This window comes from Taudactylus pleione, unplaced genomic scaffold, assembly GCF_031769625.1.
Source record: "Taudactylus pleione unplaced genomic scaffold, aTauple2 ptg000500l, whole genome shotgun sequence".
Taxonomy (NCBI): Eukaryota; Metazoa; Chordata; class Amphibia; order Anura; family Myobatrachidae; genus Taudactylus; species Taudactylus pleione.
The window spans coordinates 1,486,134-1,630,312 of record NW_028284902.1 but is presented as its reverse complement, the minus strand read 5'-3'; the positions used below and the strand labels follow the sequence as shown (position 1 = coordinate 1,630,312).

General features: G+C 44.4%; 1 protein-coding gene across 5 annotated transcripts; it reads left to right on the top strand.

Moving 5' to 3' along the window:
- Positions 1-51,969: 51,969 nt before the first annotated feature.
- Positions 51,970-116,498, top strand: FN1 (fibronectin 1). Of its 5 annotated transcripts, none has more exons than XM_088449922.1 (46): positions 51,970-52,316; positions 58,245-58,373; positions 58,899-59,036; positions 61,640-61,771; positions 63,403-63,540; positions 64,422-64,580; positions 65,596-65,763; positions 65,865-66,044; positions 66,196-66,372; positions 66,981-67,133; positions 68,456-68,584; positions 71,360-71,500; positions 76,359-76,480; positions 78,641-78,815; positions 80,268-80,441; positions 80,911-81,039; positions 81,264-81,353; positions 81,467-81,661; positions 82,421-82,693; positions 83,741-84,007; positions 85,488-85,582; positions 86,043-86,211; positions 87,281-87,367; positions 88,054-88,245; positions 90,855-91,127; positions 92,870-93,052; positions 94,981-95,070; positions 98,385-98,654; positions 98,745-98,861; positions 100,403-100,567; positions 100,647-100,802; positions 101,272-101,385; positions 103,316-103,585; positions 105,189-105,376; positions 105,745-105,832; positions 106,130-106,306; positions 106,430-106,519; positions 106,637-106,816; positions 108,362-108,451; positions 109,708-109,973; positions 110,500-110,638; positions 110,775-110,942; positions 111,405-111,524; positions 113,924-114,030; positions 114,347-114,448; positions 115,652-116,498. In XM_088449922.1, exons 1-46 carry the CDS (start codon positions 52,190-52,192, stop codon positions 115,730-115,732), a joined length of 7,173 nt encoding a protein of 2,390 aa, XP_088306048.1. In that variant the 5' UTR covers positions 51,970-52,189; the 3' UTR covers positions 115,733-116,498. The 5 variants fall into 5 exon arrangements, with proteins under 5 accessions (XP_088306048.1, XP_088306047.1, XP_088306050.1 ...); XM_088449921.1 differs by having other exon boundaries at positions 109,564-109,973; XM_088449924.1 differs by lacking the exon at positions 90,855-91,127 and having other exon boundaries at positions 109,564-109,973.
- Positions 116,499-144,179: the final 27,681 nt, after the last annotated feature.

Here is a 144,179-nt window from a genome sequence, read left to right as displayed (position 1 = left end):
ACAGAGTAAATCCTATTTGCATGTTTAGTACTATATCAAGGCAACATGCATTTCCCATCTCTTATACTTTGGACTTATTATATGCTTCAAGTGGCATTTATGATTGATATTATAATTATATATTGTGCTACTAGATATTAGATATTATTTTTGTATTGCAGGTTTTGGTTTTTCTTAACACTTTTTTTGTTACATTGCAAATGGCCCACCACTCTATACTCCTCACTACCCACCCCCCTGTCTGCCATCCCCATAACATTGTAATCTATCACTTGTGTGGTATATTTTGTCAGTAGCCTAACCTTAACCTCCCCCCTTAGTGCCTAAACCTCCCGTAGCCTAACCCTAACACTCCCCCTAGTGCCTAAACCTAACCTAGCCTCCCATAGCCTAACTCTAACATCCTCTCCTGTAGTTTAACCCTAACCTCCCCTCCTGTGGCCTAACCCTAGTGAACAAACATAACCTACCCTCCCATAGCTTAACCCTAACATCCCCTCCCGTAGCCTAACCCTAGACCTCTCCTTATTGCCTAAACCTAACCTCCTCTCCCATAGCCTAACCCTAACCTCCCGTAGCCTAACCCTAACCTCCACTACTGTAGCCTGACCCTAACCCTCCCATTGTGTAGAATATCAGCATTACACATGTCGATATTATGCACATGCCGACATGTTGACATTTTAACAATGTTGACACCATAACTGTCATCATTGTAATCTCAGCATTGTAAATATCGACATACTGACTCTCAGTGGCAGGGCCCTCCTCCCTCATGTGCTTTCCTTCCCTCACTTTTACCATCATCTCCTCCCCATTGACAACAACGGCAGCGAACCTTTGGATTTAGCCGGCGCTGAATTTGTGGGAATTATGACTGCATACGTAGCAATGGTTATATAGATTGTGTCCATTATAACAATGGACTCATACTGTAAGTCTTATGTGTTGTTTTGTTCTTGTTATGTTTACACTGCATCTGTTTATGTACTATGTAAGGCGCTGTGGACCCATTGCGGCGCCATATAAACATTTAGCCCGATAGTCTGACAAGCTTTATGAACTCTGCATTTGTTCATTAAGGGGTATATTTACTAAAGGTCCATCTAAATTGATTTTGATCGATGTAAATCGACCTTTAGTAGGGGACCAGAAGGCGGAGCTCATGAGTGAGCATCAGCCCGGCGCCGGCCCTGGGTGCAGCAGCCAATTAGAATCTGTCTGACTCTTATTGGCTGCTAAAAACAAACACACCGACATTTTAGTATGTAGTGTCGCGGACCGCACTGACCTGGATGGCGGCCACTGGGTCCGACAGCCCCCGAGGCACATGCCCTGCTGCTTGATCCCCCCTAGTTACACCACTGCTCTTAAGATACTGCTTAATTTCCATTATGACTTATATTAATTAACAGAGTAATAGGCCTTCCTTATATGTGTCACTTTAGTGTGTTTGAACGCTTTTTATTACATTGGATGAAATGTGCCTAGACATGCGAGATCATTCTTTGGATTAGGTAGATAAGAGGGCATTGCATTCAAAAGGTATTGCTATATTCCCAAGAAACCTGGGGCACACACATACAATCAAATTCAACATCCCTGGGCAACATTCCTCCCAAGAAGAATTACGCAAGGCATTTTATATGCCTGGAAGGCTTTAAACCCCAAGGCTGTGCCAGCATACACTTCCCAGCAGTTGGCAATTAAGGGTTGTTTCTGTGTTGCTGGGTAGATTTGTTAGCGGGTGTTGGGTAGGTGTGGGGTTTCTTTGTTATCTAGATGATTTTGTAAGGCTCTGCCTTCTTTTTCCTTTGGAAATTTCCTTTGCTTCCACCCTGTTTTAGTTGTTGGCTTTATGTTGTTGGTGCGGGAAAGGGCAGTAGCAGTGTCTGTATTACAGTAGTTCTTGTTGTGCTTTCCCTGCCACCACACGGGTTAGACATACTGGGATCAGTGGCATGACCTGTCCAGGAGGGATTTTTTGTATAATTGGGGAGTTTGAATACCTTCTGTTGTTGTTTATACGCTGGCGGTTGGCCACATATAGGCCTGTTTGGTTTATGGGTGCAGATGGCATTACTAATTTATGAGTTTGCCACCATAATTCTCTAATTTTATAATTATAAGGTAAAGCTGACACTGTTCTTCATCATTCATGTCTCCTGTGTAGTTATTTTAGATAAGTGTTTTTTTTTTATTAACTGCTGGATGTCATGAAGAGCGGCTCCCAACATCCTTCATACACAACGCCCCTGTGTACTGTATGTTAAAAGACAGGTAGGGCTTAGCCTCCTTGTCAGTTATAGCTTCTGCTCTGCTAAGTAACCTGACCTGAAATGGATCTGTGGATACTCTGTCAGTTTCTGGTTTTTTTCTGGATACTGCGTTGCTCTGCCTTGGATTCCACAGTTTGCTTGTTCATCTAGTTCTTTCCTATTTGCCAGTCTGTATTCTCTTTTAGCCGAGACTGTTTTTATTTCCACCTCAGTTTTTACCTTGTGCACACCAAGACCACATTATCTCCCTGTATTTATTTTAAGTCCTGGCGGCACCTGAGTACCAGGTGAACTTACTTTACCTGGGAAAGGCGACCGTTATCGGAGAAGCTATCGGGGGAACTGGGTGCGTGTAACACTGGGACTGGAGGGCTGACATCAGCTGACAGGCCTTTAATGTTAGTTTCTAAGTGATGTGGTAGCACAGCTACAATAATATGTGGTAGCACAGCTACAATAATAGTTACTAACAGAAGTCCCTTCCCCAGCAGCAGTGATATACCCAATATCCCTTGCAGCAGTGATAAAGCCATTAATGTAGTATAAAAAAATAAAACCACTACTGGAGCAGAGACTATAAGGGGAGATGTATCAAACTTTGGAGAGAGATAAAATGATGAGAGCTAAAGTACCAACCAATCAAGTTGTGTTTCAAAAATGACAGCTAGGAGCGGATTGGTTAGTACGTTACCTCTCCCCAAGGTTTGATACATCTCCCCCTATGTGACCAATATTCGTGACATTGCCATAACTGGAAATGGAAAAGTAGGAAAAAATAGGTGTACGCTATGTCAGAATCCCGACGCCGGAATCCCGAAGGTAAGTAGTGGGATTAGGGTTATAGTTAGGCACTAGGTGGAGGATTAGGGTTAGACACTAATGGTGGAGGGTTAGGTTTAGGGTGCGGGGAGCGGGAGGGTAGGTTTAGGCACCAGGAGGGACGGTTAGGGGTAGGAAGAGGAGGAGATATAGGATACTGACCGACAGGTGTCAGTATCCTAACCCTGTGTGGATGCGCGGGGATCCCAAGCACTGGCATCCCATACGCTGCAATAAGTGTAACTTTAATAAATAGATCCTTGCATGTTTTATCTCTATATTAGCTAAATAGCATCAAGTGCTTTTAAATATTCCTAAATCACACTGTGCAACTTTATGTGGGAACGTACTGTGTAATCTGATGATTCATGGGAATTACTGGGAGCTTCACAGTATTTGTGCTAGTGAACGACCCAACTGCTGATGTTTTCTCTCTAAATTCTGTGGATTACATTTATTTTGATATACAACGAGGGGCTTAAAAGTATAAGGGGCCTATTTCTAAAGCCGACAACCATGGGGAAACAGCTGTCTCCGTGTGTTGTAGGCTAAGTTAGGTATGGAGACTATTTAAGAAAAGACTGCAGCTGGGTACACACCATACGATGGTGCGACCCAGCGGCGTTGCAATGCGAGGTAACAATACATTGTGCACGCTGTGCCCACACCGCACAATACAGTGATTATGGCGCATCGTCGCTACATGCTGCATGGAGCTACACCGCGTCATTCATTGCATTGTCGCATCTGCCGTGCAGAACAGCAGATGGGATGATGCAATGAACAACCATCATGAATGACGGAGGGGGCGCACACGCTATACGATGTGTACGATAAATTCTCCCAATCCGCACCAGAACGATATTTATCGTTTGATATATTGTATAGTCAGTCTGTACCCAGCCTTACTCTGATATCTCCTGCATAAGACAAGATAATACAGAATAGCTAAGGTCACCTATGGATGGCGTTAGCAGCTGTAGCATATAGACTACAGCAATGCCAGCGGTGGATCTTTGGATCTGTCCACGGCAGCCGGAACTGTACACACGTGTTGCCCGATGGACAATAAAGTCTGAACTTGTTGGTGCAACTGTGTGGAAATGGGTCACATTGTTCATATTTTATGGTCCTGCCCAGTCATACGTACAGACCTTTGGGCATGAAGTGCTTTGGCGAATAAGGTACTAAATTGAGACCTTGTCCCCTTGCCTGAAATAGCTTTATTGCATCTCTACCCCCCCCTGCCCCCAACACCAACTTACTCACTTGCCAGCTCGAGAATTGTTCACCTACCTTTCAGTCTCAATGAACCCTTGCATACTTGACCCTTCTTATTAACATTTTCCAGAGTGATTTCATGTATCTTGGATATGCTACTTTTCTTTTATGGTATTTTACTGTGTCCTGAGCTGTGATGGAAATTTTCGTATTGTACACTACTATGGGGCTATGGAGAGGAAGAGATATATATAGATTGGGGGCTCAAGGGGAGATGACACTGCTATGGGGGGAGGAAGAGATATATGGAGAGTGGGGGCTCAGTGGGAGATGATACTACTATGGGGAAGAAGAGACAAATGGAGAGTGGGGCTCAAGGGGAGATGACACTGCTATGGGGGGAAGGAAGAGATATATGGAGAGTGGGGGCTCAGCGGGAGATGATACTACTATGGGGGAAGAAGAGACATATGGAGAGTGGGGCTCAAGGGGAGATGACACTGCTATGGGGGAGGGAGAGGCGGGGACATATGGAGGAAGGGGTCTTCGAGAACTATGGGGTGGCAATAAGAAAACTTTGGAGGGGTAGTGACAGATATGGAGGATGCAATGAGACAGATACAAAGGGAGTTGGGTTCAAGTGGGTAATGAGACTGCTATGGAGGGGTGGAGGCAGAGACATATGGAGAGAGGATGCTCTGGACGGTAAGACTGTTACGGAAGACGGGATGCAGAGAGTTATGGAGAGAGGATGCTCTGGACAGTAAGACTGTTACGGAAGCAGAGAGTTATGGAAGACGGGATGCAGAGAGATATGGAAACAGTGGGGTTCAGGGTGGGCAGTGAGAGAGCTATAGAGAGGACAATAAAGAGCTACAGTATGGCGGGTGCAGAGGGAGCGATATAGGGTCATTGAGAGATATGGAGGGGGTAATGAGAGAGATATTGAGTGGCAGTGAGTAATACAGAGGACGTAATGAGAGAGATGTTTGGGACTATGGAGTGGTGTTCAGTGGGTGATGAGACAGCGATGGAGGGGTAGGCAGAGAGATACAGTATGGAGGTGGAGGAGAATGTCTCACAAAACCGAGACTTAGCTACTCTTACCCTGTCCGGCGATTCTGTCCCAGTGTGCTGTAAAACCATTCCCTGCGGTTCAAGGGCGCAGACATGTTGTCTCTGATCATGTGAGCACCAATATCCAGTCTCTCCCTGTCTCCTGCGCTCACGTGACCACCTTATCTTATCCCTGACAAGAGCGCCCTATATAACCCTGCACCAGACACTAGCACCTTGACGGAACAAAGTGGTTCTTTACCTTTCAGTGATCTCACTCAGCACTGAGTAAGTGGTGCCTCCGATCCACTGCCTGAACCTGCGCTCTGCAAGCTGCTGCCTCTGACTCAGTTCAATCCACTCTGCAGCACTGCGCTATATGCTACTTCCAGTCTGCACCTACCAGCAGGGCTGCCATCAGAAATTGTTGGACCATGGGATGACAAAATAGGAAGCCCCCCCCCCCCCCTCCCCTCTGGGGTGGTGCTCTGGACAATGTGAGTGGAGTTACAGCAGGGGTGCTGCATCAATTGGTGCGTAAGCCAATTTTAAAAAAATGTCAACGCTTGGGCTGTGGGAGTGGGTGTTATTATAACCTGTCAATCTATTATATAACATATGGTTCATAAATACCCGCAAGGCAGCTCCATCTCACTCACACTCACACACATATACTCCAACCACCTCCCTCTCACATACATATACCCCAGTCACCTACCTCTCATACATATATGCTCCTGCCTCAGCTACTTCCCTCTCACACATATACCAGCCACCACCCTCTCTCAGACATATGTACCTGTGTAGCCCTGCCTCTTTCACAGTGTGCTTGCTAACTGCCGATCCTGCAGACATAGGGGTCTATTTACTAAGCAGTGTTAGGAGACAGAGTGAAAAGTGATAAGAAAGTGATAAGGTGCCAGCCAATCAGCTCCCAACTGCCATCTCACAGGCTGTGTTTGAAAAGTGACAGTTGGGAGCTGATTGGCTGGTACATTATCACTTTCTTATCACTTTTCACTCTGTCTCCTAACACTGCTTAGTAAATAGACCCCCTAATGTTGCCTACTCTCTCACATCTGTTAAACGTAATTCTTCCTTGTGTTCCTATCTATTTGTTACTCCATATTGTTTGTTGTTTTGTCTCCTCCCCATGACAGCCATTTTGTTGAGGATGTTTCTATATAGTTATAGTCACACCCTCAACTGCAGCTGCAGAGGCAGGTCCCCTCACTGTCCGGGTTCGGGACAGGACTACCGGCAGTCCTCCTCTGATGAAGGCCCTGCCTACCAGCACCAGTTCAAACCTGTGGTCCCACTCTGGCTGGCTGGCTGGCTGGCTGGCTGGCTGCTGTCATCTCCGATCCCACTCCGGATCAAGCCTGCAGTCCAACACGGGCTGGCTACTACTCTCACTGGTTCTACTCCGGTCCAAGCCTACGGTTCCACTCTGGCTAGATACTACTCTCACCGTTACCATTCTGGTTCCTCCCCCCGATTATAGTGCCCCCCTGTCATTGTTTTCCTGGGGTCACCACTGATTACAACATCCTTTGGAAAAATAAAAATTCTCCTCGCTACATTTATAAAGAAAAACACATGTAATGTATTGTATTATGAATTGTAGTTGTGGTGTCCTGTAACGCATTGACAGCAGGCTCTCCAGACTATTGTTGCCCAAATAACTATCTGACTCATTTTTGGACTGTTTTCTGCATTCTTGACTAAAAAAAAAAAAACGTACAGTAGGGTTAAAAGAAATCTTGGCTTTCAGCAGAAAAAAATGAAGTCATAGTCTGGCTGGTCTACGAAACCCCCCACTCAGGGATCATGTTCTCTAAATAAGATAAACTGAGCCTGCTGCTTCTATTGTTTGGGAATGGGATAGGAGTCTGTCTCCTCTTAACGCCTCTGACCCTCTGCAGACACTGCCCATATGACTAGAGATCTATCATTCCAGGAGTGCACAAGAGAGTCTCGTTACAGTTCTAGAACATTCCCTACCTGTGTTATATAAGAGGCAGATGTCCGTTAAAGGTACTGAATGTACAGTATTGAGATATATAAGGCTATACAGTACATTTGTACAGCTCGGAACTCCATGCTAGAGAGATTTTCCTCTGCCCTTTGTGACAACATTTTGCAGCTTATTTCCCTTTTTAGAGATCTGCACAACCTTACCCTGATGCAACTGCCTAAGTGTAAAGTAATACAATATGCGCTGTATTATATATTTCGCCACAAACTGGATTTTCTATGGCTCATTGCTTCCTAAACTAAACAATTACTACTTGCAATAAAAAGTTAACACAAACTATCCTCAAAACCGATGTGTGTCCTACATCTAACTCAGGGGCTTATTCACTACGGATTGCAATATTGCGTACACACGCAGTTCAACTGCGATAGTATGCTAATCCATTCAGCACTACATAAGGACGCCCACTTTACATTGCACACCTCCGTAATACTTAGCAGAATAGCGAAACCATCGGTACAATCGAGTACCATCGCAGCCCACTTACACAACTCTCCTCTACTGACCTATGAAGCAGAAACTCTGGGGTCGATGTTCCCCACTGCGCATGCGCACGACGGAGGGAGCTCCGTCGTACGCATGCGCGAGACCCGGCGAGCGAAGGACTTTCCTTCGCTCGGAGTGGCTCATCAAAGGGGGCGTGCTGTCGATGGTGACTGACAGCACGCCCCCTTTGGTGGGCGTGCCGGGGGCGTGCCTGCCAGACGGAGGCGTTCCCAAGGGAACGCCTACCGTCTGAAGCCGGCCCCACTGACATCACTACTGATGTCAGTGGGAGTGATTTTGGCTCTAATAGAGCCAAAATCACTCCTGGCCTTGCGGTTGAGAAACCCAACCGCAGGCTTTCACTCGCAGTTCCGATGGTCGCGATGGTCAAGACCATCTTTTTGCACGCTCGTATATGCTGTGGGTGGTGACCCACAGCTATACGAGCGTCCAGGAGGACGCTCCATATTAATGGAGGTGGGCCCTGATTCAGAGCGAGCGCTCTGGTCAGAGCGTCCGGCTCTGTATCAGGGCCTATATTCCCATGTACTTTAGCTTATAAGCAGCATTTTCACCTGACTAGTATTTTCGGTTTGTCAAATTGACTACTGTGAAGTTCATTGAATTGCTTGTAACTGTAACTTGTTTTAAGAGTCTGACTTTGCATTTTCCTTTTTTTTATTTATTTAGTTTATTAGTAGATGTTGCAATAATCATATAAAGAAACATTCTAACACCCCCACCCCGCTCTACATTTACAATTAGTCATAATCTGGTTTAAAAAAAAACATTTGCATGTTATTGCATGCTTACCTAGGAGTACATTGGTAAGTTTTAGTGCCCAAGTCACAGGTGCCAACTGCAACATGCCCACGACACAACTGCGTCTGCCTAACCCCCCTCCAGTGTTACTCCCAAAAATGCCCACTGAAATCCACAGCTCATGCATCCTAATTTGTTCTGTGGTAACCATTGCATTTCCAACATCAGCCAACTGAGTGAATATCGGCATTGCATGCAATTAGCGTGCGCCACTACATCAGGCCCATAAACACTTATTTGTTGGCTTTAATCCACTTCTACTTCTGGCGAATATATGATCCTTGTTGTATATTCTTCCATGACACCGGACTGGATTGTGATACTTGGGCTGGCTCTGAGCCACACACAAAGGCGCACGCAGCAGCATCTAATGGTCGGTCGCCTGTCTGGGACTTTATGCCAATAGCCTACAAACTACTGCGGATTGCATGCAGCTGTGAACCTGCCCCCCTGTCTGAACCACATACAGATGTGTCCTCATACACCTTGAGTCTATACCCCATCCGGCGTGAAGCACCCAACGTGGCTGAGACACTCTGAGAGGAGTGAGATACCTTATTTTGTTTTTTACATTTTGCATAATATACCCATCGCAGACACAGCAAAAAGCAACTGACCGAGGCACTAGAGGCGCTGGGCTGGAGCATTAACCGCACAGGATTTGGTTTTACACACACACATAGACGCATATGAGCCACAATGGCACTTTGCGTGAGTAAAAGATGCGGCCGCTGCATCAGAGCCCTTCTTACACAGATTCAGACCCACAGCGTCACACAGATGTACAAATGTCGCACATCGGATTGATAAGTGTAACCTAGCAACGTTGTATTTATGCAAATGATGGGCAGCACAGACGGTGTAATGGTTAGCGTTACTGCCTCACAGCACTGAGGTCATGGGTTCGTTTCCCACTACGACCCTAACTGTGTGGAGTTTGTATATTCTCCCTGTGCTTGCGTGGGTTTCCTCTGGGTACTCTGGTTTCCTCCCACACTCCAAATATATACTGGTAGGTTAATTGGCTCCCCACAAAATTGATCCTAGTGTGTATGTGTGTGAGCATGTGGTAGGGAATATAGATTGTAAGCTCCACTGCGGCAGGGACTGATGTGAATGGCCAAATGTTCTCTGTAAAAGTGCTGCGGAATATGTGTGCGCTATATAAATAACTGGTAATAAAAAAAAAAAATTAAGACGCCCATTTTATGGGAGAAATGCTCAGTGCAGCCTAGGTACCTGGAAACTGACAAGAGGGGCGATTTGGCGTGTCTGATTCCAATGTATAAGGACAGGAATGTGGGTAGAATGCTCTTGTTTTACCTCCCTTCTGTATTCTTTTTGTCTCTAGCTTTAGAATACCAGAATGTCTTCCTTTGCATGAGCTTACCACTAGGTGCACTCATTGGGTCTGACTCGAGGTACGTGCAATTTGAACTAAATGCTGATGTTCACATAGCGATTATTTGAAACTGCAAACCCCTACGGTGCATACGTTGCACAGAATGTACACACAAAAAAACTGTTGCGATCGGGGCAGATGGTATCAGACATGGGGCGGCAAAATGACGGGCGTTCCTGGGCGGTGAATGGGAGGTGAACTGAAATGAACGCAAAAAGAAGGGAGTGTTAGGGGAGTGTCCCCAGTGTGGGCCCCTCAGTGCTTGCGCATTTAGATGCAGGCTATTACACCAGGGGAAAGATGAAACCTAGCATTTGCATATTATTGCCGCCGCGCTGCCGCCAACAGACGCAGCAGCCTCCACCTCTAAATCAGACCCTTTGTTTTGAACATTTGAATAGGCCCTGCTTCCAAATCTCCTATATAAAATATACTGCAGCTGAAGCTCATTTGTGTCCCATTGTTGTCATGGAGACTTTACTGTAACCTGATTGTCTTGCGATTTTGTATATAATAGATTGTCATGATTGCTTTATCTCATTGTGTTATTGGTGAACCTGCATCATAGAGCAGACTATACCATTAAGTTCAGAGGTCTATGGTACGGTGATCTGCAACACGATAAGTAACTCTTTACATCTTACTGTGATCAAGGTGAGAGAAGAAGCTTTTCTCATTAGTCATATGAATGGTTTCTACGCCAGCTCTGATGATGCACAAACACTGGTGTTATAGTCACCCTCAATACCTGGAGAAGAGAGGACATCCCCTTTTATATCCCCTCTTGCCTCCTGTGAATGAATATCTTCTGCAGCTGATTCACTCCAGCTTCACAACCTTACTGTCGGCGGTTAGGTAAAAATGTTGCTGACGTGTTTTTTATTGCTGACTATTGGTCTTCCTTGATTTTGTGTCTTTGATGCTAATTGTACTCTGGGTACATTGTCCTGACTTGTCTGGGCTCATCTTGTGTTAAGCGTTTCCTTTAAAGAGATCGGTATATTAGGCCGACAGTGACCATGTCGTCATTCAAAATGTTGACATGAGTATGTCGATACGGTCATAATGTTGACAGACAACACATTGATGTGTTCCGCATGTCAGCAGTCAGCATGTCGACATGGTAGGTTACTCCTAACCCTAACCACTAATCCTAACGCTACTGTAAACATTTTCAGCATGTTGACATGTCATATGTCAACATTATGTCTATGTTGACATTTTCCCAGATGTCAACATGTTAGGGTTAAGCATTAGGGAGAAGGTTAGGGTTAGGCACTAAGGGGGAGGTTTAGGTTTAGGGTGCGGAAAGGGGGATGTTAGGTTTAGGTACTAGGGTGGGGAGGATAGGGTCAGGCACCAGGGAGGGAGGGTTAGGGTAGGGAGAGGGGGAGGGTTAGCATACCGACCAACAAGTGTCGGTATGCTAACCCTCTGGGGATGCCAGCGTTGAGGTTCTGACCGATGGGATCCCGAGCGCAGGCATCCCGCACCCAACCGCACTTTACGGCAGCCCAGATTTGCTGAATTTTGCTTGCAGACCCATAGGGGTCTGGGCAAAATTCACCGAATTCGGGCTCAGAGTTTGCTTCGAAGGATGCAAGGTGCCGGTCTGTTGACGATGTTTTAACGCCGTAGCAGCAGCAACTCGCACCCTTCACACTTAATAGGATTGACCCCCATGTATTCATGGTATATACCAAATATTCTAATCAGCTAAGGGCCTTATACAGGCTGGATCGCATGGCTGCGCTCACAGCCGGTCGATGTTTGCATTATGCGCATGCGTATGCATCGCAGTGCATGCGCGAACTGGCCGCTGTGATCGGGAAGCGATCGCAGTGAGCACGCAGTCCAATCGAATAGTGATTGACATGAAGTGACCATTTGGGGGTGGAGAGGGGGAGTCGGCGGCAGAACGCAGGCATGCCTGCGCAATTGAACACAGTTACAGGGGCGTGCATAATTAAGCCCCTGCTATTGTATACGCTGGCAGAGGTCTAGATGGCGACAGGAAGATTTGCAGCTTGTGCGGCAGGGTTAGGTCAACCGCAACTGTGCAAATGGTTTCCAATGTCATGGGAAGTTCGCAGCTTTTTACAGTAGTGTGCATCTAAGGATTAGTGCTGCTGTTGCCGTGCGATTGCACTCATTAGCATATTGTCGCATCGGCTGGGTACGTGCTGACTCAGGTCCTAGGTTTGATGTCATTCTCTTACTAAATACAATGTATTGCTGAGATTTGCTGTTTCATGCACTTTTTGTAGCTCTTCAGGCATTTCACAGTTTGATCTTCATTCTTGCTCAGGGTCTAGTTTGCACTTTATAATTTTTCCGCGATTCAATAACCTGGGAGTAGAATAGGCCCTTATTAGCATTATGGATTGTACTGTAGTTCTGGTTTGTCCTACTGACCACAGGGACCTTCATTTTGTTGCTGTCATCATTTAGGACATTGTCCCAATGTGTTGCAGTTAGAAAGCATTAATCTAAGCTGCCATCTGTAAAGTGGAAACTAGGGCCAATAGGATTCTGCTGTACCATTAGCTAGCTGATGTTATTGGTGTTCCAAGGTAGAGGAGTCACCAGGTGTGACCACACCCAGTGCAGTAGTCACCAGCCTATGGCGCGCATGCTCAAAAGTGGGTGTGGTTTCATGCCCGCAAGGCCACTCCCTCTTGTGTAACTCTTTGGGGGCTCTGCATGTCACTCCTCCATCCTCGTCACGCTGGGGGCTGGTGGCATCATCCGAGGGGGTGACATCAAAATAGTAGAGCAGCTCTACTATTTTGGTGGCAACCCCTCAGATGGTGTCACCCGGTGTGGCCCACACCCCCCACACACCCCTAGTGACGCCACTATTGTAAGGGCTGGGTAGAAGTTATTATAGTCTCATACTATTATTATTATCATTAGTATTATTATATGACACCATTAAGAGTCCATATCCCATACTGAAAAATGTTTAAACAGAAAATACAAAAGGAAAATATAAGACAGGGCGGAGTGTATCAAGTATCGTAATTAGATTGTGATACATCCTGCCCACAATCACCTGCATACCGGCATTTTTTATGGTATGCAGGATCACATAACCACCGGGACAGCTCTTCCTATATAGAGCTGCCCCTGTGATGAGTTTATGACCTGCACATGGGAACAGTAGTCCTAAGGCCACAGGGAACGTGATTTTTTGCAGTAAGATGCTTTTTTTACGGAGATTGCTGTATACAGGCTCATCTCTGAACCCTATGGGGACTGCTCCATTTGTATTATGATAAACTGCCGCTTCCTGTGGTTTTACCACATTTTTATACTTGATACTGTACGCCCCGCCCACTGTGAAATATGCAGACAACTAAGGGGTCTATTTACTAAGCCTTGGATGGAGATAAAGTGAACGGAGATAAAGTACAAGCCAATCAGCTCCTAACTGCCATGTTGCAGGCTGTGTTTGAAAAATGACAGTTAGGAGCTGATTGATTGGGACTTTGGCCCTGATTCAGAGCCGGACGCTCTGACCAGAGCGCTCGCTCTGAATCAGGGCCCTCCTCCATTAATATGGAGCATCCTCCTGGACGCTCGTATAGCTGTGGGTCACCACCCACAGCAAATACGAGCGTGCAACAAGATGGTCGCGATGGTCTTGACCATCACGACCATCGGACTTGCGAGTGAAACCCTGTGGTCGGGTTTCTCAACCACAAGCCCTGGAGTGATTTTGGCTCTATCAGAGCCAAAATCACTCCCACTGACATCACTAGTGATGTCAGTGGGGCCGGCTTCAGACGGTAGGCATTCCCATGGGAACGCCTCCGTCTGGCAGGCACGCCCCCGGCACGCCCACCAAAGGGGGCGTGCTGTCAATCAACATCGACAGCACGCCCCCTTTGGTGCGAGACCCGGAGCGATGGAAAGTCCTTCGCTCGCCGGGTCTCGCTCATGCACACGACGGAGCTCCCTCCATCGTGCGCATGCGCAGTGGGGACCATCGACCCACTTGCGAGCGTACTGCCGCTCGCAAGTGGGTCTGAATGACCCCCTTTATCTCCATCCACTTTATCTCCATCCAAGGTTTAGTAAATAGACCCCATAGTACTAATCGGAATGGGTATGTTTGGCCATCGGACGGGATGCCGGCTGCCAGAAGATGACAGCAGCATCTCTATCTGCAAAATCCTAATGGGGCTGGTAAGTATACTTACCCCCCACCCTGTCCACCCCTAACCCTAACCCTACCCCAGTGGTGCCTAACCCTAACCTACCCCCGGTGGTGCCTAGCCCTAACCACCCATCCCCGCTAAACCGCATAGCCGCATACTTACCTTCGGGATGCCGACATCAGTAATTCCATCCTGTTCGGGATAGCGGTGTCGGCATCTTCATCCTCTTCGGGATTCTGGCATTGGTTTATCGACATCCGGCATCCCGTCCGCCGGCATCGTGGGTGCATCCCAACTAATCGGCTCCTAACTCTCAGTTTACAGGCTGTTTGAAAAATGACAGTTATGAGCTGGTTGGTTGGGACGTTATCTCCGCCCACATTATCTCCATCCAAGGCTTAGGGCCTGATTCGGACCCGGTCGCTATGAGCGTACGCTCACACGATGCGTATGCAAATATTTGAAAGTGACGCGGGGGGGAGCGATCGCTCGCCAAGGCATAAGCACGCCCATCTTACCTGTACGAGCGTTCGCTTTGTGTATGCAGACTCCCCTTAGCGAATGCAGAGACGCCCACTGCCCCACATCATCTCCGGGAAGTCTGTGAAAACATTGGTATATCGACCACTATCGGATGGGAAAGCAGTGCTTGTGGTAGCTTGTTTCTACCGCAAGCATTGTGAGGAAAACAGAGTTAAAAAACGGCTGGTGACGTGTACTGTGACGCTGGCTGTTAATTATACACGCCTCTAAAATGCCGTTGAAACACTCGGGGACACGCCTGCATTCACTCCTCCACCCCCTCCACTCCTCCACTGCCATAGCTAGCGCTATGAATCAAGTCCATATTCCCATGTACATCGTTCAACTAGCAGAGCTGTTACAGAGATTGTTATTTGCAAACGCAGAACAGAGATGTACTGTAGCCCTGAGCCGCAGCAACAGCTCACCCCACACATCGTCAGTGCTGCTGCTGTGCCGGACCACTCCCCGGGGGTATGGGGCTTGCACGCTGTCTGTCTTTGTCTTCCGTTATCCCTCCTCCACCAGCAGTTGTAGGACCCACATGCTTCTGCTCCATGTCTGTGACAGATATGAGGGAGATGCCTGAGACTTGTACAAAACAAGCACATTATGAAATCTCTAATGGATAGAATCAGCTTAGAGAGCCTCCCAACATCTTACTGTTTGTTGGCTCCTTAAACAACTGTAAAATGCATTGCTGTATAAATTAGGAAGACGTTATTAGCCATGTGTTAACCGCTCAGAAACCTGCAATTATTGTTGTTGGCTGTTATGGAAATTTGTGCAAAGGGTTAAATAGGTTGTTTTGCCCACAGCAACCAATCAGATGTTTGTCTTTATTTATCAATTGCACTAAAAAAAATGACTCTGAGCAGTATCTCCTACAGTAAATCCTTTACATCGGTTTTCAAAAATATCCCCCTTTGTGTGCTTTACTGTTACTGAACCTTAAACCAGATCCAGAATAAGGCTGCGGGGGACCAGCTTCATGTATGCATGTCTGTTCCCCTCTATGTCTGCTAGTGCCTATCTGTCTGTCTGTGACCCTGTATGTATGTCCCCCTCTACTATGTCTGTCTGTGCCCTTCTGTCTGTCTGTGACCCTCTATGTATGTCCCCCTCTACTATGTCTGTCTGTGCCCTTCTGTCTGTCTGTGACCCTCTATTTATGTCCCCCTCTGCTATGTCTGTCTGTGCCCTTCTATCTGTCTGTGACCCTCTATGTATGTCCCCCTCTACTATGTCTGTCTGTGCCCTTCTGTCTGTCTGTGACCCTCTATGTATGTAGTCCTCTGCTATGTCTGTATGTGCCCTTCTGTCTGTCTGTGACCCTCTATGTATGTCACCCTCTGCTATGTCTGTCTGTGCCCTTCTGTCTGTCTGTGACCCTCTATGTATGTCACCCTCTGCTATGTCTGTCTGTGCCCTTCTGTCTGTCTGTGACTCTCTATGTATGTACCCTCTGCTATGTCTGTCTGTGCCCCTTTATGTCTGTCTGTGACCCTCTATGTATGTAGTCCTCTGCTATGTCTGTCTGTGCCCTTCTGTCTGTCTGTGACCCTCTATGTATGTACCCCTCTCCTATGTCTGTCTGTGCCCTTCTGTCTGTCTGTGACCCTCTATGTATGTACCCCTCTCCTATGTCTGTCTGTGCCCTTCTGTCTGTCTGTGACCCTCTATGTATGTCCCCATCTACTATGTCTGTCTGTGCCCTTCTGTCTGTCTGTGACCCTCTATGTATGTCCCCCTCTGCTATGTCTGTCTGTTCCCTTCTGTCTATCTGTGACCCTCTATGTATGTCCCCCTCTACTATGTCTGTCTGTGCCCTTCTGTCTGTCTGTAACCCTCTATGTATGTCCCCATCTACTATGTCTGTCTGTGCCCTTCTGTCTGTCTGTGACCCTCTATTTATGTCCCACTCTACTATGTCTGTCTGTGCCCTTCTGTCTGTCTGTGACCCTCTATTTATGTCCCCCTCTGCTATGTCTGTCTGTGCCCTTCTCTCTGTCTGTGAGCCTCTATGTGTGTCCCCCTCTGCTATGTCTGTCTGTGCCCTTCTCTCTGTCTGTGAGCCTCTATGTATGTCCCCCTCTGCTATGTCTGTCTGTACCCTTCTGTCTGTCTGTGACCCTCTATGTATCTCCCCCTCTGCTATGTCTGTTTGTGCCCTTCTGTCTGTCTGTGACCCTCTATGTATGTCCCCCTCTACTATGTCTGTCTGTGCCCTTCTGTCTGTCTGTGACCCTCTATGTATGTCCCCCTCTACTATGTCTGCCTGTGCCCTTCTCTCTGTCTGTGACTCTCTATGTATGTCCCCCTCTACTACGTCTGTCTGTGCCCTTCTGTCTGTCTGTGACCCTCTATGTATGTCCCCCTCTACTATGTCTGCCTGTGCCCTTCTGTCTGTGTGTCTGTGACCCTCTATGTATGTCCCCCTCTACTATGTCTGCCTGTGCCCTTCTGTCTGTCTGTGACCCTCTATGTATGTACCCCTCTGCTATGTCTGTCTGTGCCCCTTTATGTCTGTCTGAATGTGCCCCTCTATGTATTTCTCCATGCGCCCTTCTATGTACGTCTGTATTTATGTTCTATGTCTATATGGAAGTAACTTTTTTCACCTGTATGTGCCCTCCCTTTGCCCCCCATCTGTATGTTTATCACTGCGCCCCATCACCTGCCACCTGTATTGTGCTCCTCCTCCATCATCCATTAAAACAGTATCTCCAAGCGCTAAATCATGTGGTATAAGTTACTCAGAAATTGCTAACCTTCCGGTACGCAGTGAGAGCTGAGGCTGCATATGCCATCGCAATGGCTAATTTATGCACGCCCCTATAACAGCGTTCGAATGCACTGGCACGTCTGCTTTTCGCAGGCCACCACCCGTCACCACCCCCAAACGGTACTTCCTGTCAATCACTCTGCGATGGGTCTGCATGGTCACTGCTTCCCGATCGCAGTGGAGCCTTCGCACACTCGCACTGCGATGCATATGCATGCGCAGTACGCAACAATCGGCCGTCTGCGTGCGTAATCACACTTGCGATCTTTGCTGAATCAGGCCCTATATTCCCACCAGAACAGGTGTGAATGATTTGGATAATTTATTGCATTCATATTTCCACTAAGCGCTATATTGTCATAGAGTCCTTTGAATAATGTTGCAATTTGTAAAATTCCATAATAGTATACTTTGTATCAAGCACGTCCAAAATCGATGCTTGAATCTTATATTCAGCCACATTGTAACAGATACATAACAACACAAAGCACAGATAGACAAAATACATAAGAACAGAGGGGATTGGTATGGAATACCGCCGGACGCATGGTCGGCGGTTCTAATCCTGACAGCGGAAGACTGGCAGTGAAGATCCCGACATGTAAATATTTTAACTATTTACTAACCTAACCGCCCCCCCCTAACCTTAACCCTCCCTTAGGGGTGCCTAACCCTAATCTCCCCCCCCCCAAGTGCCTAACCCTAACCCCCCCTGTAAGTGCCTAAACCGAACCCCCCCTTCCCCGCAGCCTAAACCTAAGTCTCTGGGGGGGTGCCTAACCCTAAACCCCCCTTCCCCTAACTTGGCCCTAACCCTCCCGCGGGGGTGCCTAACCCTAAGCCCCCCCCGGGAGGCTCTAACCTAACCCTCCCCCCATGCGTCTGTCCGCGCCCGCCGCCCGGCTTACCTTCGATCGGTGTGCCTGGCGTTGGGTTCCCGATGTAGGTAAAATGACAGGCATCAGGATTTCTGTGCCTGTCATTAGGCCCCTGCCGGGATTAGACAGTCAGATGCCGATGGTCGGCATCAGGACCGTCACCATCCTGAATGCCACCCGAACAGAGGGAGGATATATTTTTGAAAGTTGTATCGGACGCAATATAATTATTATCTCGTGAAATAAGGATTGCTAATACTAATCGTATAAAAGATGTGTATGTTTTTGCTTTCTTCTGTAGGGAAGTATATACATATATATATATATATATTATATATATATATATATATATATATATATATATATCCTAAACATCTTATGGGTTATATTCCTTTTCTCAATCTAGTACGTATTTACACTAGTTTTTTTAATAAATATTGGAATAAGAATGTAAAATTTAAAATGACGAATCTAATGATGAAAGTATAACTTAATTTAATTTAATTAATTTAATTTAATAGTAAAGGGGTGACCTTATAAGATTATGGATCTCTAAAAAGTCTAAAAGTGTAGGTTCCAATTATGGTGACAAAAAGTAGGCCCAGAGATAACAACATTTGTAGAGTCAAGGTGCACTGTATTTTCATCAGGGTGCCCTACATCTGCCACCTGTTTCTACCTTGTTGTGCCTTGCTATCCCTCTCCCACCTTCTGCACACCAAACTTCTGCCCCAGCGGTTTACTTAGCAAATGCCACTGCCGGGAGCTGGGTACAACAGCTGCTGCCAGTGAAGATGAGAGAGCTAGGTGGCCCTTCAATGGTCTTCATTTAACCAGGTTCCATCCGTGGCTGCACACATGCTCCCCACCCTTGCGTGTCCCTGTTCCGTTCCGGCTCACACTGCCTGCCGGCCCGGGCTGATTCATACATCAGCCAAGCCCGGCTGCCGCATTTCCAGAATTTGCGTTCCGTTGTGAAGCGCAAACCGGAAGCTGTCATCTTTGGCTAGCGGGCCATTCTGGATACTCTTAGCCAGGAGCAGTGGCGTAGCATTAGCAGAGTGTTTGAAGCTCACGCTAACCAGCAGGGTACCCACCTTAACCACCCCTACTGGCCTCCGGAACATACCAGTATCATCATTTGCCCCACCTAAATCAATCACCCTGCTCCCCAGCTCCCAGTCCCAAGACATACAGTACACCCCCTGGCTTCCAGCACATACACTAAACACATAGTGGGTGCTACTCATCAGCATAACATGCACCAAAACACCCCAAATACCATCATGCTAACTGTCCACATCACCCTCCCCAGCTTCTCTTCTGCTGCCCCGTAGGTAACATTTCTCAGAACCTCGGCAACACGCAATTTCACTTTCATACAGTATCTTCTTTCCTAAATACACAGTGATCCCTTACATCTCACTACATTTCCATAACACATACCGTCATTAGTTATTATAATGTTCTTGTTTTCATCCTTCCACACACCCTTAAACCAAACAGTGCAACTGCCCACAACATCTAATTAACATCATTCAATATCTTTCCCCAAACTGGCCAAAAACTCCAATACCTCATACGCAAATTCACAGTTCCAAAATAGATGCACAAAGCTCTCTCTCTCTTCCCACAGCGCTCTCTGTAACACAGAGCGCTTCTCACTAAAGGGTCATGTTTATTTATGACCCCCTGGTGTAAATAGATTGGCTGCTGCGTCTGGGGATGAAGCATCATATCATCTGCGTGAACATCTGTCATCTGAGGAAGTCTCAGGTTACTCTAGATTGCTGGGAAATACACGCTGCTGAAGCCAGTGAAGCGGAGTCCACTTGCTTCAGCACCCCCAAAAAACGGAGACTACACCTTACTTGCTGACATTCCTGGGCAGCTTTCCGGGAGCAGCAGGAGAGGACCTGCTGCTCTCCTCTTTGGGGGGAGGAGCCAGACGATAGATGGCATTAGATCCCGCCCCCTTTACAGAAACACACACCCCCCCCGCGATTCACGGGTCCGTGAGGAGGGGGCAGGGCTAAATGAAGCGATTTACACCATTTAGCCCCACCCCTTCCCTACAGACCCAAAAATTCCAGGTAAAATCTCCCCATCCTGCCCACTTTACAAGGAAGTTGGCGGAGTGTGGGAGATATGCCTACTCTTCCGGGGGGTGCGGGGAGTTACCCGAAAAATTGGGAGCGTCCTGCGATTCCTGGGAGAGTAGGCATGTATGGCCTACACTCCTCCAATTTCTGCAAAGCTGCCTGTCGCCATCCCTTAATGCCAGCTGCACGTCAGTCATGCTGCGGGCGTTTGGGGCACTGCGAGAAAAATCACAGCCCCGGAACTGCACATGCACGGTGCGACTTCTACATGTGCGCAGATCTAAAAACATCGGAGATGGGCATAAACAGCAGGTTTACCTAAATCTCCCCATTAGGACCCCTGAGCTAAAAACACATTAGTATGTACAGGGTGCACACCGATCTCCGAGGATCACAGTGCTTATATGATCTGCAGAGTGATCTACAAAGGGTGTACCCAACCTTTACGTTACCTTCCAACAAGGCTCACTTGCACAATACAATTTAAAATTCAAGTACACTTCATTGCCTGGAAAATTGTAGCACCTTTCACTTTTGTTTTGTCTTTCCCCATAATCTCGTTGTGCTCAATCCCCTTTACTCTCCCATAAAAAGCAGAACTCCTAATTTTCTTCAACACACAGAGAGCCTCATTCAGAGTCGGTCGTACGCCTAACGTTCGAGAATCAGAAAAAAAAACAATCGCGCGGCCGGGCGATCGCAACCAAAGTGACGCCCATACATGAACAAAGCACCTCCTCTAGCTAGAGAGTGATAGCAGCTAGCGATCGAGTCGATCGTTGTCAGTCCTTGTCAGTCGCTGTTTGTTCATTTTCTTCTGCTGGTTGCGGCCGCTCGTGTTGTGTGCAAATTACACCAAGAATTAACAAAAAAACGCATAGAATAAGCCATCCCCATGAAATATATTTATTCTTATTATTCTCTAATGCAAACGCAACTGAATCAGTTACATGCCAATTAGCAGTGTTATTAGCAACAACAAACGATTATTAGCTGTTTGCATTGTGTGGCATAAAATAGAAACATCAAACATAACATCAGTCACATTCGATAGTATCGATTGTACTCTGCGGCTTGAGAGAGCACGTACCCAACCTCAAGCTGTACGATCAGCCTGGCCTCTAACCTGCTCGCAGAGTGACGTTTTACTACTTCCGGCCTTCTATGTCGGTCGTAGCAGGTAATTTATGTACGCCCCTAAAACGCCCTGAAAACGGTGAGGAATGCCTGCATTTTTAGACCACCACCCCCGTCAACACCCACAAACGGCCTTTCATGTCAATCACTCTCGGAAGCCACTTCCTGCTCGTAAGCCGTACGATCGACAGCATTTTGGATCGCAAGGTCTCGTACGCACATGCGCACAACTAACCGCAGGCATGCGTGGTTTGGAAACATCGGATGCGTACGACAGAGTGGCCACTTACGACCGACTCTGAATGATGTCCAGATTCCCTGAAAGAAATTTACAGCAACATCAGTAAAATCGCCGCCTTCACTAGAAAGACAGACAGTAGGCAACGAAAGTATCTTCCAATATTCTTTACAATTTTTTTCCACTTTCAGATATTTTCCTCAAATACTATTTCCAGAGGAGCTGGTTGTAAGTTAGTTTTGTTGACAGATGTTGCTGCCATGCTCCAGAGTGTAGTGTACACCAGATAGGCGATTCAGAATGGTCTGTTACTCAGTCATATTCCTACTGTCAAGTTTAGCGACAGTGGGAGCGCACTGACGGTGTTATGCCTCTTCCATCAGTGATAGGTTGACGCAAGTGCGCACCGATAATGTTGATAATGTGAAACCTAGCATATGGAGGTTGCATAGATGCATACACAGAATATCCCCATGCATGCTGTGCGGTGCATAATTACAGCTGACACGAGCTGCATAATTTTGCACAGCCGATTTGTACAAAGACGGCATTGGTGAAATAATCGTCCATCTCTGAGCCAGGCCCATAGACCTTATCACACAGACAAGTATGATGAGTAACAAAGGACTCTCTAAATCACTGATAGAGAACTTAATACACTGTGGGGGCCACTTTGAGCAGCCCTTTAACCTTAAAAAATGCGGACAAGACAGAGCATTTTCTCTCCGTCTGGGAAAGTTACAGTATATAGACACCTTGCCTATTGATATTAAAAAACAAATGCACCACTGTTTCAGATCAACGATCTGGTATGAAAACCAGCAATCTTTTGCAAGAACCCCCAATTCAATACTGATTGCCTTGCCTTCTCCCTTCCCTTCCTCATATGCCTAAGGGGGGCATTCAAGTAGAGAAGAGATGCAGTCAAGGTGCATGGCTTCCACATCTAATTACAGTAACCCAGCATCGCAGATTATCCCATGCACCTCTATGGCACTAGCGCACGCAGGGGGGGGGGGTTTCTGAGTACTCAGGGCCTGATTCAGAGCCGGACACTCTGACCAGAGCGCTCGCTCTGAATCAGGGTCCTCCTACCTCATTTTGGAGCGGCCTCATGGACGCTCGCATAGCTGTGGGTTACCACCCACAGCTATAGCAAGCGTCCATGATGATGGTCGCGATGGTCAAGACCATCGCGACCATCGGGCTTGCGATGAGACCCTGCGGTAGGGTCTCGCTGCCGCAAGCCCTGGAGTGATTTTGGCTCTATCAGAGCCCAAATCACTCCCACTGACATCACTACTGATGTCAGTGGGGCCGGACTCAGACGGTAGGCGTTCCCATGGGAATGCCTCCGTCTGGCAGCCACGCCCCTGGCACGCCCACCAAAGGGGGCGTGCTGTCACTCACCATCGACAGCACGCTCTCTTTGGTGCGAGACCCAGAGCGACGGATTCCTCGTCGCTCCCTCCGTCGTGCACATGCGCATTCGGGCACCATCGACCCGCTTGCGAGCGTCCTGCGCTCGCGAGCGGGTCTGAATTAGGCCCTCAGAACACCCCTGACAGACTGGAGAGCAGGCACTATCTTCTTAAGCCCCACCCCCTCACGGCAAAATGCTGTGATTCGCGGGTCAATCAGGAGGAGGTGGAGCCAATATGATGTGATTCCATTAGAATCGCATCACTTGTCTCCACCCCCTCCCAATTAACCCACGAATCGCAGCATTTTGTCGTCAGGGGAGGGGGCCTAATGACATGGCGCCAGCCTATCAGGTCTACAACTCGCAACTGCTGCAACGCGTGTGTGTGTGTATATATTAGGGGTGAGCGGGTTCGGATTTCTGAAATCCGAACCCCCCCGAGCCCCCCCGATCCGAGTCCGATCCGAGTCAGGCTCGACTTCGAGCCTGACTCGGATTCTGAAATCGAGGCAAAACGTCATCATCCCGCCTTCCGAGTCTCGCGGGTTTCGGATCCTATATAAGGTACCCGCGTCGGCGCCATTTTCTCACTCGGCTGTGGACAGTGAAGAGGGAGGGTGGGAGTTAGGGCTGGCTGGGCTGTGTAGTGTAGTGTAGTGCAGAGTAGTGTTGTGCTGTGCTGTGCTGCGCTGTGCTGCTGTTGTCCATAGGGGCTGTGTCCACTACTTCAAAATCCATAGGGGCTGGCTGTGTTGTGCTATGCTGCTGTTGTTAATAGGGGCTGTGTCCACTACTTCAAAGTCGATAGGGGCTGGCTGGACTGTGTTGTGCAGTCAGTTGTCCATAGGGGCTGTGTCCACTCCAAAGTCCTGTGCAGTGTCCCAGTCCTAAAGGGGTGCTGTAGTGTTGTCCAGGGGGTGTTCTGTTCGTCAGGGGTGCTCCCCCCAAGTGCTAAAAAAAAAATATTTTTTCTGTGTTTGTGAATTGTGTGCGCAGTAGCCGCACGTGCATCAACAAAGTAGTGCCAAGCGTGCGCCTGTGTCATAAGTAAAGGGCCGGCTGGCTTGACCGTTAAAGGGTTACTGTAACCCCCAAAGTACACTCCAAACCAAATAAAAAAATTTTTTCTGTGTTTGTGGATTGTGTGTGCAGTAGCCGCACGTGCATCAACAAAGTAGTGCCAAGCGTGCGCCTGTGTCATAAGTAAAGGGCCGCCTGGCTTGACCGTTAAAGGGTGCTGTAACCCCCAAAGTACACTCCAGTCCAAACCAAATAAAAAATATTTTCTGTGTTTGTGAATTGTGTGCGCAGTAGCCGCACGTGCATCAATAAAGTAGTGCCAAGCGTGCGCCTGTGTCCCATAAGTAAAGGGCCGGCTGGCTCATTTCTTAAAGGGTGGTGTAACCCACAAAGTGCACTAGTCTCCAACAAAAATAAAAAATTATTTTCTGTGTTTGTGTGCGCCTTAGCCGCACGTATATATCAATATAACATAAATGGAGGACCAAACTTTCTCCGATAAAAATAAAATAGGGAAAGATCAAGAACCACTTCCTCCTAGTGCTGAAGCTGCTGCCACTAGTCATGACATAGACGATAACATGCCATCAACGTCGTCTGCCAAGGCCGATGCCCAATGTCATAGTAGAGGGCACATACAATCCCAAATGACAAAGTTCAGGAAAATGACCTTGAAAAAAACATTTAAATCATCTGAAGAGAAACGTAAACTTGCCAATAAGCCATTTACGACACGGAGTGGCAAGGAACGGCTAAGGTCTTTCCCTATGTTCATGACTAGTGGTTCAGCTTCACATGACGATGGAAGCCCTCCTCCCACTAAAAAAATCAAACGAGTTAAGCTGGCAAAAGCACAGCGAAGAACTGTGCGTTCTAAGAAGATATCACAAATCCCCAAGGAGAGTCCAAGTGTGGTGGCGGTTGCGATGCCTGACCTTCCCAGCACTGGACGGGAAGAGGTGGCTCTTTCCACCATTTGCATGCCCCCTGCAAGTGCTGAAAGGAGCACCCACAGTCCACTTGCTGATATGCAAATTGAAGATGTCACTGTTGAAGTACAACAGGATGAGGATACTGGTGTAGCTGGCGCTGAGGAGGAAGTTGGCGAGGAGGATTCTGATGGTGATGTGGTTTGTTTAAATCAGGTTCCGGGGGAGACAGTTGTTGTCCGTGGAATGAAAAAGCCCATCACGGTCATGCCTGGGCAGAAGACCAAACATTCCACCTCTTTGGTGTGGCAATATTTCTATCCAAATCCGGACAACAACTGTCTTGCCATATGTACCATATGTAAAGGTGAAATAAGTAGGGGTAGGGACGTTAGCCACCTAGGAACATCCTCCCTTATACGGCACCTGCAGCGCGTTCATAAAAAGTTACTGTCAAGTTCAGAAACTTTGGCTAAGACCGTAAGCAGTCCAGGGACACCTAAATCCCTTTTTCCTGTTTTATCCAAGGAATCGGTGGATGAGGAGGATGAGGACGACATCTTGCCTCCGTAGAACCAGTTTGTGCAGGGACACATTAATTGCCAGCTTGTTTTGTGGGGGCCCAAACGAACCAATCATTTCAGCCACAGTCATGTGGCAGACCCTGGCGCTGAAATGATTGGTTTGTTAAGTGTGCATGTCCTATTTATACAACATAAGGGTGGGTGGGAGGGCCCAAGGACAATTCCATCTTGCACCTCTTTTTTTTTTCTTTGCAGTATGTACTGTTTGGGGCCTAGTTTTTCAAACTGCCATCCTGTCTGCCACTGCAGTGTCACTCCTAGATGGGCCACGTGTTTGTGCCGCCCACTCGTGTTGCTTACTATAGTCATCCAGCTACCTCGGTGCAACCTTTTGGACATAAAAACACTATTGTGAGGTGTGAGGTGTTCATAATAGACTGGAAATGAGTGGAAATGAAGGTTATTGAGGTTAATAATAGTATAGGAGCAGAAAAACCCACAAATTCTGTGATTTTAGTTGTTTTTATGCTTTTTTAAAAAAAAATACAGATCCAAAACACAAAACCCAGAACCCAAAACACGGAAGGGTGGTTTTGGCAAAACACGAAGAAAGATCCAGATCCAAAACCAAAACACAAAACACGAAAAGTGGCCGGTGCACACCCCTAATATATATATATATATATATATATATATTTATATGTATGTGTGTATGTATTATATACGGCGGTTTCCTGTTTGTGAGTTTATGCAAATGGCCTGCAAACACCTTCCCTTGTGTACATTCATCTGCCCATTGTTACCGATTGGTGCATCTTTTTTTTCGCCCCCATCTGTTACACCATTGTAAACTTCCCCAGTTCTATGGCATGTGTACTGTCTCCTTCTGACTACGGACTCCTATGCTTGCGGCTGTGCATCCGAGAACACTGGGACTGATTCAGAGATGGACGCTAATGCAATTTTCACGCAGATCGAGCGTTTTTTTACCATTGCGCATGTGTACGCACTGTACTGCGTGTGCACAGTGATTGTATTGTGATAACGCACAGAGGAATCCATCGCTAATTGAATGGCAGTCTGCCAGCGTTCGGGGGTGGTAATGGAGAGTGGTCTCAAAAACGCAGGCGTGCCTGTACGTTTATACGCCGTTACATGGGCGTGCATAAATTAGCCACTGCGATTGCATATGCAGCTCTGCGTATCAGAAGAGCACCCAAGGCTGCGGCAGGTCAAACCTGCCGCAAGAGTAAGATGGATACTGATGTGCTCCAATGTTACCGATGTTTACGCAGTTATGCGTCGTCACACGCAGGTAAGAAGGCAGTAGTGGGCGTCTTTATGCTCATGTGATCTTTGCTAACATTAGCATATTTTCGCAGCTGCGTTGCATATGAAAAAGCAACTGCGATCGCATTAGCAGCGATCTCTGAATCAGGCCCACAGGCGCCTGCATTGACACGCCTGCGACACGCCCATAATACGCCCACTGAGCAGACCATTTTGTGCACACTAGTAGCCACCGCCCAGGAATGCACATCACCTTCCCGCCACACCTCTGATACCGTTTGTGTTCACGCTCAGGGTAACGCATGCGTCGTAGGAGAGTTCAACATTTTTCAGGCACACACTGTTGCAAATAAGCGCTTAACAACGTGGTATCTGTATCACATGCGGCTATAAATCAGACCGCCATGTCAGACCTCTAGCCACAGTATTCCATGTTTTCTCTCTTTGCAGTCACCAATCAAATCTCTCAACAGCATCCAATTATCTGTAAGTCTCAGTTTAGGCTCCGCGCACATTTAGGGCCTGATTCAGAGCCGGACGCTATTTGCGCTCGCTCATCAAGAAAATAGAGGTGGCTATTCAAATGAACCATTCGCTGTTTGCGGTTTGTTCACGCCTCTAGGTCTGAACGAGCGTACAAAACTTGCGGTCGTTTTTTGGGAAAATACGCCCCCTTGCCGCTCGCATCCTACGTCATGTCCGCTATTTATTAGATTAATCGAGTACATCGAACAGGGTATGAGTTGCTCGCTATTCTTGTGGTTGGTTTTTGCTACCACAATTTTGCGTGCAGTTCTGGCTAAAAAAAAACCCAGTGACGTTGTCAATGACGCTGAAGTTTTAATTATGCACACCCAAAAAACGCCCGTTTTGACCTTTAAGCACGCCTGCGATCGGATCTCCACTCCCCGTTTTCAAGCACCTTCCCCTGTTACCACCCACATAAGCCTCATTCTGTCACTCAAAATAGCAGGCATTCGCTATTTTGCGTGCACACGATTTTCGTCCGCACTGACTGGTTCGCACATGCGTATTACGATCCGTACGCATGCGCAGTTGGGCAAACATCGCTCGGAGCGAACGAGCAGCCACTTGCGTCCGGCTCTGAATCAGGCCCTTAATCCTCATTCAACACTTGTCTACTTACCCCCATCATTCTCATTCCATTCATCATCACTTTCAGTTGAATTCTATCATTTACATTCAGCGAAGTTATCAGCCTCCAATTACACAACTTTCTTTTATCGCCTTCTTATGTCTCAGCACCACGATTCCTTCTCTCTGTGGCTTACATTTCCCACCATTGCTATAGATAGACTTAAATACTTACATCACATCGCTTCCCACCATCTCCCAAAATATACTGTATAATTCAGTAGGCAAAGCCTACTTTCCTTCCTGCTGTGTCACTCACATCACTTTACTGTCTGTCACTTCAATGCAGAGGCGCCGAGAGGAAGTGGGCACGGCCAGGGAGATGTAACCAGACCCCCAAGATGAATTAGCCAGGCCTCCTTTGCAGGATGGCGTGCAGCTTCTCTAGAGGCCCCTGGTATTCACAGCAAGGAGTGGTCATCTGCCAAACACAATAAAATACAATACCATATAATATAATATAACAACTTTATTGTCATTAACAAGACAGAATGAATAGTCAAATGAGATAACAATGTAAAACACCCTGGTACAATAAAACAACAGAGAGCAAAACATACAGAATTACACCTTCTACACACAAACTCCGATCAGGTCAGTGCAACATGACAGTTTAATATACGTAGAGCAGACAGGAAAAAAACTCATGTACTCTCCCTAGTACCAGTGCTCATCAACTCTTGGTGGCCCTGTTTCACTATAACATCATTTACATCCACTTTATCATAGGGATGGCCATTGGTGGGATGGCCATCGATGGTTCCATTGGTGATTACCATCTACGGCACAAAATCATCTATGGTGAACCATTTGATGGTTTGAATCCCTCGATAGCCACAACAGCCAGGGGGGCATGGCGGGCCACAGGCCAATTACCACCGGGAACCACTGGATCTCTGCCATCGATGGCAAAACCATCGGCCATCAATAGTTAGTCATCAATGGTTCTTAACTTAAGATGGCCATCCCTACTTTAACAACAATTGTGTCCAACACTCCTTCTCATCCATCTTATTTTTCTTTTGATATAATTCTAATATATTTTACCATAAAAGTCTGTAATCACCCCATGGTCCTCTCCTTACTTACTGCAGCTACACTGCTTGTACTCACAATACCTTTGCAACAAATAATCTGATTGTGGCACAATCAGCCCTCTGTCAGGGAGGTATATTTCTGGTGCTGGCTTATTATAACATGCAGTGATTATATCTGTCAAAGAAAGATCATGTAGTCTGTTTCCACATCTTCCCAGCCCCATCCCCTTTACTGGAATCGGTATGCAATGCCAGCGGCTCATTAGCTGCCGGATTAAATACTGACACCGGAAGAACGAAGGCTCTACATCCCGACTGGGGCTGGTCAGTACCCTAACCCTCCCCTGTTCCCCCCCTAACCCTCCCTTAGTGATGCCTAACCCTAACCTCCCACCGGTGGTGCCTAACCCTAACCCCCCCCCAGCTCCTAGCCTAACCTTAACCCTCCCCGGGTGTTGCCTAACCCTAATCTCCCCAGGGGGTCCTTAAACCTAACATCCCCCCCCCGGATGGCTAACGCTAACCTGTCTCCGCTTACCTTTGTTCAAGATGCAGGCTGTCGGGATTTCGGCGTTGGGCTAAAGATGGGCGTCTGTATTACGACGCCTATCTTTACTCCCAATTCGGGCTTTCCGCGTCGGGATTCTGGCGGCCGGCATTCCGGACGCCGGTAATATAACTACATCCCCTGTACCCTTATGCTTTCCTTTCCTTGTATGCTTTTTTTGCATTTCCATACAGATGAGACACCTTTGCTTTCCATTTTCATTGTCTGTCGTTAAAATTGCGACCAGGCAGGAATCGCATTAGAGATTTAGAATGGGCTAACATAAGACAAATGGCGCGGCAGCGGGTGTGAAATAATAGATCTCCAGGTCAGTTATGTTATCTCCCATTGTGCCATGTACAGTATTCATTCTTACTACTTCATCTTAGAGTTGCATGGACAGTGGGTACACAGTAAAGTAATGCTGTACGGGATGTGTTCATTGTAAAATCATTGTTACGTGATCACGGCTGCATTAGTAATGTGAGTTTTTGCTTACTGCCCATCTTGGAGGTTACAACACTAGTTCTAAGGGTTTTTTTTTTAACACTACTAATCTGCATCCTCATCAATATTTTCCACTTTATTTATTTATTAGCAGTTACTCATATAGCGCACACTTACTCCCGCAGCACTTTACAGAGAATACATGGTGAATCGCAGCCCGATGCAAGATCTTCCAATCCATGTGTATTCCCTACCACTTGCACATGGGCAGGGGCGCTGAAAGGGGGGGAGCGGGTACTATTTACCCGGACTTGCTGGAGGGGTCCGGCGGGGCCCAGGTCCAGTGCCGCCCTCCCTCCCTCTTACCTCACAGTAGCCCAACACATGCTGCTATGTGCTGGGCTGCAGTTGGAGACTGCTCGCAGCTGCTGTAGAGGGGATTGATCACACAGATCGTGCCCGCCCTTGCTCTGCGCCAGGCTGAGGGGCTCACAGCACCCCCCACCCTGGTGCATATCCTAAGGGGCATGGCCACACCTCCCACAAATAGGCCACGTCCCCAGGCCCGCCGCGACTCTCTACGCCCCTTTACACGGGTGTGGTATAAAAGATCGAAAACAAAAAGGTCGACTGTCAATAGGTTGAAACCAAATGGTCAACATGCAATAGACTGACAATGCAAAAGGTTGACAGGTTCCGATGGTCGACACGAAAATGGTCAACACTTTTTTAAAATTGAACCCTAACCCTCCTCTTAGTGCCTAGCCCTCATCCTCTCCCTAGTGCCAAACCCTAACCGACTCCTCCTGCATCCTAAACCTAACCCTCCACCAAGAAGCCTAACCCTAACCGTCACCCTATACAGGGCCGAAACTAGGATTTTTGTCACCAGGGGCAAGACAGTAATTTGGCGCCCCCCATGTAATTCCCCCTGCAGTAGTGCCCATATTGTAATGCCCCCATAGTAATGCCCATATGTTAATACCCCCATAGTAATGCCCCTGTAGTGCCCACCATACAGTAATGCCCCTGTAGTGCCCATGCTCCCATATTAATGCCCCTGTAGTGCCCATGCTTTCATAGTAATGCCCCTGTAGTGCCCATGCTCTCATAGTAATGCCCCTGTATTGCCCATGCCCCCATAGTAATATCCCTGTAGTGCCCTTACAGTAATGCCCCTGTAGTGCTCATGCCCCCACAGTAATGCCCCTGTGGTAATGCCCCTGTAGTGCCCATGCCCCAATAGTAATGCCCCTGTAGTGCTCATGCCCCATTAGTAATGCCCCTTATTGCCTATGCCCCCATAGTAATGCCCCTGTGGTAATGCCCCTGCCCCCATAATAATGCCCCTGTAGTGCAGCTTATTAAAAAAAAAAATACTTACCTTGAACCCCGCTCCTGCATCCAGCGTCGCGTCCGGTCCGCCGGCTGCTCCTTGGAACTATGGGGAAGATGTCATGACGTCTCCCCCATAGTGCCCGTGGGGAGAGCCGGAAGCTGGAGTTCGGGAGAGAACTCCAGCCTCCGGCTACACCGCGTCGCTGCAGAGGAGCCGGGCGCCCGCTGGTAATAAATATTACCAGCGGACATCCGGCTTGGAGCCTCTCTGCAGCGCCAGGCTGGAGGTCACTGGCACCAGGTACAGCGGCTCACCCGGTGCACGTGCACCTCCAGCCCCCCCCTAGTTGCGGCCCTGCCCTATACATAAAAAAACATATTCATGTACACACATATACAGTATATAAACATGGGGAGAACATACAAACTCGACACAGTTAGGCCATTGGTCAGAAATTGAACCCAAGACCTCGATGCTAACCGCTTTGCCAACTGTGCTGCACTTTGATCACTTTATCACGTATTTTTGATGCCGCAGATCGCAGCATCAATCATCATTAGCTCATACTGTATATTGTACCAGGGGTTGAGCATTCACAAGTGATCTACCATCAAATAGGCAGGGGCGCCGAGAGGGGTGGGTACTAATTATCCAGGCTCGGCGGGGGCCTGGGTCCACCACCCGCCCCCCTACCCTCTCCATTACCTGTCAGCAGCCGGTGGTGTCTCTCCTCAGTCCACCACACGCTGCTGTGTACTGGGCTGCAGTGGGACCAAGGAGGCTGCTGCCGCTGATCAGCAGCAGCAGTCTCATCTGACAGTCACACTGATCACGCTCCCCATGGATTTGCCCCTGGCTGAGGGGTACCCAGTGACCCCTTGTGGAGTGCGCTGCTTTTAACTATTTTTTAAGGAGGCATGACCACGCTTATTGCCATTAGGCCATGCCCCCAAAAAGGAACCCGTGCCCGGCATGCCTCATTATGGCCGTACAAATAGGGAATCTTGCTAGCAGTCAGCATGGGCTGAATGTTACACTAACTGGACCTTACTGTACTTGGTCATGTTTACTTGCTTCCACTAACCCCCATTTTGAGCCCATTAGTGTAACTAATCATAAGAGTAAAGTTAAGCTCAGTTGGCATGGGTAAGAGCAGGGGCATATTAAGAAAAGAGGGGGTCCGTGTGCATTCCCTGTGCCGGGCCCCCTCCTCTCTCCCCGGCAGCCAACTGTCAGTACACTCTGGGCACTAGAGTGTGCCCAGCAAGGCCACCATCAGGGGGGGACTGCCGTGACTGGAATCCGGGGCCCAGCCTCTGGCTGAACGTGAGGGGGGGCCCGCCCACTACTACAACCTCTGCAGAGCCTGCAGCCTGCTGAACTACCCACTTGTAGAGAGGGCAGGGGGCCGCCGAGCCGGTCCCTACGGCCGTCTTTAGTAAGTCATAGAGCTGGAGGAGGCAGCCAGGACCCGCTCGGGCCGCTCCTCCACCAGCTTACACTAGTGACAGTCTGACGGAGCCAGCGCGCGTGACGTCATGACATCACGGCGCGCCACTGTAGGGCAAAGGCGACGTCGGAGAAGCTGCGGATGAAGAGGAGTGCATCTGCAGTGCTGACCTGGTGGACCGTGGAGGAAGTAGCTGCTGCATAAGGTAAGTGGGGAAATGGCTGGTCAGCAGGGGAGGGGGGGGGGCGGTTGGACTCAGTGAGGCAATACAAATGCAGGGCCTGGCTGCACATTCAATAAGGGGAGGGGGCACGGTAATAAAAATGCAGGGCCTGGCTGCACATTCAATAATGGAGGGGGGGCAAGGTAATAAAAATACAGGACCTGGCTGCACATTCAATAAGGGGAAGGGGCGGGGTAATAAAAATGCAGGGCCTGGCTGCACATTCACTAAAGGGGGGGGTGCCCTGCCTATTCTGTCAGTCCTGGGCCCCACAATTTCTGATGGCAGCCCTGGTGCCCAGAGTCTACTGCGCATGCGCAGAACGCTGAAAAAATGTCAGCGGCGCCCATTTTCCGGTGTTCTGTGCAGCACTGACACCCGACATTAGATAATATGGGTGCAGGGTGTGCACCCGGGGGCCCGTGTGCACCACACACCCTGCACCCAATATAGATACGCCCCTTGGTAAGAGTGTTTGTGCAGTTAAAGATATACTTTGCAGGGGGGGGGGAATTAAAATTGTATTTTACTTTCAACTCTACATGTATCATTCCACAATTTATTATAGGAACACAGGGCCTGATTCAGAGCCGGACGCTATTTGCGGACGCTCGTTCAGAAAAAGGGGCTGGCTATTTAAATTGAGCGCTCGCTCTTTGCGGTCTGTTGACGCCTCTATGTCTGAGCGAGTGAACAAAACATGCACTCGCTATTTTGTAAAGACGCCCCCTGGCCGCTCGCATCATACGTCATCTCCGCTATTTATTTGATTAATCGAGTACATCGAAAGGCATATGAACTGCTCGCTATTCTTGTGGTAGCATTTTCCTACCGCAATCATGCAAGCAGTTCAGGCTAAAAGACAACCAAGTGACGTGGTCGATGACGCTGCTTTGTTAATTATGCACACCCTTAAAACGCCCGTTTTGACCGTTTGGCACGCCTGCGTTCGGATCTCCACTCCCCATTTTCAAGCACCTTCCCCTGTTACCACCCACAAACGCCTCATTCTGTCACTCAAATTAGCAGGCAGTCGCTATTTTGCGAGCACACAATTTCCGACCGCACTGACTGGTTGGCGCATGCGCATTACAACCCATACGCATGCGCAGATGTGCGAACATCGCTCGGATCGAACGAGCGGCCGCTTACGAGCGGCTCTGAATCAGGCCCAAAATCCCAAATCACCCTAAATGATCACATTGAGAAAAGTGCCTATTTTCCCTCAGAACTATCAATAAACTACTTCAATGAAATGTACTATTAATTTATAAGGGGGAGAAATCGTGCAAATCTCAAATGTTTCTGTTTTTGTTCTTCCCCTCGTGCCTTCCCTCTTCCTTGGTGCACGAACGATTCTATTCATACAAAGAATGACCATTTAAAATGCTGACTGGAGCGTTACAAGTCCTTTCACTTTGGATAAAGCTGAAGCAGCAATTACGAGACTTCAGATGGGGCCCAATTAGATCTTTGTACAAAGCTCAAGTCCTGTCGGCCAGACGGTGTTACAAAAAAATCGCTAACATGAACGTGTGAGGAAAGAGTTATATTCACATTTGTTCTTCATAGGCTGTGTGGGTTCTTCTGTGATAAGAGATTTTGGTCTAGACTTGTCCAGAGATAACAAGGATTAGCCATTTGCAAGATGGGCAGGTAGAGTTACCGATCCACAATGCAACTCAGTAAATCCAGGATGTCTAACACATTGACTAAAAGAGATGTTCCATTGTATGATGTCATTAACATTTTAATGGATTTGAAATCTTAAGTTTATTTGTGACTTAAACTGTGTTTTATGTCTGCAGGATACACAAACATAGATGAGCAGAGTAAGTAAATATCAGAAGGGACTGGATATTCTTCTGTTGTAAGCCTGAGGTTGTAGAACCGAACTGATTTGCTGGTTGTGTTCTGTGATGTCACACAAAATGCCTTATATCTAGGAGATGCAACAAGGCTATTTGTTCCAATATATATACTACATATGTGCTATTTGTTCCAATATATATACTACATATGTGCTATTTGTTCCAATATATATACTACATATATGATACCCCAGAACTAGTTCGCTCCATTTTCTGGGAGAGTCTGTAGCCATAATCAAAAGTGAGAATACCCATCGTTTTATATATATATATATATATATATATATATATATATAGTGTATATTGTTTATATGTTGTTATGCTATGTTTCATTATTATGGACTTCTATGGGCAACACCCGCAGAAGAGTAATGGTTTGCCCCAACTTGCCGTGCCTATAAGAAACATATAGGTGCAAGCACTGGATTGTACAAAAGGACCTCAATGTGGGGGAGAACTTGTCATTACTGGGGGTTTAAGAGCCCCAGCATGTGGGACAATTGACTCCGTTATGCTGGCATGCGCTGAGGGAGTGAGGGTATAAAAGACACAGGGCTGTGGACAGTTAAACGGTTCTTCGGCAGTGATCGGACAGGAGAGGAAGTGCTGCACTACTACCCGGACAGAGAGCAGAAGTGACAGCCGACAATTTAGGGCAATTTAGAGATGTTGCCCATAGCAAACAATCAGATTCTAGCTATTATCTTCTAGAAGGTGCTAGTTAAATGTTAAGTGGATCCTGATTGGTATCTATGGGCAACATCTCTTCTAAAACTCACTTCTAAAAACTCTCACTTTAGTAAATTTACCCCTCAGTGTTTCTGCTTACCACTGCGTGGATAACCCCGACTCTTTGCTCCTCCTCTGATGAATTCACCCCAACTCTGAATGGCAGACACCTCCGGCAGCATTAGCGTATTTTAGTCTTTGGACGCAGCAGCAATGCTAAAAGCATACACCCCTGCGTTTACGCCCTATGTTCCCGCACATACAGAGCATAGACTAGTAAACAATCAAACTGATAAACATAGCTGTTCACTAGGTAGCCAACTTTAGACCCTCAATAGAAATGAAATTGGAGGAGTCCAGAAAAGAAAAGCTTAGGGGCCCATTGGAGTCTTAATTCACCTCTATTAATAAATAGATTAATATATTCTAATGCCACATGTATATTGTAGTATTACATTGCAGATCAAATAATAATCGGCGCAAGACTTGTTGCCCTACTGACATATCAGAATAATGACTTTTCCATCCCGCTAGAGAGATTTCCCAATACAGGGGGCCAGCAGCGAGGAAGGTGAGTTAGCCTCTTTTGTAATAATCTGGATGATTCTAGCATGTGGTGGAAAATACACGTCTGCTGTCTGCACAGAAAAGAGGGTCCTTTCAGGGCCACACACACAAACACATTTGGGAGTCAGGCAATCCCAGCTTTGTCTGTTTATAACCGAGAAATGCTGAAACTGTACACACTGGAAAGGTCTACACAGAAAACTCCCACCCGATGACAGAGTGGTCTCAATTCAACTCCCAGCAAGTAAGGACCTGAAAGGAATAACCTGTTAATACAGTTTGGCTGTGATGAACCACTGCTGACCTATACACTAGAGGGCTGACATTTCCTGCCTGTATTAGTCATACAGTAGCTAATTATTGGGGCTGATGGAGAAGACATAGGGCCTGATTCAGACCCGGACGCTATTTGCGGACGGTCGTTCTGAAAAAGGAGCTGGCTATTTAAATTAAGCGCTCGCTCTTTGCGGTCTGTGGACGCCTCTATGAGCGAGCGTCCGAAAAATGCGCTCACTATTTCGTTCGCATCATACGTCATCTCCTGTATTTATTAGATTAATCGGGAACATCGAAAGGCATCTGAACTGCTCGCAGTGCTTGTGGTAGGATTTACTTCCCGCAATCACTGCGAGCAGTTCAGGCTAAAAGACAACCAAGTGACGTGGTAGATGACGCTGCTTTGTTAATTATGCACACCCATTAAACGCCATTTTGACCGTTTGGCACGCCTGCGTTCGGATCTCCACACCCCCGTTTTCAAGCACCTTCCCGTTACCACCCACAAATGGTACACTCTGTCAATCAAATTAGCAGCCCCTCGCTGTTTTATGAGTGCACGATTTCCGACAGCAATGACTACGCAGTTGTGCAGTTGTGCGAACATCGCTCAGAGCGAACGAGCGGCCGCTTACGAGCGGCTCTGAATCAGGCAGTTTTGGAAGATATTAGGACATGGTACGTACTGTTGTGACCCCCTGCATTCGTCCCCAGTTGCCGTCCGAAAACGCCCATTTCACGCATTTCAAGAGAGATTGGCCAACTGCTGGATTGCTGCACCCACAATGTTAATCTCCACCCGTGTGTGTGTGCGCATGGTACAGAGCACGGGCAGATCGCCATTGTTTTCTTTGATGCATGCACATTGTTCAGATATCTGCCGGATGCGTCCGCATTCAGATTTGCGCCCGACTCAGGACCAGGCACAATGTCAGTGACTATGCCCTGAATTGATAATTGTGCACCACTCTTTGGGCCTGATTCAAAGATGTACGCTAATGCCGCGCAACTGCGAATTTGTACGCAGTGGCTGTGCGAATATATATATATGCATATGTTGCAGCCACAGGGTGTTGCATTGAGATGCCCACCGGCAGCTTCGCCAATCCAAGCGACTCTGTACAAAGACGCAGCTCAGTCTATCAAAGGAGTTCTGAGTAACTCTGGTCATGCAGAATGGCCCCCTGGACCTGAGATGCCGGAGCCATGCTTACTGCAGTCGCAGGCAGAGACATGACCCAAAAATGGTCACGACACGTCAGCATTTTGCCCCCTCCCTCCCCGTTGCCGCCCACAAACAGTCGCTGCCTGTCAATCACTTTGTGAATAAATCCTCCCAGCATTATTGGCAGTGAAACTTGACATATGCGCAGTGTGATTCAGATGCATGCGCAGATTAACGATAATCTCTCAAACTGCGTAAACATCGGCTTTGCGTCCATCTCCAAATCAATTACAGGAAAAAAAATAGATGGCTGGTAAAGTAGCAAAAAAAAAATGGAACAGGGCATAAAGGAAACAAAAACATAAAACCCTTTCAATGCAGGTCCCCAAAACAGCAAAGCACAATGCATTTGTGTCATTCATCAATCAGTTATTTGTAAGTAATGATGAATAAATCATTTGTTGTTATGCCACAAAATAAATCACCTCTGGTTATAAATTAATGTTGCAATACAAAATTGACACCAGATACTTATGTCAGGTCATTGTGCTGTTTATTGTGCTAGATTAATAACTGTGCACTGTACACTTGTGGAAGAACAGTACTGGAGAACAATACTTTCGAGGGAATGTTATTGAAATACCGGCGGCTGCCCGACAGGATGAAGATCCCGACTGGGGCAGGTAAGTACCCTAACCCTCCCCTGTCCCCCTCCTAACCTTAACACTCCTTTAGAGGTGCCTAACACTAACCTCTCCCCATAGTGCCTAACCCTAACCTCCCCCCGAGGAAGCCAGACAGCGCTGGAAATCCCGATCGTGGATAGGTAAGTATCTACTTACCTAACCTAACCCCCTAACCCTCCTTAGGGGTGCCTAACCCTAACCTCCCCCCCAAGTGCCTAACCCTAATCCCCCCTCTAAGTGCCTAACCCTAACCCCCCTTCCCCGCTGCCTAAACCTAAGTCCCCCGGGGGGGTGCCTAACCCTAAGTTTCCCCCGGGGGTGCCTAACCCTAACCCTCCCTCCCCCTAGCCTAACCCTCCCGGGGGGGTGCCTAACCCTAAATTCCCCCCGGGTGCCCTAAACCTAACCCTCCCCCCCCGCGGCTGTCCGCTAGTGGCGCCCGGCATCCCTTCGATCGGGATGCCGGGCGCCGGTCTCCCGGCGTCGGGTAAATGACAGGCATCTAGATATAGATGCCGGTCATTTATCCCACGCCGGGATAAAGTAATTGGGAAGCCGGCTGTCGGGATTAACACAGTCGGTTTTCCGATTGCATCCCCTCCCCGAGGGTGCCTAACCCTAACCCACTCTTACCGCTCCCTAAACCTAACCCTCCTGGGGGGTTGCCTAACCCTGATCTCTCCCTGGGGGTGCCTAACCCTCCCCCCTAGGAGTGCCAAACTCTAGTCTCCTCCCCCAAAACCTAAGCCTAACTCCTCTACACTCCTTAATCCTAACACCCCCCCGCCCCACGGCTAACGCTAAGGGTGTCCCGGACTTACCTTCGTTCGGGCTGGCGTCCTCGGCGTTCTGGCATCAGGATTAAGATAGTCGTCAGTATTTTGATGCCTATATTAAATCCCTTGCCGGGATTCCGATGTCGGGATTGAGACTGGCGGCCTTGCGGCTGCCGGTCTCATAACCTCATCCCCTTTCGAGGGCTGATTGAAAAGTAATGAGACTGATTTTTTATTCAGAATCAGATGACTATATATCTGAACATTTTTATTTTTCAAATAGCGTCCTTCACATTCAATACATTTTTTGCAACGATTCGCAGACGCGCAGTAGACTGTTTTGTGACATCACTTTTGGTGTTGCAGCTGTGGCATTTTTCACTTCATCATCTGCTGGGAACTTCTTTCTGTGGTTATTATTTCAGGGTTGGGAATGCCCAGAAATCACAGGGTGCTAAGTCCAGGCTATATGGAGGGTATTCCAGTGCTGTCCATTAATTTAATTCAGTGCTGCCAAAGCAACAGCAGCAACATGTGGTCGGGTATTGTCTTGGAGCAAAAACCACTGTTTCTTCCTCATGGCTCCACACAAATGGGTTTTCAGGCCATTTGCATAGTAGTCACCATTAATTGTCCACGGGGAACCCAGTGCTGTAGGATCATACCCTGCGCATCAAAGAACAGCAGAAGCATGACTTTACACACAGAATTTTTTGGGCGGAGGCAAATTTGCGTGTTTCCATACCCTGGAGTGTTGTTTGGATTTTCGGATCATAGTGACAAATCCACGATTCGTCACAGGTCACAATCGATGTCAGGAAATCGGGTATCTTCTCCAATATTCGAACGGTGTTCTTGCACGATTCAACTCGTCGTCACATCTGCTCTTCTGTGAGATTTCTGGGTACCCACCTGGCACACTCATGATGCATTTTCAGTTCCTTTGACACAATATGCTGAACCCCTTTGCATGAGATGTCAAGTGAAGCGGAAAGTTCGCGGAAAGTTAACCTGTCATTTTGCAACATCTCTGCAGCTTTGGCAATGTTGACATCTGTAACCGCGGTGGATGGTCTCCCCGAATGATGCGTCATCAGTCACTCACGTATTACCCGCTTTGAAGTGTTTCCACCACCAAAATATGCAGCGCGGCTAATTGTTTCTCCACCATATGCTTGCCATAACATTTCATTTCTGCTTTTTCCAAGTTTAAACACAAACTGCAACATTCTAAACACAAAATGCAACATTTTCAAGCCAAAGGCAAACACATAATGAATTTCAGTATAGCTTCATGCATTTAAACTTGAAGTAACGATAAATTCTCCAACATTCCTATAGATTATGGGCCTGGTTCTGAGTCAGACGCAACTGCCCTCATATCTGCCACTTTATGCAAATGCCTCTAAAAATCCCTTTCCTGGTGTACATCCTGTGCCCGAATGTGCAAGGACTGAGATGCCCAATGCCAGCGTCCGTAGATGTTGAAATACCACTAAGGCATCATTGGTGGCACCATTAAAACTTGCACCCGCCCCATGGCAGGCGCAGCTTTTCCATCTAAATATGCTCTCCTATGCGAGCGATTAACCGTCTGTGTACGCAAAGACTTCAGCGGCACGCCCGCCACGCTCCCACAAGACAGACCATGTCCTATGTATTGTATTACCAACAAAGGAAATATATCTGTGCAATCGGGCGCAGAGATGGAGGGGTACTACTTACTCAGGCACGGGCAGGGGCCCGGTTCAGTTGGCGAGGGGGGCATTGGGGTAGATGTTTGAGTTATGGGGATAACTGGTAATTGCACGTCTTTAAGCTAGGGTTCTGATGTGCTGGTAATTGTACGGTCAATGGCACTGACCATTCCAACAATCTGCAGCACCACAGCACTGTCCCTGGCGGACGAATTATGCAGCCAGGGACAGTGCCACTGGGTATTTCTGACCAGCGCATGCACAGATTCACTGCAATCGCCGGACAGAAACCGAAAGAGAGTGCGATTCGCTGGAGAGGTGACTTAGCACTCTCCCTCTTTGGCTAACCGGGTGATAGTACGTGCAGGTGGTGTGTGGACTTGCTTCATCACGATAATGGATGTAGCAGGTCTAGACACTTACCACTCGTTAGTCGCCCAGTAATACATCTCCCCTTCAGGCCCCTTTTGCAGCACTCCTGAGGCAAGGGGCGGATCCAGGGGAGGGGTGATTGCCCCCACCTGTAAAACTTCTCTGCTTACTACCACTGGCCTTTGTATAGCAGCACAGCAGCAGCACATCGGACAGGCAGAGAGAGGACACTGCCACTGAGCAGCCTCCCTGGATCCTCAACAGCCCTCTCACTCCTCTCCCGGAGTACGACCCTGGGCTGAGCTCGCCGCAGCGGCCATGTGTGCAATGAGCTGGCAAAGAGGTTTTATTACCTAAAGTACATGTGCAATGGGGTTGAGGTGAAAATGCCAGGGCTGGACTTGTGTAGGTGCATTAGCCCCAGAATGAACATATTCCAAGAGCTTTTCAGCAATGTCCTCACAATTATACCCCTTTTACACCTTAGCTAAAACCCGGGTTAGTGCAGGGTTAACCCAGGTAGCTCCTTGGTGTAAAAGGGGACAGGGTTGGATTCCTGGGTCGAGTGACCCGGCAATCCAAACCAGGTAACTTGCAGGGTTTAACACGGGAATGACCCGTGAAACCCTGCAGTGTAAACAGCGTGATCCGGGTCACGATGACCTGGAGCGCGCCGCAAGCCAGCCAATCAGTGGCGCTTATAGATGACGTCATCTCCAAGCATCCACTTCCATGCCGGAAGAGCCGGGTCACTGCAGACCCGGCTCCGGTGTGAACGGAGCTGACTCAGGAATTTCCTGGGTCGGCGCTGGCTAATTTCCGGGTCTGATCCGGTTTGGAACCCTGTTCCATCCTCCGAGTCAGACCTGGAATTTAGGCGTAAAAGCAGTATTACTTACATATGTACAGTAGAGCTTTTTTTGTATAGTCTAACTCTAGACTTGTCAGTGAACACCAGTCACATATTACCAGATTTTTCTTCCACTGCAGTAAATTTGGATTTACTGTGACAAGCTTCAGGTGAGATAAAGTGTTTTGATGCACAGTACATGGCCAAAAGTATATGGACACCTGATTATCACACCCATATGTGCTTGTTGAACACCTCTTCCAAACCTATGAGAAATAATATGGAGTTGTACATTGTCCCCACCACCCATTTGCAGTTGCAACAACCCCCACTATTATGAAAGGGCTTTAAACTAGATTTAGAAACATGGCTGCAGGGATTCAATTCCATTAAGCCACAAGAGCACTAGTGCGGCCAGGCACCGATATTCAGCGTGATAAGTCCTGGCTCGCAGTCAGCATTCCAATTCATCCCAAATGTGCTCAGTGTGGTTAGAGAGAGGGCTCTGTGCAGGTCAGTTAAGTGTTTCCCAACCAAACTCAGTAAGCCAAATTTTGATGGACTTGACATTGTCATGTTGAAACAGAAAAGGGCTTTCCCCAAACTGCCGCCACAAATTTGGAAGCACATAATTCTGTAGCATTAAGCTTTCCCTCCACTGGCACTAAGGGTCCCAGGCCAAACCATACAAGAACAGCTCCATACCATTCTATCTCCTCCTGCACCAAACTTCAACATTTTTCTCCTGGCATCCATCAAACCCAAATCTGTCGGACTGCCAGGTGGTGAACCGTGATTCATCAATTCAGAGAACTCATTTCCACTATACCAGCGTCCAATTGTTGTGTGCTGTACACCGACTCATCTGATGTTTGACATTGAGATTGTGATCTGAGTACCACGTTTGGCTGCTTGGCCATGGAAAGCCAATCCACAAATTTCAAGATGAATAGTTCTTGTGCAAACATTGCTTGTTGGAAAGGAGGCATCCTCTGGCAGTGCCAAGCTCAAAGTCGCTGGGCTTTTCGGTACAAGCTGTTCTACGGTTAATTTTTGACTATGAAGATTTCACGTCTGTAAGCCTGAATTTTTTGCACTTGTTAACAATAAGTATGGTTGCGCTCGTTAAAGGGGCATGGCCTCGTGCCAATAACGCCATGCCCCCTATGAATGGCGCCCCTGTTCTCGTCATGCTGGGGCCTTGTCCAGCACTCTGGGAGCTGCTGGGCAGCCCCCCGCCTCTCTCCCGGCACAGAGGTATCATCCATCACCGGTGCTCACTGCTCAGTGACACCACCCAAGGGGGCGACACCAATATAGCATGGCAGCTCCGCTATTTTGGTGTCACCCCCCCAGATGGTGCACCTCCTGCACCCCCCCTAGTGACGCCACTGGCGCCCACATTTGTCCGTGTGCTGTATAAGTCAAGATAGTCACATACACCTGTAACAAGTCAAATTTACCATGATTACCATTCACTTGTTATGGCCAAAAGTGACTCCACAGTGACTTCACAAAGTATACCAGCACAGTGATCCACACAATACAAAGGATTTACAGCTCATTCTTAGTAACATCAGCATGTGGTTAATGTTCAGAACCCGCTTTAAGTTGGTGACAACCAGTGGCTGCCCCAGAGGTGCGGCTGCAGCACAGTCCAAAATTCAAATAGGGGAGTCACACCAACTGTCATTTCACACGCTGCCAAACATCGCCAGCCAGGACTCACTGGCAGTTGGTGTGGCTCCCCTATTTGAATCTTAAGCTGGCCACACACTAGACCAACTTACATCCAACCAGCCAACTAGTTGATTGGTTGGAATGAAAACCTGGTAAGGAATGACAGCAAATGACAATTAGCAATTTGCTCTCAAACGCTGGAAAATGGACAAAAACTGCTGTTTGAACAAATTGTTTAGATCAAACATTTAACAAACTTGTCTAACGACCATTTTCATCTGTTTTCCTGGCATTTAGGAGCAAATTGCTGATCATCATTTACTCCCATACGTTACCAGATTTTCATTCCAACCAATCAACTAGTTGGCTGGTTGGACAGATAATCTTTAGATGTGTGGCCATCTTTAGACTGCGCTGCCGCCCCACCTCTGGAGCCGCCACTGGTGATAAGTATAAAGCTGAGATCACTTTTCTTGTGGATAATATACAGCACAGACTCCTTTTCTGGAGGCTAGAATACACCATCATTACCAGCATAACATACAGACCCTTTCCTGGTTGCTGGTGTACAAAGCTAACCTCTTCCTGGTCATAAAGCAGCTCTACTAGGAGACTTGGGTATATATAAGAGCATGTAGGCTTATGTACATATGTTTGGCAACCCCTGGTGCTTCACTCATATTGCATCTCTGAACCACCAGCAACCTGTGTTTTATTTTGTTTTTATTTCATAGCGACAAGGCTCGATTTTCTGTTCTGCATTGATCTCAGATAATCACATCTCAAATTATTGAAGACATTTATTGCAGATGGTGCAATGGAGTAAAGTGGCATTGCACTTAGGGCCTGATTCAGACCCACTCGCGAGCGGCTGTCCGCTCGCAAGTGGGGCGATGTTCTGGACTGAGCATGCGCACGACGGAGGGAGCTCCGTCGTGCGCATGCGCCAGATGCGACGAGCGAAGGAAAGTCCTTCGCTCGTTGTGTCTGATCAAAGGGGGCGTGCTGTCGATGTTGATTGACAGCACGCCCCCTTTGGTAGGCGTGCCGGGGGCGTGCCTCCCTGATGGGGGCGTTCCCACGGGAACGCCTCCCGTCAGAAGCCGGCCCACTGACATCACTAGTGATGTCAGTGGGAGTGATTTTGGCTCTGATAGAGCCAAAATCACTCCGGAGCTTGCGGTTGAAAACCTCAACCGCAGGCTCCGGCTCGCAGTTTCGATGGTCACCACCCACAGCATATACTTGCGAGTGAAACCCTGTGGTCGGGTTTCTCAACCGCAAGGCCAGGAGTGATTTTGGCTCTGTCAGAGCCAAAATCACTCCCACTGACATCACTAGTGCTGCTCCGACGGAGATGCTCCCTGATTGGCTGGTGGCCTCTTCAATGACGGGCACACGTGTGCCCCGGTCATTTACGCGGAGCAAAGGTATGTGCACACACATACCATTGCTCAGTCCGCATGGATCTATTTTTGCGTTTTTTTATTTTAACCCCTGGATTGCCTACTTGGACAAGTGGACGTGATCTACGCATAGGAGAGGTGAGTATGGATTTTTTTTTTCAGGTACCCCTATGGATTAAAATTGAGTGTGAGTGTGCATGTGTGTTTCATTAAAATTTTACTTTCACTTTGTATGTTTGTTTATTTACGTATTTCTTTAGTTGTGGAACTACAAGTGCCAGCGGGCTCGTAATGCCCCGCATGCTGGTATTTGTGGTTCTCCAAATACCAGCATGCAGGGGAGTCTTGCTGGTACTTGTGGTTCTACAACTAAAGACAATATGGAAACTTCATTTTTATACTTTACACTAACACTATCAACCCGACACCCACGGCCATAGGGTGCCGGGGATAGCCCCGGGCTATCCGTCTAGGCCTGGGGTGCCCTGGAGAGGGGTACCCCTTTATTGGGGGGGTACCCAACTCCCCAGGGATCCCCGGCCTGGACTGACTAGCGGTCAGGGATAATGCTTTGGCCGGGGAAACCGGTGAAAGGTTTTCCCTGGCTGTGGCATTATCCCCCTGTTAGAAAGAGTTCGGTGCTGGTTCTGGAATTTTCAGGGGACCCCTACTCGTTTTGTCCCCTGATTTTCCAGAACCAGCTCAACAAAGCCCTGTGCTGGTTCTTAATATACAGGGGCCCCCTACGCATTTTGGCCCCTGCATTTTTAGAACCAGAACAGGCTTTATAAAGCCCGGGGCTGGTTATGCTTTTGGGGAGGGGGTGCACGTAATTTTTTTTTTATTTAAAAACATTTTACATTAGTACACACAGAAACATGTACATATCTCATGGATATGTGCATGTTTCTGTGTTAATCTGACCTGCTCAGGATATACTCGCTAGCCTGAAGCTGGTCTAATATTTGGGGACTTTTGGTAATCTTTTTTTTGCGAGTCTGAAACAGACACTCTATTACATTGGGCGAGGTGATTATTTTCAATGTGAAAACATCTGGATGCGAGTTTGAGAATGGGGAGCTTTAGTAACTCTGAAAAATGTGAGTTCTAGTGAACAGACACCCTATTACATTGGAGAGTTGTGAAAAATTGCGCGTTTAGCACCAAACTCGCAATTTACCAAAACAGACACCCTATTACATTTGGCCCTATATCTTATCTTTTTTCTAATGGGTTCTGACAATATTCATATAACATGGTCTAATGGCACCTCCATACAAATAAATTTTGGTTTAATATAGCTACTAAATATAATGTTATCTGGAGTTCTATATGAAGGGAATATTTAGTGAAGTTTCTGAATATAATAAATACATATGAATATTAAGGTCAGTACGGCATCAACAGTGTGGTTTTTTTCGACTACAGTAATGTACCTTGATGCATACACAGTTTGCCGATAATCGCTCAACTTAATATCAGCATTGCGTACAACTCTGAATCAGCCCTATGTTGCAATGCAAGGGGTGCAAATAAATGTTTTCTTTTTGCATGCAGGGTGAATACCGGCTGCTGTTGCATGTAGCCCACCAATGCTAGACAGCTTTAGTTTCACCCATTTTAGATTTGCATTTGGACACGCCCCTCTGAAATATAAATTCCTCTGCACATCTTACATCTCCCCCACCTGCAGTGCAACATGGTTTAACCAAGGTGCAAAGTTACTTTTTTTCTGCTTTGCTCCCAACTCAGAATCTGCCCCTAGAGTAACTGAGCAAAAATTCTAATAAAATCCGACATTTTTTAGATAGTTTAGCTGTACGATTATGCATACTTGTCATCTGCCTCGTCTGGTTCTACTTCTAATGGCATAAATTTTATTTGAGGTTAATTCTCTCCTGATCGGCATGCCTGTGAGTGTTAGGTCACTGGGACTCCATCAAATCACTACAAATAAGAACCGTCTACAGTGTAATGGATCACTTCAAGCTGTTTCTCTCTTGGCAGGCCACATGTTCATCCGTCAGCTACATCCATACTTCTATCTTCCGCTCATGACTGGGCCTATAAATTACTGATAGCCCCATCACGGTAATGAGACTGGGTTTTTTTTTTTAATTGTAGGCGAAGAGAAAGTGGAGCCAGAGGAACGAACACTGAAGGAGCGTTTTTTGGAGAGTTGGATGAGAACCACGGCAGGAGAGTGTCTTGAAGACCTAGAGAATGTAGCGTTCATAAGACAAGTGAGTGGGTCAAGTGTCCAATGCAGAAAACCTAGAGAATTAGAAAGGAGTAGAGCTATCAGGGTTATGTAAGGCTCTACATAAGGATCAATGACTGAAATTGCCAGTTGGGTGGTAATTATTGGAGTATACACTGTTGATGATATTTATCATCAATCATCATCATCTCATTTATAAGGAGCCACAAAATCTGCAGCACTTGACAGTATTATACTAATCTAGTATACGGAACCGGTCTCCTCAGGCTGCACTGGCCCTTGTTCTTCCCAGACTGCCCCCACTCTATTCACTGCTCTGCCCCCCCCACTGTGACTGAGGCTCTGTCCCGCTCAGCCCCCTCAATGCAGCTCTGAGTATGCCTCCTTCCACACTCCCTCCCATACCTACCCCATTCGTAGCGGGTTCTTCTCATCTCCTAGGTTTGTTCCGTCTCCCTAGCATTGCATGTTGGAGATGGGACAGACCTTAGAGTAGGGGTGGGCAATTTGCCGCCCGCCGTTGTAAAACTACACATCTCAGCATGCTCTGCCAAATATTTGCTATTTAGCCATGCTAAAACTGTTGCAAGGCATGCTGGGATGTGTAGTTCAACAACAGCTGGTACAGTATTGCCTACTCCTGTCACTACATGATATAAATGAACGATTGAATGATAACGATATCGTTATCGTTTATCGTCCGCAATATCATGCAGTGGATATGCCGGCAACGACAAGCGCTCCCGCTGGTCGTTGTCGGCATCTGTCATCGCCTGAACCTACTGTCCATCCTGACGATATCGTCAGGTTGTGCAGGTTCGGGGATGAGGGAGGGTGCCGGCACTGAACGACATATCGTTCAGTGTGGGTACAACGTGTAGTGGATATGCCCCTTTAGAGCATGGGTACAACTACCATAGGTGCAAGGGGTGCGGCTGCTATGGGGCCCAGAGCTGAGGGCGGCCCCATCTTCCTTGTCAAAGTTACATGTGTTATATACATTTTTCACCATTGAGTGGTACATAGGGGCCCTTACATACTTTTGGTATGGGGCCCTAAAATACCTAGTTACGTCCCTGCCTTAAAGAATAATTATATAGTTTCCAATTAAACATAAACACATAACAAGTACACAGAGAGCACTTAAAAGATTGAAGGCTGGGAAAAGTCTGGATTAGTTCTGTTTCTCTTGAAAATAAAAGTTTCTGGTGCTTCTTCTAAACGAAAATGTTTTGCAATGTCTGTGACCAGCTGCTTCTACCGAGGTGTCTCCATATTGATATTATTCATTACAGAGCAGCCTATGACTCAGCGTGGGAACGACTACTGAGATTCATACAGTAGCTGTGTCTGGGGAAGGAACCTCACAGCCTCCTCTCCCCTATACACCCGTCACCTGTATTTGCTGGCGTGATAATTGTACTCTAAGCATGGCAGATGAGTAAGCCAGTGATGGCCATATGATATGTTGGATGATCTTTTGGTGATATTTGTTATAGTATGCGGCCAGCCTCCGAATAGTAAGGACCCTTATCGCCACAATACGGATTATTTGTCTGCTGCAATGTATCGATTTAAATTGCCGGAGTACATGCTCCAATTAGAGCTAGTCCTGGTGATCAAGAAGAAGTGAAAGGATCGTATATGCCAGAGGTTCCCCAACTTTGCCATTACAGTCCAGGTGCTAAGGCTATCCATGCTTGAGCACAGGTGACTTAATTTCATTTAACCATCTGGGCTCAAGCATGGATATCCTTAAAACCTGGACTGTCATGGCGGAGTTTGGGAACCTCTGTCATATGCGATAACTTTCTACCTACGGACAGTGGGTGCCTCCTAAGCATGTGCAGCTTGCTATCTGCGGAAAAGGCTGTGATGCGCATTGAGATGTCCTGCAGCCCACCGGAGAGGGGTCACAAGATCCCTTTCCAGCAGGGCTGCCCCATTGCAGTTAATTGGTTAATTGGAGATAGCTCCAGCTTTCTATATTGGCTCATACCAGCAGCACTTAATTCTGCCTTTAGACAGGCAGAAACAGCAGTTTCCACATATTATAAGGGCAGAATTTACTAATAAATAGGCCCCTTTGTAAGGTCAATGAGCCGCCCAGTGGAGTAGAAAAAACACAGTAGTATAAAACAAAGCTTCGCCAACACAGGTTACGGCCCCCACACATCTGCGACGGATTGCAGCAATGGCCCGTTCTGATGATGTGCGGCTGGGGGAATCGGGAATATTCAGCATGTTGAAAAATCTTGATTCCCCGATCCTGACCCAAACATGGTCGACATCGACAGAACAGGGAATCGCGACTCAGGTATATGGGAACTTTTTGACACTCAGACAACTACATAGCGATACATATCTGTTATTTATATGGCGTAATAAGGGGTCTGCAGCGCATTACCTAGTACATAAACAAAACAAGAAAAATCACTGTTTTTTTTTTTTTTAGGCAATACAGTCAAATTGCCAACTACATTGCAAGACCAGCTATCCAATCAGTGACAGAATATGGGGGTTGATGTATCAAGCGGTGAAAAGCAATCCGCTTTGAGGTAGCATTTATCAAGTACATTCTATAAAATGATAGAGTAGGTAGGAGCTGATTGGTTGCTATAGGAAATTCCTATACTGGCAGACTTCTTTTCATTGCTAAATACATCAACCCCAAAAGAGGCATGTTTACATGAGGCGGAGTCCCAGAGCAGTAAGGGGGGAGCAAAATATTCTTACTGAAGCGAATACCCCTTTTACACCTAAATTCCGGGTCTGACCCGGAGTTGGAACAGGGTTCCAATCCGGATCAGACCCGGAGCCGACCCAGGACATTCCCGAGTTGGCACCGTTCACACTGGAGTTGGGTCTGCATAGACCTGGCTTTTCTGGCATTGAAGTGGACGCTTGGAGATGACATCATCTCCAAGCGCCACCGAAGCCGGACCAATTGGCCGGCATGCGGCGCGCTCCAGGTCATCGTGACCCGGAGTGCGCCGTTCACACTGCAGGGTTTCACGGGTTACTGCAGTGTTAAACCCTGCTATTTACCTGGGTTGGATTGCCGGGTCACTTAACCCAGTGATCCAACCCTAACCCCTTTTACACCAAGGAGCTACCCGGGTTAATCCTGCAATAACCCAGGTTTTAGCTCCGGTGTAAAAGGGGTATAAAGGGTGCAGGTATGAACACAATGACAAGTGATAAAATTAGGCAAAGAGGGATTTGTGATCTAATCCAATCACTTGCAGCCCATGGGCTTGCTGTTTATTGCATTTGTATGCTCTCTGAGCCTCTGTGCATATGAATTAGCAGATCTCAAATAATTATGAGCATTTTTGTGAGTGTACAGCTTTTACCACTGCACCCAACACTGCTAAAAAAATATAAATAAATAAATAAAAACACAGGACAATAATAACTGGACATACAGTGGATACTGATAATAAGCTACAATATTATTTTGTTAAATGTTGAAACACTTCTGGATCATGTCCCTGACTGCCCCAACAAGCAATCAGTGTGAATGTTCCCCATCTGCATAGTATATTAGGAATAATTCAGCAACATGGATATACAGCCCACATACTTCAGAGGTATGCATTATACACTGTGTGGGACATAAAGCCTTGACCTGTTGTTGAATACTGGAATCTAACCTATGACAGGCTTCCACAACATGTATATTTACAGGATAATCATTAATCAAAGTTTCCAACTTCCAGTAACAAAAAAAAAAAAAAAAGTTGCATAAAAGTCCATCATCCTAGTACTAACTCCCTGCACATAGCATGGCCACAATACATGTCAGTCTGGATTAAGTTACTTGCTAAAAAAACAAAACCATCTGATCCCCATTTTCCTAATGATAATTTTTACTTCCACTCTGGGCAAAGCTGGGGTCGGGGGCAGCTGTACTTTAGCAGGTTTTCCTTTTGGGAAGACAGTGAGAAATTAAACAAGGAAAAAAAAAAATTATTGAGAGAGAATCAGCAAATACAAGCTCTGATATAGGATAGTAATAAATGATCAATGGCAGTAGATAGCATGCTGAATAAATCAACTCCACAGAGTAATAGATTTCATAGACTCATAGATTTCCAGAGAGGTCTGCAAAACCTCCTGCAAAGGTGGTTCTCTAAGAACACAGCAATGTAGGGATGTGAAGCTGGCAAGATGCTGCAGAGCCCACATTTTCTCCCAGGCTGCTCCCCTGACCATATATCCTAAAATCTGTGTGCACCTCCCACCTCTTATAGAGCAGGGGGGAGAAGTAGTGACGCCATCAGCCAGTCCTCTCCCCCCACGGTCACTCTCCGGACTGTGTATATATATACTGCACGCCCGCACTGCGCTCCCTATCCCCAGCACAGCGCACGGAGCCGCTGTCGCATCGCTGCTGCCGCTTTCTCTGGCTACACGGGCGACGCTCCCTCGCTCGCTTCTGATTTCCACTGTTCGGGCTTTCATCGGGAGATGCGCTAAGGGATCGGCTGCTGCTAACACACCGAGGCTTCTGCTCTTTCACCAACTCTTCCCCCCCCCTCACTCAGCTCTGCCAAAGATGCCCCGGGGGACCCTGACAGGGCTGCTCCTGACCCTGTGCGCGAGCGCAGCGGTGCAAGCTGACCCACCTGAGACCAAAAGTTACACTGAGGGGCAGCAGCATGTAGCCATGGACCCCTCTCAGCGTAAGGATGGGCCATTGCTTTTGTTTGCAGTTTGCGGTTGTATTATAGGGCCAGTTTGTATATCCTCCCAAAAAACGACCATTCTGTTGAGCAGTTGTAAGCTTTATAACCAAACTTTGCAAGAATTTATTATTATTATTATTATTATTATTATGCAGCTACAGTCCCTGCCCCAGTGGAGCTGACAATCTATATTCTCTATACCATAAACACACTCTAGTCTAGGGTTATGCAAATGCATGATTTGTGTTTTTTGGTTTAGAATCTGTATGTAACTATCTGCTGCAGGTCAAATCCAATGTGGATGTGTTTATATGCTGCTTTTATGCATAATTTACGTATATCTCTCCCTTTTCTGTTCGTAATCATTCTCTGGAATGAGTGTATGGGAACAGTTGGGGAGGGCACCTAATTATGTAGTTTGTGTTTTGTACATCTCCCAGGGACAGGAATCCGGGTGCCCATTCCACATTGCTTACCTTAGAGTCTGTTATATGATTTCATCATCCATTATTGTCCTAATATTGTCCAGCCAGTTCTCAGTTGATTGGAACACATTGGGCTGATTAGTCCTACCTTTGATAGTCTACAGAATGCTTTCTCTGCTTCAGACAAAGCTGCTGTAAGCACTGATGTTTTTGTACTGAACTGAATAGGGACTTATTGTGAATATTACTGACATATTCTATGGGTGTTTTTGAGCCTCTATTGTTCTAGAGTGCTACTGTACTGATCTCTGCCTATTAAGTTGTTTTGCTTTCTAAGACCTTGGTACTAATATTGTGTTCTTTATAATAACCATATGCTCTATGTCCATCTAAAACAGCTACACTCCTCATTTTGTGCTGTTGCGGAACCCATTGTTTTACTTTCTACCACTCCTACATACTGTAGCTTGGTGTGGCTATTATAGTCTGCTTTAGGAAAGTTGTATTGTTCCATATTGAAACCCCAGCTCTGTAGTGAATTCTTAATTCTTTGTGGCTGATCCCTCATTCAGACCATTTATTACTTTGTTTCTGTTAAATCTACATATATTATAAAATGTTCTTGTTTGTTTTACACCTATCTAAGTGGCAATTTTGCATCAGAGGTAATTTAACAAATACACCCAGATTATTATTTTATTGTAGCCTGTAGAGTTATGCATGCTCAGTATAATTGGAGTTGCAGTTGACTGTTATTGGTTGCCTAAGGGATGGGTTAATGCTTTATATGTTGTCCACTTTTAGTTTAACCACTTTTATCCTTTGAACATGATGGGTTCTATATATGTAGACCTTTAAATACCCATGTATTGCTTTTATCTTTTCAACACAGAGCTATTGCTATATCCTGTTTGGTTTTCTTGTTATAACCACACTAATGTGCTATTCTGGCAGACATTCGATATTGAAATTGTTTGATCGCGTACCAGGTCGTATGGCGAACTAGATTATATAGGCTAAAATATTTAATGGTCCGCCAAATGTGTAAATTATAGACTGTGCCCTCTGTTGCTTTTCTTGTGAATCGAGCAGTCTGCATGCTTTTTCTATAGAAGGGAACTTGCCTCCAGTGGGGGAAAGGAGGGACCTCTTAAGTAAGATGGAAAAAAAAAAAAAAAAGACCCCTAGAAAATTGTTCTCTGTAGTGTTGAGCACTGAGTGGGTGTCAGCAGCAATAGACCTCATAAATTGCTTTGTCCCCACTCCTGTCATTTGCTCCCTATAACCTGAGGCTAGCTAAAGTCTGCTACTTATGGCACCTTTTGTCTCTACACACTAGCTTTAAATGTAATTACAAGGCAGGCGCTGAAATTCAAGGAAACCCTTTGTTCTTTAATCGCCTCACCAATGCTGCCTCTTAATGTGTTTGACATAATAAGTAACTATATTACAAAGTGCCAATTTATCTTTCTTTTGGGGAAATAAATATAATTACTGGCCTCTACTCCATTATGAGAATGTATCCTAATTTTTTTATTTATTTTTCTCCTCTGTATTCCGGGGAGATTTATCAAACTTCGGAAGGATAAGTGGAGGTGTTGCTCACAACAAATGAGATACTTGCTATCATTTTTTTGACACTCTATAAAATGAAAGCTATAATCTGATTGGTTGCTATGGTAAACAGTCATGTGCCCTCTTTTGGATGGTTTGATACATCTCCCACTACACAGGGCCGTAAGGAGGGCAGTGGGGCTGTGACGTCGCATGGGGTGGAGCTCCCTGGGGGACAGCATCATCACAAGCTCTTGGCCACTGCATCTGGCTAGCAGGGTACCTGGAACAGCATCCTTTAGCCAGTATTGGTGCTGCAATGCCGGGTGGACCGTCCTTCAGTTGCTCTGGCCACGCACATTGCACCCTGTATAACTGCTTGGAGTGTCTGAAGGGTGCTCCTACCCGCCCCCTGTGTCGTAGCCTTATGATGAGATACGCTCAGGGGGAGGCAGTGGCGAGGACAGGGCTGCCTCTACACAAAGTGGCAAATGAAGGCACTAGTTTTCAGTGTAGCCTATTACCATGATCTCATCAAAGTAGTGTTAGTGTATGAGGGGTTTATTATGGAGTTAAAGTGAATGGAGATAAAGTACCAGCCAACCAGCTCCTAACTGTCATTTTTCAAACACAGCCTGTGACATGGCAGTTAGGAGCTGATTGGCTGGTACTTTACCTTTGTTCACTTTATCAGCCAATCTGCTCTTAACTGCCATGTCACAGGCTGTGTTTGAAAAATTAGTTAGCAGCTGATTGGCTGGTACTTTATCTCTGTTCACTATCTCCATCCAAGGCTTGGTAAATAGGCCCATGAGACTATACAGAGAAATGTATCAAAGCTTTTTAAATAGAAGTGTTACCCATAGCAACCAAGTACAGTCTATAAAATGATCTAGGATCTCCTTGGTTGCCATGGGCAACACCGCCATGTGTCCTTTTTAGAAGGTTTGAAAAAAATCTCCCCATGTGTTTTGTATTGTTGCAATACAAGTTTGGGAATTGTCTCTTTGGAGGTGATTTGATAGCACTGCTCAAAAGTGCAAATCTGCACTGAAACCATATCCTCCAATGAAGAATTAGACTTTGTCTGAGAGATAATGTAGGTACACGCTATTCAATAATCGGGCCAATCAACACAAGGGACAATTATGGTTCCAAAATTTGGTCGGATTAATGATTGGATCTGACCTGCTGTGTGATATTTGTCCAAAACGATGTGCCAATATTACTATACAAGTTTTGTAGCGAGTATGAACTTCTGATCATTTGTCCGACCTTTCTGCTGGCCGTTCATTTAAAAACTTTGGACATATAATCATTCGGCTTGGAACGATAAGTTATTCATGGGTTCACTCGAAACTGAAAGTTCTCATGATTGTTTTAATTGCTTTGAAATTCGTAAAGTGGGTTGGATCGGGGGCTGAAGTCATTCAGGTGTATACCTAGCATAAGACAAAGAAATGTATAATTAGTTTGCCGATTGGATCGATTAGGTTTTGCACCTTTTTGAGCAATGTTGGTGAATGATTATTTCAAGATGATAATTCAGATTGAAAGCCTGTGCTGGGCATCTCCAATACTGAATGATTGGGTTATTGTCCACTTTGCCCACATACGTCGATCGCTAAGGAGTGCGACTTGGCTGTCTGATCAATATCGAGATCACTGAGACCTGTAAGAACGTATTGTTGGGTAACTGCATGCATGGGTTAACGGCCATCTGCAGGCCTCCGGGCATACCATATAATGATTATTTAGCCTTTGATAGGATAATTTTCTGAAATTGTGGTAGCAATACCGCACCAATTGCCTGACATCGGCTGCAGTATTGGAGTGTGTTTGGCATGCATAATGTTTTAGCAGTAGAAAGTGGGTTGTGCAAAAAATAGACCCTCTAATATTCATGCCAGCACAGAGTGGGTGATTCTGTTGGATGAAAAGAAAGCTGGCCATACACCTAAAAGATTATTGTTCCAACCTTCCCACTAGTTTACCAGATTTTCTTTGAAATCAGGAATGTATGGGAGCAAATGACAATCTACCACTTCCCCCAAACACTAGAAAATGGTCGTTCGGACAAATTGGTTAAAACCATTTGAATTAGTCAATTTTACTGAACTGTTTTCATCCATTTTTTTAGTGTTTGAGAGCAAATGGTAATTTGCTCCCATACACTAGCAGATTTTCATTCCAACCAGCCGATTAGTTGGATGGTTGGAAAGATAATCTATAATCTTAATCTTTGTGTGTGGCCATTTTTATCTAGCGTTTCTTTTCCCGTGTGACAAGCCGCTTAGGGCAATTCAATTTAGCATATGTGCGGCAATGATGGCTCCTGAAAATGTGCCTGGACTTTAACCTTTTTGCCTTCACCCCTAGGAAATTAGACCATCTGAGTTTCTGCTGCTTGGGATAAGCGGTGTTCCACTTACTGTATAATGCTTGGCACTACCTGGCCATTAGAGCTTCATAATTCTTACAGAAATCTTCTTGTAAAGGTACACTCCTCTTCAGGTTATAACGGGATGCAGATGATCAACGAGTTTTATCATTCACAACAAGAGAGAACTCCTTGCGTATTATAATGGTGCTCCAGCCAATCGGCTCCCAACAGTCATTTTTCAAACAGATGACAGTTGGGAGCTGATTGGCTGGAGCGCCATTATCATACGCAACAAGTTTTCTTACTTGTGAATGATAAAACTCGTTAATAAATTAGGCCCTGAGTCTAGCTATGGGTTATAGGGAGTAAAAGACTTCTGTCTAAAGAGATCCATTGGTGCTGTCAGCCTACTAGTCATTCATCTTGACATCTGGGGCCCAACGACTATTGTGCCTGATACAGAGGCGGACATAAATTACTTCTCAGCTGCGATCCCGTACGCAGCACGCTAGCGACCATATACAAATGCCGCAGTCGCCTTGCTTTCTATTGAAACGTCCACTGGCTGCTTCTCAAGTCTGCTGCTCGCGTACAGGCACGCAACCATCAGACGCACATTAGTCGATAATTGACCATCTGAGCAACCCTGTGGTGGCACAGAATGGATCGTGGGAACTGAGATGCTGGAGCCATGTTTACTGCGTATGCGGTCACAGTCTATGTCCCACCCAGACTGTTAATCACACTGCGTCCAAATCCTCGCTGTGACCGCCATTGGTAATGAAACTTGACACATGTGCAGTGCAACTAATACACGTGCGCAGACCGATAATCGCTAAACTGTGGAAACCACTGCATTGCTTCCACCACTGTATGAGGCCCACTGTAATGCAAGTTTGGGGGTGCCTGCACTTAATCGCGGCCCCACCTTTGCGACACAATGCTGAGAATACCACCATTGTGCAACAGGGGGTGGGGCCACGATGACGCGAGTCAGCTCGAATTGCATCATTGGCTCCCCTTCAGACCACTCGCTTGTATTGTATAAGTGGTCGGCAGCAGGGGGAAAGTGTACGCCGGTGAAGAGGCTTGTCTGGGTGGGTGGGGCCGGCCAGGGAAGTCTCCCTGCCGGCGTAACTTTCCAGCGCCTGCTTATACCGTACATTCTGAGGAGCCTCCTGGCCATTCCGGGACAGTAGGCAAGTAGTGCGAATAGATGGCCACGTGGTTGGTCTGTGTGAGGTTTCTTGCCAACTGCAATCTCAATGTCTCTTGCAGGAAAATGTGACCTCACTGAACTCCTTGAGGCTAAAGATTGTAGAACCTACCTAGGTGTCCCTGGAATTATAAATCAGCCATACAAAGAATATAAGAGGAGACGTATCATAGTGTGGAGAGAGATTAAAAAAAATACCAATTTCTACCATCTCCCTCCACTTTATCTCTCTCCAAACTTTGATAAATCTCCCCCATTGAGTCTTATTTATTTTAGTTATTTTTTTTGTCAGTCGCGGTACCCGGATCCCATGTCCCTCTCACATGTAACTATTTCCTTTTTAACAGGTGGTTGTTTTGATAATGGAAAGACTTATAGCATTGGGCAACAGTGGGAACGGACTTACCTGGGCAACACTTTGGTGTGTACCTGCTATGGAGGAGGGCGTGGCTTAAATTGCGAAAGCAAACCGGAAGGTGGGTATATACACAGCGCCATGTTCTAGAGTAGGGGTGGGCAATAAGCTGTTGTTGGACTACACATGCCAGCATGCCCTGCCACAGTTTTGCTATCGGGACATGCTGGGATGTGTAGTTCAATAGCAGCTGAAGGGCTGGTTATTGCCCACGCCTGCTCTAGAGAATGTCCACTAACATGGTTTAGTAGTCTATTTTGTGCTCTTATTGTAGACAAGTCTCAGGAATTAGCTGAAATGTTTATGAACCATTTTATGGGGTGATTCAAGATTTAGGCCTTTTGTTTGTTTGTCCGCCTCCCCCTCCTATAGACATTTCACATCTTTCTAGCAAGTAATTACATAAACAAAATGAAATGATATTCCTTTATTAACAGGCAGCAGAGCCAGTCTATATAGTTAGACAGACAAGTTGGATGGTTTGGAAGATAGTTGGTCTAGAATTGTATGGCCAGCTTTATACATGTTTGCTTATCGATTATGGCTTATGCATTGGTAAATGACTGTCCTCTTGATTCCTTAACAGCTGAAGAAACTTGTTTTGACAAGTACACCGGCGTCTCCTATCGTGTTGGGGAAACTTATGAGCGACCTAAAGATAGTATGATCTGGGACTGTACCTGCATCGGAGCTGGAAGAGGACGGATCAGCTGCACGATTGCAAGTAAATGACCCCCTAGTATTCTGATCTATATCTTTTTTTTTTTTTTTTTTTTATCCATTGCCTCTTTGGGTAATTTGCCATTTGTTCCTCTTTCTGCATGTAAATGCTAGTCCAGGCATTCCTGTGTCACATGTAAATCAGGTCCTATTGTATAGCCAAGAGCATAAAGGTGTTAATGTGCCAATTCAAGGGGTGAAAGCAGATGTTCACCTCTACAGGGGGAGGGTTCTTTGTGGAAGTGACAGACCTAGGCTTGGAATAATAAGGACACGAGTGTTTGTGATCTATTATCCTAATAAATGGCAAATATCATGTGGCCAATGTGTTTTTCTCTTACACTAAAGTAAATATCTCAATAAAAAAATTGTAATCTATTGTCTGGTATCATGTAGAGGTGTGAAGCGCTGTTATATGCTAGACTAAAACCCCAACTGATGTTTTTGGGTTATTCAATGAAACGCGATGCCGGTGTTGTGTCGTTGCAATGGTGTTAGAATGCAGACCATGGCATCCATCATTGCCCCAACATAGTGCCATATATTGGGTTGTGCAGTCAGAACTATGTGGGCCCCATAGCAACACTTTGAAGGGGCCCCTGTCCACATGCTTTTAAAGCAGGGGTAGGCCCTGCCACCGTTTTGCTATTTGATCATGCTAAAACTGTAGCAAGGCATGCTGGGATGTGTAGTTCAACAGCTGGAGAGACTTATTGCCCACTCCTGTTTTAGAGTGATGCCTATCGGCAGCAGTTGTTAATTTTCTGACTCTTAGTGCCCTAGGTCACTTTCTGAACCCTAGTAGTGCCCTACAGGTGTGTCCTCACTCGTCTTTGGTGCAGTTGCATCAAACAGCCCTGCTTGGCGCACCTAGTCCTGTGAGACTATGGGCCTGATTCAGAGCCGCTGGTAAGCGGCCGCTCGTTCGCTCCAAGCGATGTTTGCCCAACTGCGCATGCGTACGGATCGTTATACGCATATGCGAACCAGTCAGTGCGTCCGAAAATCGTTTGTTCGCTAAATAGCGAATGTCTGTTAATATGAGTGACAGGAGGAGGCGTATGTGGGTGGTAACAGGGGAAGGTGCTTGACAACGGGGAGTGGAAATCAGAACGCAGGCGTGCTTAAAGGTCAAAACGGGCATTTTAAGGGTGTGTATAATTAATACTGGAGCGTCATTGACCACGTCACTGGGTTATTTTATAGCCAGAACTGCTCGCAAATTTGTGGCAGCAAACACCAGCCCCAAGAATAGCGAGCAGTTCATACGCTGTTCGATGTACTCGATTAATCTAATAAATAGCGGACATGACGTATGGTGCGAGCGGCCAGGGGGCATCTTTTTCAAAATTACAACCGCAAGTTTTGTTCGCTCGTTCAGACATAGAGGCGTCAACAGACCGCAAAGAGCGAATGGTTCATTTGAATAGCCACCCCTTTTTGTTGAACGAATGACCGCAAATAGCGACCGGCTCTGAATCAGGCCCTGTGCTAGCACCAGGCATCTTTTTTGCTGAACATGCATCCAAGCCGTGATGTGACTAGTACGCACCAGGAAACTGCTGATTAATTTGATATGCGTCACTTGTATATTTTGTGTGAAACTGAGTCTCTGGGCGGTATTCAGTTGTTTCTACCCTCTTTGCACCCGACGGAGCTATTCAATTGTTGCCCCTGACGGGCGCAATCAGCTGCCAACGCAACCATTTCAGCTCGCACCTCCCGCCCAAACAGCACTTTTCGCGATCACCCCTGCACTCTGCTTGGGGGCAACTGTTTGTTTTACGCAGCTAAACCCAACCTCCTATGGGCACGATATTCTGCATCAATTGACTATCGCCCCGCGATCTCCCATCACTGTAATGCCGCCCTCTGAGTCAACATGCAAAGTTCTACAAATGCTGCGGCTTTTTTTCAGGCCAAGTTCCGTTTACAGACTCTGGCGTAAAAACATGTGGCCGCGGTGTTAGAAATAAACGCTGGTCTGATGTTTGGGTCCCCCCCCTTTCTAAATTCTACCAATGTATTTAAACTTTTACACTCTCAAGGTTTAACTAGATTCATTTCAAAGCTAGCAGTCGCATAATTGTAGCAATTTTCCAGGTTGATTCAGATACTGTGTTTAGACAAACACACTAATTTGCATGGGAATAGTTGAAGGTCTGACTATTACTAATTGCTTTTAAACTGCTGTAAGATTATCTGGCAGTGCTAACTATAATGCAATTAGTATTGGCTCATTTCACAGTGACAGGCTGTCTAGAATTTACAGTTCAAAGTCGTTATAAGCTGGCTCATCAATGTATAGAGGAAATCTAGAACGGCGAATGCTAGGCTGGTTTTAAGCAATTAGGGGGCTGTAAAGTTTATCTAAACGGGAATTGTTTCTAGCGCTTTGGAACTCTTTGTAAACTACTATTAAACCACAGTTCATTCTGGAGGCATTTTGTCATTTCAACGAATATTATTGTTTGTTTATTTTGTCATTTTAAATGCGGTGCCTGAGTATAGAACATGTTTGTAGTCTATGCTGTTTATGGATATTGTCTGTGTGTTAGAAGTGGGAGGATACCAAGCGGTCAGTGATTTATTTTACTTTTGTTGCAGATCGCTGTCATGAAGGAGGACAATCCTACAAGATCGGAGACACTTGGCGCAGGCCTCATGAGACTGGTGGCTATATGTTGGAATGTGTGTGTCTAGGTAACGGTAAAGGAGAGTGGACTTGTAAGCCTGTTGGTGAGTATTTTCAAAAAGGCAGACTTTTTGAATTATCTCTTTGCCTCTTTGACCCAAGAGTGTCTTGTTTTCACATTCTGAGTTAGGAGCAAATAAAGAGTGATTTGCTCCTGGAACAAACCGTTACAATGCAAGTGGTGCAAATGCATTTTTTTTTTTTTTTACATGCATCATGTTAAATAGCAAACAAATACCTGGGCAGCTTTTTGTTTTTAGAGTGAAATATAGAATTCAACTAGGACACCACCCAACCCAACTTTGTCCCGCTGCATGTTTTAAACCTGCTCCACCTGCAGTGCAACATGGTTTACAAAGGTTGCTGTTATTGTTCTCTCTAAAAGCATAGAACGGTCATGCCATGGACTGTACAGAGTGGCTTACAGTTGTAGCCCCCTATTTGGTCTTGGGAGGGCTCCTTTCCTAACAGTACTGTCCTATTTAGATGGTTTCATATCTCTGCCCCTGAAACTTTAAGTGAGACTATAATAAAAAAATAAATAAAAAAAATCAAGATATAAGGTTGTATCTAGTAATAAGAGCAAACTCACTTGGGGAACTTTGTCAAAGCTTGGATGGAGATAAAATACCAACAAATCGGCTCCTAACTGTCTCTTTACAGGACGTGGGGTCTACTTACTAAGCCTTGGATGGAGATAAAATGAACGTATATAAAGTACAAGCCAATCGGCTCCTAACTGCCATGTCACAGGCTGTGTTTCAAAGTGACAGTTAGGAGCTGATTTGCGGGTACTTTATCTCCTTCCAAATAGACCCCTGTGTTTGAAAAATGACAATTCAGATCTGTTAGGTTTGTGCTTTATCTCTCCCAAAGCATTGATCAATCTCCCCCAGTGGTACAGGAACTAGGTGGTCATCCTTCTGTTTATTGCATGAGCTTATTTTGCCAGCTTAGGGGCATAGACAACATTTTCAACCAACCGGTGATAATACACCTACTTGGTGCCCCCGCACATGGAAAAGTGGAAAACATTGAAGCTATCTGCTAACCATTGCTGTGGATACATGATATAGAACACTTAGGGCCTGATTCAGACCCACTCGCGAGCGGCTGTCCGCTCGCAAGTGGGTCGATGGTGTGCACTGAGCATGCGCACGATGGAGGGAGCTCCGTCGTGCGCATGCGCGAGACGCGACGAGCGAAGGACTTTCCTTCGCTCGTTGTGTCTGATCAAAGGGGGCGTGATGTCGATGTTGATTGACAGCATGCCCCCTTTGGTGGGCGTGCCGGGGGCGTGCCTCCCAGACGGAGGCGTTCCCAAGGGAACGCCTACCGTCAGAAGCCGGCCCACTGACATCACTAGTGATGTCAGTGGGAGTGATTTTGGCTCTGATAGAGCCAAAATCACTCCGGGCCTTGCGGATGAGAAACTCAACCGCAGGCTCCGTCTCGCAGTGGCGATGGTCAAGACCATCGCGACCATCAACCTGCACGCTCGTATAGGCTGTGGGTGGTGACCCACAGCTATACGAGCGTCCAGGAGGACGCTCCATAAATATGGAGGTGGGCCCTGATTCAGAGCGAGCGCTCTGGTCAGAGCGTCCGGCTTTGAATCAGGGCCTTAGTTCTTTCAGTTCTAGAATAACTTTAAACTCTGTTTCCGTCTGGCTAGCGGAGAGATGTTATGATAATACAGCTGGCACATCCTATGTGGTGGGACAGACCTGGGAGAAGCCTTACCAGGGGTGGATGATGGTGGACTGCACATGTTTGGGAGAAGGCAGTGGACGCATTACATGCTCATCTAGAAGTAAGTCTAACGATTGCATTTATAAAGAATGTAAAATGTACCGTGATCCGACAATGGATTTGAAAAACCATTCTTTGGCCGCTTGGATTCCTGAGGATGTAGGGAATTAGAAGACTTCCAAAAAAATACAGCAATTAAAGGGCACGTCTACATGACTGAACGTTTGCAGCTGTATAGCGGAAATAACTTTGGCTAGCAGCTCCTGATAACACAGTTGGAAACCATTTAGAGCGCCAATGGTTTCTCTGGAATTTAAATGATCTTCTAACTTGTACCGTTTTGTATAGCTTCTTTATGATCTTTGGGGAATTGTCTTCCCTAGTATTAGATTGAAGCATTTTCCAATCCTGAAGATGGAACAAATGACCTTGGCAGTACTGCTGATACTTTGCTTTGGCTATTTTTTATTGAAATCCTTCTGAATACGGTCAAGGCAAATGATTACTTTTATTACAGTCTAGGTTAATCCACTGCTGAGTAGCAAATGTAATTTGTCAAAGGAGGAGGATCGCTTTTTTTATTTTTTTGGCGTGTGCATCTCTCAGGAGCCTTGTGTGTTTTCTATGCTACAGACTACATTAAAGCAATTTTATACTGTCCTGGTTGTTGGCTGTGTATTGCTTGCCTGTAAACCTGCCACTTGTTGCCTTTATATTTACTGCAGCTTTTGTTTTCTGTTGGTTGGTAGATTGTGTTGCGTTGCATTCACCACTGGTATTGCCATAAAGTATAACTTGTTTTTTCTGAAATCATTATTTATTTATTGTTTTTTTAAACTGTTTCATTCATGTACATGCCTATACATTGTATAGCGCCTTCTGCATCAACTATATATCTGGTACGACCTGCATTTCTGACTTCTGCCCTTTACTCGCATACAGACAGGTGTAACGACCAAGACACCAGGACCTCCTACAGGATTGGAGATACCTGGAGCAAGACTGATTCAAGGGGCAACTTGTTGCAGTGTATTTGTACTGGCAATGGTCGTGGCGAGTGGAAGTGCGAGCGACATTCTTCTGTACTTGCGTCTGGTACAGGTGAGTTCTGTGGGACGCCCCACTTGTAGTGCCATCTGCTTTATAGTCATTCATGTAACCATTACAGACTGTAGTGGTTAGCATTACTGCCTTACAGCACTGAGGTTGTGGGATTGATTCCCGCTACTACCCTAATTGAGTGGAGTTTGTATAGGTATCCGGTCTTTAGATCTACAATGTGTAGGTAGACCCAACAAGTTAGACAGGCAATAGGTTGACTGATACAAATGGTTTAAAAAAAACATGTGTTGACCATTTGTGTATTGACCACTGGTACCTGTCGACATTTAGTATGTCGAAATATTGACCCTGTCGACCTATTGCCTGTCTATCTTGGGGTGTCTACCTTTTTACTGTAGACCTTTTGATCCACACCCTTCTCTCTGTGCCTGCGTGGGTTTGGGCCCACAATCAAAAAACCTACTGGTAGGTTAATTGGCTCCCAACAAAAATTAACCCTATAGTGTATGTTTGCGTACATGTGGTAGGGAATGTAGATTGTAAGTTCCACTGGGGCAGGGACTGATGTGAATGGACAAGTATTCTGTTTAGCGCTGTAGAGTATGTGAGCGCTATATAGCTAACGAAGTAAATAAGTTAGTAAAACTGAGATGTATAAAGATCAGACTTGAATATTCGTGTTGCAAGTCCATGCACTAGTAGTATGTATCCAGCTTTGGATGTTAGGCTATCCTTTAAAAGGCATCTTGCATTTAGTGTTGGAAAGTGTAGCTTTCGTGGAGTTGAAGCATGAAGAATTTTGGGGGGTATATTTACTAAACAGAGACTACTTAAAGCTACAGTTTGTCAGCTGTACTGGCTACAGGATTTAAAATGGCAATATTCTTAAATGCAAACCCAGGAGTTTGGCTTTTTACGTTGGCAGTTCTGGTCGCAAGCTTTAAAAAATGGCATTTATTAAATATACCCCTTGGTCTTTCTTGCAAATTTGTTCATGGGATCCAGAGTGTACTAGAAGTCATGGCCATACTTATTTTTTTTCTTTTCTCTGTAGGAGGTGGGACCCAAATACAAATCTTCCCAGCTGTGCCGACCGACATTGATCAGTGTGTCACGGATAGTGGTACTCTATACGCTGTGGGCATGAAATGGATCAAGGCTCAGGGAAATCAGCAAATGCTTTGCACGTGCCTGGGCAATGGTGTCAGCTGTGAAGAAAATGGTAAATACACTTACTACTAAATATGAGTATTTGTTTTTGAATAGACCTCTTCTTTCTTTAAACTTGCCTATTTGACTTTTTGTGTGTGTTTTCTCAATCAGTTGGCGTTGGCATATATGGAGGTAATTCTAATGGTGACTCTTGTGCCATCCCGTTTATACATGATGGAAGGACCTATTATTCCTGCACAACGGAAGGCCGTCAGGATGGAAAGCTCTGGTGTGCGACCACCTCTAATTATGATCAGGACAAGAAGTACTCCTTCTGCACAGAACAGCGTGGTGAGTGGACCAATAGCTCAGGCATTCAGCCAGGCAGTCTTGCAGTGCTACATTCCCCTGAGTGTACACATAATCAATTTTTTTTAATGTCCCTGGTTTTTTTTGTTTGTTTTTTTTAGTACTTAACTCTTGTGTTTTATATTATGTTAAGCACTGGTTCAAACAAGAGGTGGCAATTCCAATGGCGCGCTCTGTCACTTCCCGTTCCTGTATAATAACCGCAATTACACAGACTGCACGTCAGAGGGACGGCGTGACCACATGAAGTGGTGTGGAACTACTCTCAATTATGATGTGGATCAGAAATTTGGCTTCTGCCCCATGGCAGGTGAGGACCACTTACAAGGGGGAGAACCTAGGAGCATTTCATTCCATACTGTGCTGCTTCTCTCTAAAATACCCGAACAAGACCTTATATAAAATAGTTCAGTATATTTTGACTACAGTCATTATTTCGACACCTTGTCGACAACCACAATGTCGTCACGGTCAATATGTTCAAAATGTTCCCAGCCAGTATGTCAACGGGTATATTTGTCGACACCCAGTCTTAATCCCATCTCTAAACTCTAAAAAAAAAAAAAAAATGTCTAGGGTCCTTTTAGCAGGTGATTATATTTTAACCAAGTTGACCTAACATTTTAGTGTCGACCTTTTGGCTGTTGACATTGTCTTTGTGTTCCAGCATTGTGCAGGAAGATAGAACAGGGAGTAAGAGACTCATTGGAATCTATTACGCAGCGGCTTTGCAAAGTGGCGGTTTGGGCCACTTGATTTAAAATGGCAATAATACAGTGATCTCGATCAATAGCACTTAGTGCCTGGTGGTCCACATAGGCTAACTTGCATTTAGGAGCCACAATCTGTGAGTAGTGTTTATGTGTAATATATGCAAAAATGTAAATATTTTGTCTCCCTCCTTTCCCTGGACTATAGCTCATGAAGAAATCTGCACAACTAATGAGGGTGTTATGTACCGCATTGGCGATCAGTGGGACAAGATGCATGACCAGGGTCACATGATGAGGTGCACGTGTGTTGGCAACGGCCGCGGGGAATGGAACTGTATTGCTTATTCCCAGCTCAAAGGTAATCATTAGTTATTAAATAAAATAATAAATATATGTATCCTTTTTTTTTTTTTTTTTATATTGTCTAAATGTTGTGCTTTATGTGCAAAGGTTTTACTCCTTTTTTTTTTTTTTTTGGGTTGTTGTATGAAGTCTTGTAGGCAGCAAATACAGTTTACTGAACTGCTATCTATTCAGTGCATTTCCCGCAGCATTGTTCAAATCACAAGTTGGCTGCCATTATAAATATACATACTACAGATTTTCTCAAGCTATTGTTCTGATAAGGGAGAAGCATGTGCATTTGACCCAGACACTAACTTGCTTCCCTGAGTGACCGACTTTAGGGTTTTTTCTTTCATCTGCAGTGAGTAGTTCCCTATGCAGGGATATGTAAAACTGTGGAACTGGAAGCTAACAGTCTCTTCCTGGGATATGTATTGATCATGAGAATGCATGGTGTACATTCTGATTACGCCAGATAAATATCTACTTCCTTGCTAGTGATATGTAGCCAAACTCAATATGTTCTCAACCTGAGTTTGTCAACTGGTAGCAAACTTGTTATGTATGGGGATGAGGACGGTCTTGGCTCTCCCAATTCAAATAACATGAAACATTTGGCAGGAACTGATTCCTCTTGAAAGGAACTGTTTATGCAAAATGCTGGCAGCCTTTATGTTGAGAAGTGAAAGCCATAGAGATTGGCATCGGCGGTTTATGTACTGGACTAGATTATTCTCCACGTAAAACTTTAATGTGCAAATCAGTCTAGACCTCCTTGAAATTGGCCGAATAATTCTGTTGGGATGATTATTTAACTTTATTTATCATTATTTTTTTTATTTTTTCTTCCTTTATGCCAAACCATGCCTGGAGAGCATGTACGCCCTGTTTTAGGTGATTATGCAAACGCTGAGTGATACAGAACTAGGCGATATGGCCCCTGCTAGTAGCCATTATATAAAGCATCATGCTGATGTGTTTACAGCTGGACAGAAATTGCTGGGTTACTGTAACACCTGACCGGGGATTGTGTGTCCATAAAAAATTTTTTATTTATATATGTATTCTATATACTACAGATGTGCGGTTCTCCAGAAATCCAAATCCACTGAATTTCATGAATCCAGACAGATCAGAATTGCAGTACTGATCTTACTGCGATTCGGAATTCAGATTTTTTTTTTTTTTTTTTTTTCAGATTTAAATCTAAATTCTTACATGATTATTAGCCGATTTTTTTTAAATTCAGAACCAAAACATTTGAAGGTGGTTTTTCAAAACACTGGTTAGTGCACATCTCTAAAATATATATTTCCTTGCTCCCTCTCATCACAGATCAGTGCATTGTGGATGGCATCACCTATGACGTCAATCAATCTTTCAACAAATATCACGAGGAGGGGCACTTGATGAATTGTACCTGTTTTGGCCAGGGGCGTGGCAGATGGAAGTGCGACGCTGTGGGTAAGGAACGTTTCTAAGGGTTCCTGTTTATTAAGAATGATAATGGAAGCAAAGTTTAGTGAATCTTTACATAAAGATCAGGGAAGATTTTAAAGTTGTGTTTTGTTTTGTTTTGTTTTGCCTTTTTAATGTGAAATCTTTATAAAGCAGACTGACTTTTCCGAGTATGATGTATAACTGGGTCAAACCCCGCAATACACATGGCACATTTAATTTATGAATCTTGTGACCTCTTTGTTGGATTAATTGACTGTTTCGGAATGTGAAAGTATTTAGAGTACATAGTCGCTGAATATGCAGATGTCTACATCTATCCTCCGTGTGCTACAAGTCACGTTAAACTTAATGTATGGGCGCCCTGCGACTTTTTCCTTTAAAATGCGTCTTATTCACAAAGTAATGCGAATATGACACAGCTTATGCTGATTAAAATATGTGGCATGCTCATATTCTGTGTGTGACTGCGGCTGTATCTGCATGCGAAATGCTATGTTAGTGTCAGCGGCTGTATCTGCATGCGAAATGCTACGCTACAGTGTCAGCGGCTGTAACACTAATGTAGCATTTTCCATGCAGATGTAGTCACACACAGAATATAGGCATGCTGCATATCATTTTAATCAGCAGAAGCTGCTTGTGTATACTATTCACACTGCTTTGCAAATAAGACACTTTTTAAGAGAAACAGTGGCATGGAGCGACTAGAAGAGCTGTTTAAAGCGCAAGGAGGCTAGATGTATGTGGACAACTTTGTAGTTCACCTAACAGCACTTGGGGGGGGGGGGTTATAATATGCAATGAGATTTAAAACTCATTGCATATGATTAATGGTGCTCCAGCCCATCTGCTCCCAACTGTGTTTTCTGTTGTCTTTTTAAACAGATGACAGGCGCTTATTGGTTGGAGCACCATTTTCATACGCAATGAGTTTTGAAAGTCGTTTGCAAATGAGCCACTTGATATGACATTCCAGCGTGTGTGTGTGTGTGTGTGTGTGTGTGTGTGTGTGTGTGTGTGTGTATATCAATTTATTTATATTTTATCCGCTCCTAACTGCCATTTTTCAAACACAGCCCGTGACTTGGCAGTTAGGAGCTGATTGGCTGGTAGCTTACCTCCATCCACTTTATCTCCAGTCCTAACACAGCTTAGTAAACAGACCCCATAATTCCAGTCCACACTGGGTGAATAATTTAGGTGGCGCCTCCCTGTGCTAGTGGGGTGGATGAGAGCAAGCTCTGATAAGGTCTGATCTGTTTGTTCAATCAGAGCTTGCTAATACCAATAAATTCCAGTCTGTTTTCCTTGGCTGCAATTCTGAGAGTTGCTTTCTCTCAGTACACAGGACAAAGAGGCGGCTAACACTGTCCATGAAGTTTTTTTTTTTTTTTGTTTGGTTTTTTTTTAGAAGTTTTGAAACCTCTCCCACAGTGTTTGCAAGAATGCATTGGTTGAATCCATACTAAGGAGATGTGTCAAACCTTAGAGAGAGAAAGTACCAACCGATCAGCTTCTCACTGCTATGTTACGTTCTGTGGACCCGATTCATTAAGGATTGAGCTAGCTAAAGCATACGCAGATGGGCGATTGTTACGTACTGCGTATACATAACAGGCACCGAGACATCGCAGAGTGATTGACAGGAAGTGAGCATTTGGGGGTGGTCTGAGTAATGCAGGCGTGTCAGTCCCTTTTGAACGCTGTCACATGGGCGTGCATAAATTAGCCATAGCGATTTGCATACGCAGCATGAGTACTCACTGCGTGCAACAAGGTTAGCAAGTAGGGTCAGGGCTGCTTTCATTCTGCGTGAGGGGCCGATGGTACTCTGTTACCGATGTTTATGAAAGTTTGCCATGTATTATGGATGTGAGATAGCGGTAGTGGCAGGCAGTGGCTGTCTCTATGCTGGCATTGCGATGGCATTCATTAGCATATTTCCTCAGCAGACCTGTGGGCGATTACGGAGCTGCAATAGAGATCCTAAATGAATCTGGCCCTGTGTTTTGAAAAACTGCACTTAGTAGCTGATTGGTTGGTACTTTATTCCTCTCGAAGGTTTGATACATGTCCTCCAAAGGGGCTAATGCAGCATTGGGAATAAGGCCAAGATTTATCAACGAGGGATATTCTTATGCTCCAACCAATCAGCTCCTAACTGTCATGTGTCTTAAGAAAAAAAATGACAGGATGGAGCTGATTGGTTGGAACACCAATGGTAAACCTCCCACCCAAAACTGATGGGTGTCACGGACGATCCTCGCCAAACACGTTTGTTTGTCCATTATTGAACATTTCGCACCACTTTCTCACATCTGCATATACACCTGCTTTACTCTCTCTGGATTGCCCTGGTATTTTGTGATTGTTACACCTCCATAGTAAGCTGTATGAGCGACAAAACTTTGAACCGATATGACATACTTCAGGTATGGGTACAATTGGTGCTTTAAGTATCTGAGCTAAGACTTGGCTGGAAGAAGACTGCTCTGCTATAACGCTGAAGAGACCAAATTGCCCACCTTGAAGATGATACGATTTTATTTATTTATTTTTCTTCGTCTTTACTTACCCATGTTATGTTTTAAGGACATCTCTTATTGTGCATTCTTCATGAAGGCCATGTTCTTTGTCGTATCCAAATTATGTCCGACAATGGGCTGAAGACCATGCAACCTTGCTATAGCGTTGAACCCACATTGTGTGCCTCCAGCTTTGCTACAGAATTGCAGATATCTGTGCAAGGAAAGTCTAACACTGGTGCCTATGTTTCAGATCAGTGCCAAGAGACCGAATCTCGAAAATTCTACCAGATTGGTGAATCTTGGGAGAAGAATGTTAATGGTGTCAGCTACCAGTGTTATTGCTATGGCAAAGGAATTGGTGAATGGCACTGCCAGCCTCAGTCCTACCCAGGTAATTAATCTCGAAGGGGAAGGGGGTGCAAGCTAACTTTTTTTAATTTTTTTTACTACTTCACAATGTCTCACCCCTGGCACGGTAATTTACTTGCACATCTAAATCCGCGTCTGATGCTGCAACTAAAGAACAAAGTTCGGGTTACTATCCCACTTTGCCATCAGTGCTTCCAGGAACTTGTAATCCAAATGTGCACATAGCTGCCCACCTTGTTCTCTGTGCTTTGTATAAACTGACACAATAAGTCATCCATTAATAGGTTATTTCATCACTTGCTAAGTTTAAGGGGAGGATGGGGTAAAAGGAGCCAAAAAGCATACCATAATAGCTGTTTATATTCACTTTTGAAATGCTTTGGGGTATATTTACTAAAGTGAGGGTTTTAGAAATGGAGATGTTGCCCATAGCAACCAATCAGATTCTACTTAACTCTTAACCAGCACCTTCTAGAAGATAATGGGTTCGGATTTGTTGCTATGGGCAACATCTCCACTTCTAAAAACTCTCTCACTTTAGTAAATATACCCCTTTGTCTTTTTTAGAATAATCTGTTGTCATTTCCCCAGTCTTCTCCTAAATACTAATTATAATCCTACTAGGAGTTAAAAGGGAAATGGTTATGAAGAAATAAAGGGCCTGATTCAGACCCGCTCGCGCACCAGGGCCAGCTCTGACATGCGCGAGACCCGGCTAGCGATGGGCGCTCCGGGTCTCGCACCAAAAGGGGGCGGCTGTCTAATTTTTGAACGACGGCTCGCACAGTTTTGGAGGTGGGCAGGGGGGGTGGCTGGCCAAACGGAGGCGTTCCGTCGGTTTGGGTGCGGCCCTACTGACATCACGAGTGATGTCAGTGGGGAGCTTCCGGCTCTATTAAGAGCCAGAAGCTCACTGGGGCTTGCGGGATCGATACCCTACCACAAGGGTCTCGCAGCAAGCCCCAATGGTCGAGACCATCTCTATCATCACCTGGCTGCTCGCAATAGCTGTGAGTGGTCAACCACAGCTATGCGAGCGGCCAGGAGGCCGCACAAAAAAAAAAGCCCTGATTCAGAGCGAGCGCTCTGCCTCTGAATCGGGCCCAAAGTACAGAGCTTAATACTCTGCGACTAGCTTTGCAACTGAGCATTTGGGGTGGGAAAGGGACATACAGCCATCTGATAGAACGCCAGACAGTATGGTGCCTATTCTCTAGGGGGTCCGTCCAATTAGCTGCAAGCTTGTTTTATGAGACTGTCACACTTCGTACAAATGCTCACTCTCGAGAAACGCTCAATTAGAATTGCCAATTCGCACTACAGGCAGGGAGAGTGCACAAATTTTCTATAGCATGCAACTTGGGAGAAGGGCATGAAAAAGTGGGGAAACAATCCTGGACCCCCCAAAAACTGACCACTTCATTAATACATTCGTATAGAAGATTGTTAGTGGGCATAAGGAAAGTACTGAAGGTTTATAAATGGTGTCAAATGGCTGATTTTGTGCTTTAAAAAAAAAAAATTTAGAAAAAATTGGTTATATTTTATCTCAAATGAAATAAACAAAAATGGAAGAAAAAAAATAGAAAAGGTGATTTAGTGTTAATTTGAGGCAACTAACTTTTTTTTTTTATTTTTTGTAATAATAAAAAAAAAATTAATTTAAAAAATACTGTGATTACATTTGGGGTGCCTAAACAAATGTAAAAAAAATTTGGCGGGCAATTTCAGGTTTTTTTTTTTTTTTACACCCAGAAATGACATTTTAATTGAGCCAATTAAGCTAATAGAAAATGTCTAATTAGTCATTAGTGTGGGTGGGAGGGTGTCCAAGGGGTTCTTTCCCAACATTTTTAATTTAAAATAAAGATATTTATAAAAAAAAATTTTTTTCATATCCTCATGTGGGGGCTGTGCACAAAAATATGCAATTATTTTTCTGGAAAATACAATGCGTCTTTGGAATTGTAATGAAACTGCACGTTGTAGTGTGGGTTTGCACAAGCCAGCTCACACCTAATTGGATTGACCCTTGGCTGTTCTTGCCCTCTAATCAATCATCCAATTGATCTACAAAAGTCTTCTCTCCTGTTAATCTAAATCCCATGAAGGCGGTAACCCTGACTGTTTCCCTTGTCTATGTAAATAACTTTATTAAAAAAATGTGAATGAGGTGTGTGTGTGTGTTAAGTACCTTACCACAGAATGTTGTGTAAGATTGTAATGTAATCCAGACCCTGCTAAATTATGAATGACCTATCATTATGCTGGTATCTGACCAGTCCCACAGCTTGGCCACCTCCACAACATTGGTACACTGGTGAAAACATTCAGACAAGTTGTGCTTTATTGCCTGCTCCCCCAGGGGTACCGTAATGGTGGGGTGGGTAATTCAGGTTTTGCTTAAACACAGGAAAAACGGTATCCTAGAGAGAATATTATAGCGGCACTAAAACCTTTAACTTAATAGCCATTATATTCATTGCAATTGTATTGCCTTGCAACTGTTGGTGTACTAATAACGCAAATGGGCTGCCTGTGGGAAACCAGGTGGAAACTATTGAAAACCTCTGTGTCTGTGCTAGACCATTCCACGGCGCTTATACCATACCTGCTAAGCTAGACCCTTCCACAGTGCACCTGAATTGTAGCGCATAATCTATAACACATAGTGCACCTGCAGCAAATTTGGACATGAGACAATGGTCAACTTTAAACTTCCCATTAAACTGCATAGTGCTTTCCATATGCTGACTCCTAGTCTGACTCTTTACTATATGGCAGAGATTCCCAAATTCCACCCTTAAGGTGCGTACACACACTAGACGATAGTTTGCAAGATTCTCCCGATTTTTGACGCATCGGAATGACCAATCATGTCCACTCACAATGCGCGTATCCGTGGGTCGTACATCGCATCTTCAGATGTTGCCTAAAGCAGGCAAGATCAGCCAGTCTCGTACATGACGCACTGGAAATCGTTAAGGATGCAAGGGAAATTGCTCACGATATCTCATCGTGACCAAGTCATATAGTGTGTACACACCTTAACAGTCCAAGTTTTAAAGATATCCATGCTTAAACCCAGATAGCGAAGTCAAATTGACTAAGGTGCTAAGTAAATCACTTTTGCTCGAGCATGGATATCTTTAAAATCTGGACTATAATGGCAGAGTTTGGGAACCTCTGTTATGACTAGGGGCCTGATTCAGACCCACTCGCAAGTGGGTCGATGTTGTGCACTGCGCATGTGCACGACGGCGGGAGCTCCGTCGTGCGCATGCGCCAGGCGCGACGAGCGAAGGAAAGTCCTTCGCTCGTTGTCTGATCAAAGGGGGCGTGCTGTCGATGTTGATTGACAGCACGCCCCCTTTGGTGGGCGTGCCGGGGGCATGCCTCCCTGACGGGGGCGTTCCCAAGGGAACGCCTACCGTCAGAAGCCGGCCCACTGACATCACTAGTGATGTCAGTGGGAGCGATTTTGGCTCTGATGGAGCCAAAATCACTCCGGGCCTTGCGGTTGAAAAACTCAACCGCAGGCTCCAGCTCGCAGTTTCGATGGTCGCTATGGTCAAGACCATCGCGGCCATCAAACTGCACGCTCGTATAGGCTGTGGGTGGTGACCCACAGCTATACGAGCGTCCAGGAGGACGCTCCATAATTATGGAGGGCGGCCCTCATTCAGAGCGTGCGCTCTGCTCAGAGCGTACGGCTCTGAATGAGGGCCTAGGTCTTCGATGGTTGGAAATATTAATCCTTGTTTGCTACAGATGTGTGGGTGTGTTCTTTTCTCTTGAAAGGTCTCTTGGGTGTGGATTGATGGACAGTATCTTGATAGGCAGTCAATAGCTAGATGCCAAACTTTAGATGGGGACTAGGTCAGCAGGGTTAAAAAGTTGACATGCAAATGGCCAACACCGAAAAGGTTGACACTTATTTATATTTTTTTCATTATTATTTTAACCCTAACCCTCCCTCTCCCAGGTGCCTAACCATACTCTTCCCCCCTAGTGTCTAATCCTAACTTTCTCTTCTGGTGTTTAATCATAACACAAACCCTAACAATCATGATAAACCATGTAGACCTATTCACTGTCTATGTTCTGATGTCTAGTTACTGTCTGTCTGCCTTAATGACACCGGTTTCATAATGGGCAGCTGTTGTCTTGCAATTTGGTCCATAGGAACTGCTTTATACTACATCCCTATCTCTTCCAGTATCCATGGAGAAATGGCTTTCTAAGGAATTGGTATATATGTTCTCATAGCTAGTTTCAAACAACCACCATTATCCTCATAGATCCTTCCTTCTTTTTTTTTTTTGTCTACATGTGTTCTTTATTACCCAGGGACAATTGTTCTAAAACATACTTGAAGGTTTGCCCTGAAATTGCTGAAACCTGTTTATATCTCAGACAACAGGCCAGCATTATTTCCCTAGGCTAGAAGAGTTGTGCAAAGCAGTCTTGATTTCCAGTTAAGATAACAACCTAATGTATGTTTAAAGCTGCATACACACACAACGATTTTTTTAATGATTATCGTTAAACGATATCGTTTAACGATAATTGATGGCAAAAATCGTTCACTTTCTGAGTCAAACGATGAACGATTATCGTTCATTGCGCGTTCACGTTTGTAGTTTGTAGTTTGTCGTTCAGTCAGACTTGTCAACTCAACGATTTTCATTAAGGGAATATGCAAAAATTGTTTGTAGTTCATAAAAATCGTTCATGACATTTAGTAAATGAACAACTTTAGTAAACTATTTTAGTAAATTTTTTCAAGGGAAAAAATCGTTTACTCAAATCGTTCATTAAAAAAATCGTTGTGTGTGTATGCAGCTTAAGAACTCACTGGGAATTCTTCTCCCCAACAGCTGGAACTGGACCTGTACAGGTGATTATCACAGAGAGCACCAAACATGCCGACTCTCACCCTATTCAGTGGACGGCTCCACGGCCATCGCACGTCAAGCAGTACATTTTGCGCTGGAGGCCTGTAAGTCTTTTGTGTTTTTTGTTTTTTTGTTTGTTTTTTTTAAATGAACAATTCTGATATTAAGAACTATGGTCTTTCCATAAAGAGAATATGCAGATACATTAGGATACATTAGGAGTTGAGTAAAATGGTATATGGTTCATCTTTCCATAAGTTTTCTGTATAGACCATACTGATAAAGGGGTCTGCATTAGACCAGAACTTCGTCCTTCAACCAACGGTCAATAAATGTAAAAGATTGGGGTTTTCTATAGTGTGACTTGATGGAGAGATGTAAACTCCTCTTAGATCATTACACATATTTGTGTGTAGCAAGTTCTGTTCCTGACACCACATAAAGACATTTCTTCATTCATCAGGGAAAATAATATATTATACAAATTTGGTAGATCATAGGATAGCTGCCAAGGTAACATTGAAGTAATTCAAAGCTATTGAAATTTGCATGTTTTGTTGGGTTACCTGCACACGATGAAAGCTGCCCTTTTGCAGGCTGCACCCTTATTCTCTTACTGCGCTAGGATGTCCTCAGTGCTGCGATTACATGGGCCACAATAGCTTGAATATTGCATAAGCCAGTAAAACAAATATTCTTTCATTAAAATTCCATCCAAGTTTTTTTTTTTTCTGGGGAGTTAAAATAAACAAATTTCTACTTGCCTTGTGTGCAGCAATTTACCAAATTCTTTAATCCATAGACCTAAAATTTGATTAGGACTATCTAACTGGGCGGTACTAGATCCAGTTGGCTGGAAAGCAAATACACTTCACACTTCATTACTGACTGCTTTCCACTAGTTGCTCTTTGAGCAATAGATCCAATCTTCAAAGGCATGTAAACTAAAAAAAAGCTGAAAAAAAACTGGTTAAATCTATTAGGCATCACAGACCAATTGCCACCCCTCTGAAGTTTTCAACCAGATCCATCCAGTGAAAACCCCAGAACAGGCTCCCCGGGTCAAATTTCTGCCCAGCATACACCAACAGGAGGTCCGACCGGGACCTCAACTCCCTAGTATGTCTTCTGGGATCCAATGTTATCACCCATCTAAATTATTTGATGTTGTCCAAATCCATTCAGTGAATGGCCCAGAACAAGCTCCTTCAGTCAACTTTTTGCCCAGCATCCCTGGGTCAAAGTTCTTCCAAGCATACACCAATGGAAGGTTCGACCGGGACCTCAACCCCCTTGTATGTATTCTGGGATCCAATGTTACCACTCTGAAGTTTCTGTCCATATCCATCAAGTGGAAGGCTCAGAACAGGCTCTCCAGGTCAAAGTTCTGCCCAGCGTACACAAATAGGAGGTCCGACCAGGACCTAACCCCCCTAAAACCTGCCCAGAATCCAACTGACCTCCTCGCATTGGTTTCATTCCAATCGGTGCAGGGGTATCTCAATGCATAACCAGACAGACAAACAGACCAATGAATTTTATATATACATAGCTCCATGATTGGGAGGAGTAACTAGATAGGAGGCCTGCCTTCTGCATGATCAATCCCTTGCCAAAAATGTGCTCTTAAGATGTTTAATAGAGAATGTGTTAAGCAACTGAGCTCCGAAACATGAATGGGCTGATGAAGAGGTGGTCGTATAAAAGGTACAATTACACATCCATAAAACATCAATAACTTGTAGTACACCGTAAACCACTGACCTTCTAGTCTGTGGCAAAACAAAAATCTTAAAGCCCAAACTCAAGCGATGATCGCAATTGCACTTCCTCCTGCTTCTGGCTACCTGTAAACAATACGGCTTCTTTGTCACACCTATGTACATCTGTTTGCTGTTCTGCATGTGTTCAAAATGAATCCCTTGCTGTACTCTGCCTAATTTAGACTGCTAAGTCTTGCAGCTCCAAGCTCAGATGATGCAAGTACCATATTTGCACAAATCTTCCTATGCACGTGTTTTCTGTGCAATGTCCACTTCACAAGCGTGACAGTGCAGATTCGGCTACAGTCCCAGAGTGTATCCCTTCCCTGCCAACTAGCAGAACCGCATAGGCTGTGCTGACCCATGCCTTGGATGTCTGCTGTAGTTTGATTCATCGTGTGTGTGTAATATACATTATGTACATTTTGTGTGTGTGTGTGTGTATGTATGTTATATTATGTTATAAATTATTTTTATTTTATTTGTTTGCTTCTTCCTCAGAAAAACAGACAAACCAGTTGGAAACAAGCAACTGTCCCAGGACACCTTAATTCCTATACAATCTCTGGTTTAAAGCCTGGAGTGGTGTATGAGGGACAACTCATCAGCATTCTGCAGTATGGTCAGAAGGAGGTCACCCGTTTTGATTTCACCACTACCTCCACCACCTTGGGAAGTGAGTATGCCATTCTTTGTAGTATTGGCCAGTTGGATGCCCTGGTATTGATGTTACACGCAGGCACTGTGCTAGCAAATCTCCTGTATGGCCTAAACTGGCTATTCACAAGGCCACTTACCTGAGCACCAGGATTTCCGTTCTGACCTACCTAACATGCAGGCACTTTAATAGGTGGCCGGTAGGCACTTGGGATGAGATGTAGTATCCCTTCGTGGTGGTGGTTGGGGGGTGGGGGAGGGGGGCATTGGCTAGTGAAGTTAGTATATAATCAAACATGGGTGAATAGTGGCAGTCTTCCGATCAGGTTTATGGGCATGCCTGATATAAATTTGAGTGCTTATGACTTGAATCCTTGTTTGTCATTGTGCTTTCTCAGTAGTATCCCCAAACGCTAGGCAGTGTCTGTGGCCTCAGTTTTAATAGGATTTGTTTTTGGAACCTCTCGTGGCAACACACAGGCTGAGCCTACCGCTTGACCAGAAGGTTGAGCAAAACAATCTGTTCAGTTGGCCAAGTGACTGACACCTATCCGACTACTGGATAAGTAGTTGGCGTAGATGCATCTTTACCCATGCCAGGCCAGCACTGATCCGGTCTGTCTTCTGGTGTGGCTTTACAGTGGTTGTGGAGCTACATTGTGTAAATTTGGGTTAGCTGTCTGACTCTGGAGCCCGTTTCTCTGCTCTTAAGTGTACTGGTGTATAACTTTGTAGGTCATTAAGGAGCTGCTTGGGTTGAAGATGCTTGGATCAAAGACTGATTCTATGTGACACTTTGTTGCATAAAAGCATCAAAGAGCTGAGTAATTTATAGCTCTTGGGGTAGGCATTTTACTTTAAGTAAATCTGTCACAGATAGGGTCTGTCTAAATGTTTGCTTTGTAGATAAGGGGCTTTTTTTTTTTTTTTCTTTTTTGAGGCTGGAGAGAGAATATGATGTGGATTAAATATATGCGTTAACTCCTTCAGCTGCAGTACTTTGGCTAGTATTCTAGTAACTCCTTCAGATTCCCAAGTGTCAGTGTAAGTTTGCTAGTTGCAATTAAAGCACAGATTTTGGGTAGTCGTGAACTGCTTGCTATATGTTAGTCAATTTATTCCTATGCATAATGCCACCGTGTAGCCGAAGCTGAGTATGTCCAAATTATAATTTAAAAAGATCAGGGGGCCTCAAGTACCACCAACAGTTCATGTTTTGTGGATTTCTTTAATTATGCTGGGGCCGTAATTATCCCACCCGCTTCCACAGACTGAAATCCCCAAATGCATATCCTGTTGGGATAGCATGAGGGTTTCGGGAGGAGAACCACTGAAAATAAATGGATGTTCAGCTGCCTTGGTTTATATGGTGGCTGTATAAGAGTATTGAGAAATGGACATTCATACTATGTGCTGTGTTTCATCAACTTATATTGATGTGCATTAAATAACTCAAGCTCCTTTCTTACAGCTCAGACAGAGACAGGCGAGACTCATCTTCCACCGCTGGTGGCCACTTCGGAGTCTGTGACTGAGATCACCTCTAGCAGCTTTGTAGTGTCCTGGGTCTCCGCGTCTGACATAGTTTCTGGATTCCGTGTTGAGTATGAGCTCAGTGAGGATGGAGACGTGAAGCGCTACTTGGGTGAGTGATGTCAATTTATGTCCAAGCATTACAGCCAGACTAGTGGTGTGACATGTTCTTGGCTGGTGTATCTAACCTCATAGTTGTGGAAAATGCAGGTGGGAGGGGTTTAGAGCTGTACAAATAAATTTCCGAAGGACATTTTCATGATGCATGTAGCTCTTTACAAAGTCTGACATCTCCTTTAGCCTTCTAAAGTAGCAACCAATCGGCCAGAAGCTATCATAATGTACTTGAGAAATGATAGCTAGAATCTGGTTGCTATGGACCACTTCACTTGTCCTCCTTTAGAAGGTTTGATGCATCTACCCCGTAAATTTAAAAATAACGTGAGAGGCTTGCTTAGCTGTAGGACTTTTTGTCATGATCTTGTTACATCTTGTCTTGACTTTAGGAGGACAGATGAGACCTTTTTGTGTTTAATAGTCTCGACTGTACTGGAAACTTTTTATTTTTTTTGTTTGTTTAGATCTTCCCAATACTGCTTCATCAGTCAGCATCCCAGACCTTCTACCGGGCCGTAAATACAACATCAATGTTTATGAGATCACCCAGGAGGGAGAGCAGAGCCTGATCTTGTCCACGACTCAGACAACTGGTAAGCATGACCAGTCTGGCTGATAAATATGTGCCAATGCAGCAAATATGCGTACTTATTCAGGTAGCTCTGTGGTCAACGAGTAATGTCTAGTTTTAAACCATTCTAATTAGCAGCCGGATTCTGCAGCCTCAGATTGTCTCTGGTTTTGCAGTGAATCCTTATAGGTTTATTTTTAATCCTACTAATTCCATTTTATTTATTTTTATTTTTTTGTGCTCTAGCTCCAGACTCCCCTCCGGAATATAACATAGAAACTGTTGATGACACCTCTCTTTTGATTACCTGGACCAAACCTCAAGCTCCCATCACAGGTGAAGCTCTTGAAACCTAGTGTTAGAATGTTATCGTACCTGTATCAATGTTCCCAGTCTTCTGAAAGGAATTTCTGAATAGTTTTTGACAGTGTTTGTTTAATCTTTCACAGGCTACAGAGTTGTATATTCTCCTACGGTAGAAGGAACCAGCACAGAACTTATTCTGCCACATACCGCAACTTCCGTGACCCTCACCGACCTGTACCCAGGTGTGGAATATAACATAACGATCTACGCCGTAGAAGACAGCCAAGAGAGTACACCTATCATCATCCAGAAGGAAACCACTGGGACCCCACAAGCCGGTAAAAGTCCAGAGAGTTAATTACACCTAGAATGCTAAATTCTGCAAGCGCACAAAGCTAGAATCTACCATCGGTAGAATATTCCACACACACAGATCTGGTTGTTTTTCCTGGCGCATTACGTTAGAATATCTTTGCCTTGGTTGAGCAGTGTGTGGTGTAAATGTTCTTGCATACATCTTCATCATATTCCTTTCCAAAACAGGAGAAGGATGGAAGGGCAGCTCCGTAGGTCCTGCGTTCGGCGTTATTGTGTTTGGCTACACACCCCAGCTCTCCTGTGTTTGCGGTGGCTGACAAATTACAGAACTTCTTGCTCTTAATTTTATATATGAGTTTGTAGCAATGAGGGGAAAATCCTTGTAAGATGAATGCTTTTTATTAGTTCATGGCGAGGTGGAAAGGGATGAGAGCCAAGATGCGGAGAGGCAATGTGTTTAGAACTTCTCCTGCGTGGAGTTATTGTAGCTGGCCTGAAACTTGAGGCTGACTACAGGGGCTTGGCTTATTGCTAAAAAAATGTTGTTCTACTGAGTAATGATTTTCAAAGTGGAGTTTTGTCTATCTTGTCTATACACCATGAGTTCAGATGGTGTCTATTGTAGATATATTAAGTTTACATGTCTATTACACTGGTATGGGTTAGGTGCGTGTAAATAAAATTGTGTATATATGGTCATGTGCACGCACATATATAATGTACATGTGTGCACACACTGTATAAATAATATGGATTTGTCTCTGGTCTGTCTTGCACAGTGATTGTTCCACCGCCCACTGAACTGCAGTTGATTGAGGCATCCGATATAAAAATCACCATCTCATGGAATGCTCCTCCAAGCGAGGTTTCCGGGTACAGAGTTGTGGTGATGCCGGTCTCCCCCTCAGGCCGTGAATCTCAAAATCTGCCAGTCAGCAGAAGCACCTTTGCAGAGGTTGTTAATTTGCACCCTGGAACCATCTACAGATTTGAAGTTTATGCCGTTAGCCGTGGACAAGAGAGCCAGCCGCTAGTGGGGGAGTTCCCTACGAGTAAGTTTTTAGCTTTCAAGTATTGGAGAAATGCCACTATTGGCAAATTGTATGGGCGTCTTCTGAAAGTTGCCAAGTGTGCGGATAGATTATGTTTGCATATTTGTGCACTAATGACCATTCCCACATGGGATCCAACGGGATGTACTTGTACAAAATATTTTACTTTCTAAAAATCAACATCTTATACACTATATGGCCAGGGTTGTCTTAACAGCAGTGTGGGTCCTGGGCAAAGCAATGCACTGGGCCCCTACCCAGCCATTCATGGGGGAAAAAAATGTAAATGGTCAATAAAATGAAACCCTCCTGCATGCCCATCAGACCTCCCACACATGCAGAGAGACTGTCTGACTGGTCTGAAGCCGGCGGATGAAGTGGAACTGAGACTGAGGTGAGTACTCATCACCGGGGGTGATGGGGTGGGGGAGATTAGATCGGAATACAGTGCACCAGCGGCCGGCTTATAAATATATCACAAATTTACCAACTGTCAGGGGCGCAGGTTGGCGGGCCCCTACAAGGTCCCGGCCCTTGGGCAACTGCCCAACAAGCCCAATGGACGAGATGGCCCTGTATATGGCAATGCACAACACGTACCACCAGTCTTACCCAGTACAGTCTACAACATTTTGCAAACTAAAGAACAAGCCACTGTGAATTTATGAGCATACCGAATAACCATGGCCTGCACTTATTACCAGTGATGCAAGATTCTCTGTATAAAACGGATTCAGATCTAACTAGAGTCTGTCCTAATGTCGAGGGTCGTAAGAAAAGGCACAAAATTATACATCTCAACTAGCTGCCTACGGGAATCTCGCAGATGACTACCTGCCTTCTACTCCCAATATCTAGGTGTATTTTCTGGTTGTGAATAAAGACACTATTAGGTGTATTTTGTTTTGTGCACACACTTGTCTAAGCCTTGTTGTAACTTGTGTTTCAACCCGTATGCTATTGATTTATATAGTGTCAGACTTTTTTTTTTTTTTTTGCTCCCTGAAAAATATTACATCCGAAATATGTGTAACCTTCTCTTTCCAGAACTGGACTCTCCAACTAACTTGAAGTTCAAGGACTTGACCGAATCTTCAGTCCTCATTGTCTGGGCACCACCGGAATCAAAGATTGGCCGTTACCTTCTGTCGGTGGGCCAGACTCGTGGCGGGCAGCCGAGCCAGTTCCATGTGGATTCCACTGTCAGAAGCTACAAACTTCAAAGCCTTCTACCTGGCACAGAGTACACTGTTTCTTTGATTGCCCTGAAAGGAAGCCAGCAGAGTAAACCAACTACAGGAGTGTTTTCAACCTGTAAGTTAAACTCTCTAGAAGGTTTGATAAATCTCCCTCTTAAGAGGGCAAGTGGAGGTATTGCCCAAAGCAATCCTATCTTTTGTCTAGTACCTTTTTTATAAATTAATAGAGCAAACCTTCAAAGAAACAACCAATCAGATTAGATCTCCCCCTTATCTTCCTCTTTCCTATCAGGAAATTCAAGAACATGTGTTGCCAAGTGTAGTGAGTTGGGGGAGATGTATCACAGTGTCTGTTATCTTCTGCGTTGATTGCAGCAATTCAGGATGCCTTAGCACTGAGATGTATTTAAAGAGTCACTGGAGAGGTGGTACGATGACACCACCCCAGCCATCTCTACCCTGTATGTATCGCTTCACCCTACTGCTGATGCAATACAGATGACCTTCCAGCAGGCGGTCTGCATATTCACGAAATCTCATTCCGTTGGGCACATGGCATTAGGGGACAAGCAACGGAAAGCTCAGATTTTTTTCATAAGTTCCTCATATCTCCATTATTTACAGAAGCCAAAATGCTGCTGCTGAAGTCTTAATTCCTTTATGGTCAGCATTTTTAATATATTTTAGAGAATGGATAATAAACTTTTTGTTTTTTGGTAACAATGCTGAAAAAAACAGCTTGATAAGTGTACCCATTGGTCCTTTTTTATTAGGCACAGGCAGAAACCTTTTTTACAGTGACTTGATTTTTGTAGTGAAAATAATTTTGATTTGCAAAAAGGCTCCAGGAAAATAAAAAATAAAATATTTTACACCCTAAACTCTTCATAAAAGAAACTTGAATGTTTGAGGGGTTTTTTTTTTTTCCCTCTATATATTCATTAGTCAATTAAACCTTTTCTGGGCAACCACAAAGCCTATACTGTGCCCATTTTAGGAATTCCTTACTCTCCTCTTATCCCGCCACTATTTTAGATGGTCAGCGAATCGGTTAAACCAGTAGGTATTCTAGGAATGTATCACTGTCCAGCTAGTGTTCACAAGTCCTTTCTTGTCATCTAACTAGAAAAAACACAATTTTTTTTTTTTTTTTTTCCCCTCCTCTTCAATTTTGTTAATTTGTAGTTGAGCGGATGGACTGTATTTATTTAAACGCCACTGGACTACTTGGAATAGCTGCGCAGGTCGCATATTTGCAGTGTCTGTTGGAAGTGAAAACCATAGCGGTATATTTTGTGATCTTGGCAATCGCTGTATAGCCACTTCAAGCAGTCTGCAAGGATGTGTTTTTGGGCAAATGCCGTCTTCAGCTAAATTCCTTTGAGGTTGTGAGCACAGATCTGAGGTCAGGCTGCAATCCGTGGTCTCTAGAATTCTCCCAGGTTGCACTTTGGTGTCTCTTACAGACAAATGTTATGCTCTGGCTGTCTTGCAGTGCAAAAAACCTTGTATTGCAGACTCATGTGTAACCTGTATATACTGAACAATTGTGACTTCTGAATGTATCTCGCTTTTTTTTTTTTTTTTTACTTTAGTGGAACCTGTTGGATCAATCCCTCCCTATAGCACGGAGGTTACGGAAAGCACCATCGTTATTACATGGACTCCTGTGCCCAGAATTGGATTCAAGGTAAAGACTATGTTGCATAAAATAAATTATGATCTGTCTGTAGCATTTGGAGCCAAAGTTCATAAGCTTCCCATGGGGATGGCCGGGGCAGGTGGGATTCTGAGGATTAACCTGTCTACCGTAATCTTTCTCACATAATGGAGAAGGGTCTAAATCCACCATTCTTGACATATGCTTAATGCATATATTTTATATACAATTTATAGAGAACAGTTTATATAGGTAGTATAATAATGTAGAGCAAAATCTCTGCAATTAAGCAATGCTTCTTTTCTTCATGCTGTCCGGTATAGGAGGAATGGTGAGTTCAGTGTTCACTTTCACATTTGTTTGGCTGTGGAAAAAGTACTATACAGTGTGTGGTGTTTTTTGTTTAGTTTTTTGTCATACTGTATATTATTATTAATAATTATTTATTATTATTATTAATTTTTTATTTTATTTTTTTGCCTACAATTAGTTGGATGTGCGTCCAAGTCAAGGTGGGGAAGCTCCCAGGGAAGTCATCTCCGAATCTGGTAGCATTGTAATCTCTGGCCTTACACCGGGCGTTCAGTATACTTACAGCATCTCTGTGCTTAAGGACGGTGAAGAGAGCGAAACTCCCATCACAAAGACTGTTACAACACGTAAGGATGATTTATTTCTTCAACTGTGTAGTAGCTTTGTGGTTACGCAGTATTAAGGTTGAAAGAAAAAAAAAATCTGCCATGTTGAATTCTTAATACTTAAAAACTCCCTCGTGAAATTGGTCTAATTTTTCAGTTCTAAGCACCCGAACTGCTCTTAATGGGGGGGGGGCGGAGATTTATCAATGCTTGGAGAGAGATAAAGTACCAACCAAGCTTCTTCTAACCACCGTTTTTCAAGCACCGCCTGTAAAGTGACAGGAGCTGGTTGGTTGGTACTTTATTTCTTTCCATTTTCTCTCCAAGGTTTGATACATCTCCCCTGATGTTTTTTTAATTATGCATTTATGGATTTCAATGGCATGGGGGTCTGCATTACTGCGTCTCTGTGCTGGTAATCCATAAAGGCATGTGTTTGCTTACCTTACCAATCCCATTATTAATTATGCAAAATAGCAGTTCCCATAGTAGGTACTACTACCTACCATACAGGAAATTGAAATTGGAGATGTGGGTAATGTTGGAATACTTAACAGTCCAAATATTGGTCCGATCATAATGAAGCCTGATGACACTCACTAGAACTTACTCCTAAAGCTGGAGTTAAAGCCTCCTGTGATATTGAGTTGAGAAGAGATGTGAGCACTTGCGTTAACGGATCTCCGTGCCAGGGATTGAGACCTGGAGCTTCAATGTCTGTAGTGCATCGTACCTCCAATGGAGAGTGAGGGGACCAACTGTGATCAGCCCCATGTAGCAGTCATGTGCTGGTGCAGCAGTCATGCCCGGAACTCTGTGCCGATTTTAAAGTCCAGGAGCGTAGCCATCTGTAAAGTGCTTTGTGTGTCTGATAGAAAATGCAGGAACCCATGACCAGGATCATCTCTGGTCCTCATAGTTTATTGCCAGAAATTACATCCGGAAATTGGTTCTGGCCGAGAAGCTAAAGTATTGATGTGTAAGCCAAAGTATTCTATTGGTTCCAGGTAACACTGTGCTTCTGGTGATTTATTTTCATGATTCATGTTGGTTTGCATTGGGTTTTAACTGTCTCTTTAATGTGTTACAGTGCTCTCCCCTCCAACCAACCTGCGCTTGGTTAAAAGCCCAGATACTGTCATTCTGAAAATCTTTTGGGACCGAAGTACATCTCCAGGTAATGGGTTTAGTTTGAGCAATTGCACTCCTGTCTTAGATGCAGGCAACTCAAAATCAGCCTCGTAGTGAACACTATGTTCACAGCCACACATGGCAACTCGCAGGGTTGCATAAAACTAATTTAAAAAAAAAAAAAAAACCTGATTTATCTGATTTTAAATCAGTTTTTTTTTTTTTTTTTTTAAGTAAACGTTTTACATTTTTAAATGTTTATTTAAAAAAAATAAATAGGAGTTTTTTCAAAAATTTATTTAACTCAAATCAGTTTTTGATTTAAAAAAAAAAAACTCCAATTTTATGCAACCTTGAATTGGCGAGACAAAGGGCAGCACTGGTTTCCGCTTCACCCATAAGTTAAACACCTACTAACCTTAACAAAAGGTAGTGAATCTGGCTTTCACGGCTGCCCACAACTACAGCCACTTCGAGTGCATCTCGGCATCAGCCACTGTGATCGTGTATTCTTTTTTAAAAGTATTAAAGCTAAAACTGAATGGCGTCATGTGACTCTTGTTTGGGTGGGACCTATAGTATAGTAATGGAGATATTGGCTGGTGATGAGTTTGGTGGGCAGGGCTGATCATTGTTACTAAGACAAGTTGCACTTGCAGAGTTGTCAGAAGTTCTGTTTCTATAAATACTTGGAAAACCTGATATATAATGTGTACTCTATTTTCTTTCCAGGTGTTACAGGGTACAGAATAACCTCCATGCCCACAGACAGGCTGCTTGGATACCCCACCGAGGAAGATGTTGATGCAAGTCAGACTTCCTTCATTTTTGAGAGTCTGAGTCCTGGTGTGGAATATAATATCAGCGTGTATGCCGTTAAAGGAGATGACGAGAGTGCACCCCTGTCCAAAATAATCACTCAAGGTAATGATGCACTGCCCTGTGAATTTATTATTTTTTTTATCTATAATTACTTAGGAAATAGTCCTTGGTATTGATGGGTCAGTTTACTGCAACGCCTAATGTGAAACTCCTCCTGGTCTTAAGCCTGTTACTGCAGATATTAACTAACTTTTTCTTATGCCTGCCTTTTCACTTCATCCTTTTTTGCTTAGTGCTTTGTCATTGTTTGCTTTAAAATGTGTTGTATCTATGCACATGACCATGAACACCTTGGAAAGACATTCCAAAAATAGACCGACACCGTAGAAAAGTTCTCTAACTCCCCTGAAAATAAGCCTTCCTTATTCAGCAGACCTACAAACAAAAAAACATGCCTTTTGGCTCAAGAATGTGATTCTGGGTATTTCTGGACGTGGCAATTGTGGATGTGACAATCAGTAGGAGAGCGGGTGTAGGTGCCAAGGTATTGGGAGGTGTAGGTATATAAAATGACTAAAGGTATAAGCTTCAGTTTCCAACTAGAACTTTTCTAGGCTTAATAACCTTTGTAGAGGGGTGACTTCTCTTTACTCCTGTGAGCAAGTTTTGTAGAATACATATTCAAAGACCGTTCCTCAGTCTATAGAAATCCTACTTGCTATGAAAGGTGGGTTCTACATGACAAAAATCTTGGTAGTACAATAGCTACAGGCTAAGCATTACTTGAGAAACTAAACTGGAGAGCCAGAAGATGGCGCTGTATCTTAATGTGCCACGGTGTAGTCTCTTGCTGTGATGGTGTACTACTCTTCTACAATCTTCTTGTTAATCCTCCATGTTATGAAGTTGCCATGTATTGGTCACCAGTAAAGTTTATCTCACAATCTGTCCCCATGTGTTTTAAAAGAGGTGTTTCTAATCTAAGTAGACGAGCCTTGTAAGGGGAAATCACCCTGCAAGTGCTAGATTGGCTTATCTAGCCCTGGACCTACTTGTATGTGTCAATTCCTAACAAGGCACTGATTGGTTTGATTTCACAGCTATGTGCCCACCAGACAGTTGTCAGTGTAGGGGATTAGAAACATTACAGTGCTGGGAGACAGGTTGAGGGTTCTCCTGAACTGTAGGGGGGCCCTGTGTCTTCTAGATGGAAAGGGGCAGGTTTGTAAATTTGTACTGTACTAATCCTTGCTGCCGCACTTCTCCAAACTGAAATGTGCCAACGTGTGTCTGGACATTTTTGTAACCGCTCTTGCGTATTAAAGAAATAATCCCTCATCTGCTGCAATCATAGTTGTTTACGCAACTTGCTTGGCAGACACAGAACCGCTTTTGGCAGTCATGGATGTTAAAATAAAGTGGATAACCAGGTATCAGTCCTGATATGTACAATACAACTCTACCTGCAAATGACACACAAAGTCCGCAAAAATGTAAATTCTTTTTTTTTTTTTTTCTTTTTTTTTCTTCAACAAACTGGATGTTTGTACATGGACGACATTCTAACACTAAAAGGATATCCTGAACTTCTGCTACAGCAGGGGTAGGCCATGTCTGGCCCTGTAGCTGCGGTGGAACTATACATCCCAGCCTTCCCCACCACATTTTTAGCATGCAATGATGGCAAAACTGTAATGGGGCATGCTGGAATGTGTAGTTCCATATTGGCTGGAGGTCCACACAATGCCTACCTCTGGGCTACAGCATATTACGACTGTCTGCCTTTGACCTGCAAGTCCTGGTACAGTTCCTACTGATACTTTCATGTATAATAAGGTTGATGCACAGACGTATTGTAGTAGCTATGGGTAATGCTCATCACTATTCCATAGCTTGATTTGGTTTTTCCATTAAAGAGGTACACAGTTGCAATATTTTTTACCATTTTTGGTTAATTGATAAAATACGTACCCACCTACTTGCGGTGAAGGAACAAATATTGGTGAACTGCACAAATATTTATAAGCGTGTAGTTTTTTTTTACAGGCTGAATATTGGTTTAGCCCTTCAGAAGGGATGACGTTAGCTTATCGACTTTCAGAATGTCCACCTTGAGAAGGCGGACAGTGGCATGTCGACCCCGGTATGCTGACATAGCAGTAAAGTGATTTGAAGCATCATAGCTGTTGGCTTTGGAACATTAAACATGTATCATGTGTTAAAGTCCTAAAACTGCCGCAGTTCTGATTTTTTTACGTCGCCTTTCTATCATGTCGTCATGCTGGGATCGAAACGTTCCCCCTTTTCACCGTCGACGTTCTGCATTCCCTTTGGAATGGCTGACTTCACTATGTGTAGGGGGGAGGTTACACTTTAAACTAGAGTTTGAAGCCTTCTGTCCTGCCAAACTGTCTACGGATTGCAGCAAGATGTCCATTGATAATGAATTCTGCAAAACCAATTGCTAACCACGCAGATTGGTGGTAGCTGTTCACTATCTCAGCAGGCTTTGCCAATCTTTATGCAGTAAATCATCAATTCCACTGTTGTGTTAATTCAATCAGACACACATTGAGTATCAAATGCTTTTTAATTTGGTGTGTTGCTTTCTAGTAATTACCTGTTTTTTTGCAAAACTTAATTGACATGCTTTGCTTCCTCCCCCCTGCTCCACATTCTTTTTTTTTTGCTTCCATGCGTCGCCCTGCCAGAGATCCCCCAGCTCACTGACCTAAAGTTTGTCGACGTAACCGACTCGAGCATTGATCTGAGGTGGACGCCCCTTAATTCCTCCACTATTATCGGCTACCGAATCACGGTGGTTGCTGCAGGAGAGTCTGTCCCCGTCTACGAGGAGTTTGTGCACCCCTCACAGGGGTATTACAGGGTCTCAGGACTGGAGCCCGGCATTGACTATGAGATCAGCGTGATAACACTCATTAATGGCGGAGAGAGTGCGCCGACCACAATCGTTCAACAGACGGGTGATTGTACAATCTTTGCCACTTCATAGAGGTGGGACTGCGCTGTAGGTGCTCACCAGCAGGTTAAGCTCAGAATTTCCGGCTCAGTCCTTATCACAGGGCTCTGCTGTGCTATAGTGAAACCGATTCTTCTGCAGAGCATGGTGTATCCAAAGAAGCTCTTAAAATATGGCTGCATAAGCTGTTTTATTATGCCATTGTCCCCTGATTGGGGTGGCAAGCACATTTCAGAATGCTTATATATTGTTTTGGAACGAATACTTTGTGCTGTACAGGTTTTAGACTTGCAGCAATTTAACAATAAAAAATATCTAAAATTTAAAAACTGTTGTAGCGCTTACACAAGTGTTTTTTATTCCTGCTGGTGACTTGCAGTGCATGCTACTTTGGAATAATGCTAGCTGCAGGGTAGATATTGGATGGATATCTGTCTACACGTATAAAGTGTTTAACTGCAAAAAAATACATATTTTTTTTATTACTTTTTTTTTTATTTTTTTTACTCTTAAATGCAAACTATACTAGATAAAATCCTATTTGGGAATGTTGAATGTACAGTCTTTTTGAAGTGTGCATTTGATGTTTTTATATGGAAATGTATGGACTGCTCAGATCTGAGAAACAGGACTTAACCTAGCAAGGATTTGGAATTGTACAACCAAGCACATAACTAGTTAACATCCAGTTGCAGCAAAACTTTTCACAAACTTTTTTTTTTATTATTTTTAAGAAATCATGATTCTTAATTGATCCCATATCTCCATGTTCAGACAGCTTTGCATATTGCAGGTTTCCCTGACACTTAATCCTTAAGTCTCCGTTAATCATGTGAGCCCCATAATGAGGTCTTCCTGTCCCATTTCTCAAGTTCAAATTAGGAAAGTCAGATGTCTAAATACCTGGAGCCCAAAGCATAAAGGATTATGGGCCTGATTTTACAGTTGTACGCATATGCACACCGCAACTGCGCGCAAATATATACTAATGCGTCTGAAGGAAAAAGGCGCCTCCAGGCAGCATCTCAGATACAACATCGCAACAATCGGCCATCTGAGTAATCCTAAGCTTGCGCAGAAGGGCCATCTCCTGCTCGCTTGTGAGGCCAGTAAATATACATCAACAGATGCAGACACTGGCCTCCCAGAAAACGAGGCCGACACCACCCGTTTTCGGGGGAACGCAGGCCGCGCCTCCCCGACCCCTAAGCCATTGGGTTTGCGTCCACATCTGAATTAGGGCTTCTATTTCTAAACTAAATCCTTGTCCACTTATTTTTTTTTTTTTTCTTTCTATAGCTTTCTGTAGAATGTGAAAGAGTGGCTAAATAATAATTTAAAGCATTCAGTAAATTCATAGATCATATGTTCCCAAAAAAATAGAGATGAGCAGGTTTTGGTTCAGATCTCGGAACAAGGCAAAACTTTTTACAGACAAAATGTCACCTTTTGTCTGTGAAAGATCCGAACTTGACAGGAAGATCCGAGCCAATATCGAAACGCTCTTCTCTACAAAAAAGCAGGTCCTAAAGGCTCCTGCTCAGCCGCCCTGATTCAAGGCATGGTTTAAGATTAACCCTAACAAATTCGACCAAGATAGCTTCATATAGCAGAGGTTTACACTTTTCAACAGCAGTTTCCATAATACCATAATAGAATTTGTATATGTCTATGCATGTATTGAAATGTGATACGGTGTGGGATATTAAACTAATGTAATGTTCTATTTTGATGTGACCCATTTAGCTGTTCCACCTCCAACAAACTTGCGTTTCACCAATGTTCGCTCGGACAGCATGCGGATCACTTGGGCTCCCCCTACCTCTATGGAACTGTCCAGCTTCCTTGTGCGCTATTTCCCAGTGAAGAAACCAGATGATGTTACTGAACTAACCATCTCGCCAACAGACAACATGGTTGTCCTAACAAGTAAGACGGTGTAACTGGGGTGGAAATGAAAATTACTGGGGACACAAGTGCATGATGGCTTGTTTAGATCATTACGGAGACCTTTTTCACTACTTTTTTAATATCCTATAAGCCGTGTCTCATTAACCTTCCTTTAGCAAGTTTAAATTCTGTATATTTGAATACCTTTTTAGCTTACTTTTTAATTTTCCCTGGTGGCAATTTCTGCTCTTTCAATATGAGGTTGACGAGTAGAAATGGGAGAAACTGCTGAATTGCCTCATACGCCTTTTGTGCTCATTTCTACCCTATTGCTTATCTGGAAACCACCACTCACTCTATGCTGTGGCAATGGGGCTGTTCTGACCAGGGCACTATCTTTGGAGTTCTCACGTTTCTTCCCACTGGGATAACTGACTACAGCAGTGGCGTAACTTCATCCCAGGTGCCCGGAGGCAAGATAAATGTTGGTGCCCCCCCAAATTAAAATGTACCAGCACCTATGCCAGCCCCAGCTGCCGCCCCCCTATGCAGCTCCCCCAGTAGTGGTCCCCCTGTGCAGTGCCCCCCAGTAATGGTCCCCCTATGCAGTACCTCCAGTAGTGGTCCCCCTTTGCAGTGCTCCAGTACTAAGGGCCCCTGTAGTGCTCCCAGTAGTAAACCCCCAGTAGTAAACTCCCTGTAGTGCCCCCAGTAATGCCTCCCTGTAGAAAGCCCCCTGTAGTAAGCCCCCAGCAATGCCCCGTGTATCATGCCCCCAACAATGCCCCCTGTAGTGAGCCCCCAACAATGCCCCCTGTAGTGAGCCCCCAACAATGCCCCCTGTAGTGAGCCACCAATAATGCCGCCTGTAGTGAGCCCCCCTGCAAGCGCACACACATACAAAAAATAAAAAATAAAAAAAATACTTACCTGAAACCTCACTCCAGTCCTGCTGCCTTCTGTCCCCGGCGCCCGCTCCTCAGAACTATGGGAGTGACGTCATGACGTCACTCCCTTAGTGCATTGCAGGACCCGGAAGCGGAGCTCACACTGAGCTCCGTTCCTCCGGCTACCGCAGGGGGGAACGAAGGAGCCGGGCGCCCGCTGGTAATACACTCAGCGGGCGCCCGGCAAATAGGGGGTGCGACTGCACCCTCCGTATTGACGCCGCTGGAGGTGGAGTGCTGATCAGCGGCACTCAATCTCCATGACAGTGACCGGAACGGCCCGGGGGACAATGGAGCCAGGTGCCCCCTTAAGGGCTGGAGCCCGGCGGCAAATGACTCCATTGTCTCCGGGATTTCCGCCACTGGACTACAGTCTAAATTAACCCTAGTTTCTGAATGGTGGAGAAATTAGGGGTTACATTTTCAAAGCGGTAGCTTTGACTTAAAAATATAAAGCAATATTAATTGCAAGGCCCGGCATGTATTGAACTTCAGATTAGTGTCGCTTTGTTTTGAGGTCAAATTCTCAGAGAATGTGCAGCTTGCAAAAGCAGTCTCCTTCACAAGCTCTGCCCTCAAGGAACCCCAACAGTCCATGTTTTAAGAATATCCATGCTTAATCCCAGATGGTTAAATCAAACTGACTGAGGTACTAATAGTCACCTGTGCTAATTCATGGATAGCCTTTTAAACATGGACTGTTTGGTTGCATTGAGGAGAGAGTTTAGGAAATCCTGCCTTATGGGTCGATTCAATTACCCGCGAAGGGTGAGAGTTCTCCTGCAAGGGCGTTTCTACGTTCTTGCCTGGACCCGCACACTTTATCAAAAATCCCCAAGTCTGGAGCTACTGTAAGTGTGGCATCTAGCCGAGTAATTTTGCGACTAATTTGAATGGACCCCTTAGACTGTAGACCCCACTGGGCAAGGATTGATGTGAATGACAACATATGATCTACAACGTGCTGTGTAATATAAGTGTTGAGATACATTCATGGATATCTATTGTTTCCCTTTGTAGATCTTTTGCCATTTACTGAGTATCGGGTTAATGTTTACTCCGTTTATGAGGAAAGGGAAAGCACTGAACTTACCGATGTACAAAGGACTGGTGAGTATTCTCATCCTCTTGCTATTGGTACTTGAAGCATTCCTGTCTCTAAACAACATGCTGAATACATTGCTATAATGTTTTGTGGCAGGGCCAATGTGTAGAATGTTGTGTTTTTGTATTTTTTTTTTTTTTTTTTCTAAAATAACTGACTTAAGCTAGGTACCCCTGGATGACCAAGCAAATGTGGCAATGCTATATAGCTAGGTACCCCTGGATGACCAAGCAAATGTGGCAATGCTATATAGCTAGGTACCCCTGGATGACCAAGCAAATGTGGCAATGCTATATAGCTAGGTACCCCTGGATGACCAAGCAAATGTGGCAATGCTATATAATCTCAGTGTACACCCTGCACGATCCAATGGTACAATATATAATTACATGTCTAATAACCTCCAGGAAGCACCAAAAATTCATGAGAACCTCAGGGTAGCTCAGATTGCTGATGGTCTCACAGGAGATCTCATGCTGTGTCTCAGTCCCAACCGGCTCCACTGAGCATGTGTGAGATCCCGCGTGCAGCCCTGGAGCCAGCAGCCACCGCAACAGGGATAGCGCTGTCCCTGCTGTGGGGGATAGGGCATTGACAGGCTGCAGCTGTCGATGGCAACAGCTACAGCGGGCGGAACAGTCAGGAGAACTGACCGTTCATACATGCCCTGGTTATCTTGTAGATAGCAGCACCGATAATGATGCACCCCTGTCACTTACCGCGCAACCCCCCCGATCGTACAACGAGGAGAAGCCGTATCATCGCACATAATGTGCGTTGATACCGCTTCAGCGCTTAATACATCTCGCCCCCTTGTCCCACTCGTAAGCTAAAAGCAATTCCATACTAGATTTTACAGTGGGAAGTGAATTCTAAAAATGGATGGTTTAGTAAGACTGCAACTATCGGTGGAATGTGCAAATCTTTTTCTGGTTTTAAAATGTTGCATCCAGGGTTAATCTGTGCCCACATGCCTACAATTGGCTTTGATGCGGTAGCAGCTGTCTGTAATCTGCACTGAGCTGGTTGTCCAGTCAGCCTCGTGCCAGCACAAAGTAACGGATGTTGGCTCCTCGTCGGGGGTGTTTCATTCCCGGGAGCTGTAGATTCCTGCATTTCAACCACAAGCCTGTTGATCTTAAGCCCCAATCTACATTGTCTTGGTTTTCTGTTAATCTTTACTTTGAATACTGGGCAAACCTTCCAGTGTATTACATAAAAGACCTCCTAAAATGAGGCGTTAGTCTGAATTTAAAAACAATCTTCTTTTTCTTCTTCTTTTTCTTTTTTTCTTCTTTTTCTTCTTTTTCTTTTTTTCTTCTTTTTCTTCTTTTTCTTTTTTTCTTCTTTTTCTTCTTTTTCTTCTTTTTTTTTTTTTTCTTCTTTTTTTTCTTCTTTTTTTTCTTCTTTTTTTTCTTCTTTTTTTTCTTCTTTTTTTTCTTCTTTTTTTTCTTCTTTTTTTTCTTCTTTTTTTTCTTCTTTTTTTTCTTCTTTTTTTTCTTCTTTTTTTTCTTCTTTTTTTTCTTCTTTTTTTTCTTCTTTTTTTTCTTCTTTTTTTTCTTCTTTTTTTTCTTCTTTTTTTTCTTCTTTTTTTTCTTCTTTTTTTTCTTCTTTTTTTTCTTCTTTTTTTTCTTCTTTTTTTTCTTCTTTTTTTTCTTCTTTTTTTTCTTCTTTTTTTTCTTCTTTTTTTTCTTCTTCTCTCCAGATGCACAAGAATAAAAATTACTTATACTGTAGGTTGTATAAAGTCAGTAAAGATTTACGGACCTATATCTATAATGAGTGCAGGGTGTGCACCCCCCTTCTCATTTTGCTCATGTCACCATCTTCCATGTAAGGTGATGATATTAAAGACTATGGCACTGTGTGAGTCTTTTCCATCTCCTGCGCATGCACCCTCTTCCAAAAATATCATATGGAAGATGAGCAGCGGGCAAAGGGTAGGGTGGATGCTGCACATAGCTTCCCCAGCCATTAATATGCCTCTATAAAGGTCTCTCTCTGCTCAAAGTCAGACTCCTTTGTTAAATAGGAGAGGGCAAAGTATAGGTCTGAATATTAACGGAATAATAAACAGATGTTGCAGAAAATTTGCAACAAACTGTTGGTCTTAAGGAACTTGTGCAATACAGGCTCAGGGGTCCATACAGAATGCTGGAGGGGAGCGGAAAAAAAGTGAGTACCATAGTTATCTGGTTGGCGTGGGTTGATGAAGACCAGTTAGGCCAGGGGCTCTCTACTCCAGTCCCCAACAGGTCCTGTTTTGTGGATTTCTTTAATTATGCACAGATGAGAGAGGTAGGATGTACTAAGCCATGGCCAGAGATAAAGGACCTCATTCAGAGTCGGTCGAAGCGGCCGCGCGGTCGTACGCCACCGATGTTCGCTATACTTCGCATGCGTAAAGTTCGCAATGCGCGTGCGCAAACTAGTCGCTACGATCAGAAATTTCTCTCTCCTTGAACACAGCCAGGTCGGTAGTTTGAGTGACAGATTGAGGCGTTTGTGGGTGGTAACAGGGGAAGGTGCTTGAAAAGGGAGTGGAGTTCCGAACACAGGCGTGCCTAATTATGCGAACGGCGTTTTATGGGAGTGCATATGTTTTATGGGAGTGCATAATTAACAAAGTAGCGTCATGGCACATGTGACATGGGAGGTTTTTACACTGACATGATCGTAGAGCTTAAGAGAGGGTATGGTCAACCTTAAGCTCTACAACCAGTTCTGATGGTTCTCGATTAATCCTTATATGCCCGGAGATGACGTGCAATGCGACCCCTTGGTCGGCCAGCTACCGATCCGAACTTAGGGACGCAACTTGCGAGGGAATCATTTGCATATCCGGCCCCTTTTCCCGTACGACCGTGCGGCCGCTTCGACCAACTCTGAATGAGGTCCAAAGTGCCTACCAATCAGTTCCTAACTGTTATATATATATATATATATTTATTTTTTTTAAACTCAGCCTGTAAAGTAACGGGCTGATTGGTTGGTACTTTATCTCCATCTACTTTGTCTCTCTCCAAGGCTTAGTACATAGACCCCTTAATCTATTTTGCTGGGTCGGTAATTCTCCCACCCGCTTCCTCAGACAGAAATCCACAAAACATGGCCTGTTGGGAAATCTTGAGGGTTGAGATGAAGAATCACTGGGTTAGGCTATTATCACCATTAATGGTTGGATGTGACTTGCTGCATTAAATTATCAGAAGCACTTACAAAAATATTTTCTTCGGTCTCCACTGGGGCTTTGCTTTAATGGATACTGTTTATTCTAATAAAACCTAGTAACACAAGGATTTCTGTACTCTTAAAATAGACTTGGACTCCCCATCTGGAATTGACTTTTCTGAAATCACAACAACCTCCTTCACTGTACACTGGATTGCGCCCCGAGCAACCATCACTGGGTATAAGGTCCGCTACCAGCTGGAGAGCGGATCTGGGCGCCCCAGAGAGGAAAGACTCCCCCCTTCACGGAACTCTATCACCCTAACTAACCTTGTCCCTGGCTCAGAGTATGTTGTGAGCATCATTGCGGTCAGTGGTCCTCAGGAGAGCTTACCGCTTGTAGGACAACAAGCTACAGGTATGCATGGCTTATTCTGGTCCTGCATGGTTTCTCCACTTTCCGATCTTACGCCATATCCTAATATGAATATATTTTTTTTAATTTTAGTGTCTGATGTCCCAACTGATCTACATGCATCATCTCCCTCCCCAAATATTATCACCATTACCTGGGATGCACCGGCAGTTAATGTGCGCTACTACAGAATCACTTCTTCCGAGACAGGTACGCTAACAGGAGAGTTAAATCAATAACACACTCTCAATGCGCTGTAAATTGTGAATGAGTTAACCAATTATGTATCAGCATTTTTTCCTGCAAAACCCAAACCAGTCTGAACTGTAAAATGACCACTGACCAACCTCACAGGAAGGTGCTTTATCGTGTAGTGTCTCAATTGATGTAAAACCTCATACACACTTTAAATATTAAGCTAACCTCGTATTAATATTATGGTTCTCCTCCTGTCACTTAGGCCTGGGAGGGGGCATGGAGGTTAGTCCTTCTCCCCTCATTTGATGTTACTGATATTTAACAGGCCTTGGGCCTCTTGTGACTTTTTGGGTGCATACTGTAACAACTTTAAAATATAATGTTTAAATTACAGATTACAAATCTTCGTACATAAGCATTTAAAGAATTATTTTTTATCTAGTGGACACACTAGACAACGGCTAGAAAGTAGAAAGTCAGCACTTCACTAGGTTCTGGATGTGAGCTCCAGGTGAACGTCCAACTCTGAAGACAGATCCTACCACTGATGCGTTTTGGTATCCAGCAAATTCATCAGGGATAGTTCCTTGATCCCTGGTGCATTTAATGTTTCTAGACAATTGTACATTCAATCAATGTTAACTAGATCAGTGTTCATGTCTATAATTTTGTCCCTTTTTGGCTCCATAAAAATGGACAAACGTATCTTAATTATCAAAATATTAGAAAGCGTTGCACTCTTTACTGTGCATGCTGGGCACTAGGACCCAGAGTCTGTAGGGAGTCCTGTCCTCCAACCTGATGTGCAGTGCACCTATCTTAATACTGTGTAAAAGTGATATGGTGAGAGACAGAAGTCTCCTACGAAGAATCCCTGCTCCACTACCTGCAAGTAGCATACACTCACTGGCTGGTGAGCTGTATAGAACCCCCTCTTCACTCATTAGCAGTGTACACTTAACAGTGAGAACGGCTGAACCTGTCATTTTTCAATAAACAAACACCACTGGTTAAATAACTGGGCTGTTTGTTGAGTCATCATCTGGTGTGTGTGTGTGTCTACATAACTCTGCAGTATGAGCTCCTGCAAACACATTTCCAACACAAACTACATACAAAATACAAATGAAGGGATTTCAAAATATTATAAGAAATTTAGAATACTGTGAAAATTGTAAATTAGTAACTGGTGATATTTATGAATAAAACAATAAACTTCCCAAAGTGGCTTCACGTCCAAAATATATTCAGCCCCATCCTAGGTATATCACTGTCCCTTCCTCCTTTGATACCTTCTAGCTCTACCATTTTTAATATCTACCCGATGTGCCACAATAAAGTACATTTGTACCTATAAATTACTGTATAAACAAAAACATGGCTCTGCTTGTTGAGATGTTTACGATAATTGTGAAACCTCAAACTCAATCAATAATGGTGCCTGATACTTTCATCAATGCTGAAACGACTTGCCCAACACATGTCATTTTATACAACCAGAATGCGTGTGTATATCTGAAGCTTCTGTTTTTTTTCTCTCTATCTATACGCAGAAGGCAACGGTCCAGTTGAAGAGTTTAGAGTGGCCGGGAGTGTCAACACTGCAACCATCAAAGATCTGAAACCAGGCATAAACTACACCATCACTGTCTACGCTGTCACTGGCCGAGGAGATAGTCCTGCCTCCAGCAAACCGGTCACGATCACTTATTCCACAGGTAGATATCGTCATGCATGTACCTTGCAGACCTAGAATCTGGGTATAATGTCCTAAATGTGGTTACACTTTTTCAATAGGAGTAAACCAGCCTATTGAGATGAAAGTGATTGAAGTGCAAGATCAAAGCATTCACGTCCAGTGGACTCCATCTCCAGGCACTGTCACTGGTTATAGGATCACCAGTGTGCCTAAAAATGGTTATGGAGAAACTGTTACCCATGTTGTACCTTCAGGTAATTTTTTTTTTTGGGGGGGGGGCCGGGGGGGGGGGGGGGAGGCGGTGTACATACTACTCTACTTGTAAACTGTTTGAGTAAAATTTACAACCCTACACAAATCCTCTTGATCATGCATGAAACTTCCACAGCTCCCTGTACTATCTTAAGCTTAGCCCTTGGTTACAGGATTTCAGTAAGATTCCCTACTGGGGTGAAGTGCCAATAGGGAGTTTAAAATTTAAAGGAAAGGAGGACCACTTAACTTGGTCAGTGAGAGACAGGCTTCCCATGTCTTTTGTGGCAACCGTGCCTCAGCAGGAGGGCCTGTCACCGATGCCCTGCACCGTGGGAGAAGATCTGGTAATGGTAAACTGTTTATATTTTAGTCTATTTGGCCATTTGTAAGGGCGCATAATCTTTTGAACCCAAGAAATTCAACGTGCGGAACGAGCGCCTAATATCGACTTTCCCTGTTCTTTCACAGACCAAACGGAGATGACTATTGTGGGACTTCAACCAACCGTTGAGTATGTGGTGAGCGTCTATGCACAGGGTGTAAATGGAGAGAGCGCACCACTAGTGGAAACTGCCGTCACCAGTAAGTTACCCCCTGCTGGGACTGTCTGTTTTTATTTTTAGTTGTCAACTAGAATAAGGTTTCTATATCCAGGTACCACAAATCGGATGGATTAAATGAAATTTGCTTAACAGGGTAACTGAGCATTATAGACCAGCCTTCTTATACTGAATCTATCCTCCTAAAGAACAGTATCTGAGATGTGTGCAATTCACTTCTGAAATATCACCCCCTCCTCCCTCAGAGGCATCTCTCCAGTCTTCTGGTATACATTTTGTAGTTTGCCTTAAACGATTAAACCGTGCCCTCCCTAATGCTTATGGTTACATGGCAAAACCGATTGTGCAAGTCTCAATAGATCGAGCTGCCTTCTAAATTTTCACTACATGCTAATCTTCAAATATAATACGGTAGCCCATGCTCTGGATTGTAGTAGCTGTTGCTTTTTACAAACTAATTTTTCTCTGTGCTTCATTGAGTATGGCCACTAATTGCTTTCAATATTGATGCTGCAGTAAATTAATTATTTGATAGTAATGTTTATTGGGTTCCTGCGATGAGTGCAGAGTTTACTGTACTGGGTTTAATCAAGTATTTGCATGTTTAACAAGCCAACTGTTGCTGAACCAAAGATATTCCTCCAGTTTGGAGCAATGTTTCACAAACGGTCCTCAGGGCCCCCTGACCGTCCTGTGTGTTTTTTTTTTTTGTTTTTTTTTAATAGACTAAACCTTTTATTTTGCTTTTTCGTTGGCACAACATGATGGTAAAATACATACAGAAAAAGACAGAGCAAAAAAAAAAACACTAATACCCCTTTTCCACTGGCCAAAATACCTGGGTTATTGCCGTGTCAATCTGGGTAGTGGCTTAGTGGAAAAGCCTCCTAGGAAAAAATCCCGGGTATCGAGCAGGCTTTTTAGTGTGTAAACCCTGGTCAAACTCAGTGGAAACTGGCTACCTGGGTCTTCCGACCCGAGACTTGTTTCCAACACGGTGATTGGTATTTGGAAGCTGTGTCTGTGACAGCTGTCACTGGGGAGGGAGAGATTATAGCCTCCCCGTATGGTCTGGCCCATTCCGGTTTTGACCCTATCCCCGCTTCATACGGGTAGGCTGTAATCTCTCCCTGCCAGTCTCCAGGTGACAGCTGTGACATTAAAGCCTCCTGAAAGGACCCCCATTCACCTCCCGATCACCGGGGGAGATCTGGAGTTTCCGGTGCTTGGTGATGAACAGTGCTGACCCGAGATATTCTGGGGTCAGCCACTAAGGTGCACAATAAAGCGAGAGTCAGAATAGCTAGTGGGCGTTGTTAGAGCCCCAGCGGTGGGGGGGACTCACTAATAGTATTCGCAGGTAGAACAGAGGTATACCGGAAGTTCATCTAGGGACACCAAATACGCTCAAAGGTCAATGGGGTATAACAGTTTTGGTTTTAAAAATGTCCATGCTTGACACAGGTGTTTAAATAAATATAACTGATTTACTATTTACATCACCTGTGCTCGTGCAAGAACATCCTTGAAACTGGAACTGTTAGAGGGGGTCTGAGGACCTAATTTGGGAAACGCTGGTTTAGAGCAACAGCTGGAATGTTCAACTATACGCGTTCTTCTTGAGCTTGCAACAAATATATAGTTTTTATATATTAGTCGCTATTTTCTAACCTCCTGGTTTATTTGATTGAAACCACTCTAGATTGCTTTTCGGGCACCTGAATGATAAGGTTATTTTAACACCTCCCTTTCCTGACCATTTTGCTTTGCAGCAAAATGTATGGAACACTGACCTGAGTCTTGTGCGGTGTAGTCAGGATCTGGATGGGTTAAATGTTTTGCCAAATTTGCTTTAAATGCGGCTTGTGAAAGTGTTAAATCTCCCCGCTCTCCCCCTCTCGCTGCTGCTTGTCTCTGCTTATAACTGCTTTCATGGTTAATTTGCCTAATAGACATTGACCGACCCAAAGGACTGACCTTCCCAGAAGTGGGTGTTGATTCAATTAGACTGGCTTGGGAAATCCCAGAGGGGCAGGTTACTGGTTACAGAGTGACCTACTCCAGCCCCGAGGATGGAATCAGAGAATTGTTTCCTGCCCCGGAGGGAGATGATGACACTGCAGAATTGCATGGCCTCAGGCCGGGCACAGAGTACACTGTGAGCATCGTGGCATTGCACGATGACATGGAGAGCAAGCCCCTGATTGGAGTCCACAGTACAGGTATCTGGGGCGCATGGCATGATCTGTGTCCGTTCTATTTTTTTCAGCCCCTTTTTGTAATCATTTGTGAGTTGTTTATTAATCTTATTTCACTAGTGGTGTCCAACTGTCCTTTTACCTATTTGCACATTCACTTTTTTCTCTTCTATTCACTTTTTTGTTTATGAAAATATATAATATAAAAATGTGGTGTGTTTTTTTTTTTTTTTTTTTTGTTCTCTGCTGATAGTCCTTGTTTTTATATTTTCATATCACTGAAATGTTGAAGGTTTTCTTCAACCTTTTTTTTATTAAGGATCTGTCTGTTCCATGTGTTATTGCATTGCATGCTATTTTATGCATTGTCTTAGATCAGTGGTTCCCAAACTGTGCGCCGTGGCACCCCGGGGTGCCTCTGGACACTTGCAGGGGGGCCTCAGGTTGGTGGTCCAGCACCAAATCAAATTATTTATGGTGAATGTAATGCATACTTGCCTACCCTCCCGATTTTGATCAGGAGCCTCCCGAAAATCGGGTGCCGCTCCCGACCTCCTGGGAAGGCAGCCAAGTCTCCCAGTAGCTGCCAACCTCTGCTGCCCCCCACCACTATTACAAGAAAATCCCTGGCAGCAGGGGGGCCTGTGACGTGATTCACGCCAAATCGTGTCATTTTGGCCCCGCCCCCTGCTTCACATTGCCTGTAATATCGGCAGTGTGTGGCGGGGCCAAAATGATGCGTCTGGATGGCCCCGCCCACGTTTGCTGGCCACGCCCCCCAGTCAAGCCGATCTGGCTGCTCCCTCCAGGAAGGGGCAGCCAGATAGTTGGCAAGTATGATGTAATGTAAATATGTGGACACAGAAGTGCAAACCTGTCCACCACCATATAACTGAACCTAAGGATGACAGGTCAGCAGAGCAGTAACTAGACTTTTTGGTGCCCTGTGCCAGAAAGAGCATTGGCGCCCCCTCATTTTTCAAAGGGACATAATACACCCAAAAAAGGGGAATGGCCTCATGGGGAAGGGCCAGGGAAGAGATAGGGGAGGCCAGGAGATACTGGGGATGAAATAAGAGGAAGCTACAAGTGAGAATGATAATAAACAGAAATTTGACAGGCCCAAACAGCGCCCCCTTACCTGTGGCGCCCTGTGCGATGGCACTGGCTGCACTACCCTAGCTACGGCCCTGCAGGTCAGCACAATTTATTTCACTTTACTACTCTACTAAATTTTTTTTTTTCTGAATTTCTCAATCAGAAACTTTTTGCTTAGGGGTGCCGTGAAAACAATGCTGATACTCTAGGGCGCCGTGATTCAAAAAAGTTTGGGAACCACTGTCTTTTATATAATGCATATTCACATATTCTCTATTTAAATATGGCCGAATGTATGCTAAATACAGTGCAAGATTTGCACAGTCCTCGAGATTTCAGAGATTTGCCACTGACTAAGATAAAGTGGCAATTTCTTTCACAAAGCATAACCAATCTGGTTTTGCATTGCTACAGATTTTCTTCATCAATCTTGGTGCTTTAACCACACACAATGTTGCACTCTATTTGGTCCCTGGTCCTTTTTTTTTTTTCTTTGATCTATATTAATGGCTGATTTTACACCTTGCAGCGATTCCTGCTCCAACAAATCTACAGTTCACACAAATCTCTCCCAGTGGCTTTACACTAAGCTGGCACGCACCTATCGTGCAAGTCACTGGTTACCGCGTGCGTGTGAACCCCAAGGAGAAAACTGGGCCCATGAAAGAGATTGATCTACCACCTGGTACGACAGTCACTACCATGACTGGCCTGATGGTGAGTACCAGTTGGTCATGGAAAGTTTTGTTATGATAAAATGCAAGTGTATTACTCTAACACGGTGTACAGATAGTTTTATAGAGAACCTGTTTTGCTTTTCATTGTTCAGTTTGCTATCAGGAGGGGGGGGGGCTGGGAAGTGGTCCGATATGTAGCCAAGCTCTATTCTTCATGTGTCCAGGTGGTGCATACCCACAAATGGGCTCTTGGCTCTGATGCCATGTTATTTACCCCTCAAAGAGCCACTATACTCACCACCTGCACAATCTAAACTGAAAGTAGACGTGGGGTTTTTGGGTAAATTTTTATCCAAGTCAATCACATATCGATATTTACAATCCAGTATTTGCCGCTTCCTTTTCCAGGTTGCCACCAAGTACGAAGTGACTGTATATGCTATAAAGGATGGCTTAATGAGTCCACCACTGCAAGGCCTTGTATCTACCAGTGAAAGTAAGTAACAGATACAATGTGTGTTCATTTATAATAACTGGTATCAAAGCATTGCATGGTATGGCGGCCATTGGTGGGACTGGAAGAGCCTTCAAATGGATCTATATGTAAAGTGCTTCTAAGTGGTTGGTTTTGTTTTTTTGGAGGGGGGAGGAGTGCCAGCAGAGTGCTGGTGGGTGGCTTTGTGGTCCTGAAATTATTATTTTTTTTTTTCTTTCCAAACTAGGTCAGATTATATCTCTGTACTTTGTATATGGATCCATGCTTGTCTAACTAGCCTCTTCTATCTGCTCCTAGATGTTAGCCCCCCTCGCCGTCCACGTGTTACAGATGTCACCGAGACCACCGTAACTCTTACCTGGCGCACAAAAACAGAAACAATCACTGGCTTCCAGATTGAGGCTCTTCCCAGTGGGGGGCAGCTTCCCATCCAAAGAGTGATTAAACCTGATGTGAGGACTTTCACAGTCACCGGTAGGATTTGCAGGCTTAGCTGACCCTTCTATACATTCACAATCGCTCTTGTTGGATTAACAGATGTACTGCAGAGTCTCTAGGAATGTCCTTGGCTGATGATAATCTCTATTGTGTTTCCAGGTCTGCAGCCCGGAACCGATTACAAAATCTCTCTGTATACTTTGAATGGAAACACCCGCAGCTCTCCTGTTGTTGTTGATGCATCCACAGGTAAACTTCTCATTCCTAGCAGGGGGTTCTACTGATCTCTACATAAAGGCGGAAATGCTTTAAGTGGGATAATAGATATATTTATTCTCCTAATTACCAACCTCTTCTTCTTTCCAGCTGTGGACAGCCCTTCCAATCTGCGTTTTGTGACCAGCACCCCCAACTCCCTCCTCTTCTCCTGGCAGCCTCCCCGCTCCCGCATTACAGGCTACATCATTAAGTATGAACGGGTGGGGGGAGTGCCTAAAGAACATTTGCCACGCCTCCCAGCAGGAACCACTGAAGCCACAATCACCAGTGAGTATCAGTCTGCTTTGATTGCTAGCAGACACACCTTACATGGAACTTCATGCGATGTTGTGTCCGTGCCCCAAGAGACTTTAGGCCTCTCCCATTACCGAAGGTCCTTATTGGAAGCTGGTGCTTAACCACTTCACTAATTCCCAGCCGCTTCTAGGGAATTGGGCTAGTTCATTATGGGTGGAACGAGAAATTCAGCATTTTTATTTTTTACACTTATCCATATTGTGATCTGTAAAATGGGGATATTAAGGGGCAGATAGATTTGCAGAGCCTAATGCTGCCCAAATTACAGGAGGGAAAACCTAGCTAATTTATTTTGCTTGCACCTCTATAGGGAAGAAGAGAAATAAAAGGTGCAAGGTTATCCTGCCCAGATAATGCGTGAGGTTCCAATACTAATTAAATCTGCCCTGTTATGTTAGGTCGACCTAGTGTGTACCAGACTTTTCTGACAATTGCCAAGTGCATACACACTTACCAATCATTTGCCCGATGTGCCAGGGTTGACGTCACAACTGGGCGAGCATTTAAATTTGCCTGCCCAGTTGAGCTGTCACTCACCGCCCGGTCCCCGAAGCATGTGTACAGGCGATCGGCGGGTTGCCCGTACACACCAGCGGATGAACAATATCTCTGAAAGATATATTGGTCATCTCCTGTACTGCAAGGTGGATATGTCTGTGAACAATGTCGCTCAGACTTATCGGGTGTAGACACCAGCCAATGTACTATCGATTATATTGGCCATTCCATAGAACGACTGATATATCCATCAGTAGCTTTACTTTCCAGAGTAGCAATAAGCAATTGCATTCTCTAGGTCAGTGGTTCTCAAACTCTGTCCTCAGGACCCCACACAGTGCACGTTTTCCAGGTCACCCAGCAGGTGCACAGGTGTGTTCATTACTCACTGACACATTTTAAAAGATCCACAGGTGGAGCTAATTATTTCACTTGTGATTCTGTGAGGAGACCTGGAAAATGAGCACTGTTTGGGGGTCCTGTGGACAGAGTTTGAGAACCTGTGTTCTAGGTCTTTAAATTATGAAATAGTTTTGCTCTCTACTCCATTAGGAGATCCAGCAAATTGGTACTAGTGCGCAGATTTCTACCTGGTCAGTGCAGCCTTTTCTCTTGCAACCTACCTTGTTCTGGGTGTGATATGATAGGTCGACCCTAGAATATCGACAGGGTTTTTAAGGTTGACATGGACTTTAGGATAACAACCAATATGTCGAAATCCGAAAAGGTCAACCTTCTGTCAATACCAGGATCTCGACATACGGTTTTTGCATTTTTGCCTAACCCTAACAATTAGCAGGAAACTGCATATCGACATGTTAAGTTAACTCAATGACCTTGTCAACATTTTGAATGCCGACATATTGGTTGTTGAGCTAAAGTCCATCTTGACATTCAGAACCTTTCGAAAATTCTGACTGGATACCCCATGTTTGTTGGTAAAAACGTACAGGAGCTCCCGTGGCAGAAGATTACATTTGTTTTACAACAACATTTTTTTTTTTTTCTCCTCATTAGACCTGGAGCCCGGTGTAGAGTATGTAATTTATATCATTGCTGTGAGGAATAACCAGAAGAGTGAACCTCTGATTGGACGGAAAAGGACAGGTATACTGTAGTAGGAGGATAATATGCAAATTAATAAATCTCCTCTTAAACTAGAATACAAGCCCTAGTGTGGCCAGTACACTTTTATTAACAATAGGTTGGTTTGTTTTGTAGTATCGGCATTGGTCTTTGTGTTTTTTTTTTCTTTACAATTTTTAAGTAATATTTCATCACTCTATTAAAACTGCTTCATCACTATCCTCAGAAAAACCTGCAATCGCATCTCCTAGCTCCAGCTTGTGGTTAATTTCTTCACAGATGTTGCAATCTGCTCTTTTAACCCAAAGTGTGTGTGGTGTTTTGGCCACCTAATTTGACGTAATGATTGCTTCTATGTATGTAAAGGAAAGACTACAGTTAAAATATTTTGCTTCTGCAAGAGTACATTTTCTAATCATTCTAACGGTTACCATACTGTAACTTTGGTGTGGACACCTACACGTCATGAGGAATTTCCTTCTGATAAAGGAAAAGAAACCACACATGTGCGGCTCTTTCCAATTCTATGATTTGTACAGTGACTACTAATGGATTTTATAATGAAGCAACTTTGTTTTAGCTATGGTTTTTTTTTTTGTTGTTTTTTTTTTTTCCACTAATTTTTTATTAAGCAATTTGGGCTTGTGTAAATGCGTTTTTAGTCTATATCCAAAGTGTACGTATTGCCTATGCTCTATGCTCTGGGGTTCATGCTGCAATCTCATGAACACTGGATCTGTCCAATAGATGTAATGGGTAACGAGAGAAATTATAGTGGTTTCTGTTCACTGAATGGCTGCTGTCACTTTGTGTATGTAATAGGTACACTCTTAATGGTAAGACCTCGGCTCCTATATGAAGGATTCATATTGTAAAATTAATCTTGATCATTAAAATATGTAGTCTTCCATGTGTAAAATTGTGAAATATTCAATATACGATCACCTGTGGTTCCACCTGCCTTGATTCAAGGACTTTACGATATAAGCTTGAAAGCTTCCACTTTGCACATGGATTTTCCCAGGTGATCTATATTGAAAGTCCAGATAATCTACTTTTTGCATACAACGAATCATTGCTGCTGCCTGCTTTAATTAACGCTTTGCTTTTATCGCTCCTAACGCTTTGGCTAGATGAGGTTCCCCTATTGGTAACCCTCCCTCACCCCGACCAAGGCCCCGAAATTCTCGATGTACCCTCCGACGTAGAGAAAACACCATTCGTCTCACAGACAACGTTTGACAATGATAATGGTGTCAAACTTCCTGGCTCTGTAGGACAACCCAGCACCCACCTAGTAACGCAATTCATTGAGGAATATGTCACTAATAAGCATATGGTGCCCACCACTCCTGTGCCATGGAGGCACGAAGATGGAAGATTCCAGGTGGGCAAAGAGTTTGATGGACATCACCCTCAGCAGAACGAGACTGGAATACAGGAGGTGGCATCACAAACTACTATTTCATGGAGACCCCTACTGGAGACCACTGAATATGTCATCTCCTGCCATCCTGTGGGTCATGAAGAAGCCCCTCTAGAGGTAATATTTTTGTTTGCGGAGAATATAATTGACTTGCTGTTGGTTATTAACAAGAACACTTAGATTACAAGCGCTGCTCAGTAATGCTATAGCAATACCTGGCATGGGCAATTTTTTATTTTTTTTGTGGCCCTATAAGACCTGGAGAGTATTCTCACCAAAATGTTGTCTCCTTTAGTGAATGGGGGTGCACTAGATAAAGCAACCCCTCCCAGGCGTTATGCAGGCACTCCCAGAGCCCTAATTTATTTATTTTTTTTTCCCTCGGAAGTCATAAAAAAATATTAGGTTTTGCCCAAGAAATATTCTGACTACCCCAAATGTTGATGCTACACCACTGTAGTACATTTCCAGTCCAAGCATTCGATTAAACCTTAGACTTTTCATATCTCTGCTCATTTTGCCGCTTGGGTCAACATCCAGAATCCCTACTGCAGTGATTGCATCCAATGGAAAATTCTGATGTGACCCTTTTTGCCTATGAAATATGTTGACATTCCTGTACATTTTGCACTTGTCTTTACAGTTTAGGGTTCCTGGTACCTCTACCAGTGCCACGCTGAATGGTCTCACCCGTGGAGCCTCATATAATATTATTGTGGAGGCACTGAAAGGACTAAATAGGCACAAGATCTTGGAGGAATTGGTGACCATTGGCAATGTTGGTAAGTTTATAATGAGTTGGTTTTAAACTGGGCGGATGGGAGCTTTTTTAGTTTAACAAGTAGAAGTACTGTATTTTGATTACAATTGTTAATTAGTTGGGTTGTCCTTCTGACTATATGCTTTGATCTCGATCAGTTGTCCCTGATGGAGTCCTTCAACCTCTTGAGGATAACTGTTACGACCCATTCAGCGGGACATATTACTCAATCGGCCAGGAGTGGGAACGCATGTCGGAGTCTGGATTTAAACTGTGGTGCAAGTGTCTGGGATACGGAAGCGGGCACATTAGATGTGACTCATCAAGTGAGTATGAGACTCTTTTTAGTCCTGCCTTGCTGTAGTGTACGTAGCACTGTGAAATGGTTCCTTACGTTGATCATAATTGGGGCCTCCTTTATCAACCAGTTCTATCATTCCCAACGATTGCGTATGATGATGGTGTTCCAGCCAATCAGCTCCCAACTGTCACCTGTTTGAAAAATAACAATTGGGAGCTGATTGGCTGGAGCACCATTTATAATATGCAACAAGTTTTATCACTCATTGAGAGTGATATAATGCATTGATAAATGAGACCCTTAATTTTGCCTTCCTACTGTCTAAAACCCACTTCATATATTGGATTGCTAGGATTTTCAGTGAGTAGACAAACTATTATTTCAACTGTGTTGTGCTAGATTTTGCTTTGTGATCTAGGGAAATAGCATGGCTTTTTTTTTTTTTTAGCCATATAATATCTTAATCTCCTGCCTTTGGTTCATGTAGAATGGTGCTATGACAACGGCATTAACCACAGGATTGGTGAGAAATGGGACAGCCAGGGAGAGAATGGACAGATGATGAGCTGTACCTGCCATGGACATGGAAAGACGACCTGTGAACCTCGTAAGTAATAGATTTTGGGCCTGATGCAGGGTTGCAGAAAGATTATACATTGCTCAAAGGATGCATACAAAGAAACAGTGTATAGGCAGAGTTCGAAGAATCTCGAAGCTTCTGGTTTACTTCTAGTCGTCATTGAAAAGATATGTTCAAGCAGGCGTATGACCAGCTCTACACAATCCACATTTGTCCTTCACTTTGCTTAAGTGATAACTTCTTCGTTACAGCCCAGTTATGTAGATGTGGTTTGGAATATGTATGGCTAGCAGTGGCGTAACTAGGGTATTTGGAGCCCAGGGCAAATTTGAAAAGGGAGCCCCCCCCTAACAACCCGAGATGTGCGTGGTCACTTAAAAATGAGGCGTGTCAACATGACACCCCTTTATTTTCACGCTGAACATTCCTATCCATATGCACCTTAACCCCAGTAGTACCCCTTATACAGTACCCCCAGTATGCAGTTGTGGTCCCTCTTATGCAGGCCCATAGTAGTGCCCCTTATACAGTATCCCCAGTAGTGGTCCCCCTTATACAGCCCCCAATTAGTTCCCCTTACTCAGTACCCCCAGTAGTGGCCCCCCCAAATGCAGTGCCCCACGTAGTGTACCCCCTTATGCAGTGCCCCCAGTAGCAGTCCCCACAATGCAGTGCGCCCAGTAGCGGTATCCCCTTATGCAGTGCCCTTTATATGGTTCCCCCAGTAGTAGTCCCCCCTTGCCCCCCCCCCCTATGCAGTGCCCTTTATATAGTGCCCCCAGCAGTAGTCCCCCCCCCCCCCCCCCCCACACCATGTAGTTTTCACAGTAGTGGTCCCCTTATGCAGGCACCCTGTAGTGATCCCCTCTATCCAGTGCCCCCTGTAGTGGCCCTTCCTATTATTGCCCCCAGTAGTGGTCCCCCGAGTGCAGTGCCTCTTGTAGTAGGCCCTTTAGAATGCCCCCAGTGGTAGTTCCCCCCCCAAGTAGTAGTCCCCAGTAGAGTAGGTCCTCCCAATGGTGCCCCCAGTAGTAGCCACCCCTCCCCCAGTAGAGGTCCCCCCAGTAGTAGCCACCCCCCTCCCCCGTTGTGCAGATAGGTTTAAAAAAAAACAAAAAATTATATATATATATATATATTTCTTAACTGAATCTCTGCTCCTGGTCGCGACGCCGCTCCCGCCCGGGCTGGCGCGCTCAGCATTATGGGACTGACGTCATGACTTCAGTCCCATTACCCACTGCAGGAGCCGGACGGAAGTCCGGCTCTTGCAGTGGGTGCTGCAGCAGTCAATGAGAGTATCTTACTCTCATTGGCTGCTGTTAAACACACGCATCGCCGCCAGCGCTGGCGGCGATGCGTGTGTTATGCACAGCCTAAGCCCGCCTCCTGGCGCTATTGGGCAAGCGCTCAGGGGGAGGGAACGGGCTCAGGCGTGCAGCACAGGACCGGCGCTGGGAGCCTAGCGCCGGTCCTGTGTAAATGTGTAGCGCTGACCGCACTCGTAGCGGTCGGCGCTACACTGGGCTAACTAGGGCGGGCCGGTACCGTGGCCGGCGGAGCGCCGCCGGTCCAACGGCGCCCAGGGCACGCACCCCGCTCGCCCTGCCCTAGGTACGCCACTGATGGCTAGCGCTGTGATCATTCACCTCGTCAAATGGGCCTTAGTTTAACTATTCCTCAGGCTTTTTGTGTTTAGGAAAAAAAGCCTTTGGTATCTTAGCACTTAAAGGACCCGATTCTGAAGTAGCCACGTCTTTTGCCTGTCTGCGACTTTATACTACTGCCGGTATAAAGCCCTTCCCTGGTGTACATCAGTGCGTTCTTCCGGCAATAGACTGAGACGCCCACTGTCTGCTCCCCTAGATGTTGAAATACCGCCTGGTGCATCTTTAGACGCACCAGCCCTATGGCAGGCGCAGATTTTACGTCTGACTACGGGCCTCCTATGTGAGCAATGAAGCGTCTGTGTACACAAACAGTTCAGCAACGCCCCCCCCGTAACAAGCCCAAAAGATGGACCATTGCTGTGCGTCTGAATGGTCATCGCCCTGGAACCCCAATACATTTTCAGTGTACTTCTCCATGAGTGCGTCTGAAATCGCAACTTCGACTCTGTATGAACACAATCGGGACGCATGCCCAGTGCGACTTGGATGCATGAGCAGTAAGAAGAAATAAAGTCTCACAACTACGTCCGATCTTGACATAGCGTGCGGCTTAGAATCACGCCCTAGGACATTGGACACTGAGAGCTTGGTCTCGCAAACCTAGACCTTTATTTCTGTGACAAAAGGTAAAAATCGGAACCTGTAGATGCAGTATTTTTAGTATGCACAGTTAGAGACAGTAATTTCACAGTATATGCCTGTCTGAGGTCACTCCTTAATACTGAGGCTTATTTCCGATGTTATCCACTTTTACAGATGAAGCTACTTGCTACGACTTAGGGAAAATGTATAATGTTGGGGAGCAGTGGCAGAAGGAATACCTGGGCGCTATCTGCTCATGTACCTGTTATGGAGGACAACAGGTGAGCGTTTTGCACTTTTAATAAATAAAGGGTACTCTAAAACGCTGCATTAATACTTTCCATTCAGAAAACTATACGTAGCAGAGGGCCACTTGGCCAAGATACGGTCTCTGGTGTTGCAATATGGCCAGGATTGACACCTAAAGCGTACATTGGGCCTGGAAGCTATTAGAGTAAAAGTTGTTTGTTTTGTTTTTTACTTTCCAGGGGTGGGGTTCGTGAGACTGACTTGCTAGATGGTTGATTCACTATTGTGTTAAAAATCATATATTTTTAAATTTTATTACATTTTAAAAAAATGTGCTTGTTCTAACAGGGATGGCGATGTGATAACTGCCGAAGACCAGGTGCTGCAGTTACTCCCAATACTGCCGGGCACACAGTTTCAGAAATCACACGAACCATCAATTCCAACTTTGTGAGTATTGCAGGAGTACTACAGACCTTAATAAGCAATGTTTCTTGTATTGGAAGTCCTGCATAAGTGCATGAGTTCTATTGACATGAGTTTGCTATACAGGCACTATGCAGGTAATCGAAGTAAAATCATAATTGATTGGGCAAAGTAATTTTGCCATGTGTGTGTTGTAGTTGTTGGATGAGAAGGATAACTTGTATAGTAGAAGTTACATTCCCTTATCTCCAACTTCTGCTTTCATTACTACAGCTGTGTCCTCATACATCTAGCCTCAATATGCCACGCAGCGTGACTTGCCTGGTGTGAGCGAGCCGCCATTGCTAACAAAGCGTCGGGTGGTTTGTTTTTTTTCGCCACAAATGTGACTAGGACGCACCAGCAGACTGATTCATTTTATGTTACACTTGTATATCTGTGTGCACCTGAGTTTGTACATGAACCACAACAGAACTTGGAATGAAAAAAGCTGCGGCCGCTGAATCATAGCACTTCGTAAGCTGATTCAGAGACTGTCGCACGCAGATAAACAAGTGTCGCATATAAAATTAATCGGCACAGTCCTAATCACATTGCATTGCGACTTAAATGCATTTTTGTCGAAAAGAGATGTCTGACGCGGAACTTGGTGTGCCAAGAGGGGGTTAAGATGCCACAAGGGTTCCACAGCGCCTTACAAAGTACATAGACAAATGAGCACACAAGAAAAACAGTTAACAGTACAAACAACGCAGGACAAATACACGATTTATACATTGTTGCATGACACTTAAATAAGCAGCATGGCGTCAGCAACCAAGGGTTAGGTGCTGTTGTAAATTAAAGTAGGAGTAAGTGAGGGAGAAGCACATGAGGAAAGAGGGCCCTACTCGTGAGAGCTTACATTCTAAAGGGGAGGGGGCAGACAAACAGGGGTGACACAGATGGGCTGGATTGTGAGGAAGGAACATGGAGTAGTGGGTTAGGATGAGAGCTGGTAAGCTTTGAGGAAGGGGTCTTGAGAGCCCATTTCAGGATTAGGAGCCAGGAAGCAACGTTAACATGGAATTTTGAGTTCAGGCCAAGGGGATGAGGAAAGGCAGCTGTAAGGACACATCTGTATGCACTTCATCTCAGTCTATGCTTCTGCTTGACCTGAGGCCTGCTATTCGAATCTGTTTTATTGTCCTGGTCCAACTCTTTTGCAATTTTGTCTTCCTCCTGTAGAATTTGAAATGTCCCATTGAGTGCTACACTACACTCGAAGTTCAAGCAGATGCAGAACATTCCAAGCGGATCAATGGCTAATTAACCATCTTACACCAGCAAAGAATACATTAAGCTGACCTAAGGGAGCAGCAAATTATGGGTAAGAGGAGCATGGATGCCTCCTCTGACTGGCAGATAATACAGAACGCTTCAAAAGTCATCTGAAGTACTTAATGCCATTCAGTATTTAATGATTGTAATGTTTTTTTGTTTTGCTTAAATTGATCTGGGAAACAAAAGGGATTTATTTTTTATTTTATTTTTTTATTTAATTTTTTTTATATATATATTTTTTTTTTTTATTATTTTTTTTTTAATACTGGACGAGAAGGAAAAGATCCTGTGTTAAAGTGCCCCTTTTTGAGTCGATGGAATCTTGCAGTGTATTGTGGTAGTTGATGAACTGCAGGGGGCTTTGGCATCAGTGGGGTCAAGGATGCCCCTAGCCGATGGGACCAATTCTGCTCATTTTATGTTACCAGTGCGGCATAAAATGTGCTGCTTCTGACACTGTCTTTTTTTTACCATATGCACAATTTTAATTCCCCCTCCCCCCTGCACAATCCTTACTAATACCTGACTTTCCTTCAGTGTTATTTATCAATGTCTGCTGCATCTTTAAAATTATTCTTTCTACTTAACTTTTGAAAACTTAATTCTGAAATCTATAAAGTGATGGCAGTTGAATCTGATGTAATTATGGTTGGTTTTTTGTTAATTGTTTTTATTGTATTTTTTACTGTATGTGCCAAAGCTTTTACTACTGTGGAAAGATAACACTTTTAATAAAAATCTTTAAATCTAAGGGTGTGGTGGTTTATTGGATGAAAAAAATACTCCGAATTAAAAAGGTTGATACGTCGAGATAAATGTTTAATCTCTTCGTAGCATTATCAGCAGTGTTTTTTTTCTTGTAATGCAGAACCAATACAAATGATTGATTTTCAGAAGACTGCAAGCTTTCAGGAAACCGCATTACTTTCTCCTTTACACATCAAAGAAAATGTTCTCAAAGTGTGTGGGTTTTTGGGAACATTCATTCATTCACATTACTTTTTTTTTTTTTTTTTTTAAACCTCCAAGAAATACTTTCGGTTTCATGTTTCAGCATTTCTCAATCTTTCCAAAAAAAACCCACTGATTCTGCATGTATGTTTTCATAATAAAATCTGCACATAAAGAAATTATCGTTATTGTCTAGTTTAAAAGGTATGCATAAAATTAGTTTGAATAGTATGGAAGCACGGAATACCAATTTGAAAGGTGGACAGTCCACTGGGCATTGACCCCCATCCATCGATGACTTAATGATTTCTGCAGTGTTGGGGTTGTTCTTCAGTGACTATACATGATCAGCAGAGAATAACTTCTGATGGGCCACTTCATTTGAAAGAAGGCACCCCTCTTTCAAATGAGGGAACCCCTAAGTCTGTGGGTGTCAGGAGAACATCAGAAATTAAGAGCCCTTAACATTGCTTTTTCCTGAAATTCTCAGGATGGGTACATTTTTAGTGTACTACTCGTCCTTAAGGAAGGAATTAAATGTATTCTGTCTTAGATCTTCAGTATCTAAAGTACAGTTGCTGGTATCAAAACATACCTCCTTTTTTTTTTTTTTTCCTCTGATAATCAGCTGTTGCGCTTCTCAGTGACATGGTCCTCAATCAACAAAGAAGAAAACGTACAGTTCAGGGATTTGTCTATAATTTATGCAATGTATTGGTCTCCTACTGGAAGTATTTGCCTAGACCCCAGAATGGAGGCTGCTGTAAAGGAGAAGAACTGATAAAGTGAGAACATCTCCTTAAAAATCCCTTGCTACATTATCAGTTCTGAGTCCAGTTGTGCAGCTAGTTGCTGGAGGGGATTCAAGTACTCCTACCAACACGATTTGACAAATTGGTGATTGCCACTCAGTGGCATAACTTTACCTACGGGAGCCCCATAGCAACATTTTTTGCAAGCACCCCCCTACCTCTTAGCCCGTGGTCCCCCTTTGGACCAAGGCCCCCCGCACCCTCCTCGCTCCCCGACTTACCTGCTCCATGGTGCACCTTCTTTCCCGGTCGGCTCCATCTCACTGACTGATGCTGTGAGGAGGCGACTACGCCTCCTCCAATTATCCGTCAATGAGAGCAGGAGCTGACCGGGAAGACGCGACCACGGAGCGGGTGGGCCGTGATCAGGAGTAGAGGGAGTGAGAAGCATGCAGGGGGATGGGGGAATGAGGAGGAGGAGGAGGGGGGTGGTGGACAGAGAACACTCAAGACAGACCCCTGGCACCGTAGGTGCAGTGGGAGGGCCCCATAGCAGCTGCACCCACGGTAGTTACACCACGGTTGCCACTGTAATGATGTACTGTTGCCAATCTGGTGTGTGTGTATGTATGTATGTATGTATGTAAATATATGTATTGTGTGTATGTATGTATATATATATGTGTATATGTATATATGTGTGTGTGTATGTATGTATGTATGTATGTATATATATATATATATATATATTCATATATTCATTCAGTGGACCGGAGTAGGGTTTGGGTATGGGATCCCGGTGGTCAAAATCCCAACGCCGGCATCCCGACAGGGTTAGGGTACTGACACCTGTCGGTAGGTATCCTAACCCTTCCCCAAACCCTCCCTCCCTAGTGATTAAACGTAACCTCCCCCTCCCTGCCCTCTAAACATAACCCCGCTACTTACTTTCCCATGTGCTGGGATATTGACCATATCCCCCGAGTAGTTCTGTTGACAAGTAAGCCCATGGATTTGAACTGTCAAATACTGTATACTCATCACAACAACAAAAAATCCTGCCGCTTCAACTAAAGGACCCCCCCCATGCATCTGCCTGCCTTTCCCCCCGATGCGGCAGCCATCTATCGGTGATCTGTTGAGGAATCTGATATTTTTCATGCTAAAAATCCCCAAATTGTTGATCACTATCATATTTTGACTGGGAAATCGAACCTGTTGGATTTCCCCTTTGCCCCGATGCGGAGTCAGGGGATTGTGGAATTGTCCCAATCCATTGCAGATGTATGGGTGCCTTGATGCCTAGCCTTCACTGAAAATGTATACAATGTTCTGATGGCAGAATCCACTATAGTGTGACATGGAAACAGAGTGCACCTTATCATTTCATGAACTACTAACCTAACATGTAATTTCTTCTTCGGGGTCTATAGGGATCAACAGATACAATGGGGATAGTATGGTTGGAAGACCAGGCACCAAACAGGTAAAGCTTTGGCTCCCAGAATGCCCTGGGTCCTCCTCCATATATATACCACGCCCCTAGCCGTAGGACTTCAGTTTGTTCATTGGGTGCGGAAGGATTCAGACTCACCTTTGTACAGGAGACTGTTTAGGCAGTTCTAAGTTTTATTTTACTTCGGTTTTTCTTGAGTTGGCAGTACTAAGCATCAGTATTAGGAAGCACGGGCTGCGACTCCATCTACTGCTGCTGGGCCGCAATATCAGTAATTGTGCTGGTGATTTCGGCGGGTCATGGTTGAGCTTACCTAGCAGCAATGCTGTGACCTGGACTGCACCGGATGCTCGGAGATATCAGGTAAGGCGATTCCTTGCTTCTGGTGTAGAGATGCATCAGAAGGGATTGTCCGTGTCTACTACACCAGCAGGAGCCTTATCGTCTGACAACGGGGATCGGCAGCAGATGCAATCTGCTGCCATGAGGTCAGCGTACACAGTTGGTTAATGCAGCTTAGGGGGAGCTCTTCTCCTGACCCAGACTCAGTCCTGATGAATAGGTGTCGCCATCTGGGTTGCACTGCCTGCCCTCCACATGTATGCGACACTCATGGTTCACGCTCTGTGCACCTGGTAGCTGTAGTCTCAGGAGGAATAAACAAAAAACAATATCACCATATAAAATCTACAGGTGCTGATATGAATCTCAATTTTTAATTGTTTCCAATCCCATTGGAGTATCTTCACAAATAGACCAGCTGTTAATTCAGCTGACTTAAATCAAGAAATACAAAAGTTCTCTTCTATGTAGCTTCAATATTCCATGACCTGATAGTGCATGAAATTGAGGAAAACTGAAACTATATAGTGTAAAAGTTTTTAATCAAGCAACATATAAACACAAAAATGGTTTCTCACCAAATTCTCAAACAATACCAACAGAAAAAAGTGCTCTTCATATATTTTTAGATAGGGTGCAGGTTATGGATAAGTCTCTCACCAGATGGTTTTGTCCACCAAAGTAGACAATTGGGCATAAGTGATGAGTTCCTCGGGTGTCCCCAGTGATCAGTATCTAGAGAATACCAATAGGTAGAGCAATCCTATGAGCCTGAATCCCATTCCCCAACGACTTTCGATTTGCAGTAAAATCTTTGTCAAGGCATAAGATAACTGAGAGCAAACGGGGTATATATACTCCCCTTCCAACCTAAACAGAAAAACCTATTACTAGAACTTGGAATCACTAATCACTAATAACTAAAACCCTATATCATCCCCTATAATAGGAAGGTCAGTCCGTGATTTTCCTATCTCTCCTTTCTTTAGTGGTGTTACCACCACTTTCCGGTTTCTACAGAGGGAACCGGATGTTGTTATTGAATCGGCCGTAAATATTTCTCTTAGCTGGAAGGACGTGAATCTTAGTTACGATCTTCACTTCCTCCGTGTTGCAGCATATAGCCGGAACTGTGTCGCATTGATGTGTCACATCCGTTCTAAGCATCGCATTATTGCCATGTAACTCCTCGGACAATCTATGGAGGGACCGGAAGTTTGTCATAGAACCGGATGTTGTTACGGAGCCAGGCGTCAATTTTGCCGGAAGGATGTCAATCTCAGACACAATCTCCACATCCTCCTTGTTACAGCATATACCCGAAACTATGTCGCATTAAATGTGTTACATCTGCTCAAGATCTCGTATCATGGTCACCATAGTAACCCCTCGATCAATCCTAAATTCTTGCGGGGAAAAGAACTTTGGAATCCATTATATATTAAATACCTCGGGAAAAAGAGAAAAATATGAATAAATAAAATCCAAGGATAGCATAAAATGTATAAATAATGATCTTAAAAACCATTTCATTTCAAAATCTTTGTTAAGACCAGTTGGAACCAAGGTTTTAAAATTAAAGATAAAATTCATCTCTGCTTTCACCAAAATTAATTCATATTAGTAAATCTACAGCCCATATTAATTTTTTTCAACCCATAAAAATGTAAAATAAATTTACTGTCTCCATTGTGAATATCTTTAAAGTGCTTAGAAGGTGCATGTGTCTCTAAGCCTTTATTAATATTCCTAGGATGTTCTCCTATTCTAACTTTGAGTGGTCTGCTTGTTCTTCCTATATAGAATTTATGGCATGTACATTCTATTCCATAGATAACATTTTCCACATGACAGGTGATGAAATCCTTGATCTCATGTTTTTTGTTATTGATAACCACCCCTGTTATCTTGTTGCCAAATGTATTATGAATCTTTTTTGCACCCTATGCATACACAGCATCTATAGAAGCCTTTTGATTTCACTTGGGTTGGTTGTGATAAAGTTAGATGAAGACTTTGGACTAATTTAGATTTTAAGTTCAGTGCTTTATGAAAGGTATAAATGGGTTTTTCAGGTAAATCCTCCCCAATAATCGGGTCCTTTTTTAGAATAACCCAATGTTTATTTATTATCTTTTGGACTAAATGATGTTGAGAGAAAAAATTACTGATAAAAGCCCAGTTAAATTTATCATCATGTTGTCGTTCAATCTTTTTTATTTTCATAAGTTCATCTCTCTTAGTTCCTGTAACTCTATCCAATGATTTGTGTACTAATTTTTTTGTTGTATCCACAATTCACAAAATTGACATTCATTCCTAAGGCTTGACAAGTGAAGACAGTTCTGAACAATTCCTTTTAAGCCTCTTGAATTGTCCCGATGGAATTGTATCTAGCCATTTAGAATGATGGCAGCTTTTTCAGTTGATATATGTTCTAGAGTCTGTCGGTTTTATGAAAGTTCTGGTCTTTATTTTCCAACCTTCTATATAAACCGTAAGGTCTAGGAAATTGACAGATATCAGACTAATATCAAAAGATAAAACAATATTACTATCATTCAAATTTAAAAAAGTACAGAAATCATTTAAAATACTTCGCTCCCCTTTCAATATAAAAAAGATATCATCTATATATCTTTTCCAGGACACTAGGTTCGCCCGATATGGGATATTATTCCATATCATAGACTCTTCCCATATACCCATAAACAAATTTGCGTAACTAGGGGTGAACCTAGTGCCCATCGCAGTTCTGCGTTTTTGTATAAAAAATTGGTAATTAAAAATAAAATAATTAATCTGTAAAATAAAATTGATCCCTTCCAATAAGAATTCTTGAATATCTGTTTTGAGTGAAGACTTAGACATAGTCAGTTTAACGGCATCTAAACCTTGCTGGTGGTTAATAATAGTGTACAATGTACCAACATCGGCAGTGACTTAAAAATAATCTTGTTGCCACTCTATATTCTCTATGAAATGTAAAATGTCCCTTGTATCTTTTAAATGGGACTGATTGGTTAAAACTAAAGGCTGTAAAAATGTATCAATAAAATGGGAAAGGTTAGCAGATGGAGAATTAATCCCTGCTATAATAGGTCGTCCGGGATGGTGTGTTGGGTTCTTGTGGATTTTAGGTAAAACAAATAGTTGGTATCACTGGATTATCCACACACAGAAAATCACATTAATCTTTCGATAAAGTGCCTCTCTTCAAATATTTTTCAATAATCCGCTTCAATTCTAATGACATTTTATTTGAAGGGTTACTGTTACAGTGTGTATATTAAAATCAATAATAATAATTCCTTATACAGCTAAAACCAAAATATATAAATGAGATGTGATAATTTTCCCAGAGCTTAGAAGTTTCAATAGAGGTAACAGAAACCAGCTCACAATACAAGCTAATTAGCATTTGTTTACATATAGCCTCAGTTCACAGATAGCTAGCCTCACACAAGAAAGCTTAGAACAATAGCCCAAGTTTAAAAGGAACAGTAGTTCCAGTTGACCAATAGGATATTCCCTTTCTGACCACACCTCACAGGTGAGAGAGACACAGGATAGCATTCACACAAACACTTGGAGAAACTCACATGCTTGCAAGGACACACCAGAGACACAGGCAGAGCAGACTTTCCCTCCAGAAGGCCAGACTGCAACTTCATTCCCCAGGGGAGGTTTGGCGATATCTACTTATAATGGCTAAGTAAACTGTACATTAGTTAGCCTATAATGGGTATTTGTAACTAGTTTGATTTAATCTGTTTATAGCTTGTATAGATAGTTTGCAGTGATTTGGGTTCAGTTTTATACATATAGCTGGCTGTGATATAGGTGTACTTTTTCCCCCTTCCTTCCCATGTGCTTGGACAGTGGCATAGTCTGAGTGGGATGGGTTTGGTGTGTGTTGTGTTCTTGTGGTCTGACTGTGTCATTGTGTGGTTGGGATTGGGATGGAAATTGGGTGGAGTATTGCAGTCTGTGGATGTGTGGTTGTTTGATGTCAGCTGATGATGAGGGAACCCGTGACTCAGTGGTGGTCAATTGCGTTGTGCTGGGTTTGTGGGTGGTGTACACTGTTTGGTAGTTTGTGCTTTGTGGGACATTATGTAGTGGAATCAGGTTGGGTTCGGCTGGTGGTTGTGGTTCCATGGGAGTTGCGGATTGCTGGCCATGTTGTGATAGTATTGTGAAGTTATATATTATCATAGTTTGGGCATTTAAAGATGGCTACTACCTCCATGTGGTGTGAACAAAGGAAATTCCATGTGCTCCATGTTTCCCCATTGAATCATGTGCTTGATTCAATGGAAGTTGGGAATTACTAGTCTCGTGATCATAGTTGTAATTCTACCCAGTTTTGGTGTTGTATAGTACAAATAGGTTGTTATAGATATTATAATTATGATCATTAATGGATACATGATTTACAGAAGTTACAACATTATGCAAGTTTTCTTACTTTCAAAATGGAGTGTATTATGGGAGTTTTCAATGTAAGTTTTCATAATGGAGTTTGCCTAGGGATCATGAGGCTTGCAAACAAAGGAAAAACATGTGCTTCAGCCCTTCCCCCTCCCCACGGTCTAGTGGGTACTGGATGAGGTCTGTTGTAGGATGGTATTGCTATATATTGGAATCAGCTTGTGTTGTACATGTTGGAATATTAAATGGTGCAGTGTTTGCCTGATGTGTTGGCATATGATATTCAGCTTGCATATTTAATTAACTATGGCATTATGGGAGTCTTCAATGTGAGTTTTCAAAATGGAGTTTGTGTTCAGAGACCATGCGGTTTGAACAATAGGACAAAGGGTCCCAACAACCCCCACTCACACACTCGGCAATCATATCTCTCTCTCTCTCTCTCTCTCTTTGTATCGTCTATATTGTATTTTAACAAGCATTGATTTTATGAAGATTTGATATATAAAAACGTTTTACTTATAACACGTTGTGTGCATCGTTATCTTTATAAAAGGAAATTATCCAAATGATTTAAAAGGTATATAATTCTGGTTAACACTTTGCGAAGTTCATATTTATGTTACTTATATAACCTGATAGTTATTATATGAAAAATAGAATATTTGCTTCAGATATATTGGGATTAAACAAGCTGGCAATGGCCTGTGTGCACAAATAGAAAGGAAAAAACACCCCTCATCAGTTACCTCTTAATTTTCTATAGGTCTCTTTATCGTCCAATTGTTTTATAATTTCATTTTCATAATCCTCTCGTTTCAACAGTACTACGCCTCCACCCTTATCTGTCGGTTTGATGACCAAATTCTTATTATTAGAGACTTTATAGCCTTTCGTTCTTTTGATGTTAGATTCATATTAATCTGTTTAGTTTCCAATGCTGATAAACCATCCTTCACAAGAGTAGAAAATGTTTTTAAAAATTTCCCTTGAGGTGAGCCGGATAAAAAGTGGATTTTCTTTTAAACATTATGACTGTGCCGTCATTGGTTACATTATTATCCTTCAAATTCATCTTAAAAATAATTTTTTGGGTTAATTTCCTAATGAATTTCTGGGTATCAATAAAAGTTTCCAATTGATTCAACTTCTTTGAAGGTGCAAAATTGAGACCTTTTTCCAGAATTGAATGTTCTTCTTCCAATAATATATGTGTACTGAAATTAAAAGTTAAAATTTTCTCTATAGGGTTTGATGGTAAACTTAATTGTTCCACCCTTTTCACTTTTTTCTTCCTTTTCTTTGTTATATGTTTCTTCTTATTCCCACCCCTTTTGCCCCTTTTGGTATTACCTATCTCCAATATTGTGTTCTCTGACTTTTCTCTAAAAAAGGAGAGGAGTGATTTTCATGTTCCAATGTAGAAAATCTATTTTGAGTCTGTACAAAAGGTTCAGATGGATTGGTCATGCGGTTCTTCATACTGTAGTCATTCCTCCGCTGTATACATTTGACTTGCTGCCAACAGGGGGACTTAAAGTAATTATTCCTCTCATTAAATCGATTGAATCCTGTATTTCTTTGATATTGTGGGACATGTTCCCTCTTATTAGGGAATCTAACTTTCCTATTATTAAAATGTGGTGGAGGAGATCTAAAACTAATATGCTGATATTTAAAATATGGATTACTTTTTCTTTTAGCATTATGTTTAAATCGGTGTATGTGTCCATCTTGATATGGACTTATCTTTCCATTCTGGGTCTTCCTCTTCCTGTTTATCTCTATAAAATTTTCTAATCTTTCTACTAATAATGGTGTTCTCCACCTTTTCCAATTTTTCTTCTATATTGGCCGCATAAATTTTGTAATCTGGGAGATCTGAGAAAGGGGTAATTATATTTCTATATCCTTTAATCTCTTCATCTAGATTTTCCAGTTCTTTTCTTCCCTCCTCGGCAATCAGGTTCATAAGCTCAAAGGAGCAGCTATCTAAAATCGTATCCCAATTCAATCTAAAAAGCTCAGTTGATGCTGTAAAGCTACTTTTTTTTTTAATTTTTAGACCTTTCAGGACTAATTGATGGGCTACATATTTCTCTAGCATGATAACCTCCCACCAAACTCTGCTTTCTCTGATTAAGGCTTCTTCTAATATTTTCATTATACTGCCTAATTCATCATATGAGACCTCCACTATATTATCTTCAAATACTGTTTCCAGCTTTTTTAGTCTTGCTTCTCTTAAATTAAACATTATGCTGCACCTAGCTTTCCTTCGAGGGTAATAGACACAATAGAACAAGAAAAAGAAAGGAAAGTGTAAAGCTCTGGTGCACAAACAAAGCAGCCCATAGAGGATAGTGATCGAGAATCTACCCAGTTGACTCTCTTAACATAAGGAATAAATAAAAAACAATATCACCAAATAAAATCTACAGGTGCTGAAATTAATCTCAAATCAGAATCGTTTCCAATCCCCTTGGAGTATTTTCACAAATAGACTAGCTGTTAATTCAGCGGACTTAAATCAACCAATACAAAAGTTCTCTCTTCCATGTAGCTTCAATATTCCATGATATATCGATGATAGTACATGAATTGAGGAAAAATTAAACTATATAGTGTAATAAAGTTTTTAATCAAGCAACATAAACACAAAAATGGTCTCTCACCAAATTCTCAAACAATAACAACAGAAAAAAGTGCTCTTCATATATCTTAGATAGGGTGCAGGTTATGGATAAGTCTCTCACCAGATGGTTTTGTCCACCAAAGTAGACAATGGGGCATAAGGGATGAGTTCCTCGGATGTCCCCAGCGATCAGCATTGAGAGAATCCCAATAGGTAGAGCAATCCTATGAGCCTGAATACCATTTTCCAACGTGTTTCGATTTGCAGTATAATCTTTATCAAGGCATAATATAACTGAGAACAAACGGGGTATATAATCCCCTTCCAACCTAAACAGAAAAACCTATTACCAGACATGGAATCGCTAATAACTAAAACCCTATATCATCCCCTATAATAGGAAGGTCAGTCCCTGATTTTCCTGTCTCTCCCTTCTAAAGTGGTGTTACCACCACTTTCCGGTTTTTACAGAGGGAACCGGATGTTTATCATGGAGCCGGATGTTGTCATGGAATTGGCCGTAAATATTTCTCTTAGCCGGAAGGACGTGAATCTTAGTAACAATCTTCACTTCCTTCGTGTTGCAGCATATAACCGGAACTGTGTCGCATTGATGTGTCACGTCCGTTCTAAGCATCGCATTATTGCCATGGTAACTCCTCAGACAATCTACAGAGGGAACTGAAGTTTGTCATAGAACCGGATGACGTCCTTCTGGCAAAATTAACGCCTGGCTCCGTAACAACATCCGGTTCTATGGACAATTTTGTGAATTGTGGATACAACAAAAAATCAGTACACAAATCATTGGATAGAGTTACAGGAACTAAGAGAGATGAACTTATGAAAATAAACAAAATTCAAACACAAAATGATGATAAATTTAAGTGGGCTTTTATCAGTCATTTTTTCTCTCAACATCATTTAGTCCAAAAGATAATAAAGAAACATTGGGGTATTCTAAAAAAGAATCCGATTATTGGGGAGGATTTACCTGAAAAACCCATTTATATCTTTCGTAAAGCACCAAACTTAAAATCTAAATTAGTCCAAAGTCTTTATCCAACTTTATCACAACCATCCCAAGTGAAATCAAAAGGCTTCTATAGATGCGGTGTATGCATAGGGTGCAAAAAGATTCCTAATACATTTGGCAACAAGATAACAGAGGTGGTTATCAATAATAAAAAACAAGGATTTCATCACCTGTCATGTGGAAAATGTTATCTATGGAATAGAAAGTACATGCCATAAATTCTATATAGGAAGAACAAACAGACCACTCAAAGTTAGAATAGGAGAACATCCTAGGAATATTAATAAAGGCTTAGAGACACATGCACCTTCTAAGCACTTTAAAGATATTCACAATGGAGACAGTAAATTTATTTTAAATTTTTTTGGGTTGAAAAAAATTAATATGGGCTGTAGATTTACTAATATGAATGAAATTTTGGCGAAAGCAGAGATTAATTTTTTCTTTAATTTTAAAACCTTGGTTCCAACTGGTCTTAACAAAGATTTTGAAATTAAATAGTTTTTAAGATAATATTTATTTATACATTTTATGCTATCCCTGGATTTTATTTATTCATTCATATTAAGTATTTAATATATAATGGATTGCTAAGTTCTTTTCCCTGCAAGAATTTGGGATTGATCGAGGGGTTACTATGGTGACCATGATACGAGATCTTGAGCTGATGTGACACATTTAATGCGACATAGTTTCGGGTATATGCTGTAACATGGAGGATCTGGAGACTGTGACTGAGATTGACATCCTTCCGGCAAAATTGACGCCTCGCTCCGTAACAACATCTGGTTCTATGACAAACTTCCGGTTCCTCCGTAGATTGTCCGAGGATTTACCATGGCAATAATGCAATGCTTAGAACGGATGTGACACATCAATGCGACACAGTTCCGGCTATATGCTGCAACAAGGAGGAAGTGAAGATCGTAATTAAGATTCACGTCCTTCCAGCTAAGAGAAATATTTACGGCCAATTCCATGACAACATCCGGCTCCATGATAAACATCCGGTTCCCTCTGTAGAAACCGGAAAGTGGTGGTAACACCACTAAGAAAGGAGAGATAGAAAAATCACGGACTGACCTTCCTATTATAGGGGATGATATAGGGTTTTAGTTATTAGCGATTCCATGTCTGGTAATAGTTTTTTCTGTTTAGGTTGGAAGGGGAGTATATATACCCCGTTTGCTCTCAGTTATATAATGCCTTGATAAAGATTATACTGCAAATCGAAAGACGTTGGGGAATGGGATTCAGGCTCATAGGATTGCTCTACCTCTTGGGATTCTCTTGATGCTGATCGCTGGGGACGCCCGAGGAACTCATCACTTATGCCCAATTGTCTGTCTACTTTGGTGGACAATACCATCTGGTGAGAGACTTATCCATAACCTGCATCCTATCTAAGATATATGAAGAGCACTTTTTTTTGTTGTTACTGTTTGAGATGTTGGTGAGAGACCATTTTTGTGTTTATGTTGCTTGAGTAAAAACTTTTATCACACTATATAGTTTCATTTTTCCACAATTTCATGTACTATCATCGATACATCATGGAATATTGAAGTTACATGGAAGAGAGAACTTTTGCATTGGTTGATTTAAGTACGCTGAATTAACAGCTGGTCTATTTGTGAAGATACTCCAAGGGGATTGGAAACGATTCCGATTTGAGACTAATTTCAGCGCCTGTAGATTTTATATGGTGATATAGTTTTTGTTTATTCCTTATGTTAAGAGAGTCAACTGGGTAGATTCTCTATCACTATCCTCTACGGGCTGCTTTGTTTGCGCACCAGAGCTTTACACCTTCCTTTCTCTTTCTTGTTCTACTGTGGTCTCAAGAGGGTCTGGCAGTCTCCCTGTATACCTCTACTTTTGTTAAGGTATACGGTGCTCTACATCCTACTATTACTTTGCATTGCTGTAGTTGATTTTGAGCCCATTGTAATTATATTACATATGCATTGTATGTTTGCTAGCTGCTGATTGCATTGCACTTATACCAATGTGATTTGCGATTTAGTGTTTATTTGCAAATTCCTACTGCCAATTGTAACTATCACTGTTATTATGTCAAAAGATAAAGGGAAACAAGAGGGGGAGCCATACTGTACCTCCGCCGGGCCGCAACATCAGTAATTGTGCTGGTGCTTTCGGCGAGTCGTGGCTGAGTTTAGTTAGCAGCAATGCTGCGACCTGGACTGCACTGGATGCTCAGGTGATTCCTCACTTGTGGGGAATTGCACACGGCAGTTCTTGCATCTGGTGTAGAGACGCACCAGAAGCTGCTGCTGTAAGTACCAGGGATTGTCCACATCCTTACTGCATAAGCCGGGGCTTTATCGTTTGACGCAGGTGATTGGCAGCAGACTCATATCTGCTGCCACGAGGCCAGCATACACGGTTGATTAATGCAGCTTAGGGGAGGTAGGTGCTCCCCCAGCAGCTCCTCCCCTGACCCGGACACAGTCCTGATGAATAGGTTTTGCGCGACTGGGTTGCTCCACCTACCCTCCACGTGTATGAGATGCTCACGGTCCACAGAGTGCACCTGGTAGCTGTTGGTCTCAGTCAGTCTCCCTGTATTCCTCTCCCTTGGTTAAGGTATACAGTGCTCTATATCCTTCTAATACTTTGCATTGCTGTAGTTGATTTTGAGCCCATTGTAATTATATTACATATGCATGGTATGTAACTGTTTGCTAACTGCTGACCGACTATGCTCAAGAAAATCATGTACGGCAAGGTATTGGTGAAGGTGGTCACATTGCATTGTTACCTTTTATATGTATATATGCTAAGCATAAAAGGAAACGGGAGTTCTGATAGCTATAATTCACCGCTATTGCTCCATTTGACACTCAACTACCAGGATGTGTAGGAGTTAAATTGTACTTCACATTTACTTGTGAAGACTGATCTGCCATCCCCCTCTCTCCTACTTAATTGGAGATGATCAGCTGCAATTGATCATGGAAATGTTTGCAGAGGGGAGATTTGGTCTCTTTCTGAGTATACCTTTCTCCTAGGACCAAGGTATATAGCACTTTAATCCTACCAAGTTTTGTGTTTGTATAAGTTTATTCTGTGCTGACTTGTAATTAGAGGAGGCAGAATATTTATATGCATGTAGATCTTATGTGTTTAGGTAGTTGATGTTAATGCCCTTTTTCAATATATTATGCATTCTATGTGACTTATGCTAACTCTGCTGGAAAGAAGAGTTTTTTGTTTTCTGTTGTGTTCCTAACCCCCTACTACCTGATATATAGAGGTTAGAGAGTACTTCACATTTAATTTTATCTGTGAAAGGGGTCACATTGCATTGTTAACCCTACACTTGTGTAGGTTACTTGGAAGCATTTCCCATGTCTCAGGACAAAGGTAAACAGGAGACCTGTTGTCTCTGTGCAGGTTTCATGTAAATCCTGTGCAGTTGCAGAGGATACACAGTTGCCTCTCAGGATTTCATACAGGATGGACTATGGTTTAATTGTTATACACCACAACAGTCCACCTCACCAGCACTTGTTCAGGGGTCAGCCTCCACACTGCTTCCCACTTTGATTACCCACAGTGGTTACAGCCTGCTATTGTTACGATCTCCAGTGACCACTGCTAGTAAGCTGTCTAGAACTCAGGCTACCACCATTAACAACCGCCCATTGTTCCCTTAGACATGAATAGCTCACCGGTACTTAGGTGGCCACCTGGACTTACTACTCAGAGTATTAGTAGCTTACAGGAGTGTCAACTGGAATTCTGAGATGAAAAGAAAGAGTCTTGTACAGGAAGAGCAAATGGTACAGATGGAAAGAAGCGGCTTGGGAGCCGAAGGTGTGAAGTGTGCCAATGGTGCGACTACTGTGCCGATGGTGCGGCAATAGCCTGTGATAGACAGTTAATAGTAATGTTGTGGCTTTGGGAGCTGATGGTGCAGCAAATGTGGCGATGGTGCGGCAATAGCTGGTGATAGATGGTTAACAGAAAATGCTGCGGCTAGGAGAGCCGATGGCAGCAGGGTGGTGTAGGTGCAGCTTGGAAGCCGTAGAAGAAGCTGGAGAGCCAGGGACAGCACGGAAGCTGTTGGTGCGGCAAATGTGGCGAAGGTGCGGCAGGATCCGATGGTAGAGGAGTAGGAAGTCGGTGCTGCAGCTTGGATGGCCGATGGCAGAACGATAGTACTTATGCAGCTAAGAAGCATTAGGGAGGCTGGAGAGATGGAGACAGCACGGAAGCCACTTCGGGAAGGCCAAAATCTGCACCACGAGGAGGAACAGAACGCTGACCATGCAGCCAAGCCGAGGGAACTCACAGATATGCTATAGTCGGCGAGGCAGCAAAGTCTAGTCCAGTGTGTACAAATAGGAGGAGCCACCAATCACGCTGCAGTGGATGACACGTCACTTCCTGAGGCGTGCCGATCGCCTAGCAACAGGACAAACTCTAGTAACCCTGTCCTGACTGGGTAACCTGCTCGAAGGAGACAAGTCGAGACCGCAACTTGTAAAAGCTATGTTTCCTCTTCTCATACATCCTTCCTGGATGGAGCGTTATGTCCACTCAGTTCAGAATCTGGTTTTTAGCATCTACCTATCTGCAGATGTAACAGGTGAATAAGGCATCAGCTGTCTAAGCATAAAGATGGACTGCACCATCCTTTCAGTCCATCCTGTTTTCAGATTCTGATATATCATTTGAGGGTCAGAGGATACACAGGTTTCTCTCTCTGGGCCTATCTCAGAGGAGGAGCATCATTCACCAGTGGATGTTCCTCTCTAAACAGGGGCGGTTAATTCAATCCTCATTATAGAAGATGAAGTACTGGCTCCTAAAGCCTAATAAACCCTGGTGTTCAGACACCAGAAGGTGATCTAGGCTGGATTCCCTCAATCTGAACAGCTCACTGAGCTTATATGGGAAGCATGGAACACTCCTGGTAGACTGTTCCAGATTCCAAAAAAGATTATCCCCTACTGGGGATTCATACATGACAACTTCCTAAAGGGTTACACCCAAGAAAGTTGTTTGCACAACTCCCCCATCAGATCATATTAAGACCATTTATGCTCTGCTAAATTCAGGGGTAATAATCCCGGTTCCTTTAACTAACAAACTAACTAACTAACAAGGAAGGAGTTATTATTCAGATTTGTATTTTGATTCAGAAGCTAATGGGTATCTCTCGATTCTGAATCTGAAATCTCTCTACAGGTTCATCCATGTGGCCAGGTTCCGTATGGAAGATCCTACGGTCAATTATGCTGACAATGGAACCTGGGGATTTCATGGTTCCATGAACATACAGGATCATATCTGCATGTACCTATTGCACTATTCACCAAGGGTTTCTGATTTTTGGCTGTTCGTCAGCAACATTACCATTGCCATTTGGTCTGGAAGGAGTTAGAATACTGCCATACTTGGATGGCCTCCTGATATTGACAGTCTACAGAAGGTTTACAACATCATCTCTAGCTCACCACTGCCTGTTCTACAAGAGCAGGGCTGCATAATCAATTGGAGATAGTCTTCTCTTTCTCCAACAAGATGTTACATCTGGGGGCACTACTGGATTCTCTGGCAAAGGATCTTTCTAAAAGGGGACAGGTTTTCGGTGCTACAATTGCTCCAAAATCAGAGGGTACCCATTCACTCAGCAATGCAGGTCATGAGGTCCATGGTATCCACATTCAACATGGTGGAATATGCCCAGTTCCATTTCAGACCTCTACAAATATTTATTCTCTCCAGGTGGATTGGACAGCATAATCTTATAAAGTCTCAGAGGATCCTTGTCACTCCAGAGGTTCATCACTCCCTCCTGAAGTGGTTGAGAAAGGATCATCTAAACCACAGGTTCTCAAACTCGATCCTCAGGACCCCAAACAGTGCATGTTTTGCAGGTCAGAATCAGTGAAATAATTAGCTCCATCTGTGGATCTTTTAAAATATGTCAGTGAGTAATCAATACACCTGTGCCCCTGCTCGGTGACCTGGAAAACGTGACATGTGTGGGGTCCTGAGGACCGAGTTTGAGAACCACTGATCTAAACAAAGGGCACCCGTTCTGGATTCCAAATTGGATCTCTCCACGGACGCCAACCTTAGTGGATGGAGGGCAGTGACAGGTCATTTGCCAATAAACATTCTGGAACTACAAGCAGTATACAGAGCACTGATCATGCATGGCACAGGACCTCCTCCAGTGCAAGCCGATCCAGATCCAGTCTGACTACAATGGCCTACCTCAATCATCGGGGAGGCACAAGAGGTTATGCAGAAATTAAGGAAGTGACAAGGGTTCTGATCTGGGCAGAACGTCATCTTCCGGCCATCTCGGCAATATTCATGCAGGGAGTGCTAAATTGGGAAGCAGACCTTCTAAGTCACCAGGACATACACGCCAGAGAGTGGTCTCTCTATCCGGGAGTGTTTCAGCACCTGGTAAACAAATGGGGTCTACCAGAGATAGATCTCATGGCATCATACCACAACCACAAGGTCCCTATGTGCGGGTCCAGGTCTAGAGACCCATCAGCTGCAATTGTGCACTGGAATGGGGCTTCAAACTGGCATATCTCTTTCCTCCAATTTCCCTGCTCCCAAGAGTTCTCAGGAAATTCAAGCAGGAAGGTGGAACAGTAATACTGGTGGCTCTGGTTTGGCCCAGACGTCATTGGTTTACCGACATACAGAATCTGTCAGTAGAAAGTCCGTATCCTCTTCCTCTGTGGCAGGATCTGCTAACACAGGGTCCCTGCCGACATCCGGACTTGCCCCGTCTGTCTTTGACGGCGTGGCTCTTTTAAACTTCCATCCTAAAAGCCAAGGGATTTTCCAGTTTGGTTATTCAGAAGATGCTTAGGGCAAGGAAGCCTGCTTCTACCCGCATCTATTACAGAGTTTAGCATTCCTTTGGTCAGTGGTGTTCCCATAGGGAATATGAGCCTAAGGTATTCAGAATTTCCAGGATTCTGGCTTTTCTGCAGGCTTGATTAGACAATAGTCTCTGCCTGGCTACTTTAAGAGTGCGGGTTCCTACACTGTCAGTCTGGTTCTAGAAGAAGATTGCTTCATTACCAGATGTTAGAATTTTTTTACAAGGAGTTCTGTGAGTTCAGCCTCCTTTTGTTCCACTGGTAGCACCGTGGGATTTGTCTTTGGTTCTTAAGGGTTTACAAGCATCCCCATTTGAACCTTTAGACTCTGTAGATTTAGAGTGGTTGATAGCAAAGACAATTTTTCTTCTTGCTATCTTTTCTGCTCGCAGAGTCTTGTATTTGGCAGTGCTCTCTTGTCGCTCCCCATTTTTGATTTTTCACCAGGATAAAGCTGTAGTGTCCTGTTTTCATGTAAATGAAGAAATTGTGGTTCCAGCTTTCAGGCTCCAGACCTTTCTGTAGGTGAAGCTTCCCTGGATGTAGTTCGTGCTCTCCGTATTTATGTGGAGCATACGAATTCTGTTAGAAAATCAGATTCTCTTTTTGTATTATATGGTTTTCACAAACGAGGATGGCCAGCTAGTAAGCAGACTCTGGCGAGAAAACTACGTATGACTGTCTCCCAGGTGTATACACAGACTGATCTTCCTGTCCCAAGCATGGAGAGAGTGCATTCTACTCGGTCTATAGGGCCATCATGGACATTCAGTCGTGGTGCCTCTGCTGAACAATTATGCAAGGCTGCCACGTGGTCTTCAGTCCACACTTTTCTTAGGTTCTATGCCTTTGATACATTTGCTTTTCTTCAAGGTCCACGGGATGCCCACCCTGACGCACCTGGCTTCATTGGGTGATTTTCTTTTGGTCACAGATTCCCCCATCTTCTGCAAGAGTGTTTCTGGTGTACGATTGTTCTTTCTTCTCCTCTTTCCTTCTCCTGCCGTTAGGCTTGTTAACTAGACTGAAGTCCTATGGCTAGGGGCAGGGTATATATGGAGGAGGACCCAGGGCATTCTGGGAGCCAAAGTTTCCACTGTTTGGTGCCTGGTCTTCTAACCATAATATCCCCAATGTATCCCTGTGGATCCCTATTGACCTCGAAGAAAAGGAGATATCTAGGTCAGTGGTTCTCAAACTCGGTCCTCAGGACTACACACAGTTCACATTTTCCAGCTCACCCAGCAGGAACACAGGTGTATTCATTACTCACTGACACATTTTAAAAGATCCACAGGTGGAGCTAAAAATTTCACTTGTGAATCTGTGAGGAGACCTGGAAAACATGTGCTGTTTGGGGTCCTGAGGATCGAGTTTGAGAACCTGTGATCTAGGTAAGTATACCATAACTCTATATTTTTTAGCATAGCCGTTTCATGGTAAAAAAATTAAAGAGACTTAAGCTGGGTACACACTATAGGCTGTGTGTGCCCAGTGATGTAACGATACATTGTGCGCGCCGTACACACTGTACACTCTGATGTACAACGGCGCAGTGTCTCTTTACATGGTGCATTTAACAGCATTGCATTGTACATTGCATCATCACATCAGCTGTGCAGTAAATGTGCAATCGGGCGTACACACTATGCGATCTGTATGACACATTGGGCCTGATTCAGAGCCACTCGTAAGCGGCAGTATGCTCGTTCCGAGCGATGTTCGCCCATCTGCGCATGCGTACGGTTTATAATACGCATGCGCGAACCAGTCAGTGCGGCTGAAAATCGTTTGTTCGCTATATAGCGAATGCCTGCTAATTTGAGTGACAGGATGAGGCGTATGTGGGTGGTAACAGGGGAAGGTGCTTGAAAACGGAGAGTGGAAATCAGAACGCAGGCGTGCTTAAAGGTCAAAGCGGGCATTTTATGGGTGTGCATATCTAATACAGCAGCGTCATTGACCACATCACTTGGTTATTTTATAGTCAGAACTCCTCGCAATATAGTGGTAGGAAAAACCAGCCACAAGAATAACGAGCAGTTTATACGCTGTTCGATGTACTCGATTAATCTAATAAATAGCGGACATGACGTATGATGCGAGCAGCCAGGGGGCGTTTTTTTCAAATAAACGTCCGCATGTTTTGTTCGCTCGTTCAGACATGGAGGCGGCAACAGACCGCAAGGAGCGAACGGTTCATTTGAATAGCCACCCCCTCTTTCTGAATGAGCGAGCTCTAATAGCGTCCGGCTCTGAATCAGGCCCATTGTTCCAATCCACATCGATGTATTGTACAGTGTGTTGGTTTTTTTTGGTGGTATAATGTACAGTTTATGTGAGATTTGCTAAGTTGCACAAAAAATGCATGATTTCAAAGTGCTAGTTTAAAAACCACAAGCCCAATTTTTTTATACATGGGATGTATACCTCCTGAGGAAGTCATTTGGATAAACCACAAAGTATATCTGTTTTACACACTTAACTGCTTGGTTATTGGCTATATCCCTTTTCCTGAGAATTATTTGGACACTGGTCATGGTTTTAGCATATTTTGCAGAAATCCAACTCTCGGCTTAAGAGTTATCAACTTGGAGAATAGGACATGCTCCAAGAAATGTTTGCTAAAAGGGACTTCTCATTCACATTAGAAAATGGTAACTGCCGCTTTATGGTAATATGTATTACTGTGGGATACTTGGAATAAACCAAAATGTCAAATATCGATAATAAGGAACAATCTCCTTTATGTAGTAGATAAATAGTAGCATTAGCTGTGTAGGTCCGGCACTGCACTTTGATAAATTAACAGCTTCCCTCCATTGGATTGGGTATACAGGAAATAATCAGCAGTACTCTGAGTCACATTTATATAGTTGTTCCAAAGACCAATGTTTAAGGGCCAGATAGCCCTATTATCTAGGTAACCAAAGGGCTATCTAACCCTGGAACTTTAGTTTTTGGAAAACTATACACTGTTTTAGGCAGGTGTGGAAAAAATGCTGCAAAGTAACCATGCTTTCTATCAAAGCTTCTAAGCAGAGCGAAATGCGTCGGGCTACCTGTTCTAATCGTGACTGGTATGCTAATGTCAACTTATTGATACCCTACATTTCTGAGACGCTATCTTCAGTCGGAACCTGGCAACACATTTGGTTGATTACATTCCGGCTTGTAGAAGCAGGATAACACGGCAACATCTAGCCAGGATTCCACGGTGCCGCTGAACCGGGACCATCAGCCTCACGAGCACATAGTGGTGAGAGCTGGGGCTATTCCTACCTGCAAGGATCATGAGTATATTTGGTCTAAAAGTCTCCTTTGGGATAATAAATAGGAAGCACAGCCAGCTGAGTGTTTTCCCAGTCCCTGATAACATTTGGAGACTTTTCACAGCAGGTGCCACTAAAGCTCATATCACCTCACAACTTATGTAGCAGAAATCCAATATACTTTGTTGCAAGTCCGACAATACTAGAGGACTTCTCTATAAATGAATGAACACAGCAAGGATTATTTCATCTTATAAAATAAATTTATCAACCTCCGGAACTTATAAAAAATTAGAATACACTGAAAAATTATATTTCTACTTCAGGGTCCATAGAGGGTCCACAGGGCTGACCTTGTGGTATTGGTTGAGAACCATATCCGGGCACTACGTATTTAAAGCTCTCCCTATAATCCCACCCCCAAGCCAGAGGCACCTCAGTTTAAGTTGGTGCCCGGCCGGAGTCGGGTCACCGTTATCGTAGGGGGGGCTGATTAGCAGCCCCATAGCTTTATTTTAATTTTATGAGTTCAGTTTTCTTTTATTTCTACTTTGGACTCTTCTGAGCGGCAGTGTCGGACTGTCCATAGGATGTCCAAGCTGCCGCTCCATCACCCCGCCGGCGCTGAGATGCCAGTACAGATCTGGGGATCTCAGCGGGACCCCAGAGTCTGTACTAGCCGGACTCTGTGGGCGCCCAGGACTGCTGCCGGATCGATGTGGAGCAGGTAAGGTCGCGAATCACCGCTTGCGGTGATCCGCACTTTTAAAATGCAGTCCGATGCCTCCAGTCTCTGGGGACAGACCGGAGGCGCTAGCAGTGGCGGCGGGCTCACCCTCCATGGAGGCATACCCCGCGTGTCCACTAGCCCAAGAGGGACTTAATGATCGGCGCTGGGAGCCGGCCTCCCGGGGGTTAATAGCCGGCCAGGGGAGGAAGCCTTCCCTGCTGTAGCAGCTCTTCCCCTCAGCTTAGTGCGCCTTTCAGTGTCTATAGTCTGGCATCGCTGAGATGCTTCCTCCGCGGGCCACGTTTCCTCTGAGGTCTCCAGCGCCCATTTTATCTCTATGGTGCAGCAGAAATCTCTCAGGATGACAGTTGGTCCAGCCCCCCTGCGTACCTCACCATCAGGTCATGTACACAGCGCTATAGCCTTCCCAGACACTAAATCTGGGCAGTTGAATGTAGCGACTTTTTGCAGTATATTATATGTCATGTTCATGTATATACTGTATATATATTTCTGCATTGTATGTGACTTATGCTAGTGCTGACTGTCTGCTTTTTCTCTCACCTGTCAGTGTATATCTATCCCTTTTCTTTACAATCTGCCCGGATACAGGTGTACCTAGGGTGGTTCTGAGACCTGATACATATACTTGTCAATATTTGTGAGGTTTTGTCACATACTGTTGCGTGCTGCACGTTGCCATATTTTAGATGGAAGTGTGTGTTGCATACGCTGATAATGGGTACCTGCAGCTAATCTTAGCGTTAGTCAGTACCAGTATAGCGCTGCTTGATCAGATATGTCTGACTAGGGAATAGACCACGATACTGCACCCATTCTTGCTATCCTGCCTGTCATGTGCTGCAGGTGTGAATGCGGAGGATATGACTCGGAAAGGGTTATGTATGCGGGAATCCCCCTGGGGCAGTTTGTTTCTCGGGACACTGACCTCCCTGGCGGCCCCCTTAGTTCCAACCCACCTTGGGTGGCTTCAGCATGCTACCCTTCCCTCTCAGGTTTCTCGCAGTTCTTGCAATTACCACTGTGACACAGACTGCCGCTCCCTACCAGGGTTTTTTTTTTTTTTTTTTTTTTTTTTTAATTCCCTCAGGTAACAGTCTGTCATTTCCCTTTCAGGGACTACCACAACAGCCACCCTGGGTGGATGTAGTTTCTACGGTACACAAAATGGCATAATAAACGCCCTGTGGTTACTGCCTAGTTTGCACGGCTGTCTAACATAGATCGTCAGCCAAGGGTGCACTCGATGAGGTGTCGGACCTTCACACGAGGGGGTGCCTAAATCAAGTATTTTTTTTATCCCTGCCTTGGTGCTGGTGGTCATGTCCATCCTGGTTATAGAGGATGTTGAACCTGCACCTAAAATCAAAACACCCTCAGTTTAAACAATTAAGTGTCTACCGCTGTTTTCCCCCTCTCTGACCAGCGGGTAGCTCACATGGCTGAGGTCGGGCAATGGCCAGATAAGAGGTATCACAAGAGCGTTGGGCCACATGTTTCCCATTCCTTGAGGGTCATTGCAAGTAATAGGAATCACCTACTGGGGTGGATCCTCATTTTATTTGTCTGATTAAGAGTGCTACTACGCCTCCCATCCTTGCCCGGACGGATTCTACAGAACCGTAGGTGGTGACTTTGCCTGAAATAAATATACACGTTTTCAGGGGCTGTTGCCCATCAAACCATCGCAGGGGTGGCTAATGCTATTGAGTGCTGGGCCGCTGCATTTGTAGAGCTTTTTCCCTTTAAAAAAAAAAACATCCTGGGATCAGACGCATTTAGTCGCTCACATTTAAAAATGCAGTTTCATATGTTGGAGCACCAACATTGGATGCCGGTCTCCTACTCTTTTGGGTTTTGGTAGCGGCTGTATCCGCCACCATACGCTCATGGGTAGCAGAGGTAGTCTCCATGGTAGGCCTTAAAATGGACTATTTTGGGGAGATCTTGTTTGGACCTGACCTTGACAAGATTGTAGCAACGTTGGCAGTTTCACTCAGCAAATTTCCACCTTCAGCTACTCCCACTACGAGGCCTCGGACTACATCTGTTGAGTCTTTTTGTCCTCAGGGACAGCCTAAAGGCCGGTCTTTTCCTAGGCTGTCGGTCTCCATGAGGGCCGCCATACCCGGTACCGAGCAGACCTGGTCATCCAGACGCCCTGCTTCTAAAACTGAAGGATGAACCTTCAGTCTGACGGGACAGGTCTTCATCTGGGGGATCCCAGGGTGAGATTCCGACTTTCTCAGTTCGCCCAGTGCAGGTGTAAAGTCACCACGTATGCTTGGGTAAGAGGTGAAGTCTCTGACGGGTGCGCCCTCTCATTGCTCAGAAGGCCTCCCCACATAATTTGCTACACAGGCCTTTCTTCAGACTCGAACAAGGTCTTACAAGTCCAGAAGGCTGTACAGTCCTTGCGATAAGCAGGGGTAATTATGCCAGCCCCGCTATCTCAGCGAGGGACTTGTTATTCTACCTTTCTTTCTGGTGCAGAGGCCGAATGGTCCTCACTGGCCTATCCTCTATCTGAAGTCCCTGAACCAATTCCTAAAGGTGCCTAGGTTCAGGAGGGAACCCCTACGCTCCATCATCCAAGCTATGGATCCTGGAGACTTTATGGTATCGCTGGTTATTCAGGACACGTACCTACAGGTTCCTATAGAGCCCTCTCATCAGCGATAGCTCAGGTTTGCTGTGCCACAGCAAACTCTTCCAGTTTCAGGTTCTGCCCTTTGGACTGTCCACAGCCCCACCGGGGTTTACCAGATTTATGGCTTTTATGACAGTCCACCTGTTCAGGGTATCCGACTGCTCCTGTATACGGACGACCTCCTGTTCTTTAGAGGATCACCAGGATTCTTTGAAGGCATTTCCAGTTATCCATTGCTTCCCTTCACTAGCACGAAGGGTTAATCAACTGGGAAAAAGTCCTCCCTGAATTCCTCGCAGGATATAATTCATCTGGGAGCCCTGCTGGATTCTCAGAATCGGAGAATCCTTTCTAACATCAGACGAGGTCTCCATTCTTTAACTACGGACGTGCAGATGTCTCCACAGTTGACGAGTGTCTATACACTCTGTCATGTGAGTTCTGGAATCCAGGGTGTCTACCTTCAGAAGGGTGGTATATGCTCAGTTCCATTCCAGGCCTTTGCAAAGACTGATGGAACGGTTTTCTCCATCGGATCACTGTTTAGAGATGTTCTCTCCGGAGATGTATCTGTCTCTATCTGGGTGGTTATAGCCATCTCATCTAGGGTAATCCTTACTATGGACGCCAGTCTCTGAGGTGCTGTGACCGGTCCGCACGCCTTTAGGGGCTATTGGACGTCTGTCGCTTCCGCCCTGCCAAATAGCTTGTTGGAACTTTAAGCTGTCTTGGGCCCTCACTCTGGCCATAGGCTTCATGGTGAACCTGAAACGGTTCAGTCCGACAGTGTCACAACAGTGGCTTACATCTAGGAGACACTGGTCGTTGGGTAGCAATGACGGGAGTGTCACACATTCTGACATAGTCAGAGATTCTCCTCCCGCCCATCTCTGCAGTGTTCATTCCGGGAGTTCTCCATTGGGAAGCGGACTTCCTCAGCCATCACGACGTGCATCCCGGGGACTGGTCTCTTTTTCCAAGAGAGGTTTCAACTCCTAGTGAACAGAGGGGGCCTCCTAGAGGGGGTCCTCATGGTCTTCTGACTCTGTCACACACTTCCGGTGTTAGAGTCCAGCTCTTGAGGTACTGAATCAACCTTCAGTGATGCATTGTCAGTGAAGTGGTCCTTCCACTTTGTGTACCCGTTTCCTTCAGTCTCCCTTCTTCCTCGAGGTCTTCAGAAGTTTTTCAATCGAGACGGAGGTGCTGTCCTGCTGGTGGCTCCTGATTGCCCCAGACATCGCTGGTACTTAGATTTTCGGAGTCTCCCCATCGATACTCCATTCCTGCTGCTTCACTGTCCGGACCTTTGTCTCAGGGTCCTTGTTTTGCCCTGGACCTGGATCGTTCGTCTTTGGCTGAGTCCCTACTGTGGTCCTAAGGCTTCCCTGGCTCGGTCATCACTGAGATGTTTAGAGCACAGACTGTGGCATACATAATTCTTACGGTATCACACCTGTCACTTCGATCCTTCGGTGTTTAGGATTTCCAGACATTCTGGTATTCCTTCCAGCTGGCTTGGGTCTCAACCTCCACCTGGCCTTCCTGACAGCATGGTTCGGATGTGGACTTGCTCCACTCTCTGGTATCCGGTTCATCCTTCAGGGTGTTTTCTGGATTATGCCTCCCTTTCTCCCCCCCTAGGGGCTCCTTGGGGTTTAGTAGTGGTTTTTCGTGCCCTCCTGGGACATTCAGTTGAACCACTGGCTGTGATAGCCATTACTTGGTCTATTGCTTAGGCTCTCTCTCTCTCTTATGGCGTTTGCATCCGCCGGGAGTGTCGGAATTGGGAGCGTGCTCAGGTGGCTCCTTCTTCTGGTTAGTCCACCATGTCAGGGTTGTGAGTTGCACTTGCCCTGCATCTCTTCTTAAAGTGGTTTTTAAGTTCCATATTATTCCGGAACTCATGGTACTGACATTTCAGTCACCAGTCCTCTCGGCTGGTGTGGCCTCATTGACTGGGGTCCAGCCTCTCCGGATTTTTGTGACCCGTTCAAGTTCCTTCAGGAAATCAGACTACTTATTTGTGGTCTTTGGATTTCACAGGAAAGGATGGCCGGCCAATAAATTGACATTGGCTAGATGACTTCATATGACTATCTCAGGGACCTACACATAGGCTAGGCCTTTTTGTTTTTCTTTGATACTTATTCTACTCGGGCTGTGGGCCCCTCGTGGGCAGCTCGCTATGGCGTCTCGGCTGTTCTGCCTTGCTAGGTGGCCACGTGGTCTTGTCCACACCTTTTTAAGGTTCTATGCATTGGTTTCCTTTGCCTCTCAGGATGCTTCCTTTAGGCGATGGATTCTCCTCTTAGCAGAGGAGCGTCCCCACCCTTATAAGGACTGCTTTGGGACATACCCAAGGTCAACCCTGTGGACCCCCTATGGACGCTGAAGTAGAACCACCCTGACGCACCTGGCTTCATATGGGCTGTTACAGGTCACCGGTTTCCAGTCTCCTTCTCTGAGAGTTTAGTTAGTGAGTGTTCCAGGCTTCTCTCTTTCTTTCTTTCCACCTTTGGCTACTTACAAACTGAGGTGCCTCTGGCTTGGGGGTGGGGTTATAGGGAGAGTGGATCCAGTGCATCCTGGGAGCTGAAAGCTTTAACTGCGTGGTGTCCGGATTTGGTTCCCAACCTATACCCCAAGGTCAACCCTGTGGACTTCGTAGAAACAGATAACAAAAGTAAATTCTTACCATATCTCTTGTTTTACTTGTTTCGACAGAATCTGGATTAGCATTTTTTAAGTATACGAAATCAATGCTAGTAAACATTCTGCTTTTTATTGTTGTATTTTATATTTACATGTTCATTTGCAATATTTGTGTATATTTATTGATATAAAGTATCTTAAATATACCAATGGCGTTTTGTGTTATTTTCATAAGAAGTGATAAGCGCAACTTCATTTTGTCTTGTCTAGTTTTGTGGCCCTTCTTTGATAGGCTTTAGGGAGTATACACAACTCGCTTGTTAGTTGCTGCGATCGGTAATATTTTTCATGCATCGCACACTAGCACCTAAATACATGTTATAAGTTCTGAAAAACAACAACTGCTGCTGAGACAAAAGGGAGAGACACTCCACAGAGTACGTAAAACAGAGCATAGATTCGGAAAAGATCTATCAAGAGACCCTTCTAAAAAATTTCTGGAGTCTGGACACCACTCATGGGATGAAGAGAAGCTCCTGAGGACACCACTCATGGGATGAAGAGATGCTCCTGAGGACACCACTCATGGGATGAAGAGAAGCTCCTGAGGACAC

Coding starts and splice junctions, on each gene's coding strand:
- FN1 (XM_088449921.1), top strand. CDS start 52,190: ATGCCCCGGGGGACCCTGACAGGGCTGCTCCTGACCCTGTGCGCGAGC. Junction 105,833..106,129: donor CCTTGTATCTACCAGTGAAA/GTAAGTAACAGA, acceptor ATCTGCTCCTAG/ATGTTAGCCCCCCTCGCCGT. Junction 110,639..110,774: donor GGTGACCATTGGCAATGTTG/GTAAGTTTATAA, acceptor GATCTCGATCAG/TTGTCCCTGATGGAGTCCTT.